Source organism: Nomascus leucogenys, chromosome 14, assembly GCF_006542625.1.
Source record: "Nomascus leucogenys isolate Asia chromosome 14, Asia_NLE_v1, whole genome shotgun sequence".
Lineage (NCBI taxonomy): Eukaryota > Metazoa > Chordata > Mammalia > Primates > Hylobatidae > Nomascus > Nomascus leucogenys.
Window position 1 is genome coordinate 39628106 of NC_044394.1, and position 144179 is coordinate 39772284.

Sequence of the window (144179 nt, forward strand, 5' to 3'; positions counted from 1 at the left end):
CCTCCGTGCATTTTCTCCCTCACCCTCCTGCTGGGTGGGAATTACTGGCTCCATTTCGCTGGTGAGGAGTTGGAGGTTTGGGAAACTGCGGGATCTGTCCATGCAGCCGGCGGATGGAAAATCTGGCATTTCATCCTGGACCTGGCTGGACCCAAGTGCTTGCTATTTGACCCTCAAAACCCGCTAACGCTTGGCCCTCCTCCCCTCTGTCCAGACCTCCTTCAGGAGCCTGCGGCAGAGGGGGAGGGGGCGTCTGCAGATATGTTCATACTTAGGGATTCATAGCCCAAGCCCCTAACCTGAGCCACACGGCCTTCTTCCAGGACCCCAGGCCTCCCCACAACCCATCAGGGAGAGGTGGGCTCAGACTGTTCTCTATGAGGCCAGCTGGTGACTATTCTAAACACCAGCCTTGTGTTCCCTAGTCTGTAAGAAGCTCTGCAAATTTTTGTGGCCATTGGTCATCTGCTTTCTTGATCTTTTCTTTTCTTTTCTTTTTTTGAGAGAGGCGGGTCTTTCTCTGTTACCCAGGCTGGAGCGCAGTGGCACAGTCACAGCCCACTGCAGCTTCAGCCTCCCAGGCTCAAGTGATCCTTTTGTCTCAGCCTCAGCCTCCCAGTAGCTGGGACTACAGGTGCATGACAGCACACCCAGCTAATTTTTCAAATTTTTTTTTGGAGACGGAATCTTGCTGAGTTACCTAGGCTCATCTTGAACCCCTGAGATCAAGTGATTCTCCCGCCTTGGCCTCCCAAAGTGTCGAGATTTCAGGCATGAGATTTCTTTAAATTGAGATAAAATCCACACAGTATAAAATTAACAGTTTTAGAGTGAACAATTTCACAGCATTTAGTACATTCACAGTGCTGTGCAGTCATCACCTCTATCTAGCTCCCGAGCACTTTCATCACCTGACAGGAGCTCCATTCCCATGAGCTGTCACTCCCCACTCCTCCCTTCCTCCGGCCCCTGGCACCCAGCAGTCTGCTTCCTGTCTCTGTTGGTTTACCTATTCTGGATATTTCATATAAATGGAATCGTATGTGATTTCTTGTGATTGCCGTCCTCCCTCTGCATAGTGTTTTCAAGGTCCACTTGTCTTGTACCTTTTTGTGGCTGAATAATATCCCATCGTACAGGTATATCGTACATCTGTGAGGACCTACAGGGCATCTGACACCTTATGTATGTAGGCTTAGTTTTCCCAACCACCCAAGAAGTGGGCACTGTCGTTTCCATTTTTTAGATGAAGAGACTGAGGGTCCGAGAGGCTGCAGAACTTGTCCAGAGTCTGGAAGGTAAGAAGCTTCCAAGCTTGGATCCACATCTGCAGTTGTTACCACTCATCTGTGGATGCACGATTGGGCTGCTTTCACCTTTTGGCTGTTATGAATAGTGCTGCCATAAACACATGTGTACAAGTTTTTGTTCAAATACCTGTTTTCAATTCTTTTTTTTTTTTGAGACGGAGTCTCGCTCTGTTGCCCAGGCTGGAGTGCAGTGGCGCTATCTCGGCTCACTGCACGCCCCACCTCCTGGGTTCATGCCATTCTCCTGCCTCAGCCTCCTGAGTAGCTGGGACTGCAGGTGCCTGCCACCACGCCTGGCTAATTTTTTGTATTTTTAGTAGAGACGGGGTTTCACCGTGTTAGCCAGGATGGTCTCAATCTCCTGACCTTGTGATCTGCCTGCCTCGGCCTCCCAAAGTGCTGGGATTACAGGCGTTAGCCACCACGCCCGGCCACCTGTTTTCAATTCTTTTGTGTAGATATCCTGGAGTGGAATTGCTGGGCCATATGGTGACTCTAGGTTTAACTTGTGAAGAACATTTTTAAACATGTTCCATGTGGGTGCATATTTTCTCTTTAACTGGAGAGCAGGGCTCTCTTGTTCTTTGGCCTCCTCCATCGTGGCCAGTCCTGGCTCAGCGTGCAGACAAGAGGCCCCCTGAGCTGTGGTGGCACCAGAGGAGTGAGTGTGTGGACTCCACTCCACCCCAAGTGCTGGGATGTTGACTCATGGTCTTGCCAGGCACTCATGTGACTGCAGGTGGGGACCCAGCCTGCATATCCTCTGGGCCTTTCTTGGATGCCTCTCCACCTCTTGCTGCCCTCGGGTTCCCTCAATTCCCCCATTCACACTGGAGCTGACCTTGGTCTGATGTGTCTCCACAAGTCCCACCTCCCCCACGGATGCCCTGTACAGCGGCACAGGCTGTGCACTGCCCAAGGGCATCCTGCCAAATGCGCAGTGCTCACTGACATTCAGTCCATGCTCCGATAGCCAAGCCCTGCAACCCTTAGGACTGCAGCCACCATTAGAGTGCACTTTCTTCCTTCACACAACGCACCACGTGGGCTAATGGCAGCCCCCAAACCCTCGGTGGACCCAGCACTGACGGGATGTGCCCCTCGCTCACTCCCCTGGAAGGGGCAACTCTGCCCACTTTACATTCACTGATGACCTTCCTTCTCCCTGGGGACGTTCATACCCTTGACCTAGGCTCCAGATATTTTCCATGCCGCCTGAAGAGGTGGGTCCATGCTGCCAGTGGGGGTGCCCTGGTGGCCCACTGTAAAGGACTCTCTGCCCCTTACCCCATTCTCACTCCTGGGAGTTCTAGCCCCAGATGCCCAGGATGTGCCTGTGTGCCCGCTCACTGGACAGAGGTTCCTGTGTAAACACTGCCATCGGGACCCCAGACATACGCTCCATGTGCACAGACATGTGCTCACATAGGTGTGTGGGTCAGACACAACACACAGGGATCTGGCCTTCCCTTGCACTGAAACCTAGTTGGCGGGTTGGGAGGGTATGTGGCTAAATCTGAACAAGAGACACAGACCCCACCTAAACCAGGCCAGGAGACTCGGGCACACGATGTAGGTTTGTCTGCCATGTGGGCACTGGACTCTGGGAAGCCTGGGCCCCTTGGAGCCCTCGCTGGTGGGACAGGCTGGAGCTAGGAGCTTAGCAACTTGGGTTCCCGGAAGGTAGAGAAACATAAGGGCAAGTCAGGAGACAAGGGGAGGCCAGGAAAACTGCAGGGCAAAGAGGCCCCTGGAAGCCCCTCTAAGCCCGATTTCCCAGTGTTGACAATGAAAACAAAATCAAGCTTTCAAAGAACTAAAGTTCATTTCATTCAGGAGTCGGAGGACTCCAGACCACGTCTACTGCCTGGGGGGAGTTCTGTTGAAGCCCATGGCTTACATACAGGTGGTGGAGGTTCAGCAAGTGCAAAATCATATCGGACTTGCTCAGAAGTTACATTGAAGCAGCATCCCATCAAGGTGTGGCTGTAAGAGCACCTCTCGTTATAGATGGCAGAGGCATTGTCACTAAGCCTGTCAGAAAGGCAAGGACTAGAGCTCTTCTCTTTTAAGGAATCAAGTGACTCAGGCAAGAGACGTGCGGGGCCGTGCGCTCCATCCTGTTTTGTCTTCAAAGCATCTTTCCAGAGAGCTGCATGTTGTCACAGAGTCAGGGGTTCAAGCAGAAATGAGCCAACGTGGCTTCTTACGCATGCTACTTCATCTTACAGTGGGAAGGATAAAAATGCTTCATCCTCATCTCTGGGTGCTACAGCCTTTGCAGGCTCCTTGTCGGAGTGGGAGTGGTCATCAGGGGCCAGCACATCTGAGAGCGGGGCACACCCTGACACAGGGCAGGATCAGAGCAGCATAAGGCCACATTTTGAGGCCCTGACTGGGGCCCCAGGCTGGCTGCTTTTCTTCCCACCCTAGAGGGTATTTCTGTACATCTCCATCACAGGGTGCTGGAGGAAGGCTCACTGAGAAGGTTGCAGTGGAACAAAGTCTGAAGGAAGTGAGGGAGCAAGTTCTGTCAGTGTCATGTGGAAAAGCATTGCAGGAAAGGGAACAGCCAATGCGAAGGCCCTGAGGCAGTACCATGAGTTGCCAGAATGAAATGAGCAGGAAGCAAAGGGGGCAGGCATGCCACCAGGCCAGAGAGCTCACAGGGGCCAGTGGGAGGACTCTGGCCTCATCCTGAGGGAGGTGGGAGCCCTGGAGGGTTTGTGGGGAGGAAGGAGGATGGCTTTCAACAGCATCCCTCTGACTGCTAGAAGGAAAACTAGCAGTGTGTGGGTGGGGGCGGGGGTGGGAGCGGGAGACTGGTGACCCACCATTCAACTCCATGATCCATGCACAGTTGGGCTGGGCCGGAGCCCACAGGCTTAGGACCCAGCATCAGGCTGGGTAGTGGGCAGCCTGGAAGGGCTGAGAGTAGTGGGCAGGCTGAAAGGGGTGAGTCAGGGATGCAGCAGGGAGTAGCAGTGAGGGACGTGGGCTCCAGCATTGGGCTTCAAGTCCCACAGAGTCCCAGCCAGCCTTGGGACCTGTGGGCAAGTTTGTGCATCTTCCTGGGTCTCCATTTTCCTATCTAAAAAATAAATAAAAGAATGGCAGATAAAATACGGTGTCAGCCCCTAGGAGCGGGTGGGTGGCTGTGTGCAGGTCTGCTTCTAATTTAAGGCAAATGTGTAACAGTGAGGGAAGCCAGGGCCAGACCTGGGTGGGGCCTGGCAGAGCCCAGGGCACAGCCTTTAAGGGGGGCCCTCAGAGTGAGGCTGTGCTTTTCTCTGCTCCAGGTTGCAAGCCTTTGGCCTCTTGAACCTTTCCTCCAGGTCCTCACCTCAAGTGCTCAAGGCATTTTTGTTGTCCTCCTCTCTGGAAACTGTGGGACGTACAAGAAGAAGAGCTTTGCTTATCCCCACACATTCTGTTCCCAATCTGAGTCCTGCCTGCTTGTTCTTCTTAAATAACACTTAGCGAAAACTTCCTTTTTATCTTGCCAAGTTGAATTTATCTTGTGGTCCACTGAGACACTCGGATTTGGGGATTTTGTTTTTCTGCTTCTGATTGCACCATGGGATTTATAACTTCCTGTGTGTTTTGTGGCTCATGATCCCATTTGGACTGGCTGCTCCCCACTGCAGGAAGGGTGGCGGTGAGCTGGCCTGCAGTCTCCCCAGGACCACATGGAGGGACGGGGGAGACGTTCTCTGAAGGAAGGGGGTGGTCAGTGGTGCTGACACCAGATCCTGGGCAGAGAGGACACCATCCTTTCACAGTATCTGAGGGGGACTCATCCCCACCCCAAAGGCCACCTGACACTCCTCTTGGCAGGGCAGGGGCTTCATTTACCCTCTCTCAACCTCTGTTCCTTCTGGAAAAGGAAAGAGCATATTGCTGCCCCCGGCCTCTCTGAAGGGCTTTGTGCCGATGGGGCCTGTCAAGTGTCCAAGTAGTTCGTGGAACAGCAGGACACTAAACACCAACCTGCGGCCTCACAATGATGATGATGATGATTGCCCCTGAAAGGGGGATAATCGCTGTGACCTACTTAGGGCACAATTGTCACTAATGGCCTTGGAGAGCTGTGAAAATAGCAAGTGCCAAGGGGGAAGCCCAGGTGAATCTGGGCAGAGCGGTTGCTGCATATCTGTGTTTGCATCTCTGCTCCCTTTTTCCTGTGTCTTGGTCAAAGGCCTGAGTGGCATTTCTCGGGAGGAATGACCCAAAGGCCCCAGGCCCATCCTTGCAAAGACCACTGCTGTGTGCCTGGTGAGGGGTTTCGCAGCAGAAACCTATTCACTCAGGCATAAGCAAACGGGACATTTTTACAATATACAGCGTTTTGTGGTTCTGAACACAAGGGCAAGAATGAGGTCAGGCATCTCTCTGGTGGAAAAGTGTGGCTGGGGATGGAACAGCCAATGCAAAGTCATTGAAGCAGGACCATGAGTGGTACCTTTTGGGAAGTGCTCTGGAAGGCCACGGAACCAGCGGCTGAAATGGAATCAGACCTCCAAGTTCCCTTTGTATGTTTCATCCTTCATTTTAAAAAATATTAAATGTGGCCAGGTGTGGTGGCTCACGCCTGTAATCCCAGCACTTTGGGAGCCCGAGGCAGGCAGGTCATGAGGTCAAGAGACCGAGACCATCTTGGTCAACATGGTGAAACCCCATCTCTACTAAAAATACAAAAATTAGCTGGGTGTGGTGGCACATGCCTGTAATCCCAACTATTTGGGTGGCTGAGGCAGGAGAATTTCTTGAACCCGGGAGGCGGAGATTGCAGTGAGCCAAGATTGCACCACTGCACTCCAGCCTGGTGACAGAGCAAGAATCCATCTAAAAAAAAAAATTAAATCCAACAATGAATATGCAGCCAGGCATAGAAAATTATATAACACACAGCTTTGCACTCACCAATAAGCTTCATCTTCAGATCTGCTTCAATTCTCCACCAAGGATTCCAATACATGGTGCTCCTGGGTCCCTTTCCCAGCCAGTCTCTCCTCTCTTTGTATCCCCGGAAGTGGCCATTACTCTGATTCTGGCATTTGCTCATCTCACAAACGCTTTTGTGCTTTTACCACTACATACATATGTGCCTATAAGCATTAGTGCAAATAATGGAACTATGTGTTTGGAAACTTTTTATTGAGAGTTTCACTGTGGGTATCCTTCTTTTTCTTTCTTCTTGATTTTTTTCATCTCACATTAGGTGCTAGGGACCTCCCCTAGCTGACTGAGGTAGTTCTTGGTCACTCATGTTCACTGCTGTTTGGGGTTAGTGGAATAACAATACCACAGTTTATCAAGTGTCTTGTGGATGGACGTTATCTTGACTCTAAGTTTTCACTGTGACTGTGTTGGTTTGAATTCCCCTGAAAGCAGAGCTGAGACAAAGGCTTGGGTGCAGGCAGTTGGTCTGGGAGGTGCTCTCAGGAAGCAAGATGGAGGAAGTAGGAGAATAAAAGTCTCACTATTATCTACTGCCATGCACCAAATTACTCCACGAGCAGATGGCTTAAAGCAACAGTTATCTTTTATTTATCCCTTGTCGCTTCTGTGGGTCTTGGCTGGGTGGTCCCAGCTCAGCTTTCTTTGGGAGTTTGCTGTCAGTCATTGTCTGGGGCTGCCATCATCTGAAGGTTCGCATGGGGCTGGAAGGTCTGTCTCCAAGCTCATCTGCATGGCTGTTAGTTGGAGGTTCAGTTCTTCTCAACAGGGTGCTTGAATGTCCTCACAACATGTTGGCTGGCATTCTCCAGGGCAAGAATCCAAAACATGCAGGAGGGCACTGCAATGCCTTCGGTGACCCAGCCTCGGGAGTCACACACCATCACCTCCACCTTACTCCACTAGGTAAACAGACCACAGACATCACAGGGCATGAAGACTGGAGGTGAAGCTCATCAGAGGTCATCTCAGAAGCTGGCCACAACAGGGGAAGAGTCCAGAAACAATGCAGGGTGCCCAGCAAAGGTGTTCACTGCTGTTGGCACCGCAGCTTGACCCCACCAAGGATTGTATGAAGCACTACATAGAATGCATAGGACGGAGGTCAGAGACTCATCTACACACTCACATTCCCATCGGTTCAAGATTGCCGCTGAGAACATCAGCTCCCTCACAAACCCAGCCTGTACCTGCAGGGGCTGAGCAAGCCCAGAGGCAGAAGAGCAGAGGATAGGGCAGGCAGGGTGGAGGCAGTGCCGCAGCACAGCACTGCTGGGCCAGGAGGGCTGGAGGTATGTGCCGCGGTGCACAAAGCCTCTGCCTTGTGGCAATGCTGTGGCGAGCATTCGCGCACAGGGCCCTGCATCCATGAGCCCACATTTCTCTAGGAGGCATGCGCTAGGGCCCCTCCTGGCATTTACACCCTTGTGCAATCTCTCACCTTGTGTGTAGGCCAAACCTAGGGACTTGATTCGAATGAACTGAATACCACAAAAGCCATGGGATGTCTTTTCTTTTTTTTCTTTTTTCTTTTTTTTTTTTTTTGAGACAGGGTCTCACTCTGTTGTCTAGGTCGGGTGTGCAGTGTGCAATCTCAGCTCACTGCAGCCTCAACCTCCCAGGATCAAGTGATCCTCTTGCCTCAACCTTCTGAGTAGCTGGGACCATAGGTGTGTGCACTCAACCCCCCCTAATTTTTTTCTTTCTTTTTTTTTTTTTAGAGATGGCATCTGGCTATGTTGCCCAAGCTGATCTCAAACTCTTGGCCTTAGCTTCCAAAAGGGCTGGGATTATAGGCTTGAGCCACTGCCCTGGGCTGGGATGTCATTTCTGAGGTTAGTTCACAAAAGATTGTGATTCCCCTCTCAACTGGACTCCCCCACCCGGCACCCCACCTTACTTACTCTGGCAAAGCCACTGCCATGTTGTAAGCTGCCCTCTGGAGGGACCCACTTGGCAAAGGACTGAGGGAGGCCTCTGGCCCCCTGCCTGGGAGAAGCTGAGTCCTACCGACAACCGCCTGAATGAGCTCAGGAGCAGCTCTGCCCTCAGCTGAGCCATCAGATGAGACGGGCCCAGATTCTTGATCCACAGGAACTGTTATTTTGCTAAACTGCTAAGATGCTAAATGTTGGGGTACTTTTTAAACTAAATAACACAGGAAGGGTGGAAGTGGGAGAAGGTGCACATGACGCAAGATTGCCCGTGGGTTGACAATTGTTGCAACTGGGTGACATGTTATACTATTCTTGCTACTTTGTGTTTGTTCAAAATTTCCATGATAAAAAGTAAAAATAAATTTTTTAAATACTGAAGTCTGATTTGCAATTCAGTGAGGTTTGGTTTCTATCAGGGTACATTTTAGTTAGTTCACTTTAGTTCAAACTACCTGGGTGCAGGTCCCAACTCATTCATCCATTAAACACATATTGGGCACCTACTATGTGCCAGGTGATGTTCTGGCCACCGGGGAAATGACAGTGAACAAACCATGCAAAAGTCTCTGCCCTTTCAGAGCCGATGTTTTGCTGGAAAGAGGCAGACATCCAATACATAAATATGTAAGATATATGGAGAATACGTCAGGGAGTCCTAGCCATAGGAGGACAGTAGGTGGGAGGGCCGCGATTTCCAACAGGAAGGCCAGGGAACGCCGAGAGGAAAGGCTGCCTGTGGGGAGAGACCTGGTGGCCGCAGGGAGGGGGCTGCGGGTCACCTACTTCCATGGGAAGCCAGCTCCAGTCAGATACAGGGATGGCGGCCCCAATCGCGGGAGGATCTAGGGCTATCTGAAGAACCAGAAGAGGCGGTGTGGTGGGGGGTAGGCTTAGGGGGAGTCGGGTGAGGGTGGGGGACAGATTAAGCAGAGCCATGTGAGCCGCGGAAAGGATTTCAGCTTCTACCTGGAGTGACGTGGGAGCCACGGGCAGAGTTTGAGCACAGAAAGGGCTCTGGCCCGCATTCCTTCTGGTAAGTGCTCCACGCCCGAAGCCCTGTGAAACTTAGGCAGGTGACTTTGCCTTCTGAGCCTCAGTTTCCTTGTCTGAAAGCGGGAATCACTTCCTCAAAGCATTGTTATGGAGGTTTGCTAAATGAAACAAAGTTTTGCCCAAAGGTTCAGCGCACCCAGCAACAGGCCTTACTTAGTGTGAGCTGTGATTTTTCTCTTTCCGTCACGCCTACTGCCTGCCCACAGGAGCTCCTGGGCTGCTCACAAACTTCCCTCAGGAGCTGGGGAGACTTTTCTGCCGGGGGCTGGGGCCCATCCCTGTGGCCCTCGCCCAACGGGCAAAAGGAGCTCATTTCTGTGTTATTAGCTGTGAAAAGGAGGATACCCCCTACCAAGTGTGGCCCTCTCAGGCCAGAAAGAGGGAGGAAGGCCAGGTCAGGGTTCTTTCCCCGACGTCAGGTTGAGGGCTTAACAGATAAGATCTGGGGGCTTCGGTTTTCACTTTGTGGGGGCTGGCGGGGAGGGCGAGTTGGAAGGAGACATGAACTCAGAGAAGAGGGAAATTAGAAAACTAAGACATTGAACCTCCGCTCCATGAGACATGAACTCAGAGAAGAGGAAAATTAGAAAAGTAAGACATTGAACTTCCGCTCCATGAGCTGCAGTCACACACTGTTCATTCTATCGCCCTGCTTACCTACCTCCCTATCACCTGCCTATCCAATCATCCATCTGTCTGGGGACCAGTGATGTTATTCTGTTTGCTTGTCTTTTGTGTGTTTTGTTGTCACTGTTGTTTTCATTTGTTTTTTGTTTTGAGACGGAGTCTCGCTCTATCGCTAGGTGGGAGTCCAATGGCGTGATCTCGCCTCACTACAACCTCCGCCTCCAGGGTTCAAGCAATTCTCCTGCCTCAGCCTCCTCAGTAGGTGGGACTACAGGTGCTCGTCACCACACCCAGCTAATTTTTGTATTTTTAGCAGAGACACGGTTTCACCATGTTGGCTGGGCTGGTCTCGATCTCTTGATCTGCCTGCCTCGGCCTCCCAAAGTGCTGGATTACAGGCATGAGCCACTGCGCCCAGCCTGTTGTGTGCTTTTTGAATTTTTTTTTTTTTTAATGACCTACTGTCCTGACTGGGATTCTCCCAGAAACTGATCTTGAGACAGCATGTGAGTGCAAGTACTTGATTCATAAGGTGGTCCGGGAAACACTGGTATGGGAGGGAGGGAGACAGGAGGAGCAACCAAGGAAGGGCAAGTTATGGACATAGTTACCTCTGGGGCAGCTGGAGCTCCATCTGCCCGGGAATGCCCAGGCTCAGATCAGTCCCTTTGTCCCGGAGCGAGGGAGCTGCGACACTTATCCCAACTCATGTCAGAGAACAGCTGGCCCCAAACAGAGGATGCCAAAGGCAGGGCCCTGCCTACCCAGGCCATGAAGGGACAAGCTGTCTGAAGATAATTGTTTTATTCTTTCAAAAAATTTTATTTGGGCCAGGCTCACACCTGTAATCCCAGCTCTTTAGGAGGCCAAGGTGGGTGAATCACCTGAGAACAGGTGTTCAAGACCAGCCTGGTCAACATTGTGAAACCTTCTCTACTAAAAATACAAAAATTAGCCAGGTGCCTGTAATCCCAGCTACTCAGGAAGCTGGGGCAGGAGAATTGCTTGAACCTGAGGGCAGAGGTTGCAGTGAGCCAAGATCCTGCCACTGCACTCCAGCCTGGGGGACAGTGTGAAACTCTGCCTCAACAATATGTATTTTAAAAGTTGGGGGTTATCACTCTTGCCTAGCATGGAGTGCAATGACATGATCACAGCTCTTCGAAGCTTTTAACTCCTGGTCTCATGCCATTTCCCCGCTCAGCCTCCAAAAAACCTGGGACACAGGCGCACATTACCACATCTGGATTTTTAAATTTTTTTGCAGTGACAGGGTCTCACTATGTTGCCGAGGCTGGACTCAAACTCCCGGCCTTAAGCAAGCCTTCCAACTTGACTTCCCAAAGTGCTCTGAGATTATAGGCCTCAGCCACCACCCCCAGATTCTGGAAAGAAGTCTACAATATTGAGTCTGGAATTGGCTCCTTCCAGTGGGTTCTTGGTCTTGCTAACTTCAAGAATGAAGCCGCAGACCCTCACGGTGAGTGTTACGGTTCTTAAAGATGGTGTGTCCGGAGTTTGTTCCTTCAGATGTTCAGATGCGTCCGGAGTTTCTTCCTTGTGGTGGGTTCGTGGTCTCGCTGACTTCAGGAGTGAAGCCACAAGCCTTCACAGTCAGTGTTCCGGCTCTTAAATGTGGCGCAACCGCACTCGCTCATTCCTCCTGGGGGGTTCGTGGTCTCACTGGCTTTAGAATTGAAGCTGCAGACCTTCACAGTGAGTATTACAGCTCCTAAAAATGGCACATCCAGAGCTATTCGTTCCTCCCCGTGGGTTCAGGGTTTCGCTGGCTTCAGGAGTGAAACTGCAGACCTCAGTGCTCAGTGATGAGTGTTACAGCTCTATAAAGGTGGCAGGTCCGGAGTTTTTCGTTCCTCCTGGTGGACTCATGGTCTCGCTGACTTCAGGAGTGAAGCTACAGACCTTCGGGATGAGTGCCTTACAATGACAGCAGAGCCCAACAGCAAACAACAACAAGACTACAAAGAACCCAAAAAAAAAAAAAAAAAAAAAAAAAAAAAAAAAAAAAAAAAAACCCTTACACACAAGCAGACTGAGCAGATGGCCGCTGGTGGTGCCCGGTGGCCAGCTTTTATTCCCTTATTTGGCCCCGCCCACATCCTGCTGATTGGTCCATTTTACAGGGCGCTGATTGGTCCATTTTACACAGTGCTGATTGGTCTGTTTTTACAGAGTGCTGATTGGTGTGTTTACAAACCTTTAGCTAGACACAGAGAGCAGATTGGTGCATTTACAATTCTTTAGCTATACAGAAAAGTTCTCCAAGTCCCCACTCCACCCAGAAGGCCAGCCAGCTTCAGCTTTCAATATGACCAACTACAAATCAGTCTTTTTATTATTATCATGCACAGACAATTCTAAACATCATCAGAGATGTTTTCCAGGTTCCCAGATCTTTTGTTCATTCAAGTTCCAGAATATTTCCAGAGTTAACTGTTGAGTTTTAATGATATATATGAAGCTCCAAGTTCACACTTTTTATTATTCATTCTTTAATAAACTTTATATTGTACATGTAGAAGTTAGTTCTGCAAACTCCCACCCAGTTCAGCCCTGACTTGCATATTTAGCTACAAGCATCTGTTTCAAGAGTGAATTCCTAATGCTCCAGGACCTCTCCAGCTCATTCAGGTGCAGTTTCCGTCTCTAAACCTCAGGGTCTCATATTCTTAGGTCCCAGCAGGATACTCAGAATAAGCAGCTACAGCCCAGAGGCTGTGAGGACGAAAAGACAGAGCTTGAGTTACTTTCATCAGCACTTAGAGTTTTCATTTTCACTTGGAGTTTCCATTTTCACTCAATATTTCTCTACTGTGAAGGCAATCGAAAACTGCTAGAACTGATCCCAGAGAAACAAAGACCTGGACAATGTTGCCCATTCTGGAATGTACTGTGAAATGGGGCTTTTAAAAATCTGTACGAGGCCGGGTGCAGTGGCTCACACCTGTAATCCAAGCACTTTGGGAGGCCGAGGCTGGCAGATCATGAGGTCAAGAGTTCGAGACCAGCCTGAGCAACATGGAGAAACCCAGTCTCTACTAAAAATACAAAATTAGCCAGGCATGGTAGCACATGCCTGTAATCCCAGCTACTCGGGAGGCTGAGGCAGGAGAATCGCTTGAACCCGGGAGGCAGAGGTTGTGGTGAGCCAAGATCGTGCCATTGTACCCCAGCCTGGGCAACAAGAGCGAAACTCCGTCTCAAAAAAAGAAAGAACTCTACCAAAGTTATATTTATGTTGAAGACTTTTTCTAACATTTTGTACCCATTGCTTCATCAAAAAGAAACTTTACAAAATTAAAGTTAATAAACAGTGCTCATCCATTCCCTAGGAGAGAATATGGGCTGACTATTCAGCCCACTGTGCTGAAGCCTGGCTATTCAACACAAATCCGTGAGGAAGACCAATGTTGACAAAATCACTGACACAACTGCAGAAAAGAAAGCTGAAAATAGAAACCATAATGTCATTATCCATTACCGTGACTGATTAACATGAAGAAAAATTTTTATCACTTTTCTGATGCCATTTTTCCTCATCATGATTTCAAATGACAGAAAGGTCATTGCAAGCAAATTCTCATCTGCATTTCCTTTTTTTTTTTTTTTTTTTGAGACAGAGTTTTGCTCTTGTTGCCCAGGCTGCAATGCAGTGGCGTGCTCTCAGCCTACTGCAACCTCCGCCTCCTGGGTTCAAGCAATTCTCCTGCCTCAGCCTCCCAAGTAGCTGGGATTACAGGCGCCTGCCACCACACTCAGCTAATTTTTGCAATTTTAGTAGACATGGGGTTTCACCATGTTGTCCAGGCTAGTCTCGAACTCCTCACCTCAAGTGATCCACCTGCCTTGGCCTCCCAAAGTGCTTGGATTACAGGTGTGAGCCACTGCACCTGGCCTTGCATTCCTTTTTTAGCTATTAATATTATTCCTTTTGTTTCATGATTAGTATTGAATGTACTTTTGTCACGTAGAGAAGGGAAGTGTTAAAAAATGATCTGTCCCTGTGTGGAATATGCCAGGCATGTCACTGTTTCAGGAGAGTATTCCCCAGCCCTTTCTGGCTGTGGGTGCCAGTGGTCAGAGCAGGTCTGTGGGCCAAAAAGTGCAGATACAGTTGGAGTTGAGCTTGCATGCTCAGAAATGGGAAGAGTCACAGGTAGGGTTGCCAGAGATAAAGAGAGAAAATACACACACACACACAGACACAGACACACACACACACACACACACACACACACAGGCACACAGGGCCTTCATAAATTAATAATATATTTAATAAATTTATTATTAAATTTCAATACTGAATAAACAATAAATAAAATTTTCAGATAAGTGTGTCCCATGCAATATTTAGTATGTATTTATACTAAAAAAAAAAAATCCAAATTTAGGCTGGGTGCAGTGGCTCACACCTGTAATCCCAGTGCTTTGGGAGATCAGTGCAAAAGGATCTCATGAGCCCAAGAGCACGAGGTTATAGTGACCTATTAAAGTAAGTTAATAAATATCCCAAATCAGAGTTCACTGGCAACCTATACAATCTGTATTTTTTAGCTGGGGTCTTGCTGTATTGCCCAGGCTGGAGTGCAGTGGCGGGATCATGGCTCACTTGATCTGCATTTCATCTGGCAATCCTCATGGTGGGGACACGGGCAGGGCAGTGACTGCCAGCGCTGCACTACCTCCACTTAACATTCAGGAGCTTTCACAGGAGAAGTCCGAATCCCCATGGTCACCCGAGAGAGAAGTCTGTGGTATGGCAAGCCACATTCCTGCAGCACTTGGCTGGAGCTGAGACGAGGCTGCGGCCATCAGGAGGGCCTGAGCCTCTGCAGCTCACAGCTGCTTCCCCAGCACCTGCCGTCAGGGGAGGACGGGGGGACTACAGCAACGTCAGGAGGAGTGGAACTCACCTGACCACTTACCACGTGCCAGGCACCACGGGACATGCCTGACACAGGAAGGCATTCTTAACCACTCACATCTCTGTGGTTCAAACGTGCTATTCTCCTACCCATTCTACAGATGAGGAAACTGAGGTGCTGAGAAGTTAAGTGACTTCCCTGAGAGCACACAGTGAGTGGTGGGGCTGAGAGTCAAGCCCGCAGCTGTCAGACCATGGAGCGAGGCCAGAGGAGGAAGGAGAGGGACGGGAGAGACCAGGCAGGGGGGGAGCTGCAAGACTCCAGGACCCCCGTTAGAATCCAGGAAGCACAGGAAGCCATTGTCTCCCCTGAGGCTGTGATTTCCTCCAGCCCCTCCACACCCCTGTGGGTCTCATGGCCCCCACTCCGTTGGCCATCTCCCCTAAATCCCCGAGGCCTTAGGGTCTTGATGTCAGTTCCAAGGGGCTGGTGTGAAAGGCCTTGAGGTACAGCCAGGTCTCAGAGGATTCCAGAAGCCCCCAAACCTTCCAGTCCAAAGGAGGTGCTCTGAAAGTGCAGGGGGGCAGCCAGGGCCAAGAGTGTGCATGTCCCGAGGCCACACACACTGCTGGGCTCCCCTGACAGCCTCTGCCCCGCCAGTCTGAGGTGTGGAGGATGTTTGGATAAGGCACCAAGGCCATTGGGCAGAAGTCACCATGCCGATCCCCACAGACGTCAGCCAGCCACTAGGGGCCCACCCTTCAGGTGAACACCTGCGGGTGCCAGGCCTGTGCACAGCCAGGAGGGAGCCCACAGGTAGGAAAAGGCAGTGCAGGCTGCTAGCAAGACAGGGAAGCTGCGGAGTCTGAATGACAGCTGCAAAGGAGGCCGAGAGCCAGAGGCCTCAAGCCTGCTCCTGGAGCTGCTCTCTGCTCACACAGCAGCTAAGGCCAAGCAGGAGCTCGAGGGGCCTGGTCCGTTTCTCACCAGAATCCCCCAGAGAGCAGGGCAGTCCGGCTTTCCAGTGGGGTTGGGCAACATCTCTCTCCCTCCCAGCTGGCTGCTGGAGTCTTTACTGTAGAAAGCCCCTTCAATAAAGAAATGCCAAGCACAGCTCTGTCATGTAAGAATTAATCGCCAGGACTCACAGAAGAAGAGACTTCACCCAAATGCAGCATTTCCCACACTTGGAAGACTGGAAGGGGTGGCAGCCCAGGGAACTCACATTCTCACACGGCAGTCCCTGCTGGTGCTCAGAGCCAGCCGGTCCAAGCATGCACAGTCCAGCTCTCCCTCAGCTGGCCCTTTGACCTTGAGACCCATGAACTCTGTTCACCCTGCTGCACTGCCTTCCAGAGGGAGAATTCTTGGATTCCAGCTTAACCACACACTGTTCAACCCAGCCCCTGATGTCACAGACGAAGAACTGGAAACTCAGAGAGGTTAGGGGGTTTCCCAAACCCACACAGTGGACCGGGGTCCAGGCTGGGCTTCCCGCCAACCAAGGACCACTTGGTTTATAGCAAAATGCTGGTGACACGTAAGTCCTGGATGGAATTCTGATTCTCTGACAGGGGGCTTCCGACTCTCTGACAGGGGGCTTCCTAGCAGTGCCACTCTCCTCTCCATCTTGACACCTGACCAGTCATGCTGAGCTCAGGACTTGGGGATGACTCATACCCACTGTCTTGCAACACCTTTACCTGAAACATCCCCACTCCCACCTTGCCTTAGCTCCAGCCCAGCCATAAAACACAAGAGGCCCCTTTCATGAGAGGGTCACCTGCCTACTGTCCCTTGCAGATGGGGGAGCTCCCTGATCAGTGTTTGCTGTATCCCCAGTGGCATCCTCTCATTCAGTATGCAGTAGGAGCATAATAGCATTGAGTGAATGAATGAAATAGGATCTAAAGTCACTTTTGGTGGGAGTGGTCAGAGAAGGCGCTGGGGAGGGTGTGGCCTTGGAGCCAGGTGTGAATCATAGGTAGGATTTTAATAGCCGAGAGGAGAGAGGAGGGCATGTCAGGTGATGCACAGATGAGCAAAGCCCCAGAGCAGGAGAGCACAGGTGTTGCCAGGGAAATGGCACCCAGGGGAGGGCTTACTCGATTAGATGATGTCTATCAGGCTTCTCCAGTGCAAAGGTACTATTTTGCCCTTTGTCATGAATAAGCATTTTTGAGATTATGCCATTATTCCATTGCTCACCATATTTTCAATGTATTCATTCATTTGCTTGTACCTGCAAGGACTTATGTTTTCCTATTCCTTCATTGGGTTATAGTCTGTTATTACGATTGTTTATGTTGATGCTCACAGCATCCCAATTTGGCCAATTCAGGGTGGCTCCTGGATATCTGTGACACGTCCCAACCCTTCTTTGAGGCCACCTGATTTCATGGTGCAACACGGGATTCTAGGCACTTCCTCCAAGGAGCCTGATGGAGGACAGCATGAAAGGCCAAGATCTGGGTGGGTGCTGTGCTCATGGCTGCTGGGGGGACACTGCTCGTGGCCCTCTCAGTGGGCAGAGCCACCTACCCACACATGTATTTTTGTATCCACCTATGTGTGTGAGTTCAACCCAGGCCTCCCATGCCAAGTGAACACCTGAGGATTCATCTGGTTTATCCTTTTCTGACTTAGTGAAGCCACCCACAATGAGCGCTCTCATTCCTGGCACCCTCACTAATAATACTTTACCTGTTATTGGGCCCTGAATGGCACCATCTTGGGCTCAGCTGCTGCCCCTCCCTGCACAGACCCCCAGGCCTGGCTGTCCTGCCGCATCCCTGGGCCTGTCCACCTGAGGCACTTGGCTGGGTCCCTGGAGGAGCAAGCTGTGTTCCTTTTCTGCAGCTGCCATGGAGTGCTGGGAACAAAAAGTCCCCAGGGGAGTTCCGCTTTGGGTGGTGAGTTCGGTCTTCCAGGCAGATCAACAGAGGACAGCAACGCTCCCATCGTCTGACCAAACAAGGGTATTAATTGTGGAGAAGACTCTCTTATTAACTCCTACCGTCCGTGGGATATGCAAGCTGTGCAGATGAATCTCTCTTCTCTCTTCTCTCTCTCTCTCAAAAAGCAAACACCCCTCAGGAGTGGTAATTCTTTAAATGAGGAGAGGAAATGAAGGAGGTGCCAGGCTCCTCCCTTGGCTGTGGGTGGAGAGTCAGCTTTACCCTGGGCCTTCCCCAGGGGTTGCTGAGTTGGAGACTGGGGGCTGGCTGCTGGAGGTGGGCTGGAGCCCCCCAGACTCTTCGCCTACTTGCCCAGCTCTGCTACCGCCTCCTGGAGAGGCCTTAGGCATTGCCACCATTTGGCCTCTCCGCATCTGAACATGAGGGTGTTGGGCCCCTCAGAGGTCCCCTGTGACTGCTCATATTATTTTGGACACAAAGATGAGTCCGGCTCTTTCCCTGACATGGCCGGCTCGACTCTGCCATGCCAGAGTCTTTGAGGTCCTTGAGGTCAGAGGGCTTGGGGGCTGCCACCTGCTGTGTGAATGGCTTCTCTGAGAGCAGTTGTTCCCTCTGTGAGATGTGCCAGCTGTTGGGCTGTTGCGCGGATGAGCTGAGATAATGCGGATAGAAGCGCCCAGCATATGCTGACACAGGGATTATCAGCGTTCAACGAATGGAAGCCAGGATCATTTGAAACTCAGCCAGATGCTATAGGAGTCCATTTGGATGCAATGTCCAGAATAGACAAATCTGTGGGGACAAAAAGCAGATTGACGGTTGCCAGGGGCTGCAGAGAGGGGATGGTTAAAACAATACATTTCATGTGGCATGTATTTTACCTCAATTCAAAAAAGAAAAATCCAGCCAGAGACAGAACGGCATGGTCCTCAGGAATCTATCTTTGTGGGCTGAGAGGATGCTGAGGTCAGAGTGTCAATTCTCAAAATGGTTTTCAGCTGTATGTGAGGCAAATTGTTGTCCTCCTGGCCCAGTGGGGACACACATCATCCTCTCTTCCTTACCTTGCTGGCAGGGCCCGGCCTTGCAGTGTCTTCCCAACATGCGTCCACACCTGAGTTCATCCAGACCTCCACTCCTGCATAGCCTGCACCCTCTCCAAAGCAGGGAGAGTGAGGAGGGGGTGCAGTGCAACGCTCAGGCTCCGATGCAGGTTGCGGGTGCTGGTCGCTGCCCTGCCTGAGCCACTGGCAGGCTGAGAGCCCCTCTCTTGGCCCTGGTGTTTCCAGTGCTAAAGTGGGAAATGGACGGACGTTTTCCAAAGTCACTTCTTGTGCCTGAGTTCACCCAGGGCCCATGGGTGGCTCAGGCCTAATGACCCACTCCCCATGTACAGGGCTTTAGTGCTGTTCTAGAATGTCTGCTCCATGAGGGCAGAGACACACAGCTTCGTGGGCTGGGACCTGTGCAGGTAGAAGGGCCCCTGCTATCCCTACCTTCAAAATCTTTTACATTTTTGAACAAGGAGCCCTGCAGTGTCATTCTGCACCAGGCCCTGGAAATTATGTAGCTGGGCCTTGTGGACCTTCTCAATGGAACAAGTACTGTGTCCCCAGCCTGTGAACAGTACCTTGCCCACAGCAAGGGTTGGGTGTGTGTGGACTGGATAATAAATTTTCAGGTTCACTGCGAGGGGTGCCTCCCCACTGGTGCTCCCAGGCCTGGCCTTCCTGGTGACCTTGTGGACCATGGGATGGGGGTGAGGTGGGGTATGGATGCTGCCCAGGCTCCTGATGCCCTTAGCATGGGAGGCGAGGCAGGGTCCCGAGAACTGGGCATCGAGGTGTTCCCCTGCCACTTGCAAAGCCCTCTAGCCTGGCTGCATGTGGGATTCGGCCAGGAGGAGTGCTGGCACCCAGTCCCCAGAAGGGACCCTGCAGGATCAACCTCAGAGGACTGCCCTGCTGGAGGAAGGTGCCCCAGGAGGTCAGGGATGAAGGAGAAGGAAGCTCAGTAAAGAGCCCATATAGCCCCAAGAAGATGACCAGGTGTGGGAGGGAGGCTTGGCTTGGCAGGGGAGCGACTGTAAAAGTTTAGTGATGCTGGTTTTATCGTGTTCTAGTTTCTCTAAGACACCCACGGGTGTTGCAAAACCATCTTCCACTCAATCATCCATGTCTTCAGCTATAACCCTAAGAGTGCTTGAAAACAACCCACAGTGTGGCAGTTCCTCAAGAGGTTACATACAGCTTTCCATCTGGCCCGACAACCCTACTTCTGGGTACATGCCCAGAAGAATTAAAGACAGGTATTCAAACCAAAACTTGCACACAGATGTCTATAGCAGCATTAATCACAATCACCAAAAGGTGGAAATAACCCAATGTCCATCAAAGGATGAAGGGATAAACACAATGGTGTGTATCTAGGCAACGGAACATTAATTAATCAAAAAAAGGAAGTTCTGGTACATGCTACAACATGGGCACCACATGGATGGATCTGGGAAACACAATGCATGGTGAAAAAAGTCGGTAGGATTCCATTGATATAAAATGTCCAGAAAAAGGGGCCAGGCACGGTGGCTTACACCTGTAATCCCAGCACTTTCGGAAGCTGAGGCGGGTGGATCACTTGAGGTCAGGAGTTTGAGATCAGCCTAGCCAACATGGTGAAACCCTGTCTCTACTAAAAATACAAAAATTAGCCAGGCATGATGGTGTGTGCCTGTAATCCCAGCTACTTGGGAGGCTGAGGCATGAGAATCGCTTGAACCTTGGAGGCGGATGCTGCAGTGAGCCAAGATCGAGCTGCTGCACTCCAGCCTGGGCAACAGAGCAAGACTCTGTCTCAAAAAAAGAAAAAAAAAGTCCAGGAAAGGCAAATCCACAGAGATCGGCCATACCAAGCCTCATCACTTAACTTGCTGTGTGACTTTAGGCAAATCATTGAATCTCTCTGTGCCTACAAAATAGATGATAATCAAGCTATTTTGGAGGCTTGTTGAAAGAATTAAATGAGCTAATACTTGCAGAGCACTCAGAGACATGCCAGTTCATGGAAAGTCTCCTTTGAGTGTTGGCACTTTTCATTTTTAACTAGATTTTCAGGAAAAGCTTCACTGAGACAACGTCAGACCTTGGACCTTGCAAGACAAATAGGTAGGGAGAGGAGCTCATGTTAGCCATGACCCACTGCAGACCAAGTTCTGGCCAGGCCTTCTACAGCCTTTCTCTTGGGGAATTCCCCCTAACAACTGTAAACTGGCTGCTCTCATTGTTCTCAGTTTACAGAGGAAGAACTAAAGCTCAGAGAGGTTAAGAAACTTCCCTAGGGTCACACAGTTTACAAGTGGCAAAGCCAAGATTTGCACTAAGTCTGTCTCAATGCCAAGCCTTCCTCCATAGCCTGTCGAGGACTCCTGGGGTGGCAGTTTCTTTGGAGGGACGATGGTTATTGTTCAAAGTTTCTGCAATCTGGTTACCTATCCTTTTTGCTTTTCCTTTACTTTCTTCTTCTCTCTTTTCTTTCCCTCCCTCTCTCTTTCATTCTTTTTCTTTTTTAATCCCATAAAAGGAGGAAGACCAGTAATTCTACTTCTAGGCATTTATGCAAGAGAAATGCAAACATGTCCACACAAAGACTCACACACAAGTGTTCACAACAGTTTTATTCATAATAGCCTCGAACTGGGAACAACTCAAAGGGTCAACAGATCCACAGGTAAACGAGCAGGCTCTATTCATGCAGTGGCTTACTACTTTGCAATAAAAAGGAATGGACTACCAATGCACAAGAAAACATGGATGAATCTCAAAATAAACATGCTCAGCAAAACAAGCCATGCCAGCCGCCCCCCCCCAAAAGAAACCATACTGTATGGCTCTATTTACATGAATGTCTAGAACAGGCAAAGCCGAGCAATGTTGGAAAAAGAGAGACAGCAGCTGTTTCTAGGGACTGGAAGGAGCAAGGGTGAACTTTCCAGGCAACGGTGACACCCTCTGTCTCAAAGAGCTTGAGCCTCACATGTGTGTGCATTTGTCAAGATGCATTGATTGCTACCCTTAAAATTTGTCCAGTTCATTATGTATCAATTTCACCCTAAAAAAAAAAAGGTTAACAAATACTGAACTCCAGTTAGTGACGTGCATGCTAGCGTGTCTCGGGGTGTGGTGTCCATCTGCAACTTATTTTGCAATACATCAAAAATTTGATGGACAGGTGAAGGCGCAGAGGGGCAGGGGGCAGACGGTACAGTTGTAGGTAGGTGGTGGCTGCAAAGGTGTTCTCTGTATTATCCTTTCAGCTTTTCGCATGTTTGCAAATGTTCATAATATAGCACTGGGAATAGGGAAGGGAGGGGAAGAAAGGTGGGAAGGACAGGTTGTCCCATGCCTGGTCTCCTCCCTAGGGACCCAAAGCCTTTTCTCACATGCATAGGGGACCCCTGCGTGTGCTCCAGAGACTCAGACCCTTAGAGCTCTCCAAGGGACTAATGGCACCTTCTTTGGGCTTGGCAAAAGCCCCTAGGAAGGGACCCCACAGGCTTTCCCCATGGGAGAGAAACACTCCTGGCAGCCTCAGGAGGCCGGTGGAGGCAAAGCAGCCCACTATGGGGAAGGCTTCCTTCAACCTGTCTCCCCACTGCCTCCCCCTGCCCTGCCTGATGCCCAGGGTTTCCACCACACAACCCTCAGGACAGAGGCAGAGACCGTGAAGGCTAGAAGCGCGCTCAGGGGTCTCCTCTTCTTACCCATCCTCCACATTTTGCAGATGGGGAAATGGAGGCGCAGGCTGGGGCCTCATCTCTCTTCACCTCCTGACGAATGGGGTCCCAGAGCATCTCCTTCAGTATCTCTGGGAGGATGACCAGGGCCCACAGCTCCGAGGGCGGCTGATGGAGCACGTGCTGTTCTTGCTGCCTATTTTGCAGTTGAGGCTCAGAGCCTTGCCTGAGGGTGCGCACCAGGCAGCAGAAGCAGGGTCTGAACCCTGAGCAGAGGTGAACAGGAGGGGGCTGATGGTGGAGGGTGAGCTGTGGGGACTGCAGTACCTTACACTCGGGTCCTAGCCCAGAGGAGGGGGAAGGGCTGGGCCTGAGGACAGTAGGGGGCTTGTGCCCCCATCCTGGGGCTCTTGATGAGCCATCAGCGCTGACATTTATAACTGTGCCTAATGTGCCGGCTGAACCTGAGGGAGCCTTTCCCTCTCTAATCTGCTGGCATTACCCAGCCTTGAAATGACAGCAATTACCCCCAGAGCTGGGTAAATAGCTGTGGGAGGAGGGGAAAGCTTCAGCCCTCTACTCACGGAGGTCGGGAGTCGGGTGGGGCAGGCACTCAGGTTTGCTCTCCCTCTCTCTCTCTTTCCCCACCTTCCTCCTCCTGATCACCTCTCTCAGGCCCCTATGGCTTTCTTCATTCCCATTCTGCCCTCAATACACAGCCCTTAATAGACTCATCATTTGTCTACTGGGGAAACTGAGGCTGAGGCTTACATGTGCTGCCCAAGGTCCCCCAGGAGGGAATGGAGCCAAGATGCACATCCAGGAGCCCTGACTGTAAGTCCCAGAAAGAACCCCATGGAAAAAAGTGCAGCCCCCTCCACCTCACCTGCTGCGGCCCTGGGCCTCTGAGGTGGGCGGTGGGAGGCAGAGGCCAGTGGCACATGGGACTGTGAGGCAGACAGCCGGCTGCAGCGTGCGCTGGTTAGGGACCTAGCCCAGGTGGCTGCCTCCACCTCCGCGTCCTCATCTGTAAACAAATGTTCACAGCAGCACTGTTCTCAATATCCAAAAAATGGAAACAACCCAAGTAGCCATCAGCAGATCAATGAATAAACAAAGTGTGATCTTTCCAGACAATGGATTGTTATTCAGCCATCAAAAGGAACGCGGTTCTGACGGGTGCCACAAGGGCGGACCTTGAGAACATGTTGCTGAGTAAAAGAAGCCAGACACAAAAGCCCACATGGTGTGTGATTCCATTTGTATGAAATGTCCAGAACAAGCAAATACAGAGACAGAAAGTGGATGGTGGTTTCCTGGAGCTGGGGTGATGGGGAGTGGAGAGAGGGCTGGCTGAGGGGAGAGGTTTCTGTTTGGGATGATGAAAATGCTAAAATTGATCGTGGCGATGGTTGCACAAGTCTGTGGATATACCAGGACCCATGGAACTGTATGCTTTATTTACTTATTTACTTTTTTTTTTGAGACGGAGTCTCTCTCTGTCACCCAGGCTGGAGTGCGGTAGGATCTCGGCTCACTGCAACCCCTGCCTTCCAGGTTCCAGCAATTCTCCAGCCTCAGCCTCCTGAATAGCTGGGATAATAGGTGTCTGCCACCATGCCGAGCTAATTTTTGTATTTTTCATAGAGATGGGGTTTTGCCATGTTGGCCAGGCTGGTCTTGAACTCCTGACCTCCTCACCTAAGGGTGATCCCCCCACCTTGGCCTCCCAAAGTGCTGGGATCACAGACATGAGCTACTGCGAAGCTGAAGCGAGATGAAGTCAGATGATTTAAATCGGGAAGATGAAAGGAGAGGACCCAAATTTGGGCTTAGCCCAGTGTCCGGCCTGCAGAAGGCACTTGATGACTCCACCTACGACCTCGCTGCTTGGAGTGTGGGCCTGGGACCTGCAGCAGCACTTGGGACCTTGTTAGAAATGCAGAATTTTGGCCCCAGCTCAGACTGCAGCAGAATCTTTTTTTTTTTTTTTTTTTTTTTTTTTTGAGATGGAGTCTCGCTCTGTTGCCCAGGCTGGAGTGCAGTGGCATGATCTCGGCTCATTACAACTTCCGCCTCCCAGGTTCAAGTGATGCTCCTGCCTCAGCCTCCCGAGTAGCTGGGACTACAGGCGTGCCACCAGCACGCCCAGCTTTTTGTATTTTTAGTAGAGACAAGGTTTCACCGTGTTAGCCAGGATGGTCTCGATCTCCTGACCTCATGATCTGCCCGCCTTGGCTTCCCAAAGTGCTGGGATTACAGGCGTGAGCCACCGTGCCCGGCACCAGAATCTACATTTTAATACAATGCCCAGATGAGTTCTGTCCCTGTTAAAGTTTGAAAAGCACTGAACTGTGGTGATAATTCTATCACTATTCTAGCACAGTGATTCTCAAATTTGAAGGCTTGTTAAAACTTAGATGGCTGGACCCCACCTGCGGGATTCTAGTTCATAGGTCTGGGGCTGAGCCTGAGACTCTGCATTTCACCAATACTGCTGGTCTGGGAACCCGTTTGAGGGCTCCTGCTCCAGGGTCTAAGAGGTTACCCAGGTGTCTCATTCAAGCATGGGGTCTAATAAGGTGCACCTGCCTAATTCCTTGCAGGGCCTGGCTAACCAGCAGAGAGGGCATGAACAGGACAGGCCTTGCAGTGGGGCTCAGCCCTGGGTGCACATGAGCCAGTGGGGGAGCTGATTGGAATCTCAGGATCTTGCCTGGGCATCAGCCTTTGGAAAGCTCACCTAGTGGCTCCCGCAGGCAGCCAGGGGTGAGACACTAAGGTGCTGCCCAGAGGGGAGGTGATGTCAGCCGTACTCTCGCCTCACCAGGGAGGGAGAGAGTAAAGGGAAGGGAACTCGAGGCACAGGGCCAAGGCCAGTGTCACAAACACATGCAGGCCTGGAGCCTGAACACCTGCTTCCAGTCCCCAGAACATACCAGATCTGACCACCCTGGGCAGAGGTGGAGACGCAGGTTACACCACAGCGGTGGTAACCTTCTGGGCTCCAAATATGGAAGAGATTTGGGGGTAGGCGGAAGCCCTGGAACAGAGCTAACCAGAACAGGTTGACTGAAACGCAACCGCCTCTGCCTCCACCTGCCCCTGCAGAGCACCTCAATAGCACTCGGCCGCCTCCAGCCCACTTATAAGCTCCCGCTAAGAACTGCTCTCTTTACCTGCGTCACCAGGCTGTTTGTCCCCCGTTAAGGACCTATTTACTTTATGGAGACTCTCAACAGAGCTCTTAAAGACAGGATTTGGTTAAAGCCGTCCTGTGTCTAATGGGCTCTGGACTGTGTGGGGGCACTCTGGTGCTAATTGCCTATTAGTCCATTTTGAGTCCACTTTGCAGCCAGGGACATTATTTTTGCGGCCGGACACAACTGGTTTCTCTGGACCTCACTGCTCACTCGCCTTTGTCTGTCCCTATTTATCTGAAAGATCAGTGGCTCCGATGTTCAGGCTGCTGGGGAACTTCTCAGAGATCCTGTCCCTGCTGGTTTCTGCAGGCCTCTCTCAAGCCAAGGCACTTCCGTGGAAAGCTGCTGGCTTACTGCAAGGCAGAGAGCAACTCATAAAAAAGAGGTGCCCAGTGCCCCAGGCGGTAGAGCACAGGCAGGAGGACAGAGTCTCCTGTATAAATGAATAGAAACTGGGTTTAGGCATCACAAACTTTCTGTCAGGGAGTGGAGACTCAAGGAACCACTAGTTCATGCAGCCCCTTTGAACAAATTAGGAGACTCCTCTTTCTTGGGAGCACAGCTTGATGGGAAGAACCCAGGCTAATCTCAGCTACCCTTGTTCCTCAAGGCAGGCAACTTTTGCAGTGCACAACCTAGACAACTGCACAGGGGGTGTTGTGGCCATTCCTGCCTCTTGTACTCCGGAGACCACAACGGCACTGCAAACAGGCAGATAGGACCATTAGCATTGCTTGTCGACCAAGCATTCTCTTGTCGACCAAGCACTCCTCAGTAAGAACTAATAATATAGCAGAGAAAGGTCTCTGCATTGCGGATCTGGTCTGTTGGCAGAAACAGATGAGAAAATTATCAGTTGTGAAGCAGACTGATGGGTGCAGTGCTGCAGGAAAAGCACTAACAACTAAAACGTGCTGCACCAGGCTCTGTGCTAGGGCGCCAGCAAAAGTGCTCTTACTGAACCCTCTTGACAACCCTGGAATGTAACACAGAACTTCCCCAGATGGCTCAGAGAAGACATATTTACAAAGTGACTACAGTCACACTTCAGAGATATTGCAAGTTTGGTTCTAGACTGACGCAATAAAGCAAATACACAATAAAGCAAGTCACACCAATTGTTGGTTTCCCGGTGCATAAAAGTTATATTTACACTACACTGTAGTCTAGTAAGTGTGCAATAGCATTGTGTCTAAAAAACAAAGTACATACCTTAATTTAAAAATACCTATTGCTAAAAATGCTACTGATCATCTGAGCCTTCAGCGAGTCATCTTTTTGCTGGTGGAGGGTCTTGCCTTGATATTGAAGGCTGCCAACCGATCAGGGTGGTGGTTGCTGAAGGTCGGGGTGACTGTGGCAACTTCTTACAATAAGACGACAGTGACGTTTGCTATATAGATCCACTCTTCCTTTCACGAAGGATTTCTCTGTAGCATGTGACGCTGTTTGATAGCATTTGACCCAAAGAACTTCTTTCACAATTGGAGTCAATCCTCTCAAATCCTGCTGCTGCTAATATCATGTAATATTCTAAATCCCTTGTTTTCACTTCAACAATGCTCATAGCATCTTTACAAGGAGTAGATTCCATCTCAAGGAATCACTTTCTTGGCTCATCCATAAGAAGCAACTTGTCTGGGCGCAGTAGCGGGCACCTGTAATCCCAGCACTTTGGGAGGCCAAGGCGGGCGGATTGCTTGAGCTCAGGAGTTCAAGACCAGCCTGGGCAATGGGTAAAACCCTGTCTCTACAAAAAAACACAAAAATTAGCCAGGCATGGTGGCAAGCGCCTGTTAGTCACAGCTACTCAGGAGGCTGAGGCGGGAGGATTGCTTGAGCCTAGGAGGTAGAGATTGTAGTGAGCCAAGATTGCACCACGGCACTCCAGCCTGTGCAGAGAGATACCCTGCTTGAAAAAAAGGAAGCAACTCCTCATCTGTTCAAGTTAAACAGATGAAGCAACTGATCATGAGATTGCAGCAATGCAGTCACATCTTCGGGCTCCACTTATAATTCTCTTGCAATTTCCACGACATCTACAGTGACTTTCTTCACTGAAATCTTGAGCCCCTCAAAGTCATCCATAAGAGTTGAAATCAGCTTCTTCCAAACTCCTGTTAATGTTGGTATTTTTTACCTCCTCCCATGAATTACAAATGTCCTTAGTGGCATCTAGAATGGCGAATCCTTTCCAAAGGTTTTCAGTTTACTTTGCCCAGACCAACCAAAAGAATTGCTGTATATGGCAGCTATACCTGTGATGAAATATATGTGTTACATAGTAAGACTTGAAAGTCAAAATTACTTCTTGATCCGTGGGCTGCAGAATGGATGTCGTGTTAGCAGGCATGAAAACAACATTCATCTCTTTGTACGTCTCCATCAGTGCCTTGTCAATGAGCAGGAATCTTTTATTTCTGAGCAGGAAGTCTCAACAGTGGGCTTATAATAGTCAGCAAGCCACACTGGAAACAGAGGCGCTGTCATCCAGCCTTTGGTTTTCCATTTCTAGAGCACAGGCAGAGTAGATCTAGCATCATTCTTAAGGGCCCTAGGATTTGGGGATGGTAAATGACAGTTGCATTAGCCCCTAACAAGAGTTATACTATCCTTTTGAAGCTTTGAAGCCAGGCATTGACTTTCTGTACTCTAGCTATGAAAGTCCTAGATGGCACCTTCTTCCAATAGAGGTCTCTTTCATCCTCACTGAGAATCTGCTGTTTAGTGCAGCCACCTTCATCAGTGATCTTAGCTAGATCTTCTGGAGAACTTGCTGTAGTTTTCTCCATCAGCACTTGCTGCTTCGCCTTGCACTTTTATGTTATGGAGTGGGTTTCATCCCTTAATATGGAGTGGTTTCATTCCTCATGAACCAACCCGTGCTAGCTTCCAACTTTCTTCTGCAGCTTCCTCACCTCTCTCAGCCTTTATAGAATTAAAGAGAGTTAGGGCCTTGCATTGGATTAGGCTTTGGCTTAAGAGATATTGTGGCTGGTTTGATCTCTCCAGATGCTCAAACTTTCTCCATGCCAAGAATAAGACTGTTTCACTCTCTTATCATTTGTGTGTTCACTAGAGTAGCATTTTTAATTTCCTTCAAGACCTTTTCCTTCGCCTTCAGAACTTGGCTAAGTGTTTGGCACAAGAGGCCTAGCTTTCAGCCTATCTTGGCTTTCAACGAGCCTTCCTCACTAAGCTTAATCATTTCTAGCTTTTGATTTAAAGTGACACACATCAGGCATGGTGGCTCATGTCTGTAATCCCCACACTTTGGGAGGGTGAGGCAGGAGAATCGCTTGAGCCCAGGAGTTCGAGGCTGCAGTGAGCTATGATTGCGCCACTGCACTCCAGTCTGGGCAACAGACCGAGATCCTGTCTCAAAAATAAATACATAAAGTGAGAGACCCAAGACTCTTCCTTTCACTTGAACCCTTAGAGACCATTGTAGACTTATTAGTTGGCCTAATTTCGATATTGTTGTGTCTCAGAGAATAGGGAGGCCCGAGGAGAGAAAGACAGAGAACATCCAGTTGGTAGAATAGTTGGAACATATGCAACACGTTAGTTTGCTTTCTTATTGGTTTATGGGGCCCCCAAAAAATTACAATAGTAAGATCCAAGAGGACTGGCCACAGATGACCATAACAGATACAATAATAATGACAAAGTTTGAAATATTGTGAGAATTACCAAAATGTGACACAGAGACACAAAGTGAGCCCACGCTGCTGGAAAAATGGCACTGATAGACTTGCTGGATGCTGGGCCACCGCCAACCTCCAATCTGTTCTTTTTTGGTTTTTTTTTTTTTTTTTTGAGACGGAGTCTCGCTCTGTCACCCATGCTAGAATGCAGTGGCACAATCTCAGCACTCTGCAATCTCTGCCTCCCGGGTTCAAGCGATTCTCCTGCCTCAGCCTCCCAAGTAGCTGGGATTACAGGTGCCCACCACCACGCCCAGCTAATTTTTGTATTTTTAGTAGAGATGGGTTTTCATCATGTGGGCTAGGCTGGTCTCAATGTCCCGGCCTCAGGTGATCCACCTGCCTCAGCCTCCCAAAGTGGTGGGATTACAGGCGTGAGCCACCATGCCCAGCCAAACCTCCAATCTTGTAAAAACAATGCAGTATGTGCAAACAGCAATGAAGCGAAGTGTAATAAGCAGGCCTGCCTGCATTTGCACTGCCCTAGGCAGAGGTAAGGGAACAGCCAAGAGGCATGGAGGCCCCCAAAGGGCAGCAGCAGTGGGCAGCTACCACCCCCAGGGCTGCCCCATTGTGAGTCTGTGAGAGGCTGGTCCCAAGCAGATACATCCCCCTCCCTCCCATCCCCAGTATGTGCTGGGAAGCCAGAGACAGGGAAATGCAGGCTGAAGGGGCAGCATCCAGAACAGGCTGGAGAAGGGTGGAGGCTGCATATGTGGTGAACCTGTGAACCAAAAACTATCTGAGACAGGTCTCAGTCAATTTGGGAGTTTATTTTGCTAAGGTTAAGGAGCTAGGATGGTGCTATGATCATGCATACATGACACAGCCTCAGGAGGTCCTGACGACAAGGTGGTCAGGGCACGGCTTGGTTTCATACATTTCAGGGAGACAGAAGACGTCAATCAGTATGTGTAAGATGTACATTGGTTCAGTCCTGAAAGCAGGGACAACTCGAGGCCGGGGAGAGGCTTCCAGATCATAGGTAGATAAGAGACAAACAGTTGCATTCTTTGGGGTCTCTGATTAGCCTTTCACTGAATACACAATTTACCTGTGAGAGGAGGGTGGAGGAATAGTCACTGATACCTTAGTCTGGCTCCGTGAAACAACAGGGCAAAGAAGGCGATCAGAGGTGCATTTGTCTCCAGTGGGCAGAGGGATGGCTTTGAGCTCTGTCCGTCCCTCATCCAAGGAATTTCCTTGTGGGCAAGTTGTGAGGGAGGTATGTAGCTTTTTTTTCTTCAACTTTTATTTTAAGTTCTGGGGTACATGTGCAGGATGTGCAGGTTTGTTACATAGGTAAATGTGTGCCATGGTGGTTTGCTACAGAGATCAACCCATCACTCAGGTATTAAGACCAGCATCTATTAGCTATTCATTTAGGATAAAGAAAGTGGGCTGGGCCCAGTGGCTCATGCCTGTAATCCCAGCACTTTGGGAGGCCAAGGTGGGTGGATCACAAGGTCAGGAGATCAAGACCATCCTGGCCAACACAGTGAAACCCCGTCTCTACTAAAAATACAAAAATTAGCTGGGTGTGGTGGCGGGCAACTATAGTCCCAGCTACTCAGGAGGCTGAGGCAGGAGAATCACTTGAACTAGAGGCGGAGATTGCAGTGAGCCAAGATCGCGCCTCTACACTCCAGCCTGGGCGACAGAGCGAGACTCCGTCTCAAAAAAAGAAAGAAAATGTGGCATGTAGGCTTTTTTTTTTCAATCTTTGTAGCTATCTTATTCAGGAATAGAATGGAGGCAGGTTTTCCTGACACAGTTCCCAGCTTGACTTTTCCCTTTGGCTTAGTGATTTGGGGGTCCTGAGATTTATTCTCCTTTCACAAACCTTATTTTATAAATGAAGACATAAAGATGGCCCAGAGAGATTCAGTAACTTGCCCAGGGCCGCAGAGCTCCTGAGTGTTAAAGAAAGTGTCAAAGGCTGAGCAGGCAGCCACCATGCCGAACAGCTCCCAGAAACACAGAGGGCTGGGGAGAGATGACTACTCTGAGGGGAGGGTTGGAAATGACTTTTCCCAGAAGCTGAGAGCCAAGGCCAAGCAGGGGTGGAAGGAGGGAGAGAGTGGAGTAAAACTCCAGGTAGAAGCATCAGCTTGTGCAGGAGCCTGAAGGCAGACAGAATGATTGCCACGTGGGGAGCCAGGCGAGTATGCAAGGCTCTGAAGCATTGAACGACCAGAGGTCACTCTTGTTGCCATTTTGGTTTTGGTGGGTTTTGGCTGGCTCCTTTACTGCAAGCTGTTTTATCAGCAAGGTATTTATGACCTATATTACATGCTGACCTCCTGTCTCATCACGTGATGATGAGCTGGTGACTGTCCTCCCCACCAGCTCCCGTGTGCACGTCTAGGTGCAAGCGGCCCTGGGAAGCACGTTTCTGGCCCAGCATGAGGGAGATTCCCCAGACACACAAGCGGTGACTTAGAATGCCTTAACTGTCTGGGAATGCAGTGCAGTAGGTTTCGGCCTCATTTTACCCAGCTCCTATTCAAGATGGAGTTGCTTTGGTTCAAACGTCTCTGACACTTCCAGAGCTGTAGAGGTAGGAAGCAGAGTTGCCGGTAAGACTGGGGGACTGGAACTGGGGAGGGAGAGAGGAGACAGGGTGACTGCTGGGCTTCACACTTGGGCAAGGGGAGGGGTGTTTCTGATGGAAACAGAGGAGGAGTAAGCTTGGGGAGGAAGCATGTATCAGTCAAGATTCCTCCTTGCAACCCATGCCAGGCAGTTTAGGCATGTGAAGGATTAATGAAGGAGAGAGCCAGCTCACAGGGTCTTCAAATGGCCCGGAGGGCATGCCTGCGGCCAGAGGTCCATGCAAATCCCAGCCCAGAAGAGCATACCACCAGCACTGGGGCCAGATGCTGTGGTTGCCCCCGGAACCTTGGCATCTCAGCAGCCACCTGGCCAGGGCGGCTCGCATGGCGTCTACAGATCCTCATGCAGGGCCGATGACCATCCTGCCTACCAGCTCCTGTGTGCACATCTAGGTGCAAGGGGCCCTGGGAAGCACATTTCTGGCCCAGCATGAGGGAGATTCCCCAGACATACAAAGGGATTCAAAAATGCCAGCCAGCCAAAAATCATGACTGGTGTTGACCAGACAAAAGAAGAGGCAAGTTCCACGTTGGCCCCATAGAGATGGAGGGGCCTGCAAGACCTCCAGGTGGAGCAATTCAGTATTTCTAGGTGCATATACAGGAGAAGTCTGAGCCATGCCATCTAAGCCACTTTTCCTGGGAGATTTTAAGCAAAGCTTAAAATTATGTATGTTCTAACCCTCACTCAGGCCCTGGTTAAAAAGTATTGTGAGGCTCGGGTTTTGTGGATTTAGGAAATTGTGTATTCAGTTGTGGTCTGATTGATCTATTTTCTTTAAAAAAAATAATAAATAAAAAGTGGCCAGGCATGGTGGCTCATGCCTGTAATCCCAGCACTTTGGGAGGCCGAGGTGGGTGGATCACTTGAGGTCAGGTATTCAAGACCAGCCTGGCCAACATGGTGAAACCCTATCTCTACTAAAAATACAAAAATTAGCTGGGTGTGGTGGCATACACGCCTGTCATTCCAGCTACTTGGGTGGCTGAGACACGAAAATTGCTTGAACCCGGGATGTGGAGGTTGCAGTGAGCCAGCCACTGCACTCCAGCCTGGGCAACAGAGTGACACTCTGTCTCAAAAAAAAAAAAAAAAATTAATCATGATTCACTGGTGTTTGGGTTTCAGTTGAGCTTGAGAAGTTGAAATATTGATTCTTGGAGTCACAGAATTTCTCATGTGGGAAGAATCTTAGAGGGCCCCATTCATAACACAGACTCCACCACACCAAGGCCAGGGACCAGGGTGGAAGGGGGCTGGCACGGCGTGGCCCTCAGAGAGCCTGAGTGTGCAGACTTGGCTCTGCCTCTGAGTTTGTCTCCTTGTGTGTAAAATGTGGGTGAGAGTCCTCCCTCTGTGAGCTGGTCAGGATCTAATAAAGCAATTTAAAAAAAAGAGAGAGAGAGACAGGGTATTGCTCTGTTGTCCAGGCTGGAATGCAGTGGTACAATCATAGCTCACTGCAGCCTCTAACCCTTGGGCTCAGGTAATCCTCCCACCTCAAGCTCCCAAAAAGCTGGGACTACAGGCACCTACCACCATATCCAGATGTTTTTTTTCTAAACTTTTTGTAGAGATGAGGTCTCACTATGTTGACCAGGCTGGTCTCAAATTCCTGGGCTCAAGCAATCCTCCTGCCTCAGCCTCCCAAAGTGCTAGGATTACAGGTGTGAGTAGTTCTTTAAATCTCTGGCAGAATTCATCAGTGAAACCATCGATCCAGGACTTCTCTTTGTTGGGAGGTTTCTGATTACTGAGCCAATTTCCTTCCTAGTGAGGGGTCTATTTGGAGTTTCTATTTCTTTGTGATTTAGTTTTGATAGTTTGTGTATTTCTAAGAATTTCTCCATTTCATCTAGGTTATCCAATTTGTTGGCATACAAGTGTTCATAGTGTTTTCTTATAATCCTTTTTATTCCTGTAAAATCAGTAGTAATGTCCCTACTTTCATTTCTGATTTTGGTAATTTAAGTTTTTTCTCTTTTCTTAGTCATTCTAATTAGTTTTGTCAATTTTTGTTGGTCTTTTAAAAGAATCAACTTTTGTTTCATTGATTTTCTCTACTGGTTTTCTATTCTCTATATTATCTCTGCTCTAATCTTAATTATTTCCTCTCTTCTGCTATTTGGGCTTCGTCTGTTTTGTTTTTGTTTTTTGTTTTCTAGTTCCTTAAGTTGTAAAGTTAGGTTGTTGATTTGAGATCTTTCTTGTTTTTTACCATAAGCATTTTTTTTTTTGAGACGGAGTCTCGCTCCATCGCCCAGGCTGGAGTTTAGTGGTGCTATCTCGGTTCACTGCAAGCTCTGCCTCCCAGGTTCGCGCCATTCTCCTGCCTCAGCCTCCTGAGTAGCTGGGACTATAGGCACCCGCCACCACGTCCAGCTAATTTTTTTGTATTTTTTTAGTAGAGACGGGGTTTCGCCATGTTAGCCAGGACGATCTCGATCTCCTGAACTCATGATCCGCCCACCTTGGCCTCCCAAAGTGCTGGGATTACAGGCTTGAGCCACCACGCCTGGCCTTACCATAAGCATTTAACAGGTCGAAAATTCCCTTTTAGCGCTGTTTTGCTGCATCCCCCAAGCTTCAGTGTGTTGTTTTTGTTTTTATTCATACCTCTTTATTTTTTAAAAGTCATTTTATTTTATTTTATTTTATTTTATTTTGAGACGGGGTCTCACTCTGTCACCCAGGCTGGAGTGCAATGGTGCAATCTCGGCTCACTACAGCCTCCACCTCCCGGGTTCAAGCAATTCTCCCACCTCAGCCTCCTAAGAAGCTGGGATTACAGGGGCGCACCACCACACCTGGCTAATTTTTAGTAGAGACGGGGTTTCATCATGTTGGCCAGGCTGGCCTTGAACTCCTGACCTCAGGTGATCCACCCGCCTCAGCCTCCCAGAGTGCTGGGATGACAGGCGTGAGCCACAGCGCCCGGCCTAAAGTCATTTTAAATCCCATTTGAGCATTCACTCACCCAGTCAGTGGTGTGGGATCTCCTGCCTCTCAGACCCACATAATGAACGAGAGCTTGGCCGTCCAGCACCACATGGGTGAGTCCCGACCCTCCAGAGAGGAAGCCCAGCTGACATCACCCCGATCAGCACCCTAGTGTCTCCTGGCATTCAGCAGCATCAATCCCACAGTCTCCAAGGCCCCCAGAGCCTTGCCTGGCTCAGTCTTGGAGAGATCAGACCCCTACTCCTGCCCTCGCCATCATCTCGGCCAGAGGCCTCTCTGGGATGTCTCCAAGTACCTTTTCTTTTCCATCCCTAAAATCCAAAAACCTGATCGGGAGGGTATAGACTCTCATCCCAGGGCAGGCAAAGTCCCTCCCTTGGGGGCTTCAAGCACAGGAGCAACTTCTCGGCAGGACTCTGTGCTCCATCAATCAAAACACATTTCTGAGCCCTGAGTTATGTGTTTCTATGCTTTTCACCCTAATTCAATTATACGTCTCTTTGAAGCCTCACTTGACTCCTCCTCCCGCAGGGCCTTAGAAGGTACTAAATAAATGTGTCCAAATGGTGGGTGATTAATGCATGGATGCCAGGGGGTCAATAGCAAACAGGGACTGGGGAGAGGAAACACCTCCAGAGACGGAGGACAGACGAGAGTGTGCCCCAGACCCCGGCCCCTCCAGCCTCCCTTCCCTCGCTGAGCCTTGGCAGCTTTGCCTGTCAGCCATGCTGACTACCCTACAGATTAGAACGCTGTGCTGATTCCGGCTCTGTGCTCAGTGGCTCCAGTACCTTGCATTCTACCCAGCATGTCATCTGCTCTGTGCACAAATTCTGGGCAAAGCAGGGTCACATATTACAGCCAGGGCCCAGAGAGGTCCCAGACTCACACAGCAAGGAAGAGAGCCCCACGTCAAACCCCTGGGCTGCTGTCCAGCTGGCAGCCCATGAGGGTCCCCGAGAGCCCGCCTGGGTCTTGGGTTGCTCCCTTGCGGGACATTTCCACAGATGCAGAGTTGCTGGTCACAGCAAAAGAGACGCAGTCTCTTCCCACCAGGAGCTGAGACTCAGGACAGGAGGTCCCGTCCTGGTGTTCTGTGCTTTTCCCACCAAGAGCCTCAGCGATCCAGAACACAAGCCCGGAAGTCAGAAGGGCCAGGGGTCATGCTAAGGCTGTGGCACAGATGACTCCCAAGAGCTCCCTTCCTCATCTGTGAAGTAGGATGCCTCCCCCGCACTCCCAGAGCAGGCAAAGTCTGTTCCCACCAACAGCTCCTCCCTGCAAAGCCAGGGCCTCTGCCTGAAGACTTCCCCTGGCCAAAGAACACACTGCTGTGTGCCCAGGGCAAGCCCGAGGGCCTGCCTGGTAGCTGACACCCCAGGAGCAGCCCTCAACTAACAATTGATGGAAGCAGATGGGTAAATCCCCGGCTCCCGTACCTCTGGGCTGGGATCACCTGAAGCATGCTGTGCAGTCTCCCAGAGATCCCCAGAAGGACCAAACCCCAGTTACCCACAGCGGTAAGCTTCTCATCCCTGCACTCTGTAATCAAATTCCTTCTCCTTCACCATCTCACTTCTCCACCTCACCATCAGTGCTTCCAGGAATCAGCTTCCAAACAAACTTCTTGCATTCAACTCCACATCTCAGGGTCTCCATTTAGACACAGGAATTGGAATTATAATAAGAGCTAATGCTTAACTGAATGTTCTCGATATTCCAGTCTCTCAACAATAAAATGGGAAACATTTCACTCTTATTATTTGTTTGTATCGTGTATCAGTCAGGAGAGGTCACTTTAAGCTACAGTAACAAACAACCCCCACATCTCAAGGGCTTAATACCACTAAGGTTTGGCTTGATGGGAGTGGTCTCTCTCTTTGCAGATCTTCAGGGACCTACTCAAACTAACATGTTTCACCATCTTAAGACACCTCCATCTCAAAGAGAGGCTTCAAAGTTTGCCAAAGCAGGGAAGAGAGTAGCACACAGGCTTTTCCACCAGGAGTGGCATCGGTCACTTCTGTGCTCATTTCATTGGCCAAGCTACTCCACTCCAAAGTCTCAACCCCAACTCTGGACCACAGCCAAGACTTCTGAGAGAAGACCCATCCTTGGGTCCGCACCAACCATCTCTGAGTCAGTTACTACTTCTGTGTAACAAAGCATGCAAAACTTAGCAGCAGAGACAACACTGTTGTTTCTCATAATTTTTGTGCCTAAGGAATTCCAGGAGGGCTCAGCCAAACAGTCTGTCATGCGTTTGCGGTTCTGAGCCCCTGGCCGGGCATCTCTTCCTCCTGATGTTTATCTGTGTGGGCTTGTTGGGCTTCCTCACAGCATGGCAGCCCGGGCAGCTGGTCTGCTTACGTGGCATTTCAGCAAAGCAAGCAGAAGCTGCATTGTTTCTCACATTCTATTGCTCCTCAGTGAGTTACACATCCTCCCAGAATCAAGGGGAGAGACAGAGCCATGTGCAGAGGATGTACGGGCTAGACAGATTACTGCGGCCACCACACCCTGACAAGGAGGAACCCTGTGGGGGTGAACCCTGTGCCACACCCTCGAGGTGCCCCTTCTGCCCCGTGATGGAGAACTGAGAGGCACCAGCGGCATGCATGACAAACTGCTGTCCCTTGCTGGGACTAGCTCAGAAGTCATGTCTCCTAGGTAGTTGGCCCCACCCTACATATCAATAACGGGGTTTTTTTGGTACTGGTACATGTTCAGTTAGTATCTGGATTAGAGTACTTGAAAATTGGTGGCACTGAAGGAACTCCAAGTGTCGTCAACCACATACATTTACCATGACATTGGATTCCTGCTACAGCTGTGTGAGGTGAGCCGGTAGGGCATTGCCACTCCCCCTTTTAAAAGATGTTAAGGCTGGGCGCAGTGGCTCACGCCTGTAATCCCAGAACTTTGGGAGGCCGAGACGGGTAGATCACCTGAGGTCAGGAGTTCGAGACCAGCCTCAACATGGAGAAACCCCATCTCTACTAAAAATACAAAATTAGCCAGGCATGGTGGTGCATGACTGTAATCCCAGCTACTCAGGAGGCTGAGGCAGGAGAATTGCTTGAACCTGGGAGGTGGAGGTCACAGTGCACCAAGATCGCACCATTGCACTCCAGCCTGGGCAACAAGAGCAAAACTCCGTCTCAAAAAACAATAAATAAAATAAAATATGTTAAAACTGAGACCCAAAAGCTTACATGTCTGGCACAGGTAACCCTGAATGTGAGCTGCAGATTAAAGATGAAGGCTGCCAACTTCTGTTCCCAAGACCTCCCCAGCCCCTTGCGAAGGGCTTGCAGGAGACCCTTCCTCCTAGTTAGAAAGTGGAGCTTTCCAGGGGAATTAGCCAGATGAAATGAGGAGCAGGTGGGAAACAGACGAGGGAGCCTGCCCCCACCACACCCATTCCCTGCAGAAAAACGGCTCTTGAATCACCCAAAGTCTAATGAGGGGAATCCAACTCATCCCAACTTCTCTTTTCACATAGTGGAAACGGAGGCACAGCAGGAGAAGGAGGCTGGCCAAGTTCACCCAGAGGTAAGTGGCAGAGCTGGGGCCTGACTTGGGTTTCCTGGGACCCTGGCCTTGCTGCAAAACGCTGCACCCTCCCAGGGATGGGGGCAAAACACATGTCATCCTGCTTTCCCAACAATCAGTGGCACCAGGTTTTTACATGTTAAACATTTGGTTTCTTTTTAAACATTTTCGTCAGCTGTCCTCTGGGCTTTAAAAATAGAGCCAGTCAGACGCAGGCAGGAGCTAAGTCAGGGAGCCGGCCTGAATATTCAGCTCCAGGGTACAAGAGCACCACGAAAGGGCAAAGCCTGATGAATTAACCCATGTCCCCAAGCAGACACACAGCCGGTGCCTTGTTCCACTTCCTGTGGCTTACTCCAGGCCTGGGAATCTGGGGGAGGCCCTGCCCGAAGGGAAGCAGGGTACAGTGTCCAGGCCCAGCAGGACCTAGGCTGAGTCTCTGGGATCTGGAAGAAATGGGTCAGAAGCTCCCCAGTGACGTGAGACAGACCAGCTTCCTTGGGTTTGCCTCTTCCAGGAAGCCCTCCAAGTTTTCAAAGTGCTTCACTTCCCAGGAGAGCCATAGAGAACTACTTTCTCTTTCTTCCTGCTTGGCTCCTTCAAATACACCCTTTGCCCCACCCAAGCGGCTGCCCTACTCCTCCCTGGAGTTCAAGGCTACAAAAGGGTTGCAGGGTCCTTGACCTTGCCTAACCCTGGGTTTCCCCTCACTGTGAGATTGGCTGGTTGGTTCTCACACATGTTTATTTACCCATCCTGCAGGTGCTCGCTCTGTAGGGTGCAGACGAGGCTGAGAAGGGCGGGCTGTCACCTCGAGGGTGTTTATAATCACCCAGGAACAAGGGAACAGGGTGTGTGCATCACTGTGGCAGGAGGCTGATGACCCAAGATGCCATAACAAGATGAAGCCACAGGGGAGGGCCAGGCGGAGACAGGTGAGGCCAACAGAGCCCCTGCCACCTCGCCTGCTCTCTCACCTGCCCCGCCCCTGGCTGCGTGCACAGCCTCATGGACCTGTTCACTCCCTCCAAGGCCACCTCCCTCCTGCCCTCGGTTGTCACGCCCAACCCCCCTCTTCCCCATCACCACCACCTCCCCGGGCTAGCTGATTCCTACTGCTCCTTCATGTCCCGTTTAAATCTTCCTCCCTTCCTTAGGAGGTGGCAACGAATGAGTCAACAAGGAAGGGCTTGGGAGAGGACGGTCCAAGTTTAAGCAGAAGATGCTCTTTGAGAGACCTGAGATGTAGAGATGCCATGAGAGGGCTGAGCTTGCACACAGGGTCAGGAGGAAGAGTGTCTGGGAGAGGAAAGAACAGGCACAGGAGCTTGGGTGGGGGAGAGCACAGAGGCCCAAGAGGCGGCGCCAATGGACAAACGATGAGGACCACGGTGAGGACTTGGGCTTCTGCCCTAGTAAAGTGTGAGCCGTGAGAGGGTTTTGAGCAGAGGAGGGAGGACAGTTGCCTTAGGCTGGAGGAGAACAGACCCTAGGGGGCAAGGGTGGGAGGAGCCAGCTAGGAGCTGACCCAGGGCCACAGTGATGGCAGGTAGATCACTTGAGGTCAGGCATTGAAGACCAGCCTGGCCGGTGAAACCCCATCTCCAAAAAATACAAAAAATTAGCTGGGCGTCGTGGCAGGTGCCTATAATCCCAGCTACTTGGGAGGCTGAGGCAGGAGAATTGCTTGAACCCGGTAGGCGGAGGTTGCAGTGAGCCGAGATTGCGCCACTGCACTCCAGCCTGGGCGACAGAGTGAGAGTCCGTGTCAAAAAAAAAAAAAAAAAAGAAAAGAAAAGAAATCTTATTCAGCCACTAAAAGGAAAGGCCAAGCACATACTACCAGGTGAATGAACCTCGACACCATGATCCTAAGTGGCAGAAGCCAGCTGCGCAAGCCCACAGAGCACCTGATTCCATTTATACGCAACGTCCAGAATAGGCAAACCTATGAATTAAGCAGGGTGGCGCAGGGCCTGGGGGAGGGGACAGGGAGTGACCACTGGTGGGTCTGAGTGGTGAAGAAGTTCTGGAACAAGACAGTGGTGCTGCTCACACCACATTATGAATGACCATAATGCTACTGAATTGCACACTTTAAAATGGTTCAAATAGTAAATATGTATTTTGCCACAATTAAAAAAAAATCAGCCCAAGGAACACCACCTGGCCATAGGCTGCATGAAGCCATCCAGCCACGCTGGTGCTTTGCAGGCTTCTAGGTGGAAGGGTGCTGACTCTTCCTTCCTGGGAGTCATGCTGTGGGAGGAGAAAGGGGGTTTTCTCAGCCATGAGGGGCTGGGGGAGGGCCAGCTGGGCTGCCACAGCCAGGCAGCATGGGGTAGGACCATGGCAGGGGTGTCCGGCCTCTCCCTGGCCCAGCCCCTCAGCCACTCCCAGCTGCAGGACCCTGGGTGAGTGGCCCCCTCTCTGGGCTCCAGATGCCTGTCTCAAAAACAGGGTGGGGCCAGAGAGGGTAGCTGCAGGGGTCTCCCTCTTCTTGTCCGAGAGCCTGGAACCAGATGTCCTCTGCTGACTCGTAGGAATGTTGGAACTGCCAGCACAGGCTATCCCAGGCCACAGCAGCCAGCATCCTCCCCACGCCAGGCCCTCAGACCCCATGTTCCCAATGCTGGGATGTATCCCAATGTGTGAGGCAGTGCTTCTTAATATTTCCTGGATCACATGCTTCTTTGAGAATTAGAAAAACCAACCACACTCTTCCCAGAAGAGTGCCCTGAGCAGAGTGAAGAGCCCGTTTATGACGTGGAGATTAAGAGCAGCTGTGCAGCATCAGAGGGCCCAAAGCCCAAATCCCAGCTGTGCTGGGACTCACCATGCCTGCGCATCTCACCTTCTTCCATCTGTGAAGTGGGTGTGTTAATAGCACCCACCTCAGGGATTAGATGAGATAATTCATGCACATCACTTAGGAGATGCTTGGCACTCAATGAATGTTGGCAAGCCCACACTCTGCAATCTTCCCAAAGACCGCACCCTCCCAGCCTTCACCTCCCTCTCCCTGCCTCTCCTCCCCCTCCCTGCCTCTCTTCTCCCCCTCCCTGCCTCTGTCCTCCCCCTCCCTGCCTCTGTCCTCCCCCTCCCTGCCTGTCCTCCCCCCCTGCCTGTCCTCCCCTCCCTGCCTGTCCTCCCCCTCCCTGCCTGTCCTCCCCCTCCCTGCCTCTGTCCTCCCCCTCCCTGCCTCTGTCCTCCCCCTCCCTGCCTGTCCTCCCCCTCCCTGCCTCTGTCCTCCCCCTCCCTGCCTGTCCTCCCCCTCCCTGCCTGTCCTCCCTTTCCCTGCCTCTGTCCTCCTTCTCCCTGCCCTGTTGCCCTGCCTTCCAAATGCCATCTCTCATATCCATCCTCATCCCCATTTCCACTCCCAGGGAAGCAATGGTGTTTGCACCTTGGTCTTCTAATCCAACAAGCTTGCCAAGCTTGCCAAACTCTTCATTTGTTCTTTTTTTTTCTTTTCTAATGAGATAATTATACTGTCTACAAAACAACTAACTTTATCTCCTCTTTTTCAATATTTCAATATTGTAACCAGTCCATGTATATCTGAAAATAACAATCTCTTTTTTGAACTGTTCAAGTCTATCTATCTATCTATCTATCTATCTATCTATCTATCTATCTATCTTGTTAGAGGGTGGATATAGATTCTGATTAATTCTAGATGTTGGTAGAATAAGGTTAAGTAGATGTGTGAAAATATTGAGGGAGGCTGGGCACAGTGGCTCACGCCTGTAATTCCAGTACTTTGGGAGGCTGAGGCGGGCAAATCCCTTCAGGTCAGGAGTTCAAGACCAGCCTGGCCAACATGGTGAAACCCCGTCTCTACTAAAAATACAAAAAATTACCTAGGCATTGTGGTGCACGCCTGTAGTTCCAGCTACTCGGGAGGCTGAGGCAGGAGAATCACTCGAACCCGGGAGGCAGAGGTTGCAGTGAGCCGAGACTGCGCCACTGTACCCCAGCCTGGGAGACAAGAGCAAAACTCTGTCTCAAAGAAAAGAAAAGAAAAGAAAAGAATAGAAAGAAAGAAAGAAGAAAGAAAATGTTAAGGGAAATCTCCAGAAAAATGGAAATAGAAAGTATAACTTGTAAACTATTAGAGGGAAAACTGAAATATGGGAAAAATGAAACCAACCCAACAAATATCAGGAAAGGGAAGAAAAAACAAAACATGGGAAGTAGAAAACAAAAACTTATATAAAAGGAATAAGTTCAAACATTTCAATAATCACATGTAATCAATGTGAATGGGTTAAATTCACCTATTCAGGAGTCTCCCTAGACAAAAAACCTATAGGACCTATATAGATTTGAACAGTTTGAAAAAGAAATTGTATTACATCCATCAATTTCTGAGAAAAATATATTAAGGTCTCTCACTTTAATTGTAAAATTATCCATTTCTCTTCATAGTTCTATCAGTTTTTGTGTTAAATATTTTGAAACTATGTTAAGAGCATAAGATTTCATCATTTTTATTTTGCTGGTAGATTGTCTCTTAGCAACATGAATTCAAATTTCCTTTTTTAATAAAGTTTTTGCCTTGAACTCTGTTTTGTGTGATACTGATGTATGCTCACCAATAGCTTTTTGTTAGGATTTTATAAATTATATCTTTTTCTACTCCCCTATTTAGAACCCTCCTGGGTCATTAGGATTTATATGTGTTTTTTGAAAGCAGGATTTCTTTTGTTTTCTTTTTTTTTTGTCTAGGGAGACTCCTGAATAGGTGAATTTAACCCATTCACATTTATTGTATGTGATTATTGAAATGTTTGAACTTATTCCTTTTATATAAGTTTTTATTTTCTATCTCCCATGGTTTGTTTTTCATCTCTTTCCTGATATTTGTTGGACTGACTTCATTTTTCCCATTTCAGTTTTTCCCTCTAATAGTTTATAAGTTACACATACTACTTCTATTTTTCTGGAGATTTCCCTTAACATTTTCACATACATGCTTAACCTTATTCTACGAATATCTACAGTTAATTAGAATCTATATCCACTCTCCATCAAGACAAGAGCTATTGCACACATTTACTCTCTACTGCTCCACAAACTCCTCAACACTTAAATTGATAATATCTAATATTTTAGTTGCAGATTGTTATTAATTTTCAAGCAATCAACACTTACTTAGATTTAATAAGTTTTGTTGGTTTCTTTGCTCATCATTGTTTCTTGTATTCCACTTCTTTTTTAAAACAGGGTCTTCCTCTGTCACCCAGGCTGGAGTGCAGTGGAGCAATCACAGCTCACTGCAACCTCAAACTCCTAGGCTCAAGTGATCCTCCCGCCTAAACCTCCCAAGTTGCTGGGACTACATGCAAACACCACCACGCCCAGCCAATTTTGCTACTTTTTGTAGACATGGGGTTTCACTATGTTTCCCAGGCTAGTTTCAAACTCCTGGCCTCAAGCAATCCTCCTGCCTTGGCCTCCCAATGTGCTGGGATTACAGGTGTGAGCTACTGCACTCAGCCTCTGTTTCTTGGATTACTTTTTCTTCTTGCTAGGGCATATCATTTAACAATTCTTTCAAAAAGGAATTTTATCAATGCTAAACGTCTTAGACATTATTTTCCTTCAGGTTTTAAAGATAATTACTTCTTTTTTTTTCTGGCTTCCTGTATTCCATTATTTTGCAAGTCGTCTGTTTTCAGTCTGATATATTTAGAGTCTTTTTTATCCCCAGTGTTTTGAAATTTCAGCATGTCTGTCCAGCAGAGGCTCCCTCTTCATTTATCCTGATAGGCACTGGCAGAGTTCTGGGACATTGCCAATCTCAGCTCTGGAAAATTTCTTCCCCTGCATTCTTTTGGTTGTGTCTTCTGGGACCAGAAAATGAAACTTTGACTCTGTCCTCCATGTATCCTAACTTTTATTCTGTGCTTTCCATCTCTTTGTCCTTTCATGCTGCCTTCTAGAAGTCCTCAACTCAATCCTCTCACTCATTTCTTTGCTTGTCAGCTGTGTCCATTCTGCTATTCATCCCATTTATGGAGTTTTTTCAATGACCAGATTTTAACTTTCTAGATTCTCTAGTTGATTTTTTTGGGGATCCAATAGTCTATCCCATCTCTCCAGGGATATTGATTACACCTTTCTAAGTCCTCATCCTGGTGCCTTAACTCCCTTTCCTTGGGTGTCAATTCTCTCATTGAGGAGTTTGCTGCCTGTCATTCACAGGCTCATCTCTATGTCTGCGGCTCGTGGTTAGCCAATCTGCAAGCATCACAGCTCTCTCCCACAGCCTGCCCCACTTGTGGGGTAGCAGAATGCACCACTAGCCGCTACCTAATGTTCTGTGCATGGGGGCCTCCATTATCCCTAAACACACCAGCCTTCCAGGACAGTGCCTGACCCTTCAAGCCTTGCACTCACATTACTTCTGATGACCACTCCCTCAAAACACAGATACCTGTGTTCTCTGCTTGGTCTGGGTGTGTGTGTGTGGTGTGTGTGTGTGTGTGTGTGTGTGTGTGGTGGTGGTGGTGGTCAGGAAGAGGGTTGAATTCACCTGTGGCTCCTACTGAGTACCTTGAACAATCATCCCATCAGGGCCCAGGGGCCTACAGTGGCCCCAGCTTTTTGCAGCAGCCAGCCCTCTCCCACCATTGGCCCCAGCCTCTTCTGTCTTTAAGGCCTTCAGCATAGTGTCTGGTCAACCAAGTGCACCAGTCTTGTTTTCAATGTGGTTGTGAATTTTAAAAACATATTTTTTTCCCCTTAGAGGATTTGGGATGATGAGGGAGGCTTCAGTGTGAGTCACCTGCTACTCCATCCCTTTCTATTTCTTGCATGCCTCTGGGCGTCTTAATCTCTGCAGCCTGAGGTGCTAGGCATCAGCCCTGGAGTCAAGCTGAGCCTGGGCTGCACCTTCTCAGCATGACTTTTCACAGAATTGAAAGAGTCTAGGCTGGGCGCGGTGGCTCATGCCTGTAATCCCAGCACTTTGGAAGCCCGAGGCGGGTGGATCACCTGAGGTCAGGAGTTCGAGACAAGCCTGGCTAACACAGTGAAACCCCGTCTCTACTGAAAATACAAAAAATTAGCCGGGCCTGGTGGCATGCACCTGTAGTCCCAGCTACTCCGGAGGCTGAGGCAGGAGAATGGTGTGAACCCGGGAGGTGGAGCTTACAGTGAGCCAAGATCGCGCCACTGCACTCCAGCCTGGGCGACAGAGCGAGACTCTGTCTCAAAAAAAAAAAGAAAGAGTCTATCTGGGCCGGGAGCTGTGGCTCATGCCTGTAATCCCAGCACTTTGGGAGGCCGAGTCAGGTGGATCACCTGAGGTCAGCAGTTCAAGAACAGCACAGCCAACATGGTGAAACCCCGTCTCTATTAAAAATACAAAAATTAGCCAGGCATGGTGGCTCACACCTGTAGTCCCAGCTACTCGGGAGGCTAGGGCAGGAGAATCGCTTGAACTTGGGAGAGGCTGAGGTTGTGGTGAGCAGAGATAGCACCATTGCACTCCAGCCTGGGCGACAGAGTGAGACTCCGTCTCAAAAACAAAGAAAACGTCTATGTGGACCTTACTTCATCTTCACCAGGAGGATTCATGACATGATGAAGTGTCCGGCATCTGCTCAATGCATGTAGGATCCTCTCCCCATTTCTCTCTTTGCACCGCTGTAGAAAGTCAACTCCTTCCCTGGTGTCTGTTTGCAGTTAGTGGTCTAGGCAGTGAGTGCTGTAGGGGACAGAAGAGATAGACTACCAGGGAGATGGAGTTGTCGGGGACCTTTTGGGGGAAGGAGGAGGCGGGCAGGGCCTTCAAGGAAGAACAGGCTTGAAATAAGTGGTGAGGGAAGGAAGAGATTCAGGCTGGAGGTGGGGGCAGGCGGGAAGGACAGACCAAGGTGAGGTGTGGGAATGTCAGGGAAAACCATCATCTGCTTTGTTTAGGCAGAGGTCAGGGTCTCAAATGCCATAGGGGGCCAGGAGGTGACAAACCTGTGACCAGGGCTGGGTCTGAGAGGGGCAGGGGCTGAATCCTGGGGCAGGATGTTTAGTCAGGTTACTGCCCAACCAGCCCAGCTGTCTGTGCCCACCTCCTGAGGACTTGCGGTGGAGGATATAAAAGTACTCTAAAAAAACACGGTGAGCCGCCAAAGCGCTTCTGAGGGCTGCCAGCTTGCAACCTCTGGCGTGTGTGGGCGCTCAGTGCTGGCACCATGGGAGGGCCCCGCAGCAAATGGAACCTACCATGAGAACAGGGACCCATGGATGTCTTTGGGCACCTGCCTTCCTCCTAGCCAGGCCCATGCAAGACCCCAGCCACCCCCTAGTCTGTCTCTGGGGCCTCAAATGCCCACAGCACTTTGCTCTTTTAGGTGAAGTCACAGCTCAGGTGATTCATCTTGCCCCCCCGCCCCGGCCAACCAAGTGGTTGAGGTCCCCAGGGCCTGCCCACAGGAGCTTCCAGAATGTGCCTGGGGTCAGAAAAAGATGCTGATTGTTAGGAACATCCTTATGGGACCAGAACATGGGGCAGGTCTTGTCTAGGTAGTGACTGTAGGCCCCAAGGGAGGCCCCTCCAGGGAGGCAGTGAGGACTTAAGCATCCAGAGCCGGTCCTCTGGCATCATCCAGTGGCCATTTGTGTGAACTGCAGCCCCACACCACTGCCTGATCATTCTCCAAGGAGCCAAAACTGCCAGGAGTCAGCAGAAAACCAGGGTGAGAATACAAGATTTCTGCCCACAGCCTGTTTGCATCTCCTCAGCCCTGCTTCTCTCTAAATTTTAAGGAGACTGATTATTGCTGGGTTCCTTTAGGCCCCGACCTGTGGGTACAAGCCAGCCTTGCCAAATCTAATCAAGGCTTTTTTTTTTTTTTTTTGGTAATTTTACCCAAATTGCCAACCAGGCAGAGATGATTCCTGGACAGGCAATTTGGCTACTATTTGTACATATTTCTACCCTTAAGAGTCATCTTGTTACAGCATAAACCGGCTTAGGGCCTGTAAGAGCCCAGAGGAAAAGAGTCTTTTTTGGACTGTAGCTCGTGGAGACCCAGCCTCTCCCTCTCCAAAGCTGCAGGGCACCCTCAGCCTAGCCCCCCAGGCCTGGGCAGCACTGGATAAAGGTAACACCGCAAAAGCTACTGCTGACACAGCCCACACTGCCTCCCCGCTGCAGGGAAGTCAGAGCCAGGGCTCGTGCAGAAAGCGCCGGTAAAGACAGGTGAGCGCCAGGTGCAAAGCCGCGGGTGAGAGGCATGCGAGGAGCCCCAGGAGCCCAGAGCGCCGGGGAGATGGGGAGGGCCAGGTTCTGAAGGGTCTTCTTCCAGTGCCAAGCTAAGGAGACCCCACTTCATCCCCAACATGACAGGGAGCTGTGGGTGGGCTAGAGGTGCAGCCCGGGGCCTGGCTGAAACCTGCACAAAGCCCTGGCTTGGAAGCAGAGCGACTTTCCTCTTCAGGCCTCCTTAAGGTCTTGCTGGTAGTGGGTGCTTGAGGTTTGTGGCTGGAGACAAGGTTTCTGCTGGCCAAGGGTGAGCCCCCTACCCTGGTAGACTGCTCACGGGTCCTCAGTCTGGCTGGCGCCCTGGCCCCATCAGACATTTGTCCACAGCAGCCCGGGGCGTTAAGGGGAAGAAGAGCTGGCCCAGGAGGCAAGAAGAGCAAGTAGGGAATGGGGCCCTTCCCCCTTCTTTCCCCACAGCTGCCTGTACCCATGCACGCCCCATCATAAGCACGCACAAGCAGTCATTTGAAGGGGGCTGTGCTGCCACCTGGTGGCCACACCAGGACAATGCCCCTGGAAAGACTCCAAGTTCCTGTGGAAGGCCCCTCGATTCCCCATTTAGGACTCCCTCCCCTGAGCCCACCGCCTTGCTTTACAGAGGAAGTCAGTTCCCTCAATCGAGCAGCAACATTCTGGAATAAATGTCCCTGTTTCCTTCAACCCTTTCTCATGGATGCTGACCCACTCTCATTTGTCAGCAGAGGAAGTCGGCTCAGAGAACAGTCACACAGCAAGTCGATGGCAGCGCTAGGCCCTGTCCTGCAGACTTCTTGTCCCTCTCGCCTCTGAAGCAAACTCTGGGGGCTGAGCTCCCACCCCAGCCTTGTTTGCTGTGTGGCTTGGGGCTTGCCGATGAGCCTCTCTGAGCCCTGGTTTCCTGGGGTTGACACCATGATGCAGGGTGTAGGAAGGGTTAAATGAGGCGCAGGTGTAACAGAATCGGGTGCATACGCGAAAACTCAGATGTGCAAATAACTGTTCCCTATTAACTACAACTAATCACTTTTTTAAATTGCCAGTTAAAATGAACTCAGTCTTTCCATTAAAGTGGTCTTTGGTTTAATTCAGGCTCTTTGGGGGAAGCACTGAGTCTGTTCAAAGTTTCCATGCCCTGGAGGGGCTGGTGATCCCTCTGCGCTTGAGAGGGTCTCCCTCATTTCCTTCCCTGCCACGGGAACATCTGGATCCAGGAGCTGACTTCTGCTTCAGGGCCTGGCTGTGCTGCCTTGTTTCGGGGGGTGGGCCTCCGCCCTGCCTGCTCCACTATCAAGTTCCTAAAGCTCAGCAAGGGGCCTGCTCCCGAGGCCCAGCCAGTGAAGTCCTGACTGGGCTCCAGGGGTGCTCTGAGCCCCTCAGGTCTGGCTGCAGCTCCCATCTGACCCCAGACTGCATGGTCTCCTGCAGCCCTCAGCCCCAGCTCACTTCTCCAAGCAGGCAGTTGCCCACCAAAGTTATTGACCGTGGTTCCTCCACAAGCACACAGGATCCCCTGGATTTTCCCTTTCCAGGCTGAGGGAGAGCAGGGGGCCTTGGAGCCCTACCTGGGGCTCACCTGCTCAACCTCTCTCATGCCATGCAGAACCGGCCCCTCACCAGCCAGAGTTTCTGCGGGATTCCTGTTCTGTTGCTTATACCCCCCAACACATACAACTACTATTGAACCGAGACAAATGGGGGTCACTTCGCAGGGCCCTGGCTCATCCTCCAACAGCGTGGCCCCTCCAAGGCTCTCCTCCCACCTAGGACCAAAGGCAGATTTCAGTCTAGTGGGAACTCTCCCCAGGTCATCTCCTTCCTCCCTACCCCATGGACTTCCTGTCCTGGATGACACCTGCCCTACCTTTCCATGAGGTGTTGAGGGTCATCACTTGGCCTGATTGGTAGGAGTGCAGGGAAGAAAACTGGGGCAACAGGAGTTGTCTACAAAGTGCTGTCTCCACTGCATATGTAAGCGCCAGGCCAGTCACATGGTAGAAGATCAATTCGCTCACATCCCCTTCTCCTCACCCTCCCCGGCCCCAAGATGACAACTGAGGCCACCTCAGTGGCTGGGCCTGCCCCTCTGGCCTCTAAGAATTGGCCTGCTCTGGCCTGACCCTTTCTGCCTGTCTTGTGGTTTTGCTGCAAGCTGAGCACCTGGCACCCCCCTCAGATGGAAGCCCAGCTCCTGACCTCAGGCCCTGCTTTACCCAGGAACACCTGGGGCCCAAGAGAATACCAGGCCAGAGGACAGTGCCAGGAGGCCACAAGCACATCCCCAATATGGCCACCGCCTAGGGCAGCCCCGGCAGGCCTGGTCACGCAGAGATGGTTCGTGCCATCCCTAACCAGGAACAGCTCCAGAGGGTGGTTCTGTGGCTGTGAAATGTGCTGATCACAGTGGAGGGACACAGTAAGCACTAAGGAAACAGCTATTGTTGGATTGATGCTTGATGGGGTCCCAACAAATGGGAAATCCTGATTCAGAAAACTAAAGAAACCCCACAGTCTTTCTGCCTTGAAGCCCGAGGCCAGCCTGGAGGGCTCCAGTCCGCACCACTTTGGGTGTGTGTGTGTGTATGGTGCACACACGTGTGCCCCCTTCATCTCTGCCTTGTCATCCTCATCCCGGCTGCCATCCTTTGAGCCGCATCTATATGCCGGGCACTCAGAGAGAGATGCCCTTAAAATGTCCATTTTGCAATTTAAAAAAACACCCCCACTGAGGCTCAGGTGTAGACGCAGAGCACAGAGGTCTGCGGGGGGGTTGGGATGGGAGTTGGGGAGGCAGCCACCCTTCCTCTGCCCTGGGCTGTGGTTCCTGCTGCCGAGCTTCCCTGCCTGGCTGGGCTGCCCCAGGCCTCCCTCCCTCCCCAGCATTTGGGCCCCTCGTGAATGAGGACACATTTTACAGAGTCATGTGACCCCCCTGTGACCACCCAGTGGCCCATGTAAGAAGACCACGCAATGGAACCCTAGGACTGGAAAGTGCCGTTAGTGCCACCCCAGGGTGTACGGGAAGTAGAGCAGGCCCTGCCGCAGTACTCGCCACACAGCAGCCTCTGTCCCCCGCGGCAAACAGGCCACATCCCCAGCCATCTGTGCATTGGAGGGTTTAGACCCAAATGCTGGAAGTAAACTTAATCTGGTGAGACTGCTCCCACGCCTGTCCTCCAGGGCACTGGCCAGAGCCCCTCCAACATGAGTCATCGCCAGCCTGGGCCCGGCTGTTATTGACCTGAATGTCCTGGTGCAAAGCCTGTTCTGCTTATGGTGACTTCAGGCCAGGCCACCCGCCCCCTGAGCCTCGCTGCGAGGCGTCACTGCACTCGTCACAGGCTCTGCTGCCAGGTTTGCTGCCACCACCACCCCTTGCTATTTCTGAGCCCTTTCTACATCATCTGCAACCACTGTGGGCCAGAGCTCAGCTGCTCGCTCGGAGCATGGGCATGGTGCGCCAGCTGCTCTGCCCTCCAGGGAGCGTCCATAGGCCGGGAAGCAGAAGTGGACAGTGCAGTGAGAGAGCAGGAAGCAAGAGAAAGCCTGGTCAGACTGTGTGACCCCCTGGGGGTGAGCGTGCCCTGGGCCTCCCAGGCCGACAAGCTTTGCGCATGTGCACATGGGTGGGTTTGAGCTGCATGTCTGACACACGCAAGTGGAAGTCTGGAACCCGGAAGGGGGCCGAGGAGAGGTGGCGGGGGGTGGGGCGGGCAGCGAGGACCCCGCCCAAGCTGGGTAGGGGCTGCAGTGAGGAAGCAGCCGGGGACTTCGGCCAATTGCCCACTAAGGCTAAAGCTGAAGGGACCCAGCACAAGAACGTCTCACGCTGGGACACAATGGCCCATATGCCACCTGCTAAGGCTCATTAAGGGGTTGCCCTCCGCTGGGGCGGGCTGCCCGAGCACAGCAGAGACCAGCTCCCCACAGCACAGGTGCAAATGGACTGATGAGGGATCCCCAGCGACACATGTGCCCTGGGAAGTGTGTGGTCTGAAGTCCTCACATCCCTCGGAGGCTGGAAGGGGGTGAGTGACAGGACAGAGGCTCAGCAAAGCTGGCCAAGGAATCTGTCCTTCCGAGGCATGGGACACCCTGCTCGGTGTGGGAGTCCTCATCAGCAGCTTGCGCAGCCCCTGGGCCCTCTGGGGTGGAGACGGGTAGAGGGCCCAGACAGAAGGGCTCTGCCACACCGTCCTTCACAAAAACATCTGAGGAAAAGGCCACGTGGACAAAAAGGAAGGCCTCCTGAGAAACACTGAGCAAGGCTGACCCAGGTCAAACGCCACGCGGACTCGGGAACGTCACTGCACCTCCCGAGCCTGCCTCCTCCCCCCACAGGTGGGAATGGCGCTGCCGTGGACTAGAGAAGGATCAGAAGCTTTCCTCACATGCATGGCCTCATCTGGCCTGACGACCCCACGGGGTGAGGACTCATAGCCTAGATGTGTCAAGAAGAGCTGGCCTAGGCTGGGGGACCTGGGCCACTGAGCCCTGGACAGGCCCAGGCTGCCCTCTCCCTGGGCTCAGGCACTCGAGGAGTCCATGCGGGAGATGCCAGGGGTCCCTCAGAAGGTGACCTGTGCTCAGCCCACCCCGGTCAGAACCCCAGGCTCAGGGAACCACGAACCCCGGAGAAGTCTGAGGGCCCAGGAGCAGTGTCCCCATCCTCAGCAGGGTCCCCAGGGTGGGGGCGAGGCCGGGCAGCAGTGGCCCCTCACCGAGGACAGAAGGACACCCTGCACGGACAGGGATGAAGGGCCAAGGGGGAGCAGCATGGGGACAACAAGGCCCCCCCGCTGGAGGCCCCACTGCTGAAGAGCAGGTGGGGGAGTCAGATGCCTCCGCCCTCTGGCAGGACAGAGAAACGGGCACATTCCCCACACACCTAAGGGTGCGGCTGCGATTCCTACATGCTCCACAAACCTGCTTTCCCAGCACCCTCTCCACCTGGGGGATGTCACCCCTTCCAGGGGCTCTGGTCCTAGAGCTCTGAATCTTTCCAATATTTTCAAATGAATCACAACTTTCACCAAGAGCGGAGCCACTGAGAGGCCAGCCTGGTGGATAAGGGAGGGATAGAGCTGACGTGCCATGGGGCAGAACCAGGCCTAGCTCTCCTAGCGTGGGTGGATCTTCTTTTCTGGGGTTCAAAAACTGGTTCTGATGCAAAACACAAGCTTCCCAAGCTTCCAAGAAAGTGACCTTCATTTCAATCAGAATTTTTTTGTTGTTGAGATGGAATTTTCTCTGCCGCCCAGGCTGGAGGGCAGTGGCACGATCTTGGCTCACTGCAACCTCTGCCTCCCGGGTTCAAGTGATTCTCCTGCCTCAGCCTCTCGAGTAGCTGGGATTACAGGTGCCCGCCACCACGCCCAGATAACTTTTGTATTTTTAGTAGAGCCAGGGTTTCACCATGTTGGCCAGGCTGGTCTCGAACTCCTGTCCTCAACTGATTCATCCGCCTCAGCCTCCTAAAGTTTTGGGATTACAGGCGTGAGCCACTGCGCCTGGCCTCAATCAGGAGACTGTTGACACGATCACGAATTTGGGGTCTCAGCCGAGGTCAGTGCAGTGGGGACGGTAGTGCGCAGCTGAGCATCCAGGTGCAGACGGCACCTCGCTCGTCAACACCTGCTTCCCGTTTCCACCTCAGCAAGCTCCCCCTAGCCCTGGGCCTCTGCAGGGCGCCTCAGCCAGGGGCTGGCCCCTTCTTCCACATGGGAGACCATGCTGGGACCTGAGGCCCTAGGGGCCTCCTCCTGCTGCTCCACAGTGCCTCGGCAGCCTCTCAGTCACCCCTTGAAGCGCTTGTCACCGTCACAGCAAGTTGCTTTGAGACCATTTGTCGGGTGGGGTCATGTTCTGAAACATTTTTGCCCCTGCAATTATTTTTTCTTCTTTAAATAAATTATGCGGCTGAAGCAGCTGCCCACCTCGGGGTGAGTGATAACAGCAGAGAACAAATGCAGCATTTGGAGCATGGAGTTCTTAAACTGACCTTTAAAACTGATGGTAATTATCAGTCTAAAAGGTTTCGGAACTGTCCGTCTCCTGAAGGATTCAGAGCACGTTATTCTTGCGGACGCTTGGTTAGGAGCTGATAGAGACTGCCCAGCCCTGCCCTGCCCTGCCCTAGGCTCAACAAAGATCCCCTGGCTGGGGCAAGAGGCAGGAGGGAATGTCCCCCAGTGGTACCCCACCAAGCCCTGCTCCCCTCTTTGTGGACAGGCCTCAGGGCCCCTCCACAGCTCCCTCGGGGTCTGTGAACACCGCTCTCAGCAACCCGACCCACACCCCTGCACCAAGTCGGCCCCCAGGCCCAGGGCTCTCCCTGGGTAGGAGGAGGGAGAAACCAGGATGCAGGTGAGAAAATCCAGACAGGATTGAGTTTCTGTCATCAGAAGGATCCCCAGGATGGAAACAAGCCAAGTTGCTTTCTGCACCCCAAGTAATAGTCACCATGTTTTCAGGGTGTGGCTGGCCCCAGGAGTCCCTGTGACTTGAGTCTTCTGATGGGGCAGTCCCTCTCAGGACAGAGGGCATGGAGCAGGTGGACAGGCCCTGCTGGGGACCAGTTGCACATTACACATTCTCCTGGCCCTTCATGAGGGGGGACTTTCAGGGCCCCACAGGTAAGAGCTCAGACAGCAGGAAGAGGCAGAGGGACTCAGGAGCAGCTGGGCAGCCAGCACCCCAGGGTCAGACTTCCCTCCAGAGCCATGTGGCAAGACAGCCAGGACTCCTCCAACCACCACCCTGCCTGGACCAGATGGTTTCAGATCATGTGATGCAACCCCAACTATATTCCTGGTCCAGCCTCTCCCCTTCACCCCAAAGAAAAATGTCAGTTCAGCGGGTGGGGGGGTGGGGGTGCTGTGGAGATATGCCTTTGGCCAAGCCTAGAGTTCTTCCTCCCTAAGCTAGGGTGATGGAGCCTGGAGGGGTCCTCCCTAAGGTGGGTGATGGAGCCCAAGCTCCTGAGACTATAAGAACAAGAAAATCAAAAAACTCTGCCAACCTTGGGCCATGGGTGCCTTCCCCTTGTCTTCTCTCCTATCTGACCCTGCCTCCAGGGCAGCCCAAAGCATCTCTGTCATATAAGGCAGAGAGGCCTGCCAGGAGAGCCCCAGAGGTGGGGTGAATTAGGGGCGTGGGCAACCCATGTTCCCTTCAAGGGCCATGATGGGAGAGTGGCCAGAGCAGTAAGGGGAAGGGCATAAGGACAAGAAAGTGGTCCCAAAACCTCTCCAAAGGGTAGTGGGGAGGTGGCTGGTTCAAGCTGTCACTTCCCAGTGGGTCAAAAGGAACAGAAGCTGAGGCTCTAACACCAGCCTTCCCCACAGGGCTCCTGCGATCCCACAGAAACTTGGCCTTGGGAGAAGAATGGAGGACGGGGGACCCTGCTCTGGGGCACTGGGGCAGGTGCGGGAAGGAGGCACTTGAGAGAGCAACCAAGTGTCTGGAGCCCATCTCCTAAACCTCACCAACCAGAGGGGGTGGGTGGCCTGAGGAGGCCACAGCTAAGACCCATCTCCTAAGCCTCACTAACCAGATCGAGTGGGTGGCCCAAGGAGACCACCGCTAAGACCCACCTAAGTCTCACCAACGAGAGTGGGTGGGTGGCCCGAGGAGACCACTGCTAGGGCCCACCCTGCGAGGCATGGGCTGAAGTCATGCCTTCCTCTGCCTGTCTTCAATGCAGTGGAACTGCCCAGACACTTATAAGACCTGAAGCTGGGTCCCCAGGGGGGCAGACGCTAGAGGATCTTGGGGCAGGCCACAGCCTTGAGCTACACACATGAACAGCATTTATTTTTCATGCACTCAACACATGTTCAAGCCTACGGACTCTATGCTGGGCCCTGAGCAGGGCCCTGGGAACAGAGGTGTGAGAAACCTCTGAGCTGGTCGAGGCCAGGGCCAGTATCGTTCCCCAGCACAGAGCCTGGTGGCCGCTGTCACCTAGTGAGTGTTTGCTGAATACACAGAAGGTCATGTGGGGTGAGCAGGTTGGGCAGGGCAGCCGGAATAAGGGGTGCTGTGGCTGAGACCATGAGGGGCTCATCCCCACCTGGAAGCATCTCAGTCGCTGGGTTCCTGGTCCTCCTTGCTGATGGCTGCAGACTCTGGGAACAGGGAACCCCCCTCTGCCTCAGAGAACTTGCCTAGGGAGTGGAGACGGCCGCCAGCCCCCTGAACAGTGGCCTCGACTCCTCCCTGTCCTGAGCCCCTGGGCTTCTGGCAGCTTGGAGCCTGCTGCCTGAGGTCAAGCTGAATGGCCTGGGACCACGTGTCTATGTCCAAGCGCCCAGAGGGCCCAGCCCTGCCCCATGATCAGGTTAAGGCCTGGCAGGGCTGGGGAAGGGAAGGGACATGCAGCAGGAGGTCATGGGGCCCAGGAGTCTAGGAGGGACTCCCAGACGAGTGTACTGGCCCCACAGGCCCCGAGCTGGGAGCCCTGAGGTCGGAGCCCCACAGAGGAGCCTGAAGCACAGTCCAGCTCAGCAGGGCCGCTTGCTGTCCAGAATGGCCTTCCAGTCATCCGCCCACGAGTGCAGCCTGCGGCGGGGGGGCTGTAACTGCAGGTGCTGGTTGTGGCAAGCAGTGAAGAGGACATGCTCCCAGCGGGGGGTTGGCTCGGCCCCTGTGGGTGGGAAAGTGGCACTCAGCTCAGCAGTGGAGACCTGGAGCGCAGCTGCCTAGGGTGGAAACCTGGGTATCCAGGCAGGCATCTGGCCTCGCCGAAACTTGTTTCCTCTGTAAAGTGGTGACTGCACGCACACCTGCCTCGCAACAGGTGTGAGGATGGCACGAGATGCGGCAAGGAGGCCCTCAGCACGTGCAGCCAGTGCTTGGTCAACAGGACTGACTATGTGGGCCGCCGTCACCACCAGCACTGCCAAGGGACATGCGCCCCGCCATCCTGATGGCTTATACCACACGGTGTTCCCTGACTTCCCTCTCCGTGCCCCGCCATCCTGATGGCTTATACCACACGGTGTTCCCTGACTTCCCTCTCCGTGCCCCGCCATCCTGATGGCTTATACCACACGGTGTTCCCTGACTTCCCTCTCCGTGCCCCGCCATCCTGATGGCTTATACCACACAGTGTTCCCTGACTTCCCTCTCCGTGCCCCGCCATCCTGATGGCCCAGTGTGGGAAGGCCGGGTGGCACCAGCTCTGCAGCTTACCAGCCGCTGACCACAGGCCCCTACAGCCTCTCCAGGCCTCAATCCCTCGTGTCCACACTGGTGCTGCTGGTGAGACGCCACCCCTTTGGGTTATACACCCGCCCCCAGCAACCTGTGGCTGGAGATGGCGGCCAAGCCAGCCTTTGGGCCCTCAAGGTCATGGCCCCCCACAGGCCACTGTCTGCCCTGACTCTGGCGGGAACCCACGAGGCTGGGGAGGGTGGGGTGGGGTGGGTACACTCGTGGAGTCCACCCTCTGGATGCAGTGATGGAGGTGGGCATGTTTCCCAAGCCAGTTCTAAAACAATCAGGGAAAAAACAGAATTATATTCCCACTGGGGTGTCCAAAAGACTCGACCTGAAACTACTGACGGCTACCAGGAGGAGGATGTCGAAAACCAGGCCAGGGCAGAGCCAGGAGGCAAAGAAACAACACTCACGGGCAGTTTCAATGCCTAGATTTGGCCGGCCGAAGCCCTCCTCACCCCTCTTTCCAGTTAGGTAAACCAAAAAACTTCCCCTCTCCTGTGCTGTGTTGTGTTTTGTTTTGTTTTCTCGAGACAGGGTCTTACTCTGTCACCCAGACTGGAATGCAGTGGTGCAATCACAACTTGCTGCAGCCTCTACCTCCCCAGCTCAGGTGATTTTCCCACTTCAGCCTCCAGAGTAGCAGGGACCACAGGCATGCACCACCATGACCAGCTAATTTTTTTTTTTTTTTTTTTTTTGTAGACAGGGAGTCTCACCACATTGCCCAGGCTGGTCTCCAACTCCCAGGCTCAAACAATCCTTCCACTTCAGCTCCTGAAGTAGCTGGGACTACAGGCATGCACCACCATGCCCAGATAATTTTTGTATTTTTTGTAGAGAGAGTCTCGCTATGTTGGCTAGGCTGGTTTCACACTCCTGGGCTCAAGCCATCCACCCGCATCAGCCTCCCAAATTACAGGTGTGAGTCGCCACGCCCATCTCCCTCTCGTTTCTATGGCAGTTCAAGGTTGACTGGCTTGTTTGGTTTTTGGGAGGGGGGGTCTTCTGTCCCAACCCATCTTCCCCGCAGGAGCTCTGCTCTGCCCTCCTGTCATTCATTGCATCAGTCCACATTGCTTTTGGGGGAAAAAATGGGTTTTGTTGCTAAAAACAAACATTTGGAAACCAGAGTTGAGTCCCCATGTTACATGAGGAAGACAAGGCTTTGAAGCTGAAGGGACTTCCCCAAGGCCACCCCTCAAGCTAACCTTAGAGCTGGCACCCACTCCTCCCAGCTCCCAGGAGCACCAGGCCACAGCCCATACAGAGGGGGCCTTGTCTTCCCGAAGGGGAGGGGCTCAGTGCCTGGCAAACAGCTGGTGACTAAGTGGGGCAGGAAGCAACTGAGTGCTCACTGCCCAGGAGAAGGGGGCCAAGGCTGGGGCCCTCCCCACGTGCTCACCTGTCGCAGGCCACTTGCCTGTGATGTCTGGCCGGTCATCTATGAGAAGGTCAGCAGAGACCACGGTCTTGTCTCTGGTCAGCACAATCTGCTCCAGAAAGTCAGGGCCGAAGTACTTCTCCACCCAGGCATACTGGACGCAAACAGGCGGGGGTGGGTGGTGAGAAGAAAGTGACATCAGACCTGGGAGCCGACCAAGAGCCGAGGGCAGGGGTCAGCCTAGATCTCAGCTAACAGGCAGGGAGGGACGGAGGCCTGACACCAAGGCCCAGCGCCAGGCAGTCAGTGCTGGGAGGGAGTCCAGCCCAGGATGCCGGCACTCAGGGAGCACGCGTGGCTGGTCCACACCCCAGTAGCTAGAAAGCAGCAGCGTCATGACAAACCCAGCCCTGTCCCCCCTTCACACCCAGCGAACACTGCACAGCATAACCCAAACACAGGCAGCAGAGGGCGGCCGTGTGTGCCACCCCTGCCACCTGCTGGGCCACTGCCACCTCCTGCCCCACATGCATGTGGGCAGTGTGTTCTGTTAGGCACTGAAGAAAGAAAACCAAGACAAAAAGCAGTTCCTACCCTCAGGGAGCTTACAGCTGAGGAGACAGTGGTCAAGGCCCTCTTAAACAATGGTTACATAACACCTGGGACAGGCCTACAAAGAAGCCACAGGCTGCCCAAGGAAGGCTTTCTTCAGGACAGGCAAGCTGACCACAGGGGCACCCCTAGCACACAGCACGTTCTAGGCGCTAATGGACATGGGGCAGGGTGTCTGGGCCGACGGATAGCAAACTGGGGTGCTGGTGCTCCCCAGTGGGGGGGAGCAGACCGGGGCCTGGCAAGCCACCAGCATCCTCTCGCCACTGGTAGCCTCTCGGCATCCTTTCCCTTTTCCTTGATTCCGGGGAAATTGACTTTTTCCTATAGGGTAGCTGGTCCTGGCTGCTCTCACCACCCCAGTGCAGCCAGGGGTGGGCATGGCCTAAGCATGGCACCTGCTCTGGCCCATGGGCCCCAGGCACCCTGACTGAGCCCTGCCCAGCTCCAGGCTGTCTCTACAGCCACCCAGATTCCAACACCCTTGTTGATTTCTGACATTGGCAACCAACGCCTTAACTCACAGACCCTGTTACAACTACAGAGGTTAACCAGCAGCAGATTTTAAGCAGAGGAGGGGCAGGACTGGATGCACTTTTCCCCAAAGCTCCTCTGGTTCCTGCATAAACAAACAGAAATACTGAGTGACCCAGGCTGCGCAGGGAGCTCAGGGCATCAGCTGCCACCCTGGGGCAGAGCCGGGCAGGTCCTTGCCCTCTCAGGGACTCCGTTTTTCCCTGTGTATGACAAGGGGATGGGACATGGGTGCCTTAGGGTGGCTTTCTTCCAGTTGGAGGTCGCTTCAGGAGTTCCACTTCACAAAGGCAGACACCGCATGACCCTCTGCAACCGGCCAGCACACAGGACATGAGAAAAGGGCCGGATCTGCAGAGCAGACCAGCCCTACCACTGTCTCAGCGCCACCTTTCCCTGTGGCCACCTCGCTTGCCACGCCCACCCACAACAACCTCCTCTCACTGCTTGACTGTATTATGCTTTTTCCTGCTCAGAGCCTCAAATGTGCCATTTCCTCTGACTGGAACATTCCTTCATGGACACGTGCACACATGCAGACACGAGAGAACATGTGCACACACACATGCACACACACACGAGTATGCACAGGGCCCTTCTCCTAGCCCAGTGAGCACCTATCCTTCTAAAGCTGTCACCTCCTCAGCCTTCCCTGAGCCTTCCCAGTCTAATTGTCCTTCCTAGCAATGTCACAGTCGGAGCTATACATCTCTATAACTTACTTCACATCTGCCCCACAGGACTGTAAATTGCTGGTGCAGGCTGGATGGGGAGCAAGAGCCTGGGGCTAACATTTTTAGCAGACCTACTCCACAGGCATGCAGTGTCCGCCATCGTATCTAAGCCTCACAGCAACCTTCCAAGTAGCCAAACTTTCCTTACTTGTGTAGTAATTTAGCCAATATCGCATGAGGTACAGTTCCAGGAACCAGAGAGACAACGGTCAACAGGAGACCCATGGAGTGCACATAGCAGGAGGAGGCACACAGGCCACAGACAACGCCAGCCAGGGGGCAAGGGCTCTGCAGTCAGCACAGAGCTCCAGCCTCACACAGAGGCCTCACTGCAAAGGTGGCATCTGCTCTGGACCCGACTGACAAGGCGGCCAGCTCTCCGCAGGTCGGCAAGGACATTCCAGGCAGAGGGAACAACAAACGCTGATGTTCCAAGGCAGGCCGGTGCTCAGGTGTTTGAGGAATGGGGAAAACCCTAGAGTGTGGCTGGAACATGGAAAATCTGGGAGTGTGGGAAGAGAAGGGTCAGGTTTTGCTTTTTTAATTTCCACTGCATTGTGACCAATGCTTTTGTAAGATATGAAATCAAATCATGTGCCTGAACACTGCATCACTGACAAATTGCCATGAACGTTTCCAATCACACACACCCAGTTTCCGTGTTTCATCTTGGACCAGCGCCACTCTGCAGACAAAATACAGAGCTGCTCTGCAGAAAGGGTTTGCATAGGAAAATGATGTGCCACGACAGTGGTGACGAGATCCCGTACAGATGAAGAAACGGAGGCTCAGAGAGGGTCTGTGACTTAGCAGGGGTCACATAAATGGCAAAACAAAGTGGGCTGTTTGTATTGAGTTGTGAGAATAGTTAATGTATTCTAGAAACCAGTCCTTTATCAGACAATGCATTTTGCAAATATTTTTTCATGATCTGTGATTTGTCTTTTCATTTTCTGAACGTGCCTTTTGAAGAGCAGAAGTTTTATACTTTTAGTTTTATATGTAGATATGTATTTAACCCATTTGGGGTTGTTTTTTTTTTTTTTTAGAGACAGTCTTGCTCTGTCACCCAGGCTGGAGTGCAATAGCGCGATCTCGGCTCACTGCAACCTCTACCTCCCGGGTTCAAGTGATTCTCCTGCCTCAGCCTCCCAAGTAGCTAGGATCACAGGCGCCTGCCACCATTCCCGGCTAAGTTTTTTGTATTTTTAGTAGAGACAGGGTTTCACCATGTTGGCCAGGCTGGTCTTGAACTCCTGAACTTGTGATCCACCCACCTCAGCCTCCCAAAGTGCTGGGATTACAGGCATGACCCACTGTACCCAGCCAGGGTTAAATTATATATATGGTAAGAGGTAAAAATAGAAGAGGGCATGGGGTTCCCCGTGAGCCTCCTGGAGCCCAGCCATGAGCACTTTTGTGGCCACTGCGCATAGATACCACCAGCTTCTCACGTGAGTATCTCTATCCCTCAGCAGGTTGTCTGGTCCCTGTGTGGTGACACAGGGATGAAAACAGCATCTACCTTGTGGGGGCCTTTGGGGATTTAGTGGAAAATTATGCATCAAAGTCTCAGTACTGCACCTGGCACACAGAAAGTCTTCAGAAAAAGGATTCTAGCTTTTTGACTTACCCTCAAAATTAGGCCGTAAGTCTGGTTCTGATACATATGAGCTGGGGACCTTGGGCAAACCAGTGACTTCCACTGTGAGGTCAGTTTCCTCACAGTGTTGCTGGTATGATCAAACAAAAAACTGTGAGGACACCTGGAGTAATGCCTGATACAGACGTACTAAATAAATGTAATTATTATAACTAGACTTTCATAGCCCCAAATCATCTACATAAAGCAACTAGAATTATTAATTTGGCAAAGTAACAGGATACAAGGTCAATATAAAAAAATCACATGTATTTTTGGAATAAAACTAGAAGTCAATAACGAGGAATTTTGGAAACTATACAAACACATAGACATTAAACAACATGCTCCTGAATGAAGTGGGTCAATGAAGAAATGAAGGAAATTGAAAAATTTATTGAAACAAATGATAATGGAAGCACAACATACCAAAACCTATGGGGATGCAGCAAAAGCAGTACTAAGAGGGAAGTTTATAGCTATAAGTGCCACATCAAAAAAGAAGAAAATGCTTTTGTGGGGGCCTGAATTTTAAAAAATAAAAAAAGAAGAAGAAAAACTTCAAGTAAACAACCTAATGATGCATCCTAAAGAAACAGAAAAACAAGAGCAGGCCAGACCTGGTGGCTCACGCTTATAATCCCAGCACTTTGAGAGGCCGAGGCAGACAGATCACAAAGTCAGGAGATCGAGACCAGCCTGGCCAACATGGTGAAACCCCGTCTCTACTAAAAAAACAAAAATAAGCTGGGCATGGTGGCACTTGCCTGTAGTCCCAGCTACTTGAGAGGCTAAGGCAGGAGAATCGCCTGAACCCAGGAGGCAGAGGTTGCAGTGAGCCGAGACTGTGCCACTGCATTCCAGCCTGGGCGACACAGCAAGGCTCCGTCTCAAAATTTGAAAAAAAGAAAAGAAAGAAAAGAAATAACAAAGATCAGAGCAGAAATAAATGAATATGAAATAAAAAAATACAAAAGATTGGTTTTGTGAAAAGAAACAAAAAGTTGGTTTTTTGGAAAGGTAAACAAAATGACAAACCTTTAGCCAGACTAAGAGAAAAAGAGAGAAGACCCAAATAAATAAAATCAGAGATGACAAAGGAAACATTACAACTGATATTACAGAAATTAAAGGATCATTGGTGGCTACTATGAGCAACTACATGCCAATACATTAGAAAATCTAGAGGAAATGGACAAATTCCTAGATACATGCAATCTACCAAGATTGAACCATGAAGAAATCCAAAACAAACAGACCAATAACAAGTAACAACAACTGAAGCCATAATAAAAAGTCTCCCAGCAAAGAAAAGGCCGGGACCCAATAGCTTCACTGCTGAATTCTACCAAACACTTAAATAACTAATACCAATCCTACTTAAACTATTCAGAAATATACAGAAGGAAGGAATACTTCCAAACTTATTCTGTGAAGCCAGTATTACCGTGATACCAAAACCAGACAAAAACACATCAAAAAAAAAAAAAAAGAAAGAAAACTATAGGCCAATATCACTGATAAATACTGATGCAAAAATCCTCAACAAAATATTAGCAAATGGAATTCAACAACACATTAAAAAGATCATCTGGCATGACCAAGTGGGACTTATCCCAGGGATTCAAGGATAGTTCAGCAAATGCAAATCAATTAATGTGATATATCATATCAACAGAATGAAAGACAAAAAACATATGATTATTTCAATTGGTACTGAAAAGGTATTTGATAAAATTCAGTATCCTTTCATGATAAAAACCCTCAAAAAACTGGGTATGTAAGGAACCTACCACAACATAATAAAAGCCATATATGACAGACCTATATATGGCTAGTATCATACTGAATGGGGAAAAACTGAAAGCCTTTCCTGTAAGACCAGGAACATGACAAGAATGCCTACTTTCACCACTGTGATTCAACATAGTACTGGAAGTCCTCGTTAGAGCAATCAGACAAGAGAAAGAAATAAAAAGCATCCAAATTAGAAAGGAAGAAGTCAAATTATCCTTGTTTGCAGATGACATGATCTTGTATTTGGAAAAACCTAGACTCCACCAAAAAACTACTAGAACTGATAAAGTCAGCAAAGTTGCAGGATACAATATCTGAAAAAAACAGAAACAATCCTGAAAAAAACAGGAACAATCTGAAAAAAAATTAAGAATCCCATTGAAAATAGCTACAAATAAAATAAAATACCTAAGAATTAACCCAAATGAAAGAGCTCTACACTGTAAACTATAAAACACTGATAGAAGAAATTGAAGACACAAAAAGTGGAAAGATATTCATTCCATGTCCATGGATTAGAAGAATAAATATAGTTAAAATGTTCATACTACCCAAAGCAATTTACAGATTTAATGCAATCCCTATTAAAATACCAATGACAGACCGGGCGCGGTGGCTCACGCCTGTAATCCCAGCACTTTGGGAGGCCGAGGTGGGCAGATCATGAGGTCAGGAGATCGAGATCATCCTGGCTAACATGGTGAAACCCCATCTCTACTAAAAAATACAAAAAATTAGCTGGGTGTGGTGGTGGGCGCCTGTAGTCCCAGCTACTTGGGAGGCTGAGGCAGGAGAATGGCATGAACCTGGGAGGTGGAGCTTGGAGTGAGCCGAGATCACGCCACTGCACTCCAGCCTGGGTGACAGAGTGAGACTCCATCTCAAAAAAAAAAAAAAAAAAAAAAAATACCAATGACATTCTTCACAGAAATAGAAAAAACAACCCTAACATTTACACAGAACCACAAAAATTCCAGAATAGCCAGAGCTATCCTAAGCGAAAGGAACAAAACTGGAAAAATCACATTACCTGACTTTAAATTATACTACAAAGCTACAGTATCCCAAATGGCATGTTACTGGCATAAAAACAGACACATAGATCAGTGGATAAGAATACAGAACCAGGCCAGGTGCAGTGGCTCATGACTGAAATCCCAGCACTTTGGGAGGCCGAGGCGGGCGGATAGCCTGAGGTCAGGAGTTCAAGACCAGTCTGGCTAACATGGTGAAACCCCATCTCTACTAAAAATACAAAAATTAGCTGGGCGTGGTGGCACATGCCTGTAGTCCCAGCTACTCCAGAGGCTGAGGCAGGAGAATCACTTGAACCTGGGAGGCGGAGATTGCAGTGAGCCAAGATGGTGCTACTGCACTCCAGCCTGGGCAACAGAGTAAGACTCCATCTCAAAAAAAAAAAGAATACAGAACCCACAGATAAATCCATATATCTAACTTGAACTCATTTTTGACAAAGGTGCCAAGAATATACACTGGGGAAAGAACAGTCTCTTCAATAAATGGCACTGGAAAACTGGATATCCATATGCAAAAGAATGAAACTAGACCCCTATCTCTTGCCATATACAAGAACTACTAAAAGAAAACATTGGGGAAACTCTCCAGGACATTGGTCTGGACGAAGATTTCTTGAATAGTACCCCAAAAGCACAGGCAACCAAAGCAAACACGGACAAATGGGATCACATCCAGTTAAAAAGCTTCTGCACAGCAAAGGATACAGTCAACAAAGTGAAAAGACAACCCACAGAATGGCAGAAAGTATTTGCAAACTATCCATCTGACAAGGGATTAATAACCAGAATATATAAGGAGCTCAATCAACTCTACAGAAAAAAATCTAATAACCTGATTTTAAAATGGGCAAAAGATCTGAATAGACATTTCTCAAAAGAAGACATATGGTGGCTGCATGTGATGGCTCACACCTATAATCCCAGCACTTTGGGCGGCTGAGGTGGGCAGGAGTTCAAGACCAGCCTGGGCCACATAGTGAGACCCCATCTCTACAAGAAATACAAAAATTAGCCAGGCATGGTAGCACACGCTTGTAGTCTCAGCTACTTGGGAGGCTAAGGTGGGAGGACTGATTGAGCCTGGGAAGTCAAGGCTGCAGTGAGTCATGATTATACCACTTGTACACCAGTCTGGGAAACAGGGCAAAACCCAGTCTCAAGAAAAAAAAAAAATTAGTCAGGCTTGGTGGCACACATCCATATTCCCAGCTACTCAGGAGGTTGAGGTGGAAAGATAGCTTCAGTCCAGGAGGTTGAGGCTACAGTGAGCTATGTTCACACCACTGCACTCCAGCCTGAGCTAGAGAGAGAGATCCTGTCTCAACAACACAAAAGACATACAAATGACAAACAGGTATATAAAAAGGTGCTCAATATCGCTGATCATCAGAGAAATACAAATCAAACTACAAGGAAATATCATCTCACCCCAGTCAAAATGGCTTTTATCCAAAAGTCAGGCAATAACAAACACTGGAGAGGACAAGAAGAAAATAAAACCCTTGTACACTATTCGTAGGAATATAATGGCGGTTCCTCTGAAAATCCAGCAGTCCCACTCCTAGGTATATACCCCCCCAAAAAAGGAAATCAGTATATGAAAAAGATACCTGCACTCCCATGTTTATTGCAGCACTATTCACAATAGCCAAAATTTGGAAGCAACCTCCGTGTACATCAACTGATGACTGGATTTAAAAAATGTGGTAAATATACACAATCAAGGACTATTCAGCCATAAAAAAGAATGAGAGCAACCCAGCACTTTGGGAGGCCGAGGAGGGTGGATCAAGAGGTCAGGAGTTTAAAACCAGCCTTACCAACATGATGAAACCCTATCTCTACTAAAAATACAAAAATTAGCCAGGTGTGGTGGTGCATGCCTGTAGTCCCAGCTACTCAGGTGGCTGAGGCAGGAGAATCACTTGAACCCGGGAGGCGGAGGTTGCAGTGAGTAGAGATCACGCCACTGCACTCAAGCCTGGGTGACAGAGCAAGACTCTGTCAAAAAAAGAAAAAGAATGAGGGCCTGTCGTTGTCAACAACATGGATGGCACTGGAGGTCATTAAGTTAAGTGAAATAAGCCAGGCACAGAAAGGGCTATACATGTTCTCACTTACCTATGGGAGCTAAAAATTAAAACAATTGAACTCATGGAGATAGTAAGAGGATGGTTAGTAGAGGCTGGGAAGGGGAGTGGAGGAGTATCTAGAGGGGAAGTGAAGAGGGTTAATGGGTATAAAAAAATAGAAAGAATGAATAAGACCTAGTATTTGCTAGCACAACAGGGTGACTATAATAAAAAATAATTTAATTGTTCATGGCCAGGTGTGGTGGCTCATGCCTGTAATCCCAGCACCTCGGGAGGACAAGGCAGGTGGATTACCTGAGGTCGGGAGTTAGAGACCAGCTGGCCAACACGGCGAAACCCCATCTCTACTAAAAATACAAAAATTAGCTGGACATGGTGGCATGTGCCTGTAGTTCCAGCTACTCAGGAGGCTGAGGCAAGAGAACTGCTTGAACCCAGGAGGCGGAGGTTGCAGTGAGCAGAGATTGTGCCACTGCACTCCAGCCTGAGTGACAGAGAGAGACTCCCATCTCAAAAAAAAAAAAAAAATTGTTCATTTTAAAACAACTAAGAATATAATTGGATTGTCTATAACACAAAGGATTGAATGTTTGAGGTGATGGATACCCCAACTGCCCTGATGTGTTTGTTACACATTGCATGCCTGTATCAAAACATCTAATGTACCTCATAACTATACGCACCTACTATGTACCCACAAAAATTAAAAATTAAAATTAAAAAATCACTTGTATTCCAAAAATTAGCTGGGCATGGTGGGGGGTGCCTATAGTCCCAGCTACTTGGGAGGCGGAGGCAGGAGAATGGCATGAACCCAGGAGGCGGAGCTTGCAGTGAGCCAAGATCGTGCCACTGCACTCCAGCCTGGGCAACAGAGCAAGACTCCATCTCAAAAAAAAAAAATCACTTGTATTCTATATATTTGGAAATTGCAATTAAACAAAGTTTATAATAGCATTAAAAATGAAATAAGTTGAACTGTATACTTGATAAATTTTATCATGTGTATTTACCACTATAAAATATTTAAAAATATTTTTATAAAGATAGTATCTATGCCAAAAAAAAAAAAACACCATGAAATAGAGACAAATTTAACACAATATGTGCAAGACTGGTACACTGAAAGCTACAAAACATTGCTGACAGAAGGTAAAGGTGGCCTACATAAATGAGGATGTGTATGTGCTTGTGGATCAGAGGACCCAATATTGTTAAGCTTTATAGCTACAATGCACTTGCAATCAAATTCTCACCAGGTTCTTTGTAGAAACTGACCAGCTTGTTCTAAACATTCTATAGAAATATAAAGGACCCAGAATAGCCAAAACAATTTTTAAAATGAAGAATAATTTTGGAAAACTCACACTGCTTTCAAAAGTTACTATAAAACTACAGTGGCCAGGCACAGTGGCTCACGCCTGTAATCCCAGCACTTTGGGAGGCCAAAGTGGGCGGATCACAAGGTCAGGAGATCAAGACCATCCTGGCCAACATGGTGAAACCCCGTCTCAACTAAAAATACAAAAATTAGCTGGGTGTGGTAGTGTGTGCCTGTAATCCCAGCTACTCAGGAGGCTGAGGCACGAGAATCACTTGAACCCAGGAGGAGGCTGCAGTGAGCCGAGATCGCACCACTGCACTCCAGCCTGGTGACAGAGCAAGACTCCATCTCAAAAAAAACAAAAAAACTACAGTAACTGAGACAGTGTGGTATTTACATTAGTGGGACACTTGGATCAGAGAAGCAGCATACATTCCAGAAATGGACCTCAGGCTACCATGACACTTCAGTGAGAAAGGGTGGCCTTTCCAACAGAGGCACAACTGGATCCATAAGCAAAAAAAAAAAAAAAACCTCTCCATTTTTACCTCCTACAATATATGATAATTAACTCAAAACGAGCCAGGCATGGTGGCTCACGCTTGTAATGCCAATACTTTGGGAGGCCAAGGCAGGTGGATCACCTGACGTCAGGAGTTTGACACCAGCCTGGCCAACATGGTGAAACCCCATCTCTACTAAAATACAAAAACATGCCGGGCTTGGTGGCTCACACCTGTAATCCCAGCACTTTGGGAGGCCGAGGCGGGCGGATCATGAAGTCAGGAGATGGAGACCATCCTGGCTAACACGTGAAATACTAAAAATACAAAAAATTAGCCAGGCGTGGTGGCGGGCGCCTGTAGTCCCAGCTACTTGGGAGGCTGAGGCAGGAGAATGGCGTGAACCCGGGAGGCAGAGTTTGCAATGAGCTGAGATCGTGCCACTGCACTCCAGCCTGGGTGACAGAGTGAGACTCTGTCTCAAAAAAAAAAAAAAAAATACAAAAACATTAGCTGGGCGTGGTGGTGGATGCCTGTAATCCCAGCTACTCGGGAGGCTGAGGCAGGTAGAATTGCTTGAACCTGGGAAGCGGAGGCTGCAGTGAGCCAAGATAGTGCCGTTGTACTCCAGCCAGGGAGACAGAGCAAAACTCCGTCTCAAAAAAAACAAATGGATCATAACCTAAATAAAAAATCTAAAAGTATAAAACTTCTGCTCTTCTAAAGACTCTGTTGAGAAAACTCACCTGTAATCTCAGCACTTTGGGAGGCTGAAGCAGGAGGATTGCTTGAGTCCAGGGGTTCAAGACCAGCTTGGACAACACAGCAAGACCCCATCTCTACAAAAGAAAAATTGTTTTAAAAATTAGCTGGTCATGGTGGCACACACCTATAGTCCCAACTACTCAGGAGGCTAAGGTGGGAGGATCACTTCAGCCCAGGGGGTCACAGCTGCAGTGAGGCGTGATCATGCCACTGTACTTCAGCTGGAGTGACAGAGCAAAACCCTGTCTCTCAAAAAAGAAAAAAGAAAATTAAAATACAAATCACAGACTGGGATAAAATATTTGTAAAACACATTATCTGATAAAGAACTTGTTTCTAGCATATCTGAAGAACTCTCACAACTCACAAACAACTCAATGAGAAACGAGGCAAAAGGCTTGAACATTTCGTTACAGAAAATAAACGAAGGGCTACTTGCTTAAAAAGATGTCCAGTATCATTAATCAAGGAAATGCAAATTAAAACAACAACGAGACACCACTACATGCCTATGAGAATGGCCAAAATCCAGAGCCCTACCAATACCAAATGCTGCCAAGCATATGGAGCAAGAGGGACTCTCATTCACTGTGGATTTTTTTTAAGAGACTTTACTTTTTAGAGCAATTTTAGGTTTACAGCAAAATTGAGCAGAGGTACAGAGTTCCCATATACCCTCCGCTCCCACACAACGCACAGCCTCCCCGATTATCAATACCATAGAACGCAGGATACCAGGAGTGAACCCTGATGTAAACTATGGTGCGCTGAGGTGGGTTCATCAGCTATAATAATGTGCACACTGGTGGGGGCATTGTGCCTTCAGCTCAGATTTGCCGGACAAGGGTCTGTTAGGTTTATCAGCAGCAGTTTAACAGCAGCAGTTTGGAAGGAGAAGGGCTGCTCATCACCTGATTACCATTTTGGTTCCTGAAAGCTCTGGGGAGAAAATAGTTCAGCCCAGATGAATGTAAAGGTATCCAAGCATAAAGCGGTGCTGTCATTCTAAACCAGAATCAGGAAAAATGCCTGCCATGGAACCTAAAACTACATGTAGCTAAAGAATTACTGGCAGGACTCCCAGGGGAGGCCCTCTCTCCAAGACCTAGGAGTGCAGGCAGGAAGTCCATGAACCACCTCGAGAGCGAAGAGTTCGGTGATTACCAAGAAGACACAGGAGTAAAGGGGGATGCTGGCAGAGGACAGTGCTAGAAAAGATCAGAGGGGCAGATGGCTGGCAGCTCTCGACCCCACCTCCCTGCCCTTCCTGCTCCGCGTGGCTCACAGGCCCATGACCAAATGCATACATCAGAAATAGAGATCTATGAGCTAGACATGGTCCCTGGCAGGCAAAATGTTGGAAGGGACAGAGTCCTGCTCTACTCAGATGAGCAGATCCCAAGACAGGCCTTAAATCAAGGAGGGTGGGGTATGCAGGTGTGGAGTTGGGTGAATGACACTGTTAGAAAAATAATACCATAGGCCGGGTGCGGTGGCTCACACCTGTAATGCTAGCACTTTGGGAGGCCGAGGTGGGCGGATCACGAGGTCAGGAAATCAAGACCATCCTGGCTAACACACTGAAACCCTGTCTTTACTAAAAATACAAAAAATTAGCCGGGCATGGTGGTGGGCGCCTGTAGTCCCAGCTACTTGGGAGGCTGAGGCAGGAGAATGGCATGAACCCAGGAGGCGGAGCTTGCAGTGAGCAGAGATCCCGCGACTGTACTCCAGCTTGGGTGACACAGCGAGACTCCATCTCAAAGAAAAAAAAAGAAAAGAAAAAGAAAAATAATACCATAAAACTGGAGGTTTTCAAAATGAATGGCTTGATCTAGGACACTTTAAAGGTATTATGACCAGGCACGATGGTCCAGGAGTTAGAGGCTGCAGTGAGCTATGATCAATCGACTACAATCCACCTGGGCAACACAGCAAGACCCTGTCTTTAAAAAAAAAATTACATAAATAAATAAAGGGATCATGCACTTTTGTCTACAATCCCTATTACAATGATGAAATGGCCAGATCTAACTAGAAGGAGTGAGTTAGCTTTGGAATTATTAGCCATCTGAACAGCCAATTTTATTATTTTTTTTGGAAATGTAATTCACATATCATAAAATTCACCAATTTAAAGTCTACAATTCAATGGTCTTTAGTGTATTGACAACGTTATGCAACCACTACCACTACCTAAATTCCAGAATGTTTTCATCACCCCAAAAGAAACTCCATGCCAATTAGCATGAACAATTTTTAAAATAAACACTGGTATGGGCCAGAAACACGCCAAGAAAAACACCATGAGCCCCACTGAGATGGCAGGGGTGAGACGGGTTCAGGAGCTCCAGGGCAAGCTCCTGAATGCTGGCAGTGTGGCCCCCGTGCCATCCCAAAAGAACCTAGGGTTTCTTTACATGCCAAGAGAAAGTGCCAAGTCTTTTAGCATAAGTCCTACAGGGAGTAACTGGAAAATGTACTGGAGCAATTGGAAATTCAGTGTAAAATATGCAAAGGCGGCTGGGTACAGTGGCTCACGCCTGTAATCCTAGCACTTTGGGAGGCTGAGGCAGGCGATTGCCTGAGCTCAGGAGTTCGAGACTAGCCTGGGCAACACGATGAAACCCCGTCTCTACTAAAATACAAAAAATTGGACGGGTGTGGTAGCATGTGCCTGTAGTCCCAGCTACTCGGGAGGCTGAGGCAGGAGAATGGCGTGAAACCGGGAGGCTGAGCTTTCAGTGAGCCCAGATCATGCCACTGCACTCCAGCCTGGGTGACAAAGCGAGACTCCATCTCAAAAAAAAAAAAAAAAAAAAAAAAAAAAAAAGAAAGCAAAGAAATGTAATTCATTATCTTAAGTTAAAAAAAATGGTCTATGTTGGCCAGGCACAGTGTTCGAGACCAGCCTGGCCAATGTGGTGAAACCTCGTCTCTACAAAAATTATAAAATTTAGCTGGGCATGGTGGCAGATGCCTGTAATCCCAGCTAGTCAGGAGGTTGAGGCAGGGGAATCACTTGAACCCAGGAGGTGGAAGTTGCAGTGAGCTGAGATCGTGCCATTGCATTCCAGCCTGGGTAACAACAGCAAAACTCTGTCTAAAAAAAAAAAAAAAAAAAAAGTCTACGTTTTTATTTCAGGTTAGAGGAAGAGGCTCAATTAAGGAGTGGGTTTTTTTTTTTTTTTTTTTTTTTTTGAGACGGAGTCTCGCTCTGTCACTCAGGCTGGAGTGCAGTGGCACCATCTCAGCTCACTGCAACCTCCGTCTCACGGGTTCACGCCATTCTCCTGCCTCAGCCTCCCGAGTAGCTGGGACTATAGGCGCCCACCACCACGCTCGGCTAATTTTTTGTATTTTTAGTAGAGACGGGGTTTCGCCATGTTAGCCAAGATGGTCTTGATCTCCTGACCTCGTGATCTGTGCGCCTCAGCCTCCCAAAGTGCTGGAATTACAGGTGTGAACCACTGCACCCGGCTAGAAGTGGGTTTTGTTTTGTTTTGTTTTTGAGACAGGGACTTACTCTGTCACTAAGGCTGTAATGCAGTGGCATGATCATAGCTCACTGCAGCCTTGACCTCCCAGGCTCAAGCAATCCTCCCACCTCAGCTTCCCAAAATGCTGCAACTACAGGCACACATCAGCACGCCTGCCTAATTTTTTTTAGTAGAGATGGGGTCTCATCATGTTGCCGAGGCAGGTCTTGAACTCCTGGGTTCAAGTGATCCTCCTGCCCACCTCCCAAAGTGGTGGCACTACAAGCGTGAGCCACTGTACCTGGCCTGAAGTGGGAATTTTTGACATTTATTCTAAAAATCAACATCGAACCGGGCAGACATGTCATCTGGAAACCAGACTTCAAATCAGAAGAGCACATTTCCCTTCATACCCAAGCCCTTCCCTTAATTTGGCTTCTGATTACTCCCCTTGTTGAACTGGAAAATCTCAGAGTAAAATGCCATGCCTGTTCATGAAGAATCTGCCATGGATTTTCAAATCTCTCTGGGGGGTGAAAAGGTACAGGTCATGCTGCTTAAGTTTCGAGTCAGGGAGTCCAAGAAGAGGCAGTGAGGCCGAGGAGCAGAGCATGGGCTCTGAAGTCCGACTCCCCACTTTCTGGCCGCTGACCCTGAGCTTCAACTCTCTGTGCCTCAGTCTGCCCATCTGTAGAACAGGGATAACAAAAATACCTATTTTGAGGCCGGGCGCAGTGGTTCACGCCTATAATCCCAGTACTTTGGGAGGCCGAGGCGGGCAAATCACAAGGTCAGGAGATCGAGACCATCCTGGCTAACACAGTGAAACCCCGTCTCTACTAAAAATACAAAAAAATTAGCCGGGCGTGGTAGCAGGCACCTGTAGTCCCAGCTACTCGGGAGGCTGAGGCAGGAGAATGGCATGAACCCGGGCAACACAGCTTGCAGTGAGCTGAGATCACGCCACTGCACTCCAGCCTGAGCAATAGAGCAAGACACCATCTTAAAAAAAAAAAAAAAAAACCTATTTTGTAGGGCTACTATGAAGGCTAAATGGATCACTACAAGGAAAGCCCTTGGAGATGTATACTACCAGCTTGGCTATTGTTAACTATTACTGAGCAATCTGGGTTTAGAATGTTGGGAAACCTTCTTTCCAGCCAGAAAGAAGGTTCTGGCAACCTGAAGGTAACCCAATTCCACTCCCTCCATGTGGTGATAAAGTGAGAGACCTCACAGCAGTCAGGTTCCCATCCTCTGACTGGGTCTTGAAAGAAAATCAACCAAAGAGAAAAGTTTCCACTTCTGGCAACAAAAGCTGATCTTACTCAGTGGACAGGAGCTAGGGAAGGAACTGTGAGTGCCCTGGGGCCTAAGCCTAGACCAGGGCTAACGTGGAGGAGACCTCTGTCCTGTGCAGATGTGCCCTGGACCCATCTCCAGCCTTCCTTGCCTCCCCCAGGCATGGAACAGAGGAACCATTAATACCTGCCTGCCCTCAGCCAGGGAAGAAGTACCAGTCTATAGGGGTGGGAGGGGCACAAACGGTGGGCGAGGGGGTGCTTGGAGCAACCTTCACATTACTCACTTCTCCCCCACACTCCTCCCCTTGTCTTAGTTCTAGGGTTAAAGGTGGTGGTGTGGCTAAACCATGAGGACAGCTGGGAGATTTGGATAAACCAATCCATTTCACCCGGCCCAACTCCACTCCCAACCAGCCCCTGTAGCCACCAGCCAAAAAAATTCACCCTGAATTCCTCAAATCTGCTGCGCACTTTCCCGTCTTCGTGTTTGTTCAGTGGCCCGCTTCCTCTATTGACTGACCCTATGTGGCCCAGCCTAGCCCCCGGCAGGAGGAAAGGACCCTGCCCAAGGCTGGTACAGTGGAAATGAATACAACTTTCTATGTGAGATATACCCGAACCCTACCTTTCCTCGCGTGACCCAGGAATTGTATTTCTTGGAATTCACCCTAAGAACATGACCATACAAAGGCTTACTCACAAGACGTCTTCAGCTATTAACAATCATGTTTCTGGCTGGGCATAGTGGCTCACAACTGTAATCCCAGCACTTTGGGAGACCCAGGTGGGCAGACTACTTTGAAGCTAGGAGTTTGAGACCAGCCTGGCCAACATGGTGAAACCCCATCACTATTAAAAATACAAAAAATTGGCCAGGCGTAGTGGCTCATGCCTGTAATCCCAGCATTTGGGAGACCGAGGCGGGTGGATCACAAGGTCAGGAGTTTGAGACCAGCCTGACCAACATAGCGAAACCCTGTCTCTACTAAAAATACAAAAATTAGCTGGTCATGGTGGCACGCACCTATAATCCCAGCTACTTAGGAGGCTGGGGCAGGATAATCACTTGAACCCAGGAGGTGGAGGTTGAAGTGAGCTGAGATTGCACCACTGCACTCCAGCCTGGGTGACAGAGTGGGACTCTGTCTCAAACAAAACAAAACAAAAATATAAAAAATTAGCCAGGCATGGTGACACACACTTGTCGTCCCAGCTGCTTGGGAGGCTGAGGCATGAGAATCACTTAAACTCAGGAGGCGGAGGTTGCAGTGAGCCAAGATCGTGTCACTGCACTTCAGCCTGGGCCACAGAGCTGGACCCTGTCTCAAAAAAAAAAAAAAAAAAAAAAAATCATGTTTCTGAAGTGTTTGATGACAGAAAAAAGGCTAAAAATATATTAATAAGCAGAAAAGGATAACTATGTTGGATGAAAGGTTTGTTAAAATACATGTATTATATTTAATACGCATCAAAGAAAAACGAGGGCTGGGTGCGGTGGCTCACCTGTAATCCTAGCACTCTGGGAGGCCAAGGTGGGTGGATCATGAGGTCAGGAGCTTGAGACCAGCCTGGCCAACATGATGAAACCCTGTTTCTACTAAAAATACAAAAAAAATTAGCCAGATGTGGTGGTGCGCACCTGTAATCCCAACTACTCAGGAGGCTGAGGCAGGAGAATCGCTTGAACTTGGGAGGTGGATGTTGCAGTAAGCCAAGATCGCACCACTGCACTCCAGCCTGGGTGACATAGTGAGACCCTGTCTCCCTCACTCCCCCATAAAAAACTAGAAAGAAACAGATCAAAGTGCTAACAGCATCTTTCTCCAGGTGGTGGGATTGTAGATATGGATTCTTGTTGCCTTTGCTCTTTCGTTTAGTTTGATCAGGACATCCACCATTAGTGTGCCCCTTCTTCTGGCAACAGCATCTTAACTCTTCTGGGAAGCCACGCCTCTGCCACCAGTTGCAGCCTTTTAGGACAGTCCCTCAGGGCACCCAAGGCTGGGTGTGCGACCCAAGCTCAGCTGATGGGCCTCCCTCTCCTGGGGACTAGGAATCTTGGGCAATGAAACCCAAGGATGGAGAAAGGGCGCTCCAGCGTCTTGGGCTGTTTGCTGGAGAGATGGTCTGCGGACTCTGCCCCTGCAGCCTGAGTCCTGCTTCCTCGGGCTTCCCCTTTGATTCCCTGAGCAAAGCAATATCCTTCTAATCAGTCCTGCCTTTGTTCAAGTGAGCCACAGCCTGTTGATGTTGCTGTGACTGGGGTCCTGACATCCCTTTCCTCTTAAATGTGCGCTGTTTCCAAATCCTCTCCAGTGAATGCACGCTACCTCCATGGGAACACACTGGCGGTGGGCACAGGCTCTTGACAGGCAGACCCGGAGAAGGCCTCACTGGCTGGCCAAGCGTCAGACCTGGTAAATGAGCTGCCTCATCCCTCTGAGCCTCAGTTTCTTCATCTGTCAAATCAGAAGAGTTTTCTTGTTTCACAGGCAGCTGTTGTAAACCTCAAAAGCGAGAATAAAGGGACATTGCCTGGCGTATCAAAGGTGTCAAATGAATGGCAAGCACTGTTATTCGCAGGTGTTTAATAACTCTGTTGGACAAATGAATCTACTCATTTAACAACAAACGCTGAGTCCTGCCAGCGTGCCACCCTGCGCGGGGTGCTGGGCTTGACAGTGGGCAGGAGGGTGAGAGCCCAGCCTGCACAGGTCTTAGGCCAGTCGGGAGACAGACCAAGAACAAGCCACAGACGAAAGCACAAACCCATTTCAAGTGGTGGGAAGTGTTATCCAAAAAACAAGATGGAGAAAGAATACACTTTAATATGACGGTCACGAAATGTGGGGAGACTTCTGGGCCAAGGCCTCGTGGACAAGAAGGCACCACGCCTGGGGGTGGGAGGAGAACATTCCAAGCCAAAAGCTGCTGGAGAAGCACACACAGAGGCGGGCACAGTGGGTGGAGAGGCAGGCAGGCCCTGCAGGTCATGCTCAGGAGGGTGTATGTGGTTTTTAAAGGGAAACCATTCAAAAGTTTCAAGTCAGGAGCTGCCATGATCTGCTGTGTGAGAGGCCTTGTCAGCCTGCATGGAACTGAAAGGAGCAGGCAGTTTAGGAAGCCCCGTTAGCTGTACTGGGAGTAAATGCCAAGGTGCTGGCAATGAGAAGAGAGAGAAGCAGACAGGTGCCAGGCACATTTTCAAAATCAGTCCCACAGGACATGGGACTCACCAACAGGCTGGAAGTGAGGGCTTAGAGGAAGACATCATCAGGACGGCCCCTGATTTCTGACCTGAGGCCACCAGACAGCACTGCCATCCACTAGGAGGGAAGGAAGGACATGCACAAGGAAACCAGCAACCCAGGGACAGATACATTGGGTCTGAGTGTCTGGAGCTCAGAGGGCAGTCCCGGGCCAAGGAAACACAGGTGGGACAGCCGGCACAAAGACGGTATCTAAATCCCCAGGAACGGATGAATGAGGCCATGTTGTTCATCTCACTCCCACAACTGCTGGTCAACCACTGTGGCCACCCAGTGAAACTCCAGCTGAAATAGTGACTCCAGTCTTGCCATCCTTAAACTTGAGGGTATATAAGAATCACCTGGCGAGCTCATCAGGCCCACATTGCTACTCCCAGAGTGTCTGATTCAGAAGGTGTAGGGTGGGGCTGAAAATGTCCACTCCTAAGGAGTCTCCAAGGGATGCTGACTCTGGTCTGAGGACTCACTTTGGGATCACTGCTCAACCAGAAACAGTGGGCCTGGCCCTCACTCTGAATCCACGTTGACTGGCTGCAGGTAAGATACTCCTCTCTCCTGAGTATAACTGAACTCGTGCTCCTAGCATGTTAAAAGGGGGTCAGCGAAAGCCGGCCATGGTGGTGCGTGGTGCGTGGTGCGCGGTGTGCGCCTGTGTTCCCAGCTACTCAGGAGGCTGAGGTGGGAGGATCACTTGAGCCCAGGAGTTCGAGGCTGCAGTGAGCTGGCATGGCACCTGTGAGTGGCCACTGTACTCCAGCCTGGGTGACAGAACAAGACCCACTCTCTAAAAACACGAGGGATGTCAGGGTAACTAGGGAACCCTGTCATCTATGTCAGGGTGTCATGAGGACATGATGAAACAGTGGGCACCAAGCACCCACATAATGCCAGAGCAACTGTTCAGCAAGTGTGATTCCAACTGAGCACACAGAGGGCACACTATGTTGGCTGAATGTGTGAATTTCTTTTTTTTTTTATTAAGTTTTTTTGTGGGGGGACAGTCTCGCTCTGTCACCCAGGCTGGAGTGCAGTGGCACCATCTCAGCTCACTACAACCTCCACCTCCCAGGTTCAAGCAATTCTCATGCCTCAGCCTCCCGAGTAGCTGGGACTACAAGCATGAACCACTACATCCAGCTGATTTTCGTATTTTTAGTAGAGATGGTGTTTCACCATGATGGCCAGGCTGGTCTTGAACTCCCAGCCTCAGGTGACCCACCTGCATCGGCCTCCCAGAGTGCTGGGATTACAGGCGTGAGCCACCGCGCCTGACCATGAATTTCATTTAAATATGGAATCCAGGCCAGGCACGGTGGCTCACACCTATAATGCCAGCACTTTGGGAGGCTGAGGCAGGCAGATCACCTGAGATCACCTGAGCTCAAGAGTTCGAGACCAGCCTGGCCAACATGGCAAAACCCCGTTTCTACTAAAAATACAAAAAAAAATTACCTGGATGTGGTGGTGGGCACTTGTAATCCCAGCTACTCAGGAGGTTGCGACAGGAGAATTGCTTGAACCCAGTGATCTTGGCAGTGAGCCAAGATCATGCCATTGCACTCCAGCCTGGGTGACAACAAGAGTGAAACTCTGTCTCAACAGAAAAGGGAATCCAGAGCGGAAAAGTCATGTGAAGAACATGAAAGAACTCATGCCTGAAGGTTTGACACTCCCAGAGCAGGAGGGGCTCTGGACTGAAGATCTTGCCTTCCTCAGCTCGGGAAGAGCTGCTCCGACGTCCCCAAGGAGGGCCGGCCCTGACCCCTCCGGCACGAGTGCCCTCCTCCAGGGCCACAGACCTTTCCTCTGGGTTTGGCAACTGCAAGTTCCCAATTTCCAGAAAGGTCTCAATTTCATGCAATTCTAATTCTTTCCAATAAAGATAATAAAGTGAGTATATAGCAAAATGAACTTTACCCACCTCACCTTTTTAAGACTTTTCATGTTAATGCATCCATGTGCCTCCAGGCCCTCCCCAGGCACGGTTCTCACCCTTCAAAGGCCTGCTCTGGGCCAGGCTAACCTGACACAGTGAAAGGCATCCCTCCTGGAGAACCTGCGTCATAAGAGGCCCCATCTAGAGCCTCAGGCTGGGGCTGGAGAGGGCCTTAGGGAGCAGCAGCCGCTGTCACAGAGGTTGGGGAGTGCTGTGAGGGTCCATCCCCTTTCCATGGGCAGGCTGAGCCCCATACCCCTCACCTGTGATGCATGGGGTAAGGGCCCAGCTGAACAGATGCACACCTTACCTTCTCATAGGGACAGTACTTGAACATCTTGATGGGGCTTGTGCAGATGAAGACGTCAGTGCTGTCAACAAGAGAAAGGAGATTGAGCCTGCAGCCCCACGACTTCACCACCCCGAGGTCTTCACCACCTGCCCTGCCTTCACAGGGCTAGAACCTCTGAGTCTGAACCCTTCCCCTGCTGTGGGAGACCCACTCCCCTGTACTACCTCCACACCAGAGGCGTCGGCCTCACATGTCTGCCCTATCCCATGGCCTTGGGCAGCCACATGACCCTACCCTGACCATGGGCAGCCAGCTCTGGGCTGGGCATCTGACTGGAGAGCCTCCTGCAATGCAGAGTGGTAAGTCGAGAAATCCATGAAGAAGAAGGATTCTGGCGTGCAAGTCCCCTGGCTTGGGGAACACAGAGAAGGAGCCTACTCCATGCCGGGCTGAGCCCTGCAGTGATCGAGTCCCTGAAAGACAGGCTTGGCTTGGCTCCATGTGAGGAGCGCAACATCCCCAGGCTCGCAGCTCCATGGGAGAGCTGACCCAAACAGCCTCCCAGGTGCCTGCGCCCTCATGCTCACAGGGTCCCAGCCCTCACTAATGGGGCCACCTGGTCCCAAACACCCTCATGAGCCTGGCGTTCGCCACTGGAGCCTGTGCCTCCTGCGCATCTTGCTGAGCCTCTGGAAGACGGCACTTTGCTGACACTTTCTCTCTGGCAAACGCGTCCCCCGACAGGCAGAGGTGAGACTCCTGGGTCCCTGGGCACAGGGTGTGCCCTCTCATTACCTGATACTTGGCACTACCTCCAACAACCACGCCATCCCCTCTCCTAAAGACTCAGCCTCTCCCCAGCATCCTCACTCCTGCCCCAACCAAAACTGGCCTCACACAAAGGGCGCACCTCCCAACTCGCCTCTGAGTGAGAGCTGCCTCTTCCTCACCCCCCCGAGACTTCAGAGATGGCAGGTGAGGGCGGCGTCTGCCTTCTCCACTGCTCCTTCCAGATCCCTGATGCCAATGCCCACACCCTACAGCACACCCCTGCAGCCCTTCCTAGCCACTGTCACCTACCATTGCCAGTTACTGTCCCTTATGCACCCTGCTCGCTGGCTCACCATCCTCTTCACTCCTGCTCTATCACCATCCTCAGTGACTTGACACACACATGTCCACATATATGTGTGTGCACAGGTACAGATCCAACACCTTGTCGCTCAGTTCCTAACCCTCCCCACCTCCAAACACCTTCCTCTCCACCTCCAAACACCCAACCTCCAATACCTCTCCTATTGTCACCCCCAGAGCTTGGAATCACATCGCCCCCGAATCCTTCTCTCAGGCTTTGCCTCCCTGGCCACCACCCACGACGCTTCAGCAAATGCGTTCTCTCATCCTGCACTCAACTCTTCAGCCTCGTGGAGACACCCTCCTCATCCCAGCTTGGCGGCCTGCCTTCATCCAGCTGGGGCCCAGCCTTCGCTGCCATCCTCTGCTTGTGCTTCTCATCCTCCACCCAGGCCTGTCTCGCCAGGCCCTGAAGGAGCCCAGCTATCCCACTGCTCCCACCTGCACCCAAGCAACTGAATGTTGCTGGAGAAGAAAATTCACATCATCGGTTGGACTTGTTTCACCTTCAATTCCTGACACCAAGCCAGGGCCTGCAGCTGCCTGGCAGCTCTCTCCAATGCCCTCTCTGGTGCTCTGGGCACAGCCAGGACACACCCGCCCCATTTCCTCAACCTTCTTGTGGGTGAGAAGCCACCTCAAGCCTACCTCATCATGGATCTGGAGACTCGCCTGCCACCGGGCTCACTTTTTCCTCCTTTCCTGCTGCATAGGAGGAAGCCACAACACTCCCCTCTCCTGGGCTCCACCTGTGCCCTGGATCCTCCCCCTCTGCCCTTCACAGACACTATGCCCTGCAATATCCGCTTGCTATCCTCCTCCACGATCCTCATTCAAACACGTGCTGGCACCTCCTGAATGCCCGCTTGCTATCCTCCTCCATGACTCCTCATTCAAACGTGTGCTGGCACTTCCGCCTTAGATATATACACGCACAGCCTTGACCCCCACCCTCCAGCTGCTCCCTTCGAAGCAGAATGTCCCCGACAAGATGCCTCCACCCGCCGACTCCACTCCCTCGCCTCCTGCTCCTGCTTCAATCCACTCTAGACTGGGCCTGCCCCTTCACTCCACAGAAATTGCTCCTTGTCACCAAAGACCCTCATGTCCCTCTGTCCAATGCCCATCTCACCATCCTCACCCACAGGTACTCAGCCCAGCTGGTCATGCCAGCTCTCCTGGGCTCCCCTATCCTGGGTCCTAGCCTGCGCTCCTGGCCTCCTGATCCCCGCCAGCCACCTGGCCCAGACTCCCCGTCTATTCCTCTCCTGACCTCTCCAGGTTGGGTCTAGGCCCTCGGGAGCTCTCAGCCTGCACTCCTGCTTTAAACACTATGTGCGTGCTGATGCGTCCCAACCTCTCCCAGCACCAAGTTTCCACCCACCTGGATGCCTCACACACCTCACACAGGATTTCCAACGTGGGACATGTGATCCCCTACTCCTAAAGCGTGTCCCTCCCCGAGTCTTCCCTCAGTTCCTAGTATATTTTAGATAAAGAGATGATAAAGACAGAGCTCTGCTCAAGCCAAACACCTAAAAATCACCTATTTTTCCTCCCTTTATTCCACCCCCAATATCAGATCCATCCCCAGGTCTTATGGGTCCCACCAAAGCACACGTCATCCACCCGCCTCTCTCCACAGACCTCACCCCAGTCAAACTGAGTCATCTCCCACTGAGTGGCTGCAACCACCTCCACTGACTCCTCAACTTCCAGTTCTCACCCCTCCAAGCCATTTCCACTCAGCATCCAGACTGACTCTTTTTAAACAGCTTTACAGAGGTATAAATAATATAATAATCAACATGCAATAAACTGCACATATTAAAAGGGTACAATTCAATAAATTTGAACATAAAGACACACATGGGAGGCTGGGTGTGGTGGCTCACGCCTGTAATCCCAACACTTTCGGCAGCCAAGGTGAGCAGATCACTTGAGGTCAGGAGTTCAAGACCAGCCTGGCCAACACGGTGAAACCTGTCTCTACTAAAAACAGAAAAATAGCCAGATGTGGTGATGAGCGCCTGTAGTCCTAGCTACTCGTGAGGCTGAGGCATGAGAATCACTTGAACCCGGAAGGTGGAGGTTGCAGTGAGTCCAGATCACACCACTGCACTCCAGCCTGGCGACAGAGCGAGACTCCGTCTCAAAAGAAAGAAAGAAAGAAATATAAAAAAAAAGTAAAAGACACATGGGAAACCCAGATCACCACAATCAAGAAATAAACACACCCGCCACCCCCAAAGGTTCTCCTTTATTATCTCTCCCAGCTGCCCCTCCCATCCCTCCCTGCCCCTGGGGCCCCAGGCAACCACCCATCTACTTTCCATCAGTACAGATTGGATAGTATTTTCTAGAATGTTACATAAAAGAAAGTACAGTCTATACTCTGTTTTGCCTGGCTTCTTTCATCTAGGAAAACTATTCTGATATTCGCCCATATTGTTAAATAAATGTATCAACAGTGTGTCCTAATTGTTAAATAAATGTATCAATAGTTTGTCCTAAATTTTTAAATGTTTGAGTAAACATTTCTTAAAAGTTTTATTGAGATAGAATTCATATATCCTAATATTCACCTATTTTAAGTGTATAATTAAATGAATGTTAGTATATTTACAGGGTTTTACGGCCATCACCACAATGGAATTTAAGGACACTTCCATCACCCCAAATAGAAGCCCCATTCCCATTAAGCCGTCACTCCCACGGCCCCTCCCCACAGCCCAGGGAACCAGTGGCTGCCTAGCTCTAAGGATTCGCCTCTTGTTCAGAATTTTTTTTTTTTTTTCTAAGACAAGGACTCACTCTTGCCCAGGCTGGAGTGCAGTAGCTCGATCTCAGCTCACTGCAACCTCTGCCTCGCGGGTTCAAGCGATTCTCCTACCTCAGTCTCCCCCCAAGCAGCTGGGATTACAGGCACCCACCACCATGCTCAGCTAATTTTTGTATTTTTAGTAGAGGTGGGGTTTCACCATGTTGCCCAGGCTGGTCTTGAACTCCTGACCTCTGGTGATCCACCTGCCTCGGCCTCCCAAAGCTCTGGGATTACAGGTGTGAGCCACCATGCCTGCCCCACAATATTTCATGTAAATAGAATCCTACAATACGTGGCCTTCTGCGTCTGGCTTCTTTCACTCAGCATCACGTTTTCAAGGTTCATTCATGTTGCCACATGAATGGCTAAGTCATTCCTTTTTTTTTTTTTTTTTTTTTTTTTTGAGACAGTCTCACTTTGTCACCCAGGTTGGAGTTCAGTGGCACGATCCAGACTCACTGCAACCTCCCGTTTCCCCAATTCAAGTGATTCTCCTGCCTCAGCCTCCCAAGTAGCTGGGATTACAGGTGCCTGCCGCCAAGCCTGGCTAATTTTTTTTGTATTTTTAATAGAGACGGGGTTTCGCCATGTTGCCCTGGCTGGTTTCAAACTCCTGAGCTCAGGCAATCCATCCGCCTCAGCCTCCCAAAGTGCTGGGATTACAGGCGTGAGCCACCATGCCTGGCAGTCATTCCTTTTTATAGCTGAAACATATTCCATTGTGTGGCTACGTCATATTTTAAATATCCATCCATCACTTAGTGGATACTTGAGGTTGTTTCTACCTTTCGGTTGCTGTGAATAGTGTTGTTGGGACATTTGGGTACTAGTATTTGTTTGAATACCTGTTTTCAATTCCTTTGGGTATATACCTATGAGTTGAATTGCTGGCTCATACAGTGAGTCTATGTCTAACTTTTTTTTTTTGATCATGGAGTCTCACTCTGTCACCTAGGCTGGAGTGCAGTGGCATGATCTCAGCTCACTGCAACCTCCGCCTCCTGGGTTCAAGAGATTCTCCTGCCTCAGCCTCCCAAGAGCTGGGATTACAGGTGCCGACCACCATGCCTAGCTAATTTTTGTATTTTTAGTAGACAGGGTTTCATCGTGTTGGCTAGGCTGGTCTCAAACTCCTGACCTCAGGTGATTCGCCCTCCTAGGCCTCCCAAACTGCTGAGATTACAGGCATGAGGCACCATGCCCGGCCTAACATTTCGAGAAAATGTTTTTCAAGGTGTTTTTCCACACTGGCTGCACTATTTTATATTCACATCCACAATGTGAATTGTGGTTTTTTTTAGAGACGGTCTCACTATGTTGCCCAGGCTGGCCTTCCAGCCTTCTGTTGCCCTTCTCAGCCTTCTGAGTAGCTGGGAGCACAGGTGAGCGCCACTCGCCCAGCTTCTCCTTGTGGTTTTGACTTGCATTTCCTTAATGACTGATGATATTTTCATGTACTTACTGGCCATCTGTATATCTTCATTGGAAAAATGTCTATCCAAATTCATTACCCCATATCCACATTTTAAAAACCTAAATTGGCCGGGAGCGGTGGCTCACGCCTGTAATCCCAGCACTTTCGGAGGCCAGGGTGGGCAGACCACGAGGTCAGGAGATCGAGACCAACCTGGCTAACACAGTGAAACGCTGTCTCTACTAAAAATACAAAAAATTAGCCGGGCATGGTGGCAGGCACCTGTAGTCTCAGCTACTCGGGAGGCTGAGGCAGGAGAACGGCATGAATCCAGGAGGCGGAGCTTGCAGTGAGCTGAGATCATGCCACAGCACTCCAGCCTGGGTGACAGAGTGAGACTCTGTCTCAAAAAAAAAAAAACAAAAAAAAAAACCTAAGTTATGGCCAGACACGGTGGCTCACGCCTGTAATCCCAGAACTTTGGGAGGCCAAGGCGGGCAGATCACGAGGTCAGGAGATCGAGCCCATCTTGGCTAGCACGGTGAAACCCCATCTCTACTAAAAATACAAAAAATTAGCCAGGCATGGTAGCATGCACCTGTAGTCCCAGCTACTCTGGAGGCTGAGGCAGGAGAATCGCTTGAACCCGAGAGGCGGAGCTTGCAGTGAGCTGAGATCATGCCACTGCACTCCAGCCTGGATGACAAGAGTGAAACTCTGTCTCAAATAAATAAATAAATAAATACGTAAGTTACAGCTGGGCATGGTGGCTCATGCATGTAATTCCAGCACTTTCGGAGGCCAAGGTGTCAGGAAGTCAAGAGGTTAAGAGGTCAAGACCAGTCTGGCCAACATGGTGAAAACCTGTCTTCACTAAAAACACAGAAATTAGCCAGGCATGGTGGCGAACATCTGTAGTCCCAGCTACTTGGGAGGCTGAAACAGGATAACTGATTTTACCCGGGAGATAGAGATTGTAGTAGTGAGACAAGATGGTACCACTACACTACAGCCTGAGGGACAGAGTGAGATTCTGTCCCATTTAAAAAAAAAAAAAAAAAAAAGGCCAGGCGCGGTGGCTCACGCCTGTAATCCCAGCACCTTGGGAGGCCGAGGCGGGTGGATCACGAGGTCAGGAGATCAAGATCATTCTGGCTGACACGGTGAAACCCCGTCTCTACTAAAAAATACAAAAAAAAATTAGCCGGGCGTGGTGGCGGGAGCCTGTAGTCCCAGCTACTTGGGAGGCTGAGGCAGGAGAATGGCGTGAACCTGGGAGGTAGAGCTTGCAGTGAGCTGGGATTGTGCCACTGCACTCCAGCCTGGGTGATGGAGCGAGACTCTGTCTCAAAAAAAAAAAACAAAAAAAAAAAACCTAAGTCAGATCACATCAATCTCTCTTCAACCTCACCCTCCGCCCACCCCCGCCGCCCCCCACATGCTTCCTAAGTTCCAGTGCCAGCTGTCCAGTTCCTTCATGTTACTCAGACAAACAAAGGCCTGGCCCAGCTCAGGCATTGGCACCTGCTCCTCTCCTGGCCTGCAAGGCCTATCCTGACTCTTCACTGGCCTGTTCATTCTTACTCTTCAGGTCTGATGTCAATTCTCAGCTCCCTAGAGCCAGCTTCCCACCCTACCCAAAGCAGCCCCTTCCCTGTTTCCTCTGCAGCACAGCCCCTTGTTTAGTTCCTTCACTAAGCTTATCGCAATTGGAAATTATTTTAGTTTGTATGTTGTCATCTTCCCTGCTGTGAGACCTGCCCTGAAACTTGAGACCTTAGGTGTCTTATTTACATATATATCCCCAGTGCTAGCATAGTACTGGATACATATTAAGTCATAAAATATATCTGTTTAATGAACCCATGAATAAACTGCCTTTTACTCTAGGCTCCACAACAGTGAGCACCATGTTAAAATCAGGTTTAAGTTCTTATCCTTCTAAATGAGTGGTTTCCTCCAAAATTGTTAAAAAAAAATTTTTTTTTAAATCAACAATTACTGGAATAGGAACAGCTCCGGTCTCCAGCTCCCAGCCCCAGCGACACGGAAGACTGGTGATTTCTGCATTTCTGCTTGAGGTACCGGTTTCATCTCACTAGGGAGTGCCTAACAGTGGGTGCAGGACAGTCGGTGAAGCGCACTGTGCGCGAGCCGAAGCAGGGCGAGGCATTGCCTCACTCGGGAAGCGCAAGGGGTCAGGGAGTTCCCCTTCCTAGTCAAAGAAAGGGGAAACAGACGGCACCTGGAATATCGGGTCAGTCCCATCCTAATACTGCGCTTTTCCGACGGGCCTGGAAAACGGCACACTAGGAGATTGTGTCCCGCACCTGGCTCGGAGGGTCCTATGCCCACGGAGTCTCGCTAATTGCTAGCACAGCAGTCTGAGATCAAGCTGCAAGGCGGCAGCGAGGCTGGGGGAGGGGCGCCCGCCATTGCCCAGGCTTGCTTAGGTAAACAAAGCAGCCAGGAAGCTCGAACTGGGTGGAGCCCACCACAGCTCTAGGAGGCCTGCCTGCCTCTGTAGGCTCCACCTCTGGGGGCAGGGCACAGACAAACAAAAACTCAGCAAGAACCTCCACAGACTTAAATGTCCCTGTCTGACTGACAGCTTTGAAGAGAGTAGTGGTTCTCCCAGCACGCAGCTGGAGATCTGAGAACGGACAGACTGCCTCCTAAAGTGGGTCCCTCACCCCTGAGCAGCCTAACTGGGAGGCACCCCCCCAGTAGGGACAGACTGACACCTCATTCAACCAGGTACTCCTCTGAGACAAAACTTTCAGAGGAACTATCAGACAGCTGAATTTGTGGTCTCACGAAAATCCGCTGTTCTGCAGTCACCGCTGCTGACACCCAGCCAAACAGGGTCTGGAGTGGACCTCTAGTAAACTCCAACAGACCTGCAGCTGAGGGGCCTGTCTGGTAGAAGGAAAACTAACAAACAGAAAGGACATCCACACCAAAAACCCATCTGTACATCACCATCATCAAAAACAAAAAGTAGATAAAACCACAAAGATGGGGAAAAAACAGAACACAAAAACTGGAAACTCTAAAAAACAGAGCACCTCTCCTCCTCCAAAGGAACGCAGTTCCTCACCAGCAACGGAACAAAGCTGGATGGAGGATGACTTTGATGAGTTGACAGAAGAAGGCTTCAGACGATCAAACTACTCTGAGCTACGAGAGGAAATTCAAAACAATAGCAAAGAAGTTAAAAACTTTGAAAAAAAATTAGAAGAATGGATAACTAGAATAACCAATGGAGAGAAGGGCTTAAAGGAGCTGATGGAGCTGAAAGCCAAGTTTCGAGAACTACACGAAGATTGCAGAAGCCTCAGTAGCAGATGCGATCAACTGGAAGAAAGGGTATCGCTGATGGAAGATGAAATGAATGAAATGAAGAGAGAAGGGAAGTTTAGAGAAAAAAGAATAAAAAGAAATGAACAAAGCCTCCAAGAAATTTGGGACTATGTGAAAAGACCAAACCTACGTCTGATTGGTGTACCTGAAAATGATGGGGAGAATGGAACCAAGCTGGAAAACACTCTGCAAGATATTATCCAGGAGAACTTCCCCAATCTAGCAAGGCAGGCCAGCATTCAGATTCAGGAAATACAGAGAACGCCACAAAGATACTCCTCGAGAAGGGCAACTCCAAGACACATAATTGTCAGATTCACCAAAGTTGAAATGAAGGAAAAAATGTTAAGGGCAGCCAGAGAGAAAGGTCGGGTTACCCACAAAGGGAAGCCCATCAGACTAACAGCTGATCTCTCAGCAGAAACTCTACAAGCCAGAAGAGAGTGGGGGCCGATATTCACCATTCTTAAAGAAAAGAATTTTCAACCCAGAATTTCCTATCCCGCCAAACTAAGCTTCATAAGTGAAGGAGAAATAAAATACTTTACAGATAAGCAAACGCTGAGTGATTTTGTCACCACCAGGCCTGCCCTAAAAGAGCTCCTGAAGGAAGCACTAAACATGGAAAGGAACGACCGGCACCAGCCACTGCAAAAACATGCCAAACTGTAAAGACCATCGAGGCTAGGAAGAAACTATAGCAACTAACGAGCAAAATAACCAACTAACATCATAATGACAGGATCAGATTCACACATAGCAATATTAACGTTAAATGTAAATGGGCTAAATGCTCCAACCAAAAGACACAGACTGGCAAACTGGATAAGGAGTCAGGACCCATCAGTGTGCTGTATTCAGGAAACCCATCTCACGTGCAGAGACACACATAGACTCAAAATAAAGGGATGGAGGAAGATCTATCAAGCAACTGGAAATCAAAAAAAGGCAGGGGTTGCAATCCTAGTCTCCGATAAAATAGACTTTAAACCAACAAAGATCAAAAGAGACAAAGAAGGCCATTACATAATGGTAAAGGGATCAATTCAACAAGAAGAGCTAACTATCCTAAATATATATGCACCCAACACAGGAGCACCCAGATTCATAAAGCAAGTCCTCAGTGACCTACAAAGGGACTTAAACTCCCACACAATAATAATGGGAGATTTTAACACCCCACTGTCAGCATTAGACAGATCAACGAGACAGAAAGTTAACAAGGATATTCAGGAATTGAACTCAGCTCTGCATAAAGTGGACCTAATAGACATCTACAGAACTCTCCACCCCAAGTCAACAGAATATACATTTTTTTCAGCACCACACCACACCTATTCCAAAATTGACCACATAGTTGGAAGTAAAGCTCTCCTCAGCAAATGTAAAAGAACAGAAATTATAACAAACTCTCTCAGACCACAGTGCAATCAAACTAGAACTCAGGATTAAGAAACTCACTCAAAACCGCTCAACTACATGGAAACTGAACAACCTGCTCCTGAATGACTATTGGGTACATAATGAAATGAAGGCAGAAATAAAGATGTTCTTTGAAACCAACGAGAACAAAGACACAACATACCAGAATCTCTGGGACATGTTCAAAGCAGTGTGTAGAGGGAAATTTATAGCACTAAATGCCCACAAGAGAAAGCAGGAAAGATCCAAAATTGACACCCTAACATCACCATTAAAAGAACTAGAAAAGCAAGAGCAAACACATTCAAAAGCTAGCAGAAGGCTAGAAATAACTAAAATCAGAGCAGAACTGAAGGAAATAGAGACACAAAAAACCCTTCAAAAAATTAATGAATCCAAGAGCTGGTTTTTTGAAAGGATCAACAAAATTGATGGACCACTAGCAAGACTAATAAAGAAGAAAAGAGAGAAGAATCAAATAGATGCAATAAAAAACGAAAAAGGGGATATCACCACCGATCCCACAGAAATACAATCTACCATCAGAGAATACTACAAACACCTCTATGCAAATAAACTAGAAAATCTGGAAGAAATGGATAAATTCCTCGACAAATACACCCTCCCAAGACTAAACCAGGAAGAAGTTGAATCTCTGAATAGACCAATAACAGGTTCTGAAATTGTGGCAATAATCAATAGCTTACCAACCAAAAAGAGTCCAGGACCTGATGGATTCACAGCTGAATTCTACCAGAGGTACAAGGAGGAACTGGTACCATTCCTTCTGAAACTATTCCAATCGATAGAAAAAGAGGGAATCCTCCCTAACACATTTTACGAAGCCAGCATCGTCCTGATACCAAAACCTGGCAGAGACATAACCAAAAAAGAGAATTTCAGACCAATATCCTTGATGAACATTGATGCAAAAATCCTCAATAAAATACTGGCAAACCGAATCCAGCAGCACATCAAAAAGCTTATCCACCATGATCAAGTGGGCTTCATCCCTGGGATGCAAGGCTGGTTCAACATACGCAAATCAATAAATGTAATCCAGCATATAAACAGAACCAAAGACAAAAACCACATGATTATCTCAATAGATGCAGAAAAGGCCTTTGACAAAATTCAACAACCCTTCATGCTAAAAACTCTCAATAAATTAGGTATTGATGGGACGTATCTCAAAATAATAAGAGCTATCTATGACAAACCCACAGCCAATATCATACTGAATGGGCAAAAACTGGAGCATTCCCTCTGAAAACTGGCACAAGACAGGGATGCCCTCTCTCACCGCTCCTATTCAACATAGTGCTGGAAGTTCTGGCCAGAGCAATCAGGCAGGAGAAGGAAATAAAGGGTATTCAATTAGGAAAAGAGGAAGTCAAATTGTCCCTGTTTGCAGATGACATGATTGTATATCTAGAAAACCCCATTGTCTCAGCCCAAAATCTCCTTAAGCTGATTAGCAACTTCAGCAAAGTCTCAGGATACAAAATTAATGTACAAAAATCACAAGCATTCTTGTACACCAATCACAGACAAACAGAGAGCCAAATCATGAGTGAACTCCCATTCACAATTGCTTCAAAGAGAATAAAATACCTAGGAATCCAACTTACAAGGGATGTGAAGGACCTCTTCAAGGAGAACTACAAACCACTGCTCAATGAAATAAAAGAGGATACAAACAAATGGAAGAACATTCCATGCTCATGGGTTGGAAGAATCAATATCGTGAAAATGGCCATACTGCCCAAGGTAATTTATAGATTCAATGCCATCCCCATCAAGCTACCAATGACTTTCTTCACAGAATTGGAAAAAACTACTTTAAAGTTCATATGGAACCAAAAAAGAGCCCACATCGCCAAGTCAATCCTAAGCCAAAAGAACAAAGCTAGAGGCATCACGCTACCTGACTTTAAACTATACTACAAGGCTACAGTAACCAAAACAGCATGGTACTGGTACCACAACAGAGACATAGATCAATGGAACAGAACAGAGCCCTCAGAAATGATGCCACATAGCTACAACTATCTGATCTTTGACAAACCTGACAAAAACAAGAAATGGGGAAAGGATTCCCTATTTAATAAATGGTGCTGGGAAAACTGGCTAGCCATATGTAGAAAGCTGAAACTGGATCCCTTCCTTACACCTTATACAAAAATTAATTCAAGATGGATTAAAGACTTATATGTTAGACCTAAAACCATTAAAATCCTACAAGAAAACCTAGGCAATACCATTCAGGAAATAGGCGTGGGCAAGGACTTCATGTCTAAAACACCAAAAGCAATGGCAACAAAAGCCAAAATAGACAAATGGGATCTCATTAAACTAAAGAGCTTCTGCACAGCAAAAGAAACTACCATCAGAGTGAACAGGCAACCTAGAGAATGGGAGAAAATTTGTGCAATCTACTCATCTGACAAAGGGCTAATATCCAGAATCTACAAAGAACTCAAACAAATTTACAAGAAAGACACAAACAACCCCATCAAAAAGTGGGTGAAGTATATGAACAGACACTTCTCAAAAGAAGACATTTATGCAGCCAACAGACACATGAAAAAATGCTCATCATCACTGGCCATCAGAGAAATGCAAATCAAAACCACAGTGAGATACCATCTCACACCAGTTAGAATGGCCATCATTAAAAAATCAGGAAACAACAGGTGCTGGAGAGGATGTGGAGAAATAGGAACACTTTTACACTGTTGGTGGGACTGTAAACTAGTTCAACCATTGTGGAAGTCAGTGTGGCGATTCCTCAGGGATCTCGAACTAGAAATACCATTTGACCCAGCCATCCCATTACTGGGTATATACCCAAAGGACTATAAATCATGCTGCTATAAAGACACATGCACACGTATGTTTATTGCGGCACTATTCACAATAGCAAAGAGTTGGAACCAACCCAAATGTCCAACAACGATAGACTGGATTAAGAAAATGTGGCACATATACACCATGGAATACTATGCAGCCATAAAAAATGATGAGTTCGTGTCCTTTGTAGGGACATGGATGAAACTGGAAAACATCATTCTCAGTAAACTATCGCAAGGACAAAAAACCAAACACCGCATGTTCTCACTCATAGGTGGGAATTGAACAATGAGAACTCATGGACACAGGAAGGGGATCATCACACTCCGGGGACTGTTGTGGGGTGGGGGGAGGGGGGAGGGACAGCATTAGGAGATACACCTAATGCTAAATGACGAGTTAATGGGTGCAGGAAATCAACATGGCACATGGATACATATGTAACAAACCTGCACATTGTGCACATGTACCCTAAAACCCTAAAGTATAATAAAAAAAAAGAAAAAAATAAATAAATCAACAATTACTATGGGATTATGCAAATGAAGTTATTCATTTGGCAAATATTTTGAGTGTGTGATGTGCCAGGCGTCATTCTGGGAACTGAGAATAGGGCCAGAACCAAGACAATCCCTGACCTCAGGGGGCTGACACTCGAAAGAGGAAGGGACAGATACAGACGTGCAATTTCAGCTTAGGGTACACACTCAGGGTCATGGGACAGAACGACCAGGAGGGGAGGGCAGAGACCTCAGCTGCAGTGGTCAGGGACGGCCTCTGTGAGGAGGCAACATGCAAGGTTCTCAGTTGGAAAGAGAGAAACAATCTGGCTGTGTAAAGAACTAGGGCAGAAACATTCCGGGAAGATGTAACAAGAACAAAGGTCCTAAGACCAGAAACACGTGTGGCACATCCAAGGGGCAGGAAAGAAGCCAGCGTGACAGGAGCAGAGGAAGACAAGAGGTTGGAAAGGAAGGCAGGGTCAGATGGTAGACAGCCTTCCCAGCCCACAGCGGGATTTTACCACAAGATGAAGCCAGCAGAGGGCTTTCAGTGGGGCTAACGTCATTTGAATTTGGTTTAAAAAAAATCACTCTGACTGCTGGGTGGAACATATAAATTTGTAAATCTATATTTAAATATGTAGGGTGGTGCACTTCAAAAGGTCTGGAAGCATACACACCAAATTCTTAACTAGAGCAAGAAGAATGGGCCAAGGTGGGTATATGCAGGGAGAGAGGTCAACTGACACATTTTCACACACGCTCATGCTATTGGAGTCTTTTTTTTTTTTTTTTTTTTGAGATGGAGTCTTGCTCTGTCGCCCAGGCTGGAGTGCAGTGGCATGATCTCAGCTCACTGCAAGCTCCGCCTCCCGGGTTCACACCATTCTCCTGCCTCAGCATCCTGAGTAGCTGGGACTACAGGCGCCCGCCACCACGCCTGGCTAATTTTTTTGTATTTTTAGTAGAGACGGGGTTTCACCATGTTAGCCAGGATGGTCTCGATCTCCTGACCTCGTGATCCGCCCGCCTCGGCCTCCCAAAATGCTGGGATTACAGGCGTGAGCCACTGCGCCCGGCCTGGAGTCTTTTAAAAGAATATATTCAGCCGGGCGCAGTGGCTCACGCCTGTAATCCTAGCACTTTGGGAGGCCGAGGCGGGCGGATCACGAGGTCAGGAGTTCAAGACCAGCCTGATCAATGTGGTGAAACTCCGTCTTTACTAAAAATATAAAAAATTAGCCAGGCGTGGTGGCGGGCGCCTGTAATCCCAGCTACTCCAGAGGCTGAGGCAGGAGAATCACTTGAACCCGGGAGGCAGAGGTTGTAGTGAGCCGAGATCACACCACTGCACTCCAGCCTGGATGACAGAGCGAGACTCCTTCTCAAAAAAAAAAAAAAAGAATATATTCATATATTCCCGAACAATAAAAAGAATGGTCACCCCTGAAGATATTCCAAACCAAGCTCCTCAGAACCTGAGGCTCTGCCCAGGGAAGCCCTATCTCACGCACAGAGCTGCTGGAACAGGGCAGGACGTGCCACACAGGCCATCTCAGGAGAGTCCCCTCAGCGTCTGCTCAACTGTTCCGCGTCTGCTCAACTGTTCCCCTCCTACCTGGAGTCCCCTTGCCCTTCACTACCTGGCAGGTTCCTTTTCATTCCTCAAGATGGCAGCACAATGGTGCAGCCTCCCGGGGAGAAGCAGTTCCTGCCTGCCTGCCTAAGCCCCAATGCCACGATTACTTTGAGATCTATGTTCCAAAGCCTGTTCACCAGGGAACTCTTTGAAGGTAAGAACTCTCTTACCTATTTGTGTGTCCGCAGCCCCTGGGATGAGGCCGAGCATGCAGCAGATGCTGGATAGTCATGAGGGTGACTGATCAGCCTTGGTCTCTGCTGCTGGGCCCACATCTCTTGTACTCCAGAGTGCCCACTTCAGCACCAGATACACAGTTATCCACTCAGTTACTGATGAGTCCCTTCGCTTTCTCTAGATAATGGGCACAAACTGACCATAGGAATCTTCTACCAAGTTAAGAGCCAAATGGAGATAAAGGACCACTGGGTATGGTCTAGATTTGCATTCCCAAACTGCAATTTCTGCAAAGGTATTAATCGAGAAGCTATGAAAAAATGTTCCAGGCTAGAATATCTTTTTTTTTTTTTTTTTTTTTGAGACAGATTTTCGCTCTTTTTACCCAGGCTGGAGTGCAATGGCACAATCTCGGCTCACCACAACCTCCGCCTCCAGGGGTTCAAGCAATTTTCCTGCCTCAGCCTCCCAAGTAGCTGGGATTACAGGCATGTGCCACCACGCCCAGCTAATTTTTTATTTTTAGTAGAGAAAGGGTTTCTCCATGTTGGTCAGGCTGGTCTCGAACTCCCGACCTCAGGTGATCCACTCGCCTCAGCCTCCCAAAGTGCTGGAATTACAGGCGTGAGCCAGCGCCCAGCCTAGAATATCTTTTTTTAAGAGACAGGGTCTTGCTCTGTTGCTCAGGCAGGAGTACATGGCGTGATCATAGCTCACTGCAGCCTTGAACTCCTGGGCTCAAGTAATCCTCCTGCCTCAGCTTCCCAAGTAGCTAGGACTACAGGGACAGGTCAGCATGCCTGGCTTCTTTTTATTATTATTTTTTTTTTCAGTAGAGACAGGAGCTTGCTGTGTTGCCCAGGCTGGTCTCAAACTCCTGGGCTCAGGTGATTCTCCTGCCTCAGTCTCCCAAAGTGATGGGATTACAGGCATGACTCACCGCAGCCTCCGTCTCCCAGGTTCAAGCAATTCTCCTGCCTCAGCCTCCCGAGTAGCTGGGATTACAGGCATGCATCACCACGCCTGGCTAATCTGTTTGTATTTTTAGTAGAGACAGGGTTTCTCCATGTTGTTCAGGCTGGCCTCGAACTCCTGACCTCAGGTGATCTGCCCACCTTGGCCTCCCAAAGTGCTGGGATTACAGGTGTGAGCCACCACGCCTGGCCGCTAGAATACTTTTGAAGAAAGCTGCATCCCTTACTACCCCAATGAAGTGTCACAAAGCACACAAGCAGTTAAAAGCTCTGAAAAGTTCTACGGTGAAAAAGCCAATCTAATCCATTGTTTCCCATACTGTGGTGGCTTAAGGATGCTTTTCTTGCGATATGCCTATTAAATTTTACAGAATGGCAACAGCAGCAGCTAGCACTTGCTGAGCACCTGCTATGTGCCAGGCACATATACTGAGACTTTCTCCTTATCTCCATTTTACTGAAACCCAGAAAGTTTAATAACTTGCCTGACATCTGGGAATGAGATTCTGGGGAAGTGAGGATGTGAGCCTGGGCAGCCAATGTCCAGAACCCCACTCCAAACCACCGTGCCCTGCAGCTCCCCAGGACACAGCCATGTGGCCGCAGGTCAGCACATGCTGATCCAGGCCACAAGCAGGGTTTTGAAAGCTTAAGTGTGAATGCTGTACACATATTCTTTGCCTCTCAGACTCTTACTACGGGAACACGATACATCAAGTTCATACCATAAACCAGAATAAAATTCACTACTCTGCAGGACTTGGACTCCCGTCCAAAGATAAATTACTACCAAATAAGGTCTACGATTCAACTCAAACTCTGTATTTTGTGTTTCTCTGACACCTATTTATCATATTAGAACTTTGAAAGTTGACAATTTTTACAGGCATTTATATGAAACAATGAGGGCCAAATCATACCTTACATTTGATTTGTCATTCGGGTTGCTAAATTCAAGCAAAAATGTGGCCAATAAAAGTTATCCAAGTCTAGAAATAAATCCTTATATTGATGCTCAATTAATTCTCAGCAAGAGTGTGAATACCATACAGTGGGAAAAAAGTAGTCTTTTCAATAAATGGAACTGGGACGACAAGATATCTACATGCAAAAGAATGAAGTTTGACCCCCTACCTCACATCATATACAAAAATTAACTCAAAATGGATCATAGGCCTAAATGGAAGAGCTAAAACTAAAATTCTTTTTTTTTTTTTTTTGAGACGGAGTCTCACTCTGTCGGCCCAGGCTGGAGTCCAGTGGCACAATCTTGGCTCACTGCAAGCTCCGCCTCCCAGGTTCACACCATTCTCCTGCCTCAGCCTCCTGAGTAGCTGGGACTACAGGCGCCCAGCACCACGCCCAGCTAAATTTTTTTGTATTTTTAGTACAGACAGGGTTTCACCGTGTTAGCCAGGATGGTCTCGATCTCCTGACCTCATGATCCACCCGCCTCGGCCTCCCAAAGTGCTGGGATTACAAACGTGAGCCACCGCGCCCGGCCCAAAACTAAAACTCTTAAAGAAACCACAGGGGCAAATCTTTGTATTTTTTGTATTTTCAGTGGAGACGGGGTTTCACCATGTTGGCCAGGCTGATCTCAAACTCCTGACCTCAGGTGATCCACCTGCCTTGGCCTCCCAAAGTGCTGAGATTAGAGGCGTGAGCCACTGTGCTCAGCTGAATCTTTTTCCTTTTAGACAGGGTCTCGCTTTGTCACCTAGGCTGGAGTGCAGTGGTGTGAACTTGGCTCACTGCAAACCCCGCCCCTCCCCCGACTCCCTCCACCCCCCTGAGGCTCAAGTGATCCTCCCACTTCAGCCTCCCAAGTAGCTGGGATCACAGGCATGCACCACCATGCCTGGCTATTTTTGTTGTATTTTTAGTGGAGGCAGGGTCTCCCCATGTTGGCCAGGCTGGGCTCAAATTCCTGAGCTCAAGTGATCTGCCTGCCTCAGCCTGCCAAGTGCTGAGATTACAGGCGTGAGCCACCACACCTGGCCTCAAGCATCTTTTTATGTACTTACTGGACATTTTAAATTTTCTTTAAAGAAATGTTCATTCAATCCTTTGTCGAGTTTTTCAATTGATTTGTCTTTTTTTATTGTTAGCTTTTCCACAAGGTCAGGCACAGGATAACTTACTTTTGGGTACACCACTACCTTTTTGTATTTTTTGTAGAGACAGGGTCTCACTATGTTGCCCCAGCTAGTCTTGAACTGCTGGCCTCAAGTGATCCTCCTGTCTTGGCTTTCTGCTGAGATTACAGGCATAAGCCACTGTGCCTGCCTTTTTTTCATTGTTAACTTATAAGAGTTCTTTATATATTCTAGATACAAGTCTCTTATCAGATACATAATTTACAAATATATTCCCTCATTCTGTAGACTTTTGTTTCACTTTCTTAATTTTATCCTTAGAAACACAAAAGTTAGGCTGAGCGAGGTGGCTCACACCTGTAATCCCAGCACTTTGGGAGGCTGAGGAGGGTGGATCACAAGGTCAGGAGATCAAGACCATCCTGGCTAACACGGTGAAACCCCGTCTCTACTAAAAATACAAAAAATTAGCCAGGTGTGGTGGTGGGTGCCTGTAGTCCCAGCTAGTCGGGAGGCTGAGGCAGGAGAATGGCGTGAACCCAGGAGGCAGAGGTTGCAGTGAGCCAAGATCGTGCCACTGCACTCCAGCCTGGGTGGAAGACTGAGACTCCGTCTCAAAAAAAAAAAAAAAAAAAAAAACCACAAAAGTTTTTACTTTTGGTGTAGTCCAATTTTTCTGTATTTTTCTTTTGTCACTTGCATTTTTGTGTCATATGAAGAAGCCATTGCTGACCCAAGGTCAGCAACTCTGTCTCAAAAAAAAAAAAGATGCTTGAGCATCATTAGCCATCAGAGAAATGCAAACCAAAATTCACAAAATCACTTCACACCCACAAGGATGGCTAAAGTAAAACAGAAATTAACAAGCGACAACAAAGATGTGGAGAAACTGGAACCTTCATATGATGCTAGTGCAAAATGTGCAATAGTACAATTGCTTTGGAAAATAGTTTGACAGTTCCTCAAAATGTCAAACATAGAATTATCCTATGGCCTAGCAATTCCATTCCTAGGTATATTCTCAAAAGAATTGAAAACATCTGTAATCCCAGCACTTTTGGAGGCTGAGGCAGGAAGACTGCTTGAGCCTAGGAGTTTGAGACCAGCCTAGGCAACATAGGTAGATCCTACCTCTACAAAAAAGGAAAAATTAGCTGGGTGTAGTAGCTAATCTGTGGTCACAGCTACTCTAGAGGCTGAGGCAGGAGGATCGTTTGAGTCCAGGCGGTAAAGGCTGCAGTGAACCGTCATCGTGCCACTGCACTCCAGCCTTTTTGAGATAGGGCAAGACCCTGCCTCAAAAAAAAGAATTGAAAACAAGATTCAAACAAATATTTACACGAATGTTCATAGCAACACTATTCCCAATAGCCCAAAAGTGAAAACTGCCCAAACATCTATCAACTGATAAATGGATCAATACATGTAGTCCATACATTAGATCCATACGTATCCAATGGCTGGAATATCATTCAGCCATAAAAACAGGAAGTATTTATAGATACTACAACATGAATGAACCTTGAAAACATGTGCTAAATGAAAGAAGCCAGACCCAAAAGACCATATGTTATATGATGCCATTTATATGAAATCCCCAGAATAGGCAAATACCTAAAGACAGAAAGCAGATTAGTGGTTGCCAGCGGCTGGCAGGGAGCACAGGAATGGGAGTGACTGCTGATGGGTACAGGGTTTCTTTTGGGGATGATGAAAAAGCTCTGAAGCGGATATGATGATGGTTGCACAACTTTGCAGATGGTTTTGTGAAACCACTGGATTACATGCTTCAAATGGGTGGACTGTATGGTATGTCTCTGTCTCAAAAAAAAAAAAAAAAAAAAAAAGAGTTTCACTCTGTCACCCAGGCTGCAGTGCACTGGTGCAATCTCGGCTCACTGCAACCTCCGCCTCCCAGGTTCAAGAGATTCTCCTGCCTCAGCCTCCCGAGTAGCTGGGATTACAGGCACCTGCCCCCATGCCCAGCTAATTTTTGTATTTTTAGTAGAGATGGGGTTTCACCATGTTGGCCAGGCTGGTCTCAAACTCCTGACCTCTTGATCCGCCTGCCTTGGCCTCCCAAAGTGCTGGGATTATAGGCATCAGCCACGGCACCCAGCTGGTATGTCATTATTATATGTCAATAAGGCTGTTTTTAAAAAGCTCTCAGGGAAGCACATCTCTGTAATTGTCAACAGGTCACTGAGTGGGGGCTTCAGTCCATAGAACTACTCATTTCACCAGAACAAAACAGAAATATCTCAAGCAATACTACTTCTCTTTCCTTAAACGCTTTTTCTAAATGAGGTTTCCCGCTGAACCTCTTTTCCTTCAGCTCTTTGGACAATCTGTGATTGTCTTCACTTTGTGATTCTTTTTTTGAGGCAGAGTTTCACTCTTGTTGCCCAGGCTGGAGTGCAATGGAGCGATCTCAGCTCACTGAGACCTCCACTTCCTGGGTTCAAGCTCAAGGATCCTCCCCACATTAACCAGAAGAGCTCTGCTTTTATCAGTTTTATATGTTGAGGTGCCAATAAATACATTAAAAAAAAAAAAAAGGACTCTGCTGCTTTTAGAGTTGCAAAGCAAAAATGCAGACCCTCATTTTACATGTCATAAAACTGTGGCTCAGAACAGGGAAGATTCTCCTGCTTCAGCCTCAAGTAGCTGGGATTACAGGTGCCCACCACCACGCCTAGCTAATCGTTTGTATTTTTAGTAGAGACAGGGTTTCTTTTTTTTTTTGGAGGCAGAATCTCGCTCTATCGCCTAAGCTAAAGTGTAGTGGCACGATCTTGGCTCACAGTGCAACCTCCGCCTCCCGGGTTCAAACAATTATCCTGCCTCAGAGTCCCAAGTAACTGGGACTACACCTGCATGCCGCCACGCCCGGCTAAGATTTTGTATTTTAGTAGAGACGGGGTTTCACCATGCTGCCCAGGCTGGTCTCGAACTCCTGAACTCAGGCAATCCACCTGCCTCAGCCTCGCAAAGTGCTAGGATTACAGGCGTGAGCCACCGTACCTGGCTGAGGCAAGGTTTCATCATGTTGGCCAGGCTGGTCTTGAACTCCTGACCTCAGGTGATCCACCTGCCTCGGCCTCTCAAAGTGCTGGGATTACAGGCGTGAGCCACCGTGCCCGGCCATTTTGTGATTCTTTAATGTCTGCTCTGTCTGGATTGGAAGCTCCATGAAGGCAAGGACTATACTTTGCTCATTGCTGAAACACTGGGGCCTGCAGTATCTAGCACAGTCAGTTCTGAGATATTTGCTGAATAAATGAGCTTTGAGATGGAGTTTTGCTCTTCTTGCCCAGGCTCGAGTGCCATGGCATGATCTCGGCTCACCATAACCTCCACCTCCCAGGTTCAAGTGTTTCTCCTGCCTCAGCCTCCTGAGTAGCTGGGATTACAGGCATGCGCCACTGTGCCCGGCTAATTTTTGTATTTTTAGTAGAGATAGGGTTTCTCCATGTTGGTCAGGCTGTTCTCAAACTCCCGACCTCAGGTGATTCGCCCACTTCAGCAAAGTGCTGGGATTACAGGCATGAGCCACCACGTCCAGCCATTGAATAAATGAGCTTTGAACACCCAGGGAACCAGATCAAATTAAACTGGGTATTTCCTCAAGTTCCTGGATCAAAACATCACAGCCTACAAACTGAGATCATTGTATTTGGTGGTTTTCCCCAGGCTCAGTAATGACGAGGCAAGTGCAGCCTTGCAAAGGGCCAAGGAGAGAGAAAGGAGAAGGCAGAGGAGGGAAGAAGCAGGAAGGAGGTACAGGGCTGAGTGGCCCGGCCGGGCAGGGCTGGGAGGACAAACTTACTTTTGTAGGCTGGCCATCTCTTTCACAGCTTCCACAGCCCCTGGCAGAGGCTCAAGTTCAAAAAAGAAATTCTTTGACTCCCAAATGCTGATGGCCTTCTCCTGAGAAGTTGAGAAAAGCAAGTTACTTCTAGGGTCCTCAGCACCTTACTGCCCTCATCTTGGAAAGTATATCCAGGCTATAGGGGGAGTGGTTCTGCATTCCTCTCACTCCCCCAAACACACACCCAAGGACGTATTTCCTGGGGGAAGTGCAGAGAGTATGTGGACTTCGAACCCCTTTCCAGAATGGACCTGACTTCGTTGGGATCTAGCAGAGACCAGCTAAGGTGTCAGGCCCATGGACTCCTACATCTGCCGGAGCTCTCTGGGACCTGAGGACAATCGTCAGGAACTGCGTGCTTGCTAGGCTGGATTCGAGTGGCCAAAAGCATTGTGGAAACTGAGGCTGGACCAGCTCTTACCATGGTAGTAGAGTCCTTAAACTTGAGAACTGGAGGGACTCAGAGATCTTTAAGGTGCCATGAGGGATAAGGGGGAGGGGGAGACAGGGTAAAAGGACAATTCAGGGAGCTCGAGGATCCTCCCCACATTAACCAGAAGAGCTCTGCTTTTATCAGTTTTATATGTTGAGGTGCCAATTAGTACATTAAAAAAAAAAAAAAAAAGGATCCTGCTGCTTTTAGAGTTACAAAGCAAAAATGCAGACCCTCATTTTACATGTCATAAAACTGAGGCTCAGAACGGGGAAGAGATCCACCTGATGTCACATAGCAAAACAGCAGCTGAGCTGGGAGGTGAACCCCCAGCACCAACCCTCTCCTCCCCACTCCCCAACCCCCGCTGCCTTTCTCCTTCCCCTGTTCTGCTGCAGGGCCAGAATGCAGCACCTTTTCTAGGGTCAGGCAAGGGGAAAGTGACAACCAGAGGGGAGACACATCTCGGCCTATGAGAAGCAGGAGCCTAAATCCCACGTGTGCAGTGCAGTAAGTGCCTCTGCCAGCTGTTCTGCACACTACAGAAAGACAGCCACCCTGTCACATGGACGGCCGGAGGATGCCCTGACAGCACACCAGCAACACTCTCAGCAACCACAGGGACTAGGCAAACGTGTGCTTATTACTGAAACACATCTGATCCTCACATCCCACATGGGGTACTGTGAAGACCAAAGGGAATACAGACAGAGCAAAATTTTGAAAAGTAGAAATGCCTACATACACATAAGGAGCCACGTGTGTGGAGGGGATTGTTTTAACCACAGATACTGGGCCAGCTTGGCCAAGGGGAGGCCCAGGGATGTCCACAGCAGCAAGCCGTGCCTCAGGAAGGGAAGTAGGGGAAGCCAGCAGATTACTCCCAGGGCACCCTCCTTACTGCCCCGTGCCTTTGCCTTGTGCTTGGAAACCAGTAACCCCGCACGTACAGAGCCTACATATTTGCACAAAGAACTGGAAAAGCTGCTGCACTTTTCAGAGTTGGGGGTGGGCTTGGTTTCTACGTTAATACACTCCTGGGTGGATATATGGTGTCCAGACTCCCCATGCCGAGCGCTGTCTATAAATGAACACTCGCTGCACACTGGAGCCTATTCCTGAGGCTGCAGAAAGTACCAGGGCATTTTCTCCGGTTTAAAGTTTATCATTAGGCATCAGCCCTGGAAGAGCTCAGCACACTGGGCTCTGTGAAAGTCACCTTCTGAAGTGCCTGGTGTTCATGGAGACAAATGGTACTTGTTTTCCTTTTTTAACACCTGTCCCTCAACGAACTACATTACTGATGAGGCATCTTTCTGAAGTCACAAGAAATGTCACTTGTTAGAGACAGTAGTACGGAGAACAGGACTGTGGAGTGGGGAGCACTAACTGTGCTTGGGAGGCAGACAGACTTGGGTTTGAGTCCTGACTGAGCCCCTGAGCAGCATGTGACTTGGGGCAAGTTTCCTCATCTGGAAAACAGAGATAATAATATCTACCCAACAAAAGAGAGGATGCAGTGAACTTGTGGCTAAAAAACGGGCTCTTGTAACTTCCTTCTCCTCTTTATCAAACCCTCCAGCAGCAACCCTAGGTGGCCAATCAAGGGATGCCAGAAAACACTCAGCCTCTTTAATTTTGTGCATACCAAAATCCTCTGTTCCTTTTGCAAAATACTTCAAATTTACCAACCAAGATCTGTGTGTAAAGGTCCCTCCTTGGATCTTTCCCCTCTATCCATCCTGGACAGAACACCTCGGGAGTCGGATGGTAGGGGTTGAGCTCAGGTGTTTAGGAAGGCCAGCTCTGCAAGGGGATAAGACATGAGGTGGATGCCACCTCACCTGGACCACTGACTCACTGTGTGACCCCCAGAAAGTCACACAACCTCTCTGGACCTCAAATACCCCTAGAAGCTATGCTTTCATGGACAACAGCAAAAAAGATGGGTAAAGACACCCACCAAAGTACTAGGGACAAAGAAGTGGGAATGTGACTGCGGTCGGGGTGAAAGAGGACAACTTACAACGTTTATTTTTCTAAAAATTTAACAAACGACTTGAGGCCAAATATGCCACAAATTTTGAAGTCAGCTTTAGTTGGAGAGTTATAGGTATATTAACACTTTGTACTCTACGGCATTTTCAGAAGCCTTGGATGGCAGCCAACAGATCCTGAGCGCGGGGCTGCATCTTCCCGGCGCGCTGTGGCCCCTAGTCCCCCCCAGACTCTATTCTACCAGAGGGCCACCCCAAGGCTGGGGCGCTGACCGTCCAAGGTCACCCGCGCAGGGGCGGGGTCTGGGGCTCGGGGCGAGAAGGAGGCCCGGCGCGGGGCGGGGCGGGGACGCTCACGCTCAGCCCTGGCCGCAGGCGGCCGTACTGCTCCGACACCCAGAAGCCGCGCCGGTCCTCCAGCGCGATGAAGGGCTGGTCGGGAAAGCGCGCGCGGAACTTCCTGAGGAATCCGCCCTCGAAGTCAGCCAGCACGCCATCCATGTCCACCAGCACCCGCAGGGCGCGGCCTCCCGCCAGGCCCGGCCCGCCCGCCGCCCCGCGCCGCCCCGCGGGAACCGCCGCGCTGCAGAGCCGCCGCGCACACCAGCCGCCCAGCCGGATCATGGCCTAGCGCGCTAGCCCGTCGTGGGCGCGGGGACCTGGGCCGCGCCGTGCTGCCGGGGCCAGCCAGACATGCCCGCCGCGGAGGAGAAGCCCCCAACGCTGGGGCGCGGGACGGGGAGCGGGGCGGGGAACCCGGGGCGCGGGCGCGCAGGTACCGGCCCCAGAACGAGGCCGCGGCGCGCGCGGTCCTTAAAGGAACACGCGCCGGCGGAGGCGGAGCCCCAGGGCGGGGCTTCGAGGACGGACAGCGGTAAGCGCCGGGCGCCGGGCGCCTCTAGAAGGTCCGCGCTGTCGATTTGCGTCTTCTCCGTGGACCCTGCCCGGGCTGCCTCCTCCCACTGCACAGACTACCATGGAGGAGCAGTGCAAACCGAGAAGCAGGCCTGTGTCGTTAGACTTTGAGCACTAACTGTGTCGAGTGTGAACCAAATAGACAAAGTTTCTGCCATCCTGGAACTTATGTTTTAGAAGGGGATCCAGACAACAGTATGGAGGAACCAAAACAGGGTGCACTCTGAAAGCCTCTCTGCTTTATTTACAGCAAGTGTCTGCGGAGAGACTGATAGAACCAATATCGTGCTAACATCATACAGCCTTAGTAAAACTGATGATTCTCAGGTAAATATATGAATAAATATTATGTACCCCTGTATAGTCTGCTTTTTTTTTTTTTTTTTTTTTTTTTTTTTTTGAAGACAGGGTCTTGCTCTGTTACCCGGCGTGGAGGCAGTGGCGTGATCTCGGTTCCCTGCAATCTTGAGTTTCTGGGCCCAAGGGATCCTCCTGCTTCTGCCTCCTGAGTAGCTGGGACCACAGGGGCGTGCCACCACACCCTGGTAATTTTTTTTTTTTTTTTTGAGACAGGAGTCTTCCTATGTTGGGCTCAAACGATCCTCCCACCTCAGCCTCCCACTCCCAAAGTGCTGGGATAACAGGAGTGAGCTACCACGTCCAGCCCACTTTTTTTCTTTGCAAGAAAAAAACAAAACAAAAACCACACGCCGATGGGATGGTGGAGAGAGGTGGAGGGATTAGCAGGGGTGGGCAGGGAGGGCCTCTCCTAGGAAGTGATGCTGGAAAAGAGACATCTTGAGAAAGGGCAGGCAAGAACCAAAGAGACGAGACCCCAACCACAAGGGCAGCAAGCTCAAAGGCCTGAGGGCTTAGGAGGGCGAGAAGGCCAAAAAAAGCACAATTTTCTTTTCAACTTTTAAGTACAGGGATACATGTGCAGATTTGTTATATAAATTGACTGTCTTGGGGGTTTAGTGTACAGATTATTATTACCCAGGTAATAAGCATAGTTCCTGATAGGTAGTTTTTCCATCCTCACCCTCTTCCCACTCTCCACCCTCAAGCAGGTCACCGTGTCTGTTGTCCCCATCATTACGTCCATGTTTACTCAGTGTTTAGTTCCCACTTTTAAGTGACAGCGTGAGGTATTTAACTTTCTGTTCCTGTGTTTGCTTAGGATAATCGTCTCCAGCTCCATCCATGTGGCTGCAAAAGACATGATCTTACTCATTTTTTGACTGTGTAGTATTCTATGGTGTATATGTACCACATTCTCTCTCTCTCTTTTTTTTTTTTTCTTGATATGGAGTCTTGCTCTTGTTGCCCAGGCTGGAGTGCAGTGGCAGGATCTCAGCTCACTGCAACCTCCACCTCCCAAGTTCAAGCGATTCCCCTGCCTCAGCCTCCCAAGTGGCTGGGATTACAGGCGGCCACCACCGCACCCAGCTTTTTTGCATTTTTAGTAGAGACAGGGTTTCACTATGTTGGCCAGGCTGATCTCCAACTCCTGACCTTGTGATCTGCCTGCCTCGGCCTCCCAAAGTGCCAGGGTTACAGGTGTGAGCCACCGCACCTGGCCGATTTTTGTATTTTTAATAGAGACAGGGTTTCACCATGTTGGCCAGGCTGGCCTCAAACTCCTGACCTCAGGTGATCCGCCCCCCCTCAGCCTCCCAAAGTGCTGGGATTAAAGGCTTGAGCCACTGCACCCAGCCTGTGTTACAGCTCTTTTAGCCCCACCATTTGGCAGGTCCCGAGTTCTTGTCCTGCATCCAGGAAGAATGAGGTAGGCAGACAAGTGGAGAGTGAGCAAGACGAAGAGGAACTTTATTGAGCAACAGAATAGTTCAGAAGAGACCTGCAGTGGGCAGCTCCTCTCCATAGCCAGAGTTTCCCCACAAGTGTTCAGCTTTCAGCAGAGAGGGTAGCTCCTCTCTGGTAGGCAGCTCATCCCAACAAGTGTCCAGCTCTCAGCAGAAAGGGTAGTTCCTCTCTGCAGCTGTTTTTTTCCCCATCTACCTGTCCTCTCTTTGAGTCTGGCTGAGTCCAGGGTTTTTTATGGACCTCAGAGGGGAAGAAGTGAGTGCTGATTGGTCCATGGGCGGCCATAGGTGGCCATGAGCAGGCCTGGGGAAAAGCACCACAAGTTCCCCGCTCTGGTACAGGGACTGGTGACCTGGCCCCCAGGCTTCAGGCCCTTCCAGGATTGAAGGTGGGGCTTCACCAGGGACCCGCCCCTTTCCACCGTGGAGCTGTCTGCATCCTGCTGCTGTTCATGGTGCCCAGGCTGTTCATGCCAAGGGGTACCTGCAGGCCAACACCAGGCTGTCCTCATGCCCCCACCTCGGCCGCTCTCCGGTGCCTGTTGGCGCCCAAGTCCGGAGGGGGCCAAGGAGGCAGGGGGCCGGCGTGTCAGTGCTGCCCCGAGCGTGTGCACTCCCGACCGGGCTGTGACAGCGCCCTGGCTCAGCCCGACTTTGCTCCGAGATTGAAGCAGGCACCAACAGCAGGGAGAAGCCAGGCAGCAGGAGCAGGCACTTCCGAGCCTGCGAGGGGCAGTGGAGCCTTCCCAGGTTCCCAAGAGCACAGAGATGCTGGGCCAGAGCCGCAGCAGGGCGACTGCAGCTGCACCTGGGGAACTCCCGCCCCGCCAACTCAAGAGGGGCGGGGCTCCTGCTGTGCCTTCTATATTGAGTTGCCTTTGCAGTTTTTTAAAAACTCCATCCATCAGGCTGCGCACGGTGGCTCACGCCTGTAATCCCAGGATTTGGGAGGCCGAGGCGGGCGGATCACCTGAGGTGGGGAGTTCGAGACCAGCCTGACCAACATGGAGAAACCCTGTGTCTACTAAAAATACAAAATTAGCCGGACATGGTGGAGCATGCGTGTAATCCCAGCTACTCGGGAGGCTGAGGCAGGAGAATCGCTTGAACCCAGGAGACAGAGGTTGCAGTGAGCAGAGATCACGCCATTGCACTCCAGCCTAGGCAACAAGAGTGAAACTCCGTCTCAAAAACAAACTCCATCCATTATATTTCTGTGGATCTATTTCTAGACTCTCTTATTCTGTTCCACTGATCTGTATGTTTCTCCCTGTGCTATTAGCAAACCGTCTTGATTACTTTAGCTTCATAGTAAGTCTTAATATTAGGTATTGTGATTCCCACAACTTCTTTTTCAAAATTGTTTTGACTATTCTAGTTTCATTGACTTTCCATATAAATTTTAGAATGAGCTTGTCTGTATCTACACACACACACACACACACACACACACACACACACAAACTTCCTTGGTTTGGTTGGAAGTGCACTAAATCTGTAGATCAATTCGGAATGACTTGACTTCTTAATTATGTTGACTATTCCAATCCATGAACACAGTATATCCCTCTTAAGTTTTCCTTGGCTTCTTACACCAATGTTTTGTAGTTTTCAGTATACATACAGATCCTGCATGTGTTTTGTTGATTTATACCTAAATATTTCACTTTTTGTTTTTTTTTGTTTGTTTGTTTTTGTTTTTTGAGACGGAGTTTTGCTCTCGTTGCCCAGACTGGAGTGAGTGCAATGGTATGATCGCGGCTCACCGTAACCTCCGCATCCCAGGTTCAAGTGATTCTCCTGCCTCAGCCTCCAGAGTAGCTGGGATTACAGGCATGCACCACCATGCCCAGCTAATTTTGTACTTTCTTTAGTAGAAACGGGGTTTCTCCATGTTGATCAGGCTGGTCTCAAACTCCCGACTTCAGGTGATCTGCCCGCCTCGGCCTCCCAAAGTGCTGGGATTACAGGCATGAGCCACTGCACCCAGGCAGTATTTTTTAAATTTAAATTATTTTGATTGGGAAAACTAGACACATCATAATCAAATTGCTCAAAGCCAGAAATACACAGAAACTTAAAAGCATCCAGAAAAATAAAGACACATTATATACAAAGGACCAAAAAAAGAAAAGGATGGGCCAGGCGCGGTGGCTCACGCTTGAAATCTCAGCACTTTGGGAGGCCGAGGTGGGCAGATCACAAGGTCAGGAGATCGAGACCATCCTGGCTAACACAGTGAAACCCTGTCTCTACTAAAAATACAAAAAAATCAGCCGGGCACGGTGGCAGGCGCTTGTAGTCCCAGCTATTCGGGAGGCTGAGGCAGGAAAATGGTGTGAACCCGGGAGGCGGAGCTTGCAGTGAGCCGACATCGCGCCACTGCACTCCAGCCTGGGCAACAGAGCGAGACTCCGTCTCAAAAAAATAAATAAATAAATAAATTAATAATAATACTATAAACACTTCTATGAAAATAAACTAGAAAATCTAGAAGAAATGGATAAATTCCTGGACACATACACCCTCCCAAGACTAAACCAGGAAGAAGCTGAATCTCTGAATAGATCAATAACAGGCTCTGAAATTGAGGCAATAATCAACAGCCTACCAACCAAAAAAAGTCCAGGACCAGATGAATTCACAGCCAAATTCTACCAGAGGTACAAAGAGGAGCTAGTCCCAATTCTTCTGAAACTATTCCAATCAACAGAAAAAGAGGGAATCCTCCCTAACTCATTTTAGGAGGCCAGCATCATCCTGATACCAAAGCCTGGCAGAGACACAACAAAATAAAAACAGAATTTTAGGCCAATACCTCTGATGAACATTGATGGAAAAATCCTCAATAAAATACTGGCAAACCGAATCCAGCCGCACATCAAAAAGCTTCATCCCTGGGATGCAAGGCTGGTTCAACATACACAAATCAATAAACATAATCCATTACATAAACAGAATCAACGACAGAAACCACATGATTATCTCAAATCAATGCAGAAAAGGCCTTCGACAAAATTCAACAGCCCTTCATGCTAAAAACTCTCAATAAGCTAGGTATTGATGGAACATATCTCAAAATAATAAGAGCTATTTATGACAAACCCACAGCCAATATCGTACTGAATGGGCAAAACCTAGAAGCATTCCTTTTGAAAACTGGCACAAGACAGGGATGCCCTCTCTCACCACTCCTATTCAACATAGTGTTGGAAGCTTTAGCCAGGACAGTCAAGCAAGGGAAAGAAATAAAGTGTATTCAGTTAGGAAAAGAGGAAGTCAAATTGTCCCTGTTTGCAGATGACATGATTGTATATTTAGAAAACCCCATCGTCTCAGCCCAAAATATCCTTAAGCTGATAAGCAACTTGAACAAAGTCTCAGGATCCAAAATCAAAGTGTAAAAATCACAAGCATTCCTATACACCAATAACAGACAAACAGAGAGCAAAATTATGAGTGAACTCCCATTCACAATTGCTACAAAGAGAATAAAGTACCTAGGAATCCAACTTACAGGGGATGTGAAGGACCTCTTCAAGGAGAACTACAAACCACTGCTCAACAAAGTAAAGGAGGATGCAAACAAATGGAAGAACATTCCATGCCCATGGATAGGAAGAATCAATATCATGAAAATGACCACAGTACCCAAGGTATTTTATAGATTCAATGCCATCCCCATCACGCCACCAATGACTTTCTTCATAGAATTGGAAAAAACTACTTTAAAGTTCATATGGAACCAAAAAAGAGCCCTCATTGCCAAGACAATCCTAAGCAAAAAGCACAAAGCTGGAGGCATCACGCTACCTGACTTCAAACTACACTACAAGGCTACAGTAACCAAAACAGCATGGTACTGATACCAAAACAGAGATACAGACCAATGGAACAGAACAGAGGCCTCAGAAATAACACCACACATCTACAACCATCTGATCTTTGACAAACCTGACAAAAACAAGAAACGGGGAAAGGATTCCCTATTTAATAAATGGTGCTGGGAAAACTGGTTAGCCACATGTAGAAAGCTGAAACTGGATCCCTTCCTTACACCTTAGACAAAAATTAATTCAAGATGGATTAAAGACTTAAATGTTAGACCTAAAACCATAAAAACCCTAGAAGAAAACCTAGGCAATACCATTTAGGACATAGGCATGGGCAAGGACTTCATGTCTAAAACACCAAAAGCAATGGCAACAAAAGCCAAAATAGACAAATGGAATCTAACTAAACTAAAGAGCTTCTGCACAGCAAAAGAAACTACCATCAGAGTGAACAGGCAACCTAGAGAATGGGAGAAAATTTGTGCAATCTACTCATCTGACAAAGGGCTAATATCCAGAATCTACAAAGAACTCAAACAAATTTACAAGAAAGACACAAACAACCCCATCAAAAAGTGGGTGAAGTATATGAACAGACACTTCTCAAAAGAAGACATTTATGCAGCCAACAGACACATGAAAAAATGCTCATCATCACTGGCCATCAGAGAAATGCAAATCAAAACCACAGTGAGATACCATCTCACACCAGTTAGAATGGTGATCATTAAAAAGTCAGGAAACAACAGGTGCTGTAAAGGATGTGGAGAAATAGGAACACTTTTACACTGTTGGTGGGACTGTAAACTGGGTCAACCATGGTGGAAGAAAGTGTGGCGATTCCTCAAGGATCTAGAACTAGAAAACCATTTGACCCAGCCATCCCATTACTGGGTATATACCCAAAGGATTATAAATCATGCTACTACAAAGACACATGCACACGTATGTTTATTGTGGCACTATTCACAATAGCAAAGACTTGGAACCAACCCAAATGTCCATCAATGATAGACTGGATTAAGAAAATGTGGCATATATACACCATGGAATACTATGCAGCCATAAAAAGGATGAGTCATGTCCTTTGTAGGGACATGGATGAAGCTGGAAACCATCATTCTCAGCAAACTATGGCAGGGACAAAAAATCAAACACTGACTGCATGTTCTCACTCATAGGTGGGAATTGAACAATGAGAACACTTGAACACAGGAAGGGGAAACATCACACACTGGGGCCTGTTGTGGGGTGGGGGAAGGGGGGAGGGATAGCATTAGGAGATATACCTAATGTAAATGATGAGTTAACGGGTGCAGCACACCAACATGGCACATGTAGTCATATGTAACAAACCTGCACATTGTGCACATGTATCCTAGAACTTAAAGTAAAATAAAAAAATAGTAAATATCAATAGATACAACTGACTTAAAAGCTCTTTGGAATCTGCAATCATTTTTATTTATTTTATTTATTTATTTATCATTAGGAAGAGAGTTTAACTGAGATCCAGTCATTTGATAGAAAACCAGAGCTTCCTGTGTCAATAAGGACTGACCTCAAAAATGTAGTGTGTCCAGACAAAAGAAAGTTGTAAAATATGTAGAGTGTACAATGTATATACAGTTTTAGGACATGAAAACAAATTCTACTTATTATTTATGACCATACACATATGTAATAAAATGTTTTATAAGGGAATGGACATGACAAATGATTAATTCAGGGTGTCGGTTACCTCTAGGAAATAATATTTAATCATACAAAAGGAGCCCCAGGCCAAAAAGTTTCAGAATCAGTGTTTTAAAAGACTGTGTCCACCGTATAGTTATTAAGGAGTGATTAATTGCTTTCCTCATTGTTGATAATCAAAGATACCCCCGCAATACACACACACATGGTCTGCTAACCAGAATATCTGACTGGCTTAAAATCATCAGTATAGCCACACTATGATGAAATAATTAGACTTAAAGCACAACTCACATGTTGGCAAGTAAAGTTTGTCTTGTAAGCTTTGGTGCTCCATGTTGACCTTATATTCTTTCCACCTTCCTAATACCCCACTCTTCCTTTTTCTGAAGTATTATCTCATTTTACCACCTTCCATCATATCCACCTGATTCTTTTCCCTTCATTTACTCCCTATACTCTCTGCCTTCCACATTCTTTATTCCCCCTTTTACTCTTATCCTCTTCCTTCTATCCTGACACTGCGTATCTAGGGTTCAGTACTATCCACAGTTCCAGGCATTCACTGGGGGTCTTGGAACATATCCCCATGGACAATGGGGGAAAACTGTACATTTTGTTGTGTAGGTCTATGGGTGCTGCGCTATGTTATATGGCAAAACATAGGGAAGAGACCAGGGACAAGGATCTTTGCAAAGACTTTTGAGCTGCCAGTGGAGAAGAGCTCAAGGGAGATCAATGTACTCACTCTCACTAATCCTCTTCCGAGGCAGATGCTGATTATATTTACTTAGTTCTAGCTATTTTCTCTAACACAAACAAGGCTCAAATTCACCTCCCATTTTACCTCCCATGGAAAGAACCACTGGAAAGGTCACTCCCATAAAGAGCTTATTCACTCTGAACCATACCATTCATTCAGAGAGAAGCTTAAGGAGAACACTGCCACAGTGGTGGCAGGTTGCCAGGGAGTACTACCTGATATGAAAAATATATATGAACAGAACTATCAGCTCAATCAAGCTGCCAGAATGTGCCAACAGTTGTTAACTCTCTCTGGTGAAAACAGAATTATTTTTCACTTCTTGTAAAGCAAAACACTGGTATTTCTTATGACAGAGCATCTAGTTGTAGATGAGCCATGTTATAATAATATAGACTGTTTTCAAGCTCATCCCTAAAAAGAAGAGAACCAGTGAGGAACATATTTATTCACCAGTAATATTCACTGCCTGATCTTCTTTTTAAGTGCAAGGTAAGTACGCAAGACTTTGTGATTCCAGTTTTATAAAGTCCAGCTCTTGAGATTATCCTGTCCCATCACTAGAGTCTATCTGGACCCATCTCCTAGAGCATGATGGTCCAGTTAGTGCTGGAGAGTACTGCATGGTGCCATTTTCCTCACCCTCCCCGTTACGTGGCAAATGTCTACAGAAATCACGCTTTCTCAGCATGTCAAGTCATATGTCATCAGATCCTATTCTGATGAACAAAACACGAGGAAAACAAAGGCAAGGACTAAGAACATCTAAAATGACAGAATCCAATTACTATGGAACTTTATTGTTTAAATATTCAAAAAGATATCCACTGTTTTATTCCAACTATATGACTAGTCTGGAAAAAGCAAAACTATGGAGACGCCAAAAAGAACAATGGTTGCCAGAGGCCAGTGGAGAGGAAGAAACATAATGGCAGAGGACAGACGATATTTAGGGCAGTGAAACTATTTTGTCTATGGTATATATATGCCATAAGTATATACATGCCATTACACATTTGTCCAACATCATAGAATATACAACACCAAGAGTGAACCCTAACGTAAACTGTGGACCTTGGGAGTGACGTGCCTGTCAAGGTAGATTCCTCAACTGTAACCCTGATGAACTCTGATGGGGGGTACTGATAATGAGGGAGGCTATTCATATGTCAGGGGTCATGGGGAATATGAAAAATCTCTGTACCTTCTCAATTTTGCTGTGAATCTAAGACTGCTCGGAAAATAATGTTATTAATTTTAAAAAATTACTCACTGAACTTGCTATTACCCTAATTTTTTTTTTTTTTTTTTTTTTTTTTTTTTTTTTTTGAGACGGAGTCTCGCTCTGTCACCCAGGCTGGAGTGCAGTATTACCCTAAATTATAAAAAGACAGAGTCACCTTGAAAACTGCAAATCACTAAAGATCAAGGTAACAGAATATGAGTACTATCTCCCAAATTGAAGCATATAAAAACACATAAGGCAATTAATTTTAATTGCATACTTAGGCAAAAAAATTGATAAAAATGATTGAATATCTAATCTTATTTCATAATTATAAACAGGGATTTAATACAATATGAATCAAAAATGGCCCATCCATGTAAATAAAATGAAAGACAATTTTTATTCTAATTTTAAATCAGAACTTATTATGCCTATTTTATCCCACAATTTTACTGAAAAGTTAATCAGGTAAGAAGGACAGATTATAATTACTTAATATTGCCATAGTAACTTATGTATAAATACCTGTTAAGTATTCACCAAATGTCAAAACTGTAAGCAGCCTTGCTACTTAATATGAATGATGCAACTGAAACCAGTACCATGTTATGGTCTATCATATTATTTGCTATTACATAAAATTTTAAGATAACATCAAAAATTTAGTCAGAGCCATAGCTGCTGGGCAGCAAAGATTTCATATAGCAGGGACAAGACATCCATCCTTAGAAAGGCTTGCTTGCAAGGCTAGTCCTTGGCTGGTGTTTGGGACCTCGAATTTGAGAGGGTTCCCACCATTCCCTAACTTAGAAGAAGGGAATGGCTCACTGTGCCTAAACTGTTTGTGCAAATGTGGTTTACTATGAACAGTTAATTTCCTCCTGGGAGTCTAGAATTTTGTTACATGTGAGGGAGAGAAGAGGTGGCCTATGTGACTAGCCTCTATTGAAAACATGGGTGCTGAGTCTCTAATGAAACTCTAGTAAGGTAGACAACATTGCACATGCGTTGTCAAAATTTGAGGCTGGGGGAATTAAGCGCATCCTGCTAACTACACAGGAGATGACTCCTGTAGCTTGTGCCTGGCTTCCTCCAGACTTTGACACGTGCACCTTTTCCCTTCTCGAATTTTGCTTTGTGTCTTTTCACTGTATTAAATGTAATAAATCAAAGCCCCGAGTATGACTGTCCGCTGAGTCCTGTGAGTCCTTCTCAGTGAATTACCAAACCTAGAGTGGTCTTGGGAACCCCTGGTACAATTGCATTATACAATTTTTTTATTGTTTAAGTTGATGTGTTACATGTGACTACAATCAGAAGGTTATTTCACAGAATACCCTTCCCTAATCTGCTTATTATTTATTTTTTGACGTTTGCTTTGGAGATTCCTGTACTTCTATATCCACTGGACTAACAGCATTAAAAATGCATGAAACGATGATGTCAGAAAGTAATTTTAAAAATCAACAATCCTATTTTAGCCCAATTAAAAAACAGAAAATCTTGATGATTGACAATATGTTCTACAGTATAAAAGTTTCTGGAACAAAAAATTAAAAGATCACCGTCAGTTTTCTCCCACTCAGTAAGGTTTAATACATTTTTATAATAATTGTGCAGCAGGCCACGTGCAGTGACACACATCTGTAGCTCCACCTACTCTGAAGGCTGAGGCAGAAGGATTGCTTGAGGCCAGGAACTAAAGCTGCAGTGTGTTATAATCACACCTGTTCAAAAAAAAGTCCAAAAGAACCCTACAAATAGTGGAACTGATCAGTAAGGATCAATAGGACTTTTAACTTATCTGGCAGGGAGAAGAGTCTTATCTTATATATAGATGGTTAAAAGTGTGGTAATCCAATTGACCACATATTCTAGTTAAATCACAGATTACCAATTTCTGAAGAAATGTAATACCAGAAAAGCACCTCACATTTAAACTATGTCAGATAAAACAATTTGTATTTGACAACCCAGAAGACACTTAAAATCTTGGCAGACCATCATCATTGTGTCACTGTGGTGCAGATATAAAGAAGTGCATTTGAAATGTGTTTTAATAGTATTTTCTTTAGGGATGAAATTCAAAAGGAAGCAGTAAGAGCAGAAATATGACAAGGGGGTAAATGAAAAGGGAACTGCACTAATAAAAAGAGTCAGGCACTGACTTTTCTACTGATGTGACCAGTATTCCCCAAGTACTGAGAACTACTATATTCAGCATTTCACTTTATCTTTTTCTCCAGGACATTATATTAGTTTCCTGCAATAAAATATTTTTACAATGTCGGTTTGTCTAAACTGCTGGCCTGTAAACTACTTCTAATCAAAACCTGAAACTGTGTCACAACATGGCTGTATTACGATTCCATGTCAGAGGAAGGATATATACATGCATCTGGTAGTGGCTTCCAGTTGTTGCTGTCAGGTGTTTGTTTGGGAATGTATTCAGAAGAGCTTATCAAGGACTTGAGTACAAAACAAGCATTTCCACAAAAAAGCAGGTAAGAAAGACTACACTTTTCCTCACAAATGACCTTAGGTTTAGACAATTCTAGGAAAATGGTGGTAGGGAGCTGCTGCAGTTACAAAAGTTACGCAGGATCTTGGTAGGTGTATTCTTCCACATTTGAACACCAGAAGTACTGATCACATCAACAGCGAACCCCACAACTCTATGATTTTTCTTTAGAAGAGAGTGCCACTGAAGAGCTTTTCAAAAGTTAACTCACTTTACTTTTTAGTGACCTTACTGTTAGAATTGATGCTCCCTCCTTGAAATTCTCACCTTCATACATTTTTGCAGCATCGCTTTCTGATTCCTCTCCTTTTTCTTTAGCCACTGCTCAGGCTTCTTTCCTAACTCCTCTGGGAAATGCTGATTTTCCCAGGGTTCTGTCACTGGCCCTCTGCTCATTCCATACCTTTCCCATCGTGGACAAGCTCACTCAGATCTACAACTTTGCCTCCATTATTCCAAGTGTGCAACTCCAACCTCCAAGTTCCATCTCCAGCCATAAAAATTTTATCCAATTACCTACTGAAACTATCCTACATGGACATTCCAGTAAACTCAGCAATGCAGGAAAACTGTTAGTCGTGGCTGCTGACCCGCGCTCTCCTCTATACACCTGAAAACTGCCTACTTCCTCGTGTCCAGGTTAAATGCTAGGGCACAAGCCAGAAACCTGAGAATCATCTGGAATTTCTCCCTATCCCCTATGTTTTTACATTCAACAATCACTAAATCATATTAATGTACCTCTTTTCTGCATCTGCTTTATATTTCCACTGCCACACATTTATTTTATGTTTATATTTCCTAGTTAAACATGGGCTTTTAAGTAGTGGCTTTTATAGGGAAAAAACAACTATTAATGTTATTTCTTAAAAAAAAAAGCTTAAGTAAAATAAATGAAAAAGGCATCATGCCAAGAAAAAGACCAACATTTTTAAATGAATAACTGAGCTCCTTAACCTTATTCATTTCACCATGGATGGGTGAAAACCTCACAACAGACTGATACTAGTGTGAGGACAGGACAAGGAAACTATAGCTCTGATAACTGCAAATGTTTCCTTTGTTTCCCTGTCTCTTTATGTGGTTATCTTCCAGCTACTCTCCATATGAGGGGTCAGCAAACTATAGACTGTGGGGCAAATCCAATCAGCCTTATAGTTTTGTAAATAAAGTTTTACTGGAGCTCAGTCATGTGTATTTGCTTACCTCTTATCTATGACTGTTTTCATACTTCAATGGCAGGGTTGAATAGGAATGACAGACCACATGAAAAAGCCCTGTACAGAAGATGCTTGCCAATCCCTGCTTTATACCATAACCAGAATGTCCTAATACTCAAATCTAATCACGTGACTCCCCACTCCAGTGAATCCCTACAGTAAACATTGCTGTCTCCCTACCCAATAGTGATTCCCTGTTCTGTCTTGGTGGAGGAACACATGTCTATTTGGATATTTATCATGCCAACAGCCCTCCCAACTCCAAAAGAAGAAATGATTATTCTAAGCTCATCACAGTAATTACATTTGCTTTCCCAGTGCCTGGTTTAGGAATTAGCATGTGGTAGGACCCAGCCAATAAAATATTGCAGGGAGTCAACTGCACGCTTCTGAGTCTTCTCCCTAACTAAAAGAAACATGTAAAGAAAAGCCACCCTTTCAGCCTTCAGATATTGTCGGTGAGACCATGATGTTTGGAGCCATTGCTAATTAGTCAGCCATGAAAACTGACATGAACAAAACACTGTGATATCACTGAATGGTCAAAACAACTCTGGTCCCTACTGTTTTAGCCACTGTTAGTTAGGTCATCTAGTATTTTCAGCCCAAAGCATTCCATCTGGTAAATTTCCCATGGCCTACAGGAAAAGATCTACTTGTTTCTTTTTTTTGTTTTCTTCTTTTTTTTTCTGAGACAGAGTCTTGCTCTGTCACCCAGGCTGGAGTGCAGTGGCACAATCTCAGCTCACTGCAGCCTCCACCTCCCAGGTTCAAGTGATTCTCCTGCCTCAACCTCTTGAGTAGCTGGGTCTACAGGCATATGCCACCATGCCCGGCTAATTTTTTTTTTTTATTTTTTTTTATTTTTAGTAGAGATGGGTTTCACCATGTTGGCCAGGATGTTCTCGATCTCCTGACCTCGTGATCCGCCTGCCTTGGCCTCCCAAAGTGCTGGGATTACAGGCATGACCCACCGCACCTAGCCTGAGATCTACTCATTTCTATAGTATTAAAAAGTCTGGGCAGGGACTGGTGGCTCATGCCTGTAATCCCAGCACTTGGGAGGCCAAGGCATGTGGATCACTTCAGGTCAGGAGTTCGAGACCAACCTGTCAAACATGCTGAAACCCTGTGTCTACTAAAAATACAAAAATTAGCTGGGAATTGTGGCTCATGACTATAATCCCAGCTACTTGGGAGGCTGAGGCTTTAGAATCACTTGAACCCAGGAGGTGGAGGTTGCAGTGAGCCAAGAGAATGCCACTGCACTCCAGCTTGGGTGACGGAGTGAGACTTTGTCTCAAAAAACAAAGTCTGTCATAAGCTTACCTTAGGTATTCTCTTCATTCCCAACCATTCGCATCTCATACGTTTTGCACTAGCAAAACTGAACTGCTCATAAACCCTGCAAATTTCACTCAAGCATCTTACTTTTGCACTCGCTGCTCCTTCTGCCAAACACACGATCTTCTGCCCACATCATCCTTCTGCCTCTTTACCTGGAAAAGTTCTACTCACTCTGCATGCTTACCTTAAATCCTATCACTTTTTTACAGCTTTCATTCCTCACATAAAGTGTCTGGCACATATTTAACATAATAAATGATCACTATACGCTTCCAGAGGGCATCTAGCACACAGTAGTAGGCAATGAATAAATAATTCAGCAAATAATTAAAATGACAATGATAATAACAAGATCCTGGGTTTTGTTTGTTTGTTTTTTTCTTTTTTGAGACAGGGTCTCACTCTGTTACCCAGACAGGAGTGCAGTGACATGATCATAGCTCACTGTAGCCTCAAATACCCAGGCTCAAGCAATCCTCCCACCTCAGCCTCCCAAGTAGCTGGAAGTACAGGCACCTGCCACCATGCCCTGCTAACGTTTTACTATTTAAAAACAAATTTAGTAGAGATGAGGTCTTATCATTTTGCCCGGGCTGATCTGAAACTCCTGGGCTCAAGTGATCCTCCCATCTCAGCCTCCCAAAGTACTGAGATTACAGGCATGCGCCACTGTGGCTGGCCCCAACGGTATTTTTAAATGTTTGTATTCTGTAACATTAGAAAAAAATGCTTAGTATCTAAAAGACATTTGATAATTATTTAAGTGGACAAGTGAATAAATGATTGCCTTGAAAATTCTGTTGAAAGGTGCTGGAGAGGATGTGGAGAAATAGGAACACTTTTACACTGTTGGTGGGACTGTAAACTAGTTCAACCATTGTGGAAGTCAGTGTGGCAATTCCTCAGGGATCTAGAACTAGAAATACCATTTGACCCAGCCATCCCATTACTGGGTAAATACCCAAAGGACTATAAATCATGCTGCTATAAAGACACATGCACACGTATGTTTATTGCGGCACTATTCACAATAGCAAAGAGTTGGAACCAACCCAAATGTCCAACAACGATAGACTGGATTAAGAAAATGTGGCACATATACACCATGGAATACTATGCAGCCATAAAAAATGATGAGTTCATGTCCTTTGTAGGGACATGGATGAAACTGGAAAACACCATTCTCAGCAAACTATCGCAAGGACAAAAAGCCAAACACCGCATGTTCTCACTCATAGGTGGGAATTGAACAATGAGAACTCATGGACACAGGAAGGGGAACATCACACTCTGGGGACTGTTGTGGGGTGGGGGGAGGAGGGAGGGACAGCATTAGGAGATATACCTAATGCTAAATGATGAGTTAATGGGTGCAGCAAACCAACATGGCACATGGATACATATGTAACAAACCTGCACATTGTGCACATGTACCCTAAAACCTATAGTATAAGAATAAAAAAAAAAAAAAAAGAAAAAAAAAATTAAGGTCTAAAAAAAAAAAAATTGCAAAAAATTAGCTGGGCATGGTGGCCTGTGCCTGTAGTCCCAGCTACTCAGGAGGCTTAGGCAGGAGAATTGCTTGAACCCAGGCGGCAGAGCTTGCAGTGAGCCGAGATCGCACCACTGCACTCCAGCCTGGGCGACAGAGCAAGACTATGTCTCAAAAAAAAGAAAAAAAAACCCTGATAATAAATAAACCAAATGTTCAACTCTCAAAGATGGGAGACTTCAAAGAAATAATTAATAAAGGCAGAAGTTAAAGGGAGGATGTTTGACCTGGTCAATAAAGCAATTTTTTGTTTTTTTTGAGATGGAGTCTTGCTCTGTCGCCCAGGCTGGAGTGCAGTGATGCGATCTCGGCTCACTGCAACCTCTGCCTCCCAGGTTCAAGTGATTCTCCTGCCTCAGCCTCCTGAGTAGCTGGTACTACAGGTGCACACCACCAGGCCCAGCTAATTTTTGTATTTTTATTAGAGATGGGGTCTCACCATATTGGTCAGGCTGGTCTCAAACTCCTGATCTCAGGTGATCCGCCCACGTCGGCCTCCCCAAGTGCTGGGATTACAGGCAGATGCCACCGCATCTGGCCTAAAGCAGAATATTGGTTCTGTGCAAAAGGTCAATAAAAACAGCAAACGTTTACAAGCTGGAGCCTGCACCCATTCAGCTCAGTGTGTCTGCAGAAAAAACAATCTCGTTTCAAAATTCATGATCACGCAGCCCTTTTTGCTTCCTAAAAATCCTACTATGTTGCTGTTGGCCATTCTCCCTCTTTCTCTCTCTTGCTTTCTCTCCAGAAAAGCTATTCAGACTTTCTCCTCTTTCCTCAAACCTCCAACACTTCCTCCTCCATTCTTAGCCTCGGCTGCTGACCTCACTTCTGATCACTGAGAAACCAAGAGAAGCATTTAAGAGTGAACCTCCGCCTCCTGGCATGGGCAAAACCACCCACCTCCCTATGTTTGTGTCCCAATTCTGTGTCCTCTCCTCTCACCATGGATGGATGGTCCAGGCTCCAAGCCAAAGCCAGGCCTCCCCTGGAACTCTGGATCCACCACCCGCAGCTTCTCAGGCAGGGCCCCAGCAGCTCCCCTGCTCCCTTGCACCATCAGTCCCTCCCCTCACTGGGTCACTCCCAACAATATATAAATTTAGTGATGTTTCTCCCATGTGGTAAAGTCACTTAGCCTCACTCCTCCCCCAGCCACTATTTGTTTCTTTCCATTCTCTGCAAAACTTCTCAAAGCGTTGTGTCTATGTGCTGACTCCATTTGTCTTCTCTCATTCTCTGCTGAGTCCTTCCCACAGACTCTCACCCCAGTCACTCCATGAAATGACCCCTGCACTGCCACATCCAATGGTCAATGTTCAGTTCTTAATTTTATTCAGTGTTTCAGCAGCATTTGACCTGACCGATCACTCCCTCTTCTTAAAAATACTTTTCTCAGCCAGGCATGGTGGCTCACACCTGTTATCCCAACACTTTGGGAGGCCGAGGCGGGAGGATCATGAGAGCCCAGGAGTTCAAGATCAGCCTGGGCAACATGGCGAGACCCTATCTCTACAAAAACTAAAAAGTAGCCAGCGTGATGGCATGTACCTGTAGTCCCATCGGGAGGCTGAGGCAGTAGGATCACTTGAGCCTGGGAAATCAAGGCTGCAGTGAGCCATGATTGTACCACTGCACTCCAGCCTGAGTGACAGCGAGACCCTGTCTCAAAAAGACAAAATAGAAAACTTTTCTCAGCACATTCCTCTGATTCTCCTGCTGCTTCTGGCTGCACAGGCTCAGTCTCCTTTGCTGGTTCTTCCTCATCCTCCTGATCTCTTGACCCCGAAGTGCCCCAGAGTACAGTCTTTTTTTTTTTTTTGAGATGCAGTCTCGTCTGTCACCCAAGCTGGAGTGCAATGGTGAGGTCTCAGCTCATGCAACCTCCGCCTTCTGGGTTCAAGTGATTCTCCTGCCTCAGCCTCCCAAGTAGCCGGGACTACAGGCACACGCCACCATGCCCAGCAAATTGTTGTATTTTTAGTAGAGACAGGGTTTTACTATATTAGCCACGCTGGTCTCAAACTCCTGACCTCGTGAACCGCCCACCTTGGCCTCCCAAAGTGCTGGGATTACAGGCATGAGCCACCATGCCCGGCCCAGAGTACAGTCTTTAGATGGCCTCTCTACCTATACTCGCTCCCCTCATAAACTCTTCCTGCCTCATGGCTTTAAATACCATCTGTACACTGATGACTCCCATATTTCTTTTTTTTTTTTGGAGACGGAGTCTCGCTCAGTCCCCCAGGCTGGAGTGCAGTGGCGCAATCTCGGCTCACTGCAAGCTCCACCTCCCGGGTTCACGCCATTCTCCTGCCTCAGCCTCCTGAGTAGCTGGGACTACAGGCACCCGCCACCATGCCTGGCTAATTTTTTTGTATTTTTAGTAGAGATGGGGTTTCACCATGTTAGCCAGGATGCTCTCGATCTCCTGACCTCGTGATCCACCCATCTCGGCCTGCCAAAGTGCTGGGATTATAGGTGTGAGCCACCGCGCCCAGCCGATGACTCCCATATTTCTATCTCTTGCTGGGTGGGAGTTCTCCTCAGAACTCCATACTCATAAATCCAACTCTCATAAATAGTATCTCAAATGGGCAATATGCTCAAAAGTCAATTCCTACTTTTCTCCCTAAACTTGCTTTCCTGCAGTCTCCACCATCTTAATGTCCAATCTAACCTGGAGGCAAAAACTTTGAAGTCATTCTTGACTCTTCTCTATTACACACCCTATCCAATCTTTCTGCAGATCCAGTCGACCCCCAAATCCAGTTAGCTCTCATCATCTCCCCTGTTAACCCCTGGTCCAGGCCATCTTCCTCTCTCACCTGAATCACTGCAGCATTCTCCTCACTGGTCTCTTTGGTTCTGTTTTCACTCCACCTTAGCATAGTCTCCACAGAGCAGTCAGAGGGATTCTTTTAAAGTGTAATTCCCATCCTGTCCCTGCTCTGTTCAAAACCCTGTCGTGATTCCCGTTTTAATCTGTCAGATTAAAAGCCAGAGTCTTTCCAGTGACCTACATGATCTGCCTATTATCACCTCCTACTTCTTTCCCCTTGCTCACTCCACTCCAGCTCTGCAGCTGTCCTTTCTGTTTCCTGAACAGCCCAGATTTTGCTTCTTTAGAACCTTTGCATTTGCTGTCCCCTCTGTCTGGAATGTTTTTCCAGGAAGTCACCTGGCTCTCTTCTGCACTTCCTGACTACCATGTTTAAAAATCACGCAAACACACTTCAAGGCTGGACATGGTGGCTCATGCCTGTAATCCCAGCACTTTGGGAGGCCGAGGTGGGTGGATCACCTGAGGTCAGGAGTTCGAGACCAGCCTGGCCAACATGGTGAAACCTCATCTCTACTACAAATACAAATATTAGCCGGGTGTAGTGGCACATACCGGTTGTTGTAACACATTAAGAGAGGAAAATTTTGTGCTCTAAATCATTTGATAAAATACATACTGATTTCTGTTTCCAAAAACTCTTACTGGCTGGGTGCGGTGTCTCACGCCTGTAATCCCAGCAGTTTGGGAGGCCGAGGTGGGCGGATCACGCGGTCAGGAGATCAAGATCATCCTGGCTAATACGTGAAACTCCATCTCTACTAAAAATACAAAAAATTAGCCAGGCACGGTGGTGGGTGCCTGTAGTCCCAGCTACTCAGGAGGCTGAGGCAGGAGAATGGTGTGAACCCACGAGGCAGAGCTTGCAGTGAGCCGAGATCACACCACTGCACTCCAGCCTGGGCAACAGAGCGAGACTACGTCCCAAAAAAAAAAAGAAAAAAAAAGTTAAGACCTCAAACTATTAAAATTACAGAAGAAAACCTAGGAAATACCCTTCTCAACACTGGCCTTGGCAAAGAATTTTTGGCTTAAGTCCCCAAAAGCAATTGCAGTAACAACCAAAATAGGTGGAATCTAATTAAACTAAAGAGCTTCTCCACAGCAAACTATCAACAGAGTAAACAGACAACTTACAGAATGGGAGAAATATTCATAAACGATGTATCTAATATCCAGAATCTACAAGAAAAACTTAAATCAACAAGCAAAAAACAAATAACCCCATTAAAAAATGGGCAAAGGACATGAATAGACACTTCTCAAAAGAAGACATACAAGTGGCCAACAAACATATGAAAAAATGCTGATCATCACTCATCATCAGAGAAATGCAAATAAAAACCACAATGAGATGCCTTCTCACATTAGTGAGAATGGCTACTGAAAAGTCAAACAAATAACAGATGGTGGTGAGGCTGTAGAGAAAAGGGAGCACTTATACACTGCCGTTGGAAATGTAAATTAGTTTAGCCAGTGTAGAAAGCAGTTTGGAGATTTCTCAAAGATCTTCAAACAGAGCTACCATTCGACCCAGCTATCTCATTACTGGATATGTACCCAAAAGAAAACAAATCATTGTACCAAAAAGACATGTGCACTCATATGTTCACTCCAACACTAGTCACAATAGCAAAGACATGGAATGAACCTAAATACCCATCAATGATAGACTGGATAAAGAAAATACGGTACCTATACACCATGAAATACTACACAGCCATGAAGAAGAAGGAAACCATGTCCTTGGCAGCAAGATGGATGCAGCTGGAGGCCATTATCTTAAGCAAACTAAGGCAGGAACAGAAAACCAAATACTGTATGTTCTCACTTATAAATGGGAGCTAAACATAGAGTACACAGACACAAAGATGGGAACAACAGACACTGGGGACTCTGAAAGGGGTGAGGCAGGTGAGGGACAAGGCCTGAAAAGCTAACCATTGTATACTGTGCTCACTACTTGAGTGATGGGATCAACTGTACCCCAAACCTCAGCATCACACAATATAGCAATGTAACAAACCTGCACATGTACCCCCTCAATCTAAAATAAAATACATATATATGTACACACACGGAGAGAGAGAGGGATTGAACATAACCTATCATGCTGTGCTTTGGTGAGGTAAAAAGGAAGTTATTTTAAGTAAAAGGCACATGGCTACTGGTTTTCAAAAAGACTATGAACCATCTGACTTTCACAACTTTTTTTTGGCTTCCTAATTCTGAGAGAACAAGCCTATGAGGCATCATAGACAAACAGGTCTAGACACCATATTTTGTGAAGAGTAAATAAAGCAGACACATATTTATATTTCTAATTTTACAGAGATTTAACAATGAATAAAAATTACTCCAGGCAAAATGAGTTTTGGGTTTCATCAAATGTAAAATGTTTTGAAAACTAATCCAAAATATTCACACACACACACACACACACACACACACACACACACACACAATCACACCAGCAGGAAATACTATTCTTATGATCAAGATTGGAAACATCTTATTTTCTATCTCTTCCCTGCAATCTCATTATGACTAGGTTACATCATAAAAGGGCACTAATGAACATGTGAATTGCCTTTGCATATCCACTCTGGCAGCTGCCTCGGTCCATTTCTGTCAGGTGGGGGACAGCACAGGTGGCATCAGTGGAGTCATTCTTGAATGACTGCTCTTTTTAACTGTTTTCTTCAATTTCCTGTTACCATTCCTATTTCCTTTATGCTAAACCTCCTGCAGGCAGCCGCCTCCCTCCAGCTTTTTATTCTTTCCAGTGTTCTTGGCAGCATGGCTGATGGGCTGGGGAGGCTGTAACCAAGGGGCCTTCCTTCATGGTATGGTCCAGCCTCAGAACGGGGCGGAGGCAGAATGGACAGGGTAGCAGGAAGAACAAACAGGGGTCCGAGGCGAGTTTATACTTTGGGAGCCCCTATTATTGGTCAGTAACATGACAGGTTTTCTTTTCTTTTTTTCAGACAGGGTCTCCCTCTGTCACCCAGGCTGGAGTGGAGTGGTGCTATCACAGCTCACTGCAGACTTAAACTCCTGGGCTCAAGCAATCCTCCTGCCTCAGCGCTGGGATTCTTTTTTTTTGACATAAAGTGAAAAGAAGGTAATGGCAGTGGCAGATACAAGATATATATCTACAATCTGGGTAGATTCTGGTTTTAAGACACATGACTGCTGATATGACGGAGACTCCCAGCCCTGCTAATGTACTATCTGGGCTAGGTCTAGGCTGAGGCTGGGATTTCCCTGCCAGCTTCTTTCTTTCTCTGTCCCCATCTCCCCAAAAGGCTTGAGGCTGGGAAGGGAGTGTTGTGGTGCCAGAATCTTCGAAAGGTTTAGCAAAATATTTTGAGAATGCAGTAGGAGTTGGTAATTTTAAAGAGGGTTTCTATTTAGTGTGAAAGATACAACAATAAAGCTTTTGCAGCAAAACATAGGACAGTATCTTCATGATCTTGGAATAAACAATGTCTTACACAGAATACAAAAAGCATTAACCGTTAGAGAAAAGATTGATGAATTAGACTTAAGAACTTTGTTCATCAAAAGATGAACATTTAAAGCACACTGGATGAAGGTATTTGCCACACAATTATTTAACAAGGGACTTATATCAAGAATACAGAAAGAACTCTTAAAAGCAATAAGGAAGATAATGACAATCTGATTTTTTTTTTTTTTTTTTTTTTTTTTTGAGACGGAATCTTGCTCTGTCGCCCAGGCTGGAGTGCAGTGGTGCAATCTCGGCTCACTGCAAGGTCCGCCTCCCGGGTTCACGCCATTCTCCTGCCTCAGCCTCTCCGAGTAGCTGGGACTACAGGCGCCCACCACCACGCCCGGCTAATTTTTTGTATTTTTAGTAGAGACGGGGTTTCACCGTGGTCTTTTTTTTTTTTTTTTTTTTTGAGACAGAGTCTCTCTCTGTCGCTCTGGCTGGAGTGCAGTGGCACAATCTCGGCTCACTGCAACCTCCACCTCCCAGGTTCAAGAGATTCTCCTGCCTCAGCCTCCCAAGTAGGTGGGATCACAGGCGCCCACCATTACACCTGGCTAATTTTTGTATTTTTAGTAGAGACAGGGGTTCACCATGTTGGCCAGCCTAGTCTCGAACTCCTGACCTCAGGCTATCTGCCAACCTCGGCTTCCCAAAGTGCTGGGATTATAGGCATGAACCACTGCTTCCAGCCGACCATCTGATTTTATAAACAGGCAAAAGTTCATGTTCTGATTACAGGGCCAATAAATCTCACCCCCCAAACAAGGATGATGGTTTCCAGCTTCATCCATGTCCCTGCAAAGGACATGAACTCATCCTTTTTTATGGCTGCATAGTATTCCATGGTGTATATGTACCACATTTTCGTTATCCAGTCTATCACTGATGGACATTTGGGTTGGTTCTATGTCTTTGCTATTGTAAATAGTGCTGTAATAAGCATACGGGTACATGTGTCTCTATAGTAGAATGATTTATATTCCTTTGGGTATATACCCAGTAATGAGATTGCTGGGTCAAATGGTGTTTCTGGTTCTAGATCCTTGAGGAATCGCCACACTGTCTTCCACAATGGTTGAACTAATTTACATTCCCACCAACAGTGTAAAAGCATTCCTATTTCTCCACAGCCTCATCAGCATCTATTGTTTCTTGACTTTTTAAGAATTGTCATTGTCACTGGTGTGAGATGTTACCTCACTGTGGTTTTGATGTGCATTTCTCTAATTATCAGTGATGTTCAGCTTTTTCTCATATGGTTTTTGGACACGTAAATGTCTTCTTTTGAGAAGTGTCTGTTCACATCCTTTGCCCAGTTTTTGATGGGGTTGTTTTGTCTTGTAAATTTGTTTAAGTTCCTTTTAGAGTCTGGAAATCAGACCTTTCTCAGATGAATGGATTGCAAAAATTTTCTCCCATTCTGTAGGTTGCCTGTTCACTGTGACGGTAGTTTCTTTTGCTGTGCAGAAGCTCTTTAGTTTAAGTGGATCCCATTTGTCAATTTTGGCTTTTGTGGAAATTGCTTTTGGTGTTTTAGTCATGAAGTCTTTGCCCATACCTATGTCCTGAATGGTATTGCCTAGGTTTTCCTCTAGGGTTTTTGTGGTTTGGGGTTTTACACTTAAGTCTTTAATCCATCTTGAGTTAATTTTTTTATAAGGTGTAAGGAAGGGGTCCAGTTTCAGTTTTCTGCATATGGCTAGCCAGTTTTCCCAGCACCATTTATTAAAGAGGGAATCCTTTCCCCATTGCTTGTTTTTGCCAGGTTTGTTGAAGATCAGATTGTTATAGATGTGTCTTGTTGTTTTTGAGGTCTCTGTTCTGTTCCATCGGTCTATATCTCTGTTTTGGTACCAGTATCATGCCGTTTTGGCTACTGCAGGCTGGTAGTATAGTTTGAATTCAGGTAGCATGATGCCTCCCAGCTTTGTTCTTTTTGCTTAGGATTGTCTTGGCTATACAGGCTCTTTTTTGGTTCCATATGAAATTTAAAGTAGTTTTTTTCTTTGGATTTATGTCCAATGTATGACCAGTTTCACGATATTGATTCTTCCTATCTATGATGGAATGTTTTTCCATTTGTTTGTGTCTTCTCTTATTTCCTCGAGCAGTGGTTTGTAGTTCTCATTGAGGAGGTCCTTCAAGTCCCTTGTAAGTTGTATTCCTGGGTATTTTATTCCCTGTAGCAATTGTGAATGGGAGTTCATTCATGATTTGGCTCTCCGCTTGTCTATTGTTGGTGTATAGGAATGCCTGTGATTGCTGCACATTGATTTTGTATCCTGAGACTTTGCTGAAGTTGCTTATCAGCTTAAGGAGTTTTGGGCTGAGATGATGGGGTTTTCTAAATACAGAATCATGTTATCTGCAAACAGAGACAATCCGATTTCCTCCCTTCCTATTTGAATACCCTTTATTTATTTCTTTTGCCTGACTGCCCTGGCCAGAACTTCCAATACTACGTTAAATAGGAGTAGTGAGAGAGGGCATCCTTGCCAGACTTATCTTTAAAGAAAGTATTTACAAAACACATATCTGAAGAAGAAATTGCATGCAAAATATACCAAGAACTTGGGAAATTCAAAAGTAAGAAAATAAACTACATTGAACAAATGGACAAATATATGTAACAATACCTCCCAATAGTAGATATTCTGATGGAAAATAAGCATATAAAGACATGGTGAGCACTAGGGAATTAGGAGAAAAAAGTAATGCACTGTACACTAAGGAAAGCAAAGTAAAACAGCAATGAGATAGAAAGCCTATACATCGATTAAGACAGTTACATAAACAACAAACAAGCAAAAGCCAGCACTACCAATCCTTGGCGAGGATACAGAACAGGAACTCTCCTTCATTACTGGGGCGACTGCGTAATGGCATAGCCACTTCACAAGATAGCATGGCATGTTATTGCAAAGGAAACTGCAGCATCACATAGTATGCAGCAACCGTGCCCCTACACATCTACCCAACCGGTGTGAAAACACATCCACATACAAACCAACAAGAGAATACACACAGCAGCTTTATTCACAATGACGAAAACCTGGAAGGAATCAAATCGTCCTTCAGTGAACACATAACCAAACTGTGTCGCTTGTAACCTGAGGCAGGAACAGGTGATGGAGACACATGAGACCTTTAGGGTGCAGCAGAGGAAATGGGGACAGACACATGAGAAGGCAGCACTGCAGCCACAAGGATTTCAGATACAAAAGGAAGACACTGACCACAGGCACATGGTATGGCAGCACTCAAGGACAGATATGTCTGCAGGCACAGGGCAGCTGGGGAATGAAGACACTTGAGGATGGATATGGACCTCTAGGTGAGGAGCGAAGACCCAGGTATCCTGACATGGGCCATATGGACAAGGAATGGATACACATGAGGGAAGACATGGGCTACGTGCAGAGGGACCAAAGACAAATGAAGACTGGCATGGGAGGTAGGCGCGGGGGAAGGAGAAAATCTAGGCAAGATCTGTACTGCAGGCTGAGAGGACGGCAAAACCTGACAACACACAAGGGCAGACATGGAGAGAACCTGCAGAATTCAGGCACTGGGATGCAGATGCACAAAGCATGGCATGTTTGCAGGGACACAGGGGTGAAGACATTGGGAGACAGACAGTGCTGCAGGCACAGGGGTTGGAAACAGCTGAGTGCATACAGGAGATGCTTAGATCAGAGCTTAGTGGAAACGTACACCCTAAGTGAGGATGTCAGAACAGAGAGAGACTGAAAATCAATCATCTCAGCTCCTTCTCAGGGATCAAAGCTAAGGAACAATCAAACTGGAAGTATACCGCATAAAGGCAATAAAAAACATAACAGCAGACCTCAATAAATACTTAAAAAATAAAGCACAACAAAAACAAATCAACAAATAACATCAATAAACCATTAGTCAATGTGATTAAGAAAAAGAGAAGTTAACACAAACCATCAGTATCAGAAATCAACACAGACACATTCTTCACTGGGCCTGTGGACCTTAACAAGAACTTAAGAGGACTTTGTGAAATATGAGGGTCTAAAAATTCAACAGAGAACAAAATGCACCACATTTAAAAACCAACTTACCCAAACTGACCCAAACATAACATGAAATAGAAAAACTCCTAGTCTACTAAACAAATTGAATACATTCTTGGAAAAAAAAAATCAAACCAACCAACAAAAATGTTCCACAAGTATGGCCACCCATCGTCTGGGAAGTGGGGAGCGCCTCTGCCCAGCCGCCCCGTCCAGGAAGAAGTGAGGAGCGCCTCTGCCCGGCCACCCATCGTCTGGGAAGTGAGGAGCGCCTCTGCCCGGCCGCCCCGTCTGGGAAGAAGTTAGGAGCGCCTCTGCCGGGCGGGGGGGGGGGGGGGGGGGGGGGGGGGGGGGGGGGGGGGGGGGGGGGGGGGGGGGGGGGGGGGGGGGGGGGGGGGGGGGGGGGGGGGGGGGCCGGCCGCCCGTCTGGGAAGAATGAGGAGCACCTCTGCCCGGCCACCCCGTCTGGGAAGAAGTGAGGAGCACCTCTGCCCGGCCACCCCATCTGGGAAGAAGTGAGGAGCGTCTCTGCCTGGCCACCCCGTCTGGGAAGTGAGGAGCACCTCTGCCCGGCCGCCCCGTCTGGGATGTGGGGAGCGCCTCTGCCCGACCGCCCTGTCTGGGAGGTCTACCACAGAGGCCAGAAGCAATGTGGGGGCTGGACGTGGTGGCTCACGCCTGTGGTCCCGGCACTCTGGCGGGCCGAGGCGGGTTGATCACTTCAGGCTGGGAGTTCGAGACCAGTCTGGCCAACATGGCGAAACGTATGAAAAATACAACAGACAAACCAACCAACCAACCCAGTGACAACAAAACAGGTCTACCCTGGAGTCATACTCTAATTTTTTCTATTTTCCTCCCTTTCTGATCCTTTATCCCACTTTCTTTTTCTTCCTCTTCCTTCTCCTTCTTCTTTGTCCAATGGAGGATTGAGCTGTTATCACTGATCCATATAAAGTCCCTCTCTCATTTATTTTGGTTCCCACCCCCCATTTCTATTCCCCGACTTCCCATGTGCAACCTTCCTAATTTGTTTGATACGCATCTTTTTGTTTGTATGTATTTTTAGAAAATGTTTATTGTTTTGTGTGCAAAAAAAAAAATTAATTAAAAAAAAATGTTCCACAAGTAAAACTCGCAGCTCATAATTATGGAATAGTCCATACAAAGAAAAACACTAAAATGAAAATAAAGATAATATTTTTAAAATTTTTTGTGTAGCTGGCATTACATTGAGGACACAATTGGACCAGGACACATTATGGAACACAAATGAATAAAATTATGTCACCTCTTTCATAAACAGTATGTATCTCCTTTTTAATAAACAGAGCTGGGGCCGGGCGCGGTGGCTCACGCCTGTAATCCCAGCACTTTGGGAGGCCGAGGTGGGCGGATCACAAGGTCAGGAGATCGAGATCATCCTGGCTAACAAATGAAACCTCGTCTCTACTAAAAATACAAAAAAAAAAAAAAAAAAAACTGCCCGGGCGTGGTGATGGGCGCCTGCAGTCCCAGCTACTTGGGAGGCTGAGGCAGGAAAATGGCGTGAACCTGGGAGGCAGAGCTTGCAGTGAGCCAAGATCACACCACTGCTCTCCAGCCTGGGCAACAGAGCGAGAGTCCATCTCAAAAAAATAAATAAATAAATAAACAGAGCTACAAATATTCTAAGCGAAATATTACATGAATGAAGCCACTTATGAAAACACAGCAGATCAATACTAAATGGAATATACACCAAAATCCAAGGTCCTTACCATTCAAAATAAATCATGTACGTCATCCCATTAGCAGAAAAATACGGGAGAAAATAGTAAGATCATTCAGCTGAAAAGTTTTTTAAAGCATTTAATAAAATTTAAAATTGAACCACAAACACACAAAAAAAAACTTGAGTAAAATATAAAAAGAGGATGGGCCAGGTGCGGTGGCTCACACCTGTAATCCCAGCACCTTGGGAGGCCGAGGTGGGCGGATCACCTGAGGTCAGGAGTTCGAGACCAGCCTGACCAACATGGAGAAACCCTGTCTCTACTAAAAATACAAAAGTAGCTGGGCGTTGTGGCACATGCCTGTAATCCCAGCTACTCGGGAGGCTGAGGCAGGAGAATCGCTTGAACCCGGGAGGCAGAGGTTACAGTGAGCTGAGATCGAGCCATTGCACTCCAGCGAGGGCGACAAGAGCAAGACTCCATCTCAAAAAAAAAAAAAAAAAAAGCAACTTCCTTAATTTGATGAAATCTGATAAAGTCTAATACCAGCCAATAACAAATAACATAATCAACAGAGAATTATGGGGAGCTTTTTCCCCCAGTGCAGGACCAGACGAGGATGCCTGCTATCACTCTTTAATCAGCATTGTAGTGGAGAAACAATACAGTAAGAAATAAAAAGGCATTAGGATTAATTTTTAAACCAAAAAAAATGTCATTATGTGTATATGACACTATTACACGCCTGGACAATCCCTGAAAACCCCAAAACTGTTACAATTAATAACTTACTGGATACATTATTGTTATCAACCAGATTACTATATACTAGTATGAAACCAACAGAAAATAATGATCAAACTAGAGAACAAGTATCTATGACAAAACGAGCCAATAAAGGATCAATTTACAGATTTAAGATAAATCCTTCAAATCAATATAAAAAAAGGGACCCTACAAAAACACGCACAAAATGAGCAAAGCATATGAAGAAAAGGCACAGAAGCCAATAAACATTTGCTAAACTCTACCTCACATGAAACCCGCCACTGCAAGTTCCAGGTGACAGGATTCCTGCAGAAACACCGCAGGGCAGGATCCCAGGAGGCAGGACCACCGGGGAAGTGATGGAGCCCCTGCAGTGGGGAGGGTCTCAGGCCCAAGAGGGCCAGGTGGCTCCAGACCTCCTGCTCCAGCTTCCCCTTACTCCCCACACCAGGCACAGCCCCACGTGAGTGCCCCGATGCAGGGAGGATTCTGACTGGCCATGTCTTCTCTGCCACTGTGCAGCCTGCTGAATGGCAGTCTCCTTGCCCATTACATCATTCCAGGCTTCCCTTTCATGGGTCACCTTCTCCCTCCCAACACAGTGCCAGAATCCACCCCAGGAGGATAGGGACCGGGAACCAAACTGTGGCACCATGAGTGGAGACCCTGGAGGCAGACATGGGTGTAGGCACAGAGTGGAAACACGCTAGGCCTGGCCGATGGGTGACAATCACAGAGGATGGGGACATTTAAGGGCAGACACGGGCTGCAGGCACAGCGGAGAAGACCTGGGCTACAGTCACGGGGGATCCAGACAAAAAGGGAGCTCGCTGGCTACAGCTGCACGGCAGAGAGGCACACCAGGGACAGACATCGGTACAGGTACAGGACAGAGGAGTAGGTGAAGGTTGATGTGGGCAGGGGGCACAGAGATAAAGACACCCAAAGGTAGATGTGGCTGTAGGCTGAAGGGTGGAGTCACAAGAGTCCTAATGTGGGCTGCATGGACAAGGGCTGGAGACACAGGAAGACAGGCATGGGAAGCAGGCACACTCAATGACAGGCCTCTGCTGCAGTAACAACAGATGGAGACACTCAACGAAAGAGACTGGCTGCAGGTACAAACACTGGGGATAGGAGTTTTGGGCACAGTCTCCTGGGAGAAATGATCCAGAAAAAGGACAGAAATGGGCGGAAGGCATAGGGGAAGGAGACACACGCGTGCAGACATGGCCCAAAAAGCATGGATGAAAACATTGACTGTGGACATGGATTAGTGGGACAGAGAATGTAGCAAACATAAGCTGGCATGGGCAGAAGCTCAGGGGACAGGTGGACAAAAACATCAGAATGGGCTGCAAACACAGGGATTGAGGCACTGGAGGACTGCTACTGCCTGAAGGCTAAGGAGATGGCAACATTCAAGGCAAGCAATGTCCTGCAAGCACACAGGATGGAGACTCACATGGCTGGCACAGGCTGCAGGAGCAAGAAATGGAGACTTCTGACAGGGGGCATAAAATGCAGGCAAAGGACAGACCAGGTGACAATACACAAGGGCAGACATGGGCTTCAGTCACTAAGGGATGGTGATACTGGCGAGAAGATACAGGCTTCAGGAACAAGGATGGAGACACACAAGGCCTGGCATGGCTGTAGGCAATACAGGGTGGAAACACTGGGAGGTCAACGCAGCTGCAGACACAGGAAACACCTGATGGAAAATGTGGGCTGTCAGATAAACCCCTGCTCAGAGAGAAATTTACAATTTACCTTGCGTGGCAGGCAAGCCCAGCATCCCAGGGTTTCTAGCCAGGTTCTGTATTTTCCAGCGTTAGTTTTCCCTCCAGGGTCAAATGATAAGTTCTTCTAAGGTGAGAGACTATGTCATCACCTCCCTCTTCACCCCCAGCCTCCGAGAGCTGTGCACATGGCAGGGGCATGATCTATGGAGTTGGCTGAGCAGTTTGGCGCATTGGTCAGCAACTTCCTGCAGCTTCTCAGCCCACGCAGATCCTCAGGTCTGCAGAGCTGGGCTTGTGTATAATCTCGCCCTGACACCTCCTGGTATGGGGAACTTGGCGGGGGCCAGTGAGCCAATGAGAAAGGGGTGTGTGTGCACGCACACACGGTGGGGGCAGAGTGAAGAGTTCTCAGAGACTCCACTGCGAGAGTCGGTGTGAAACCTGGCTTGGGAGTTAGAGCTGGCTCGAGTCTCTGCTCTCTCACTTTTGTGCTGCTTAACCTGGATAAGGCTTTTGCCCTCTCCGGTTGGGGTATTGATAGCCTTTGGTGACCTTGAAGACCATTTCCAGTCCTGAGGGTGATGGGTCTGTGGTTGGACTGGAACTCCAGGCCCACCCTGACACCTGAACACTGAGGTTTTTGTCCAAGATTCCGGGGTCCCCTTTGCCCCTCTTTGGGGTGGGGGTGGGTGTGGGGAAAAGAAAGAGAGATCAGACTATTACTGTGTCTATATAGAAAGAAGTAGACATAAGAGACTCCATTTTGTTCTGTACTAAGAAAAATTCTTCTGACTTGAGATGCTGTTAATCTGTAACCCTACCCCTAACCCTCTGCTGGCAGAAACATGCGCTGTGTCAACACAAGGTTTTATGGCTTTAGGGCTATGCAGGATGTGCTTTGTTAAACAAATGCTCGAAGGCAGCATGCTTGTTAAAACTCATCACCACTCCGTAATTTCAAGTACCCAGGGACACAAAACACTGCAGAAGGCCGCAGGGACCTCTGCCTAGGAAAGCCAGGTTTCTCCCCATGTGATAGTCTGAAATATGGCCTCGTGGGAAGGGAAAGAACTGACCGTCCCCCAGCCCGACACCTGTAAAGGGTCTGTGCTGAGGAGGATTAGTAAAAGAGGAAGGCCTCTTTGCAGTTGAGATAAGAGGAAGGCATCTGTCTCCTGCTCGTCCCTGGGGAATGGAATGTCTCAGTGTAAAACCGAACTGTATATTCCATCTACTGAGATAGGAGAAAACCGCCTTAGGGCGGGAGGTGAGACATGCTGGTGGCAATACTGCTCTTTAATGCACCGAGATGTTTATGTATGTGCACATCAAAGCACAGCACCTTTTCCTTAATCTTGTTTATGACACAGAGACATTTGTTCACATATTTACCTGCTGACCCTCTCCCCACTATTACCCTATTGTTCTGCCACATCCCCCTCTCAGAGATGGTAGAGATAGTGATCAATAAATACTGAGGGAACTCAGAGACTGGGGCTGGCGCGGTTCCTCCGTATGCTGAGCACAGGTCCCCTGGGCCCATTTTTCTTTCCCTATACTTTGTCTCTGTGTCTCTTTCTTTTCTCAGTCTCTCATCCCACCCAATGAGAAACACCCACAGGTGTGGAGGGGCAGGCCACCCCTTCAGGTGGGGAGTGCCCCTCTCCCAGGTTTGGCTCTGAAGGCATGTGCATCCATTCTGCTCTTACCTCTGGGATGAGTGACCAGGGGAGATGTAGCAGTGACAAAACCCTGGTTCTGCTGAGACAAGGAATTGCCTGACCCAGAGGAGCCCAGGCAGAGGCAGGCTGTCTCTGGGCTCCTCACCTCAACAGAAGCACTGCAGAGCAAGGCCAGTGGCCAGCACTGAGGGACACCCCACAGCACCCTGAGGAGGCCCCGTCTTGGTGCCCAGACCCCTCCTCCTCCCTCCAGTCCTTGGTGCTGGACCAGCCTCTCAGGCCAAGGCCAAGGCCACGCCCACCCCAGGCAGTCCTCATGCCAGTGATCATGGGGAGGTGGGTGAGAGTTGGGTATGCTGGCCCTGCCTGCAGGCATGGTGGGAGCCTGGAGAGGACCGAGGTCTGGGTTCTAGTTGCAGCTCTGCAGCTTAAAGCAGAGTGACTTTGAGTGAATCTCCACCTGTCTCTGGTTACCCATCTGTCCCCTCTGATCAAGAAAATGATATAAATTTGAGATGCACAGAGAGAGGGTTCAGGATGATGGAACAGGCTTAGGCAAGGAGAATAGGCAGGCAGGCTCACATCTCAGCTTCCAGTGACTGGTGTCTTGGGAAGCCCGCTTACCCTCCCTGAGTCCCAGCTCCCTCACCTGAGGACTGGTGGCAGGAATAACGCCCCCATCATCCCCGCTCACAGAACCGTACGGCACACACCAGGCTCTCCATGCATGCCTGAGTGGGCCCATGACCAGTGCTCTCCCCCAGCTCAGCTGGATGAATGGAGCTGCCAGGCCCAGCCTGGGATCTGTGGACACAGGAGAGAGAACTGCTGGGAATGGATCCCCAGCCAGTCCTGTTTCTACAGGGTAGGGGGGTCCTTTGAGGCCCACGGCGGGTTCAAGGGTCACACCTGGCTATAGTGGCAGGATGGGGCTCCCTCCCACCAGGCTGCAGGTGGGGTGCCTGTGATTAGGAGAGGGCGGTAGACAAGTGGAGGAGCTAGGTGTGCGGCTGTGGTGTTCTTCAGCTGGGAGTGTGGGGGGGCGCAGGGCCCCGCGTAGTGGTGTGGGAGGGTGCCAGTGTGTAGAGGTGAGTGTGAGGAGCAGGTGGCTGGAGAGGGAGGATAGGGAGGATGAGGGGCAGGGCTGGCCCTTGGGGAAGGGCTGGTGGGGTCCTTCATGCATGTTTCTTTGTGGCTAGTGGTGTGTCATCTCCTTTTACAGATGAGAAAACTGAGGACCAAGGGCCTATAGGACCAGCCTGTGCTGTACAGCTGGTAAGGGCAGAGCAGGGACTCAGTGCCGCTTGTCTGGCTCCATGGCCAGTGCTGTTTGTATGGTGCACACACTTCTGGAGATCCCAGGGGCCCAAGGTAGCCCCCAGAACTGGAATTAGATCCAAGAGGGGAAAGAGAGTCATAGGATTTTTAGAACTAGAAGGGACTCTGCAGTCACCCAGTCCAGCCTGGTCACCACTGAGGGCAGGCCCAGAGGTGGGAGGTGGGGATCCTCAGCCCACACAGCAAGCAAAGTGAAGACACGAACTCTGCCCCTGCCCAGAGTGGGACATGTAGGATCCCCAAAACTGCTCCCCAAGACAGCCCAGGATGGCATCACTGAGGTCTCTTTCAGCCAAGGCTGTCACTGTGGGGCAGGGAGTTCTTCTGAAGGGCTGACTCACTGCCTGGGGATGCAGTTGCCACAAAGCCACCTGTGCCAAGGCCCCAGTGGCCCCAAGGGCTCCAGGAACGGGAGCCTGATTCCCAGCCACCTAGCCTGAGTCACCACCGACTCACATTTGTGTGTTTTTCTCTCAGCCCCACACTCTCAAAGCTGGGTGGGAACTCCGAGCCGGCATACAGCGGAGTTGATCCTGGGCTGAATAATCCAGAGTGAGGAGTTGGACGGGACTGGGAGTGATGAAATCCAGAGGGGAACCTGGAGTCAGCAGTTAGGAGGGTCCCGCCTTCCCCAGGTGCATATAAAGGTCTCTGGGGTTGGAGGCAGCCACAGCATGCTCTCAGCCTTCCTGAGCACCTTCCCTTCTTTCAGCCAACTGCTCGCTCGCTCACCTCCCTCCTCGGCACCATGAGCACCTGCAGCCGCCAGTTCACCTCCTCCAGCTCCATGAAGGGCTCCTGTGGCATTGGGGGCGGCTCCAGCTGCATCTCCTCCGTCCTGGCCAAAGGGTCCTGCCATGCCCCCAGCACCTACGGGGAGGCCTGTCTGTCTCCTCCTCTTGCCTCTCCTCTGGGGGAGCCTGTGGGCTGGGAGGTGGCTATGGCGGTGGCTTCGGCAGCAGCAGCAGCTTTGGTAGTGGCTTTGGGGGAGGATATGGTGGTGGCCTTGGTGCTGGCTTCGGTGGTGGCTTTGCTGGTGGTGACGGGCTTCTGGTGGGCAGTGAGAAGGTGACCATGCAGAACCTCAACGACTGCCTGGCCTCCTACCTGGACGAGGTGCGTGCTCTGGAGGAGGCCAACGCTGACCTGGAAGTGAAGATCCGTGACTGGTACCAGAGGCAGCAGCCCAGTGAGATCAAAGACTACAGTCCCTACTTCAAGACCATCGAGGACCTGAGGAACACGGTGGGTGACTTTGGTGTATGGAGCACTGAGAGAGGCTGGGGCTATAGTGGCCCTTGGGATACCTCTTTTTAGCAATTACACTTTACAAACAGGGAGACTGGGCACCCTTGGGGAGTGGCCAGGGTCACCCAGGGAAGTGGTGGCAGAGGGTCCCTTTTCAGCATCTCTGTGCCCGGACTGGGGCTGTTACCCTGAATCTCTTATTTCCTGCAAGGGTTCAGCTGCATGTTCCGCTTCCCTGCCTTGGGTCCAGGAAGGGGGTGATTGGGATGGAGTGCATCCCTACATACCCTGAGCTGGTGGAGAAGGCACGCCAGCCCTGCCAGTCAGAGGACTTCCAGATTTGGGGAGGTTCCTTTTGTCTCTTTCTGCCTTTCACGCTCAAGTAGTAAGGTCCATGGCTGACCGGGGCTCCTGTCCTCCATCCCCACTCCAGATCATTGCGGCCACCATTGAGAATGTGCAGCCCATTTTGCAGATTGACAATGTCAGGCTGGCAGCTGGTGACTTCAGGACCAAGTGAGCAGCCATCATGGTGGGCTGGGGGCAGAGGGCAAGGGACAAAGAGTGGGGCTGTCCACCCAGCAGGGCCAGCAGACCCCGAGCCTCAGAATCCTCAGGGCTACAGCCTGAAGACCTGACCTCTGTCCTGCCAGGTACGAGCACGAACTGGCCCTGCGGCAGACTGTGGAGGCTGACGTCAATGGCCTGTGTCGGGTGTTGGACGAGCTGACCCTGGCCAGGACTGACATGGAGATGCAGATTGAAGCCCTGAAGGAGGAGCTGGCCTACCTGAGGAAGAACCATGAGGAGGTGTGGTTGCTGCTGGCTTCCAGGATGGGAGGCTGGTTTGATGAGGTTGCCAGATGCACCCAGGGCCAGGAGAGGAGTCTGCTGAGCTGACCGCCTTCTGCCATCCCTTCCCAGGAGATGCTTGTTCTGCGAGGTCAGACCGGTGGAGAAGTGAACGTGGAGATGGATGCCGCACCTGGCGTGGACCTGAGCTGCATCCTGAATGAGATGCACTACCAGTACCAGCAGATGGCAAAGAAGAACCGCAGAGACGCTGAGGCCTGGTTCCTGAGCAGGGTGGGGCTCGGGCCCTCAGTGAGCCTGCAGCACTTCCCAGCCGGGGGCTTTGGGAGAGCCTCACCTTTCGCTCTGCTTTCCTGTTTCAGACCGAGGAGCTGAACAAAGAAGTGGCCTCCAACAGCAAACTGGTACAGAGCAGCTGCAGTGAGGTGACGGAGCTCCAGAGGGTGTTCCAGGGCCTGGAGATTGAGCTGCAGTCCCAGCTCAGCATAGTATGAAGGACCCAGCACAGCAGCAGCCCCCATCACCAGTAATGGCCACCACCCCCTCAACAAGCTACAATTTAGTTCCACCTTTCTTTTCTCAGGATGGGACCAGAGGACTCATGGGACCCATTATATAGATAGAGAAACTAGCCCTAGAATAGTGGGCTAGCATTTCTCCATATTGTCTGGCCCATCAGTACCCCAACTGGGATCAAAATCCAGGCACCTCTCAAAAAACATGCCCAGAGACCTGGAGGGACAGGAGTGACCACCTCCATTGACTCTTTTTCTCTCTCTCACTTGCAGAAAGCATCCCTGGAGAACAGCCTGGAGGAGACCAAAGGCCACTACTGCATGCAGCTGTCCCAGATCCAGGGACTGATTGGCAGCGTGGAGGAGCAGCTGGCCCAGCTACGCTGTGAGATGGAGCAGCAGAGCCAGGAGTACCAGATCTTGCTGGACATGAAGACACAGCTGGAGCAGAAGATCGACACCTACCGCCGCCTGCTGGGGTGCGAGGACACCCAGTGAGTCCCAGGCCCCTCAGTTCTGCCTCCCAGACCCTTTAGCCCCCCTGCTGCTCTCAGCACAATTGACTGCCCTGCCTTTTGTCACCCACAGCCTTTCCTCCCCACACGCATCTGGCCAATCCTATTCTTCCCGAGAGGGTAAGGCTCCTGAGGCTCCCTGGCACTGCAGCCCCTCTGCCTGTTTCCATGGAGTCTGGGGCCAGGCACTTCTCCTCAGAGCTCCCAGCCCTCCCTTCTCCCTGCCCTGGAATCGGCTTAGCTCTCAGACTCCTCACCTCCTCTTCTCTCTCCCACAGTCTTCACCTCCTCTTCGTCCTCTTCAAGCCGTCAGACCTGGCCCATCCTCAAGGAGCAGGGTTCATCCAGCTTCAGCCAGGGCCAATGCTCCTAGAACTGAGCTGCCTCTACCACAGCCTCCTGCCCACCAGCTGGCCTCACCTCCTGAAGACCTGGGTCAGGACCCTGCTCTGCCGGCGCAGTTCCCAGCTGTCTCCCCTGCTCCTCTGCTGGTGGTGGGCTAATAAAGCTGACTTTCTGGTTGATGCAAACCTGTGTGATCTCTGTTCTTGAACTGATGGGAGGGGAGTTGCAGGTGCTTTCCAGAAACCTCCTGGAGGCTCACAGCCTGAGAGATGTGGGAAATGGGACAAATCTCAGAAGATCTTGAAGGCTTTTCCTGGAAGACCTCCATGCTCTATGGAAGTGGGAGGTGGGACACAGGATGGGGGAGTGTCCACACGTGCTGACTGACACCATGGAGGCATTCTACAGAGGTTATTTTATGATATTGCCCTTGCAACCCTGTGAGGTGGGTGTGGTCAGGCCCATTTTGGAACTGACAACCCCCAGAATTAAGAGAGTTTCAGTAACTTGCATAAAATCATGCAGATAGTAAGTGGCACGGCTGGAGCTCAAACTCAGTTCTGTCCGTCTGCAAAGTCCATGTCTTTCTTTTAACACCACTCTACCTTTTTAGGTATTTTAACCCAAAGACTCCCACGCTTGAATCTTAACTCTACCCATGGGCTCCCCCACATCTGCACACAGTTTCTGCATTGGAGGGTGGAAGGGAGTGCTTTCCACCTTGAGAATGATGTCCTCGTCAGACCTGAAATCCTCCTTCTCCCAGCCTGCTTCTCCTCACACCCATCAACTCCTCCTTCCTCATTCCCCTTAGCTGGTGAATTGCGTGCTGATGAGCACCCTAGGAAACACCTGCTGCCCCATGGCCATTGCCATGTTCAGATCTTCTTCCTCTCTCCCTAGACCTGGGCACAGCCTAACTGGGTCCCCTTGAGACTCAATCTCATCCACATTCAATTTCCACTGAATGATTTCCACCAGAATGTGGTCAAGATCAAGAACAAGTGTGAGATCAGGACTCCCCTGCTTAGCTGGCGTTGGATCCCATTCCCCTCCAGCACTCAGACTTCAGTCTCAACCCAGCTTGGTGTCCTCCTGCCCCTCCCAGCTCCAAACCCCTGAGTCAGCCCTACCTGACTGAGATATGACCCATACCTCTCAGTTGCCGTTCCTTCTTCCTGGATGCCTTCCATATCTTAAATATTTAAATTTAAAAACATATGTATGTACAACATCATAAGCCCTTTTTTTTTTGGAGACAGAGTCTTGCTCTGTTGCCCAGCCTGGAGTGCAGTGGTGTGATCTCGGTTCACTGCAAGCTCCACCTCCCAGGTTCATACCATTCTCCTGCCTCAGCCTCCCAAGTAGCTGGGACTACAGTCACCCGCCACCATGTCCGACTAATTTTTTTTTGTAATTTTAGTAGAGACAGGGTTTCACCGTATTAGCCAGGATGGTCTCGATCTCCTGACCTCGTGATCTGCCTGTCTTGGCCTCCCAAAGTGCTGGGATTATAGGCGTGAGCCATGGCACCCGGCCAAGACTTTTTTTTTTTTTAAGTTCTAGGGTACACTTGCACAAGGTGCATGTTTGTTACATAGGTATCCATGTGCCATGTTGGTTTGCTGCACCCATCAACTCATCATTTACATTAGGTATTTCTCCTAACGCTATCCCTCCCACAGCCCCCACCCCCTGACAGGCCCTGATGTGTGATGTTCCCCGCCCTGTGCCCATGTGTTCTCATTGTTCAACTCCCACCTATGAGTCAGAACATGTGGTGTTTGGTTTTCTGTCCTTATGACAGTTTGCTTAAAATGGTGGTTTCCAGCTTCATCCATGTCCCTGCAAA

The 144179-nt window shown here is 48.8% G+C and overlaps 2 protein-coding genes across 3 annotated transcripts; one reads left to right on the forward strand and one right to left on the reverse strand.

Moving 5' to 3' along the window:
- Positions 1-55499: 55499 nt before the first annotated feature.
- On the reverse strand, positions 55500-105170 carry NT5M (5',3'-nucleotidase, mitochondrial). 2 transcript variants are annotated; one of them, XM_030827952.1, is made up of 5 exons: positions 104699-105170; positions 101870-101970; positions 79657-79717; positions 58357-58471; positions 55500-56358 (listed from the first exon to the last, which is right to left on the reverse strand). In XM_030827952.1, exons 1-5 carry the CDS (start codon positions 104963-104965, stop codon positions 56216-56218), a joined length of 687 nt encoding a protein of 228 aa, XP_030683812.1. In that variant the 5' UTR covers positions 104966-105170; the 3' UTR covers positions 55500-56215. The 2 variants fall into 2 exon arrangements, with proteins under 2 accessions (XP_030683812.1, XP_030683811.1); XM_030827951.1 differs by having other exon boundaries at positions 58339-58471; positions 104699-105128.
- A 34235-nt stretch (positions 105171-139405) lies between these two features.
- LOC100585005 (keratin, type I cytoskeletal 16-like) lies at positions 139406-142709 on the forward strand. Its single transcript, XM_003279510.4, is given in 9 exon segments — positions 139406-139763; positions 139766-140136; positions 140573-140655; positions 140793-140949; positions 141064-141225; positions 141315-141440; positions 141741-141961; positions 142056-142102; positions 142261-142709. Coding segments are annotated over 9 exon segments (1386 nt in total). The 5' UTR covers positions 139406-139639; the 3' UTR covers positions 142356-142709.
- The last annotated feature ends 1470 nt before the right edge of the window (positions 142710-144179 follow it).

Bases quoted from the DNA above. Each gene is read 5' to 3' on its own strand.
- NT5M (XM_030827951.1), bottom strand. From the start codon at position 104,965: ATGATCCGGCTGGGCGGCTGGTGTGCGCGGCGGCTCTGCAGCGCGGCG. The intron at 58,472-79,656 runs GTAAGGTGTGCA...GTTTGCGTCCAG, and splicing joins AGTACTGTCCCTATGAGAAG to TATGCCTGGGTGGAGAAGTA. The intron at 56,359-58,338 runs GTGAGCACGTGG...TCCCACCCACAG, and splicing joins AGGCAAGTGGCCTGCGACAG to GGGCCGAGCCAACCCCCCGC.